Below are 144179 nucleotides of genomic sequence, written 5' to 3' on the forward strand. Positions count from 1 at the left end.
TGAAGGCTTCAAGCTGAAAATATCACCTGCCGACCTCGCTGCTGCGAAAGGGTTGGGCTGAGACTGCTCTCCCCACAGTGGGATCTAGCTAATCTAAACTAATTGCAGGGACCACTGATGCATATGAAAGAGGCAGACAGGAGGTTGAGAGAGTACATGCACACAGATGCCAAATGAAAGGTACCATCTCCTGCTGATGTGTACACTTGGGGAAAGATGGAGAAATTCAATCCACATTCTCAGTGCATTTCAATCTCATAAATATTATAGGATGTGCTATGTGTGATCTTTATACATCAGCAGTAAGCATGCTTCTAATCAGATTCTAATAATGTACTTCTGGAGTGTGCTATGGCTTGGGAGACAGGATTTTTTTTTTTTTTTTCCTTGCTAGGTATCTCCATTGAGAACTTATAGAAGCAGTTTATATACACACACATATATATATATATATATATCTAAAGCATCTGACTGAAACTACACATCCCTCGTATATCTGCATTGTGTTTCAGTTTCACTGGCTGTTCCACAGTCATCTCAGTCACATTACAGCACATACAACTGACCTGCACTATTTATGACTTCACCAGTGTCCATGCTGCATATTTCTGCCCTAAAGCTCAGTCATATTTTCACTGCAGCTTTGACTGCACAAATTATATAGCTGTGGTTCTGCATCGACTGGAACTGATGCATGTGTTACCCTTTGTTATGTTAAAGAATTTCCCTCTGGGATTAACTAAGTGATTTCTAATGTATTCCATTCAAAAACCTCATCGCAGGCTTGTTGAAGCAGTGAAATATCCAAAGCATGCAGGGATGTGACACTTCAATATGTCATGTCAATGCAGTGAAACACTTGTGGTTGTCTAGAAAAAAGTTAAAGACATCTCATGTCACAACTTAAAGGCATTTTATGGATGCATCTCTGCTTCAGTGCAGCGTCATTTAAGCAGTGCAACATTATCAAGCTCTGCACAACAGCAGATAATGAACAATCAGGTGCAACAGCAGTAGGCGAGTGGAAATTTGGGACCAGGCTTGGACAATACGCTCTTTGGAGGAATTACAGCAAGCATCTTGTTGCCTGGTACATCAGGACACCTTTAGAGGACTTGCAAAGTCCATGGTGGGGTAGTTGTGGTTCAGTTGTAAAACCAGGTCATCTTCCAATCCAGAGGTTGGTGGTTTCATGTCCCATCTTGCCCTGTCGAGGTGTCCTTGGGAACGGAGCTGAACTCCAAGTTGCAACCTTGAATCACAGCTGTCACTATTGGTGCTGTGAGTTTGTATGCCTGTGAAAACTGGACCCTGGAAGCAATGAAAGGTCACTATAAAGTGTACATAATTAAAAATAGATTTTTTTATGTTTGCTATGTTTTGTCCGGTCGGACTTGTTTTGAAGCAGTTTTAAGTCGGCGCTTTTGAAGCTATGACTCAAAAGTGCATATTTATACAAAAGAGAGAATATTCACATACGTTGGATTTGTACAGCTGTAATGTGAAAAGAATGCAGAGATCAAAGTGAATGTTGATTAATCTGACAGTTTTTTTTGCCTGTTGACAGTATTTTAAAAAATGACCTTGATATTGCAATAGCTTATCGTAGTGTTAGATTTACCTCAAAGTACTATCACAATGGGGTAAAAATGTACTCTTCTCCTGAGCTGCTCAGTCCCACGGATCAGTGGTGGGGTGAAAGAACTGCCATTATCCACAAAGTGCTGGCCTGAGAATAACAAATGTGTCTATTAAATCTACTAAAACAACACACACAGGGAGCAACAATATAATATGATATCAGCAATCTGCTGGGAGATCTTTAAGTATGCAGTCTCACATACTCTGGGATTTGTGCCCAAAAACAATTGACTACCTCAAATAAACTTGCAGGTGCCTAAGGCCGAGGTAGCATGATATCTTAGTTTCCGTGTCCTTTGGGCTCTACTTTGTCAGTGTTGGTCAGATTTACTCAATGATGTGTCAGCTACAAAAAGACGGAGCTGCAAAATTATCTTGTTTATGTTTTGGGCCTTTATTCACTGTAAAAATGGAGAAAAGAGGAAGGAAATATAGTGTGATGATACATCGAACCCACTGGAAGCCGTTTTCAAAAGGTTGTGTTTTTAGTGGCTCCGAGCAAAGCTGTCATGTAAACGAACACCGAAAACACAATGAATGTTTCATCTTCTTGTTATGTACACACATTATGTAAAAGGTGCAGCGTACCTGAAGGGAAGGTCTCTGAAGCGACATGGTTTTGCCTTGGATTGGATTGGACGAAAGACGCGTCGCGGTGTAATTTATTTGGAATAACTTAGCCACGAGTTCTGCTCTGGTTGGACCGGGTTCGATTGGACCGACTCGTCTGAGTCACGGCTGTGTGTGTGTGGCGAAACAGAGTTTCTAGTGTTGAGCTTGCTCCACTCGAGACTTTGTAAGAGACCCGTTTCAAATCATGCGAGTGTGATACTGCAGATCCACTCACACACTGTGACTTTCAAACTCTCTGTCACGCTACAAAAATAGGGTTCAAGATGTGGAGGAGGATTTTCATTACTTTCTTCTTAATAAAGTTTGTACTTTATTTATGCAGTATTTAATCCCTTTTATTCTAATGTATTTCTTTTATTTCTTTGTAAAGAACCGTGAGTTGCCTTGTGTCTGAATCGTGCTCTATAAAGTTTCCTTGCCTTTCCTTGGTGCTGGAGCCGGTTAGCGTGGCGAAATCAGGTGAACCTGCTTCCATTTATTGCCTCGTATCATCAGACCCACTGACAACGCGCAAGCCTGCTCCAAAAACAGCGCCATTTTAATGATCTCTGGAAAATGTTCGAAGTTTTATTGCGAGCTGAGGCCAATTAGCCATGGCTGCGGTGGATTGCCTTGGAGATAACGAGCCTGGAAGGGACAACACGGGGCCACTGCCTGAGCCCTATGTTAATGAGCCAACACTTTCATTAAACCGGCCGCCACCATCAGCAATCAGAAGTAACCTAAGCTGCCCGTGTGCTTTGTTTACCTGGCAGACAGTTCGATTAGCCTAAAAGCCTCAGAACTGATTTACATTTGTGCCGTTTGATTCCCTTTTTATTGGGATGAAGATCAGGATTAAACCTTCCGGAGATCTACAGTAGACGCTTTTAGTTTTCAACGTATCCACCTTGAGTTTGACACACGAAGACCCTCTTTATGAGCGCAACTTCTTTGTAGACATTTTTAAAAGAAGAGGCCTAATGGTGTGTTTAAAACAGACACACATGTGACAATGACGTTACAGCTGAGAAGCACCGTGTTGATATTGCCCCTATTGATTAAGTTATAAACACCTTGTCCCGTTGTGAGTGAATGCCCGAATGTGCCTGAACGCATGAAGCATGCTGGTATTGATTCGGTCACACACTTGCTGCGGTATGTGTTTTGCGCGTGTTTTATGACCTCATGTAATTAGCTGCAGAGCCACTGGAAGACATGCATGCCTGCTTTTTTATTTTTTATTTTTTAATTCCTGTCTTTGAAACCCCGTCAACGTGGCATTGCACCTTTGCTTCAGATGATGCAAATCAGTGTGCACTTTTGCCTTCCAAAATTGTTTACCTGCATACTCTGTTGCGTGAGCTCGGAACGCCAGGATAAACTATCGGCGCTGATAAACGGAGGGGGAAGTCTTGGGTGACTCTAAATGGTAATATGTATTCCAGGTGTGTCTCTGTAATCTCTTAAAGTGCAGTTTTGCATTTGAAAGCAGATTGCAGGCCCATGCAGCCCCCCGGCAATTAGGAGGCAAGTGTCAACAGTCGACCTTGGCCAAGTCTTAATGCTGCTTTGGCTGTCTCCACTCTTCAAATGAAGAACATCACTCCCTGAATCCTCTGAGACAACAAAGTAAAGCAGTCTTCTTTTTTTGGCTCGCTAATAATATATTGATTAACTTCAAGTACGAATGGAAAGCGATACACCTGGAACGGAAGTTTGTTTGCCCGGGGCATTAGCAGGGCTATTAATGATAATGATCCAGAAAACTCAGGAGTCTCTTTGTGTTGAATCAGAACTGGGCCTCACGAGCCGTCCACCACTGGATGGAAACGAGAAAATAACAAAGACTCTCTTCCAGCTATAACAGTGGAGCTTCTGACAAAACGTCTTTTCTTCTGAGTTCCATTGTGGATTATTTGAATAACCATGAAAAAAAGTCAAATTCCTCAGTTTTATTAGCCGCTCCATAACTGTCCAGTGTTGCCCGTGTTGTTTGTGTGACCTTCACCGTCCAACTCAGTTTGACACAAACAGGCAGTTTTTCGATTCATTCTTTGAGAGTTTCTCGGAGTACAAAAGATGGATTTAATGCCTGTCCCTGAGAGTACGGCTTGAAACTCAGCAAATAGCTAGAAAGCAAATCCTTTTTTCAATTTGAAGGGTAAGAAATTTGTTTGCTTCACGCTTATACCAGTAATGAACTTTCAATCATGCAGGTGAAAGCTTTTGCAGTCTTGCTTTAAACTGGAAAAAAACCCAAAACAAAAACAAAAACGGTTTTTCATCTATATCAAATCACAGTTTTAGACTTTTTTGGACAGCCAAATTAATAGTGTCAAATATCTTTCAGGATAACTGTGGAGAATCCTTAAATCTACCATAGTGTGGAGAAAATGACATGAAAATAACTTTGATTCTGGTAACTGCACTTGAATAACTGTTTTAAGAACAGCAGCGTTTAAACTGCCAATGTTAGCCCCACTGAATCATACAACGGCTCCACACACGGAATAGCTGTCATTAGTTTCCATCACGTTGGTGTTTAGGGCAGACGCCGAATCGAATTGAATAGAAATGAATAGAATCGAACCAAAGAGAATAAGTGCTGTAGATGTTGAAGGACCTGTGCAGCCTCAAAGAAATAGACACAGCTTTTGTCCTTCCTGTAAAGGTGTTTTGGTGGTCCTCACCCAGTCCAGTTTGTCTTCCATATGTACTCCGAGATCTTTGTGGTCCTCCACAGTGTCCACACTGGCCTCCCGTGCACATAGAGCACATTGGTAACCTAATGGCTGTATTATTAATAATAGAGACGATAAAGGGATGCCAGAAGAAACAAAGATTCAGAAGGTCTTTGTCTGTGGACAGGTTGGGTTGGGTGATGTTACATAAAGTCAACATTACCATTAAGAGGATGTGAGTGACTGATATTCTGTGAGTAAGGCCTATTCAAGAAGTATTTTGTACCTGAACGTAACATATGTTTGAGAACAATAACATTGTGAGGCCACGCAGACTTGATAACATGTCTTGGAAGACGTTTCACCTCTTTTCCAAGTGGCTTCATCAGCTCATGCCGTTCACCAGACGAGGCTGGATAGTCGAACTGAATGATGTGTCACCCAGGGTTTCAGAAACTCACGAGCTTGAGTTTCTATGTTGATACCACAAGGGCCCAGGGTGTGGTTTTTGACACTCTGTTGTGTTTAGAATCGGTCGCCGTTGATTGAGCATGACCCTTTGAAGTTGGGTCGTTGAATTTCTCTGGCAGAAAAGAAAGAACAATGTTGCACACGAAGGAGAGATTATAGCGTAAAGCTCAGGATGAAGAGTATGGAGTGTGTGCATTTCAGCTCAGAGCACCAAACCAAAGAGCGACAGGGTCTGAATATTTTAATTGACATGACGTCTTTTGCCAGTCTCTAATATTCTGTACATTGAAGATTACATTGTTTTGCCCAGAAGAGATGGTGAAGGTGGTCTTTACTACCCATATGAATGAGACTGACAAAAAACAATCAGAGTGAAGTGTTATTAATTCTGAGCCAATGAGTCTTGTCAATGACTTCAATAACTGAGTGCTTTGGACAGCACGGTGTTGACACAGTATTGTGCAGACTCAGGAAGAGGTTTAGTTGGATTACAAGCTACACAGGTGTTGTCGGGCAAATATTTGGAGAGGAAATTGTTCTGTGAATATCAGGAATGAAACAAGTCACACTGGCATACGTTCGCCCACATCGTTTGTGCCTTTTTGCATGCAGAAACCGGGACGAGAAGTTGATCATGAAACGAGCTGCATGTATCCCCTGAACACAGGTAAATGTTAGATTTCAAGCACAACAGCAGACATTTCGATGCACTCAGGAAAGAAAGCGTGGAAACAATCTGAACAAGAGAGCTGTCTGTGTTACTTTATGTGGAAAACTTTGTTTGGCATGCATCCTGTTGAGGCTCACGTTAAATTTATGTGGCATGTCTGGGAAAACTTGGCAAGACGAAAAATTCTCCCAAAGTGCTGGAAGCGTTGAGTTCCCATTCGCTTCTGAATAACGTGGCGCGGCAACCACGTGGCCACACAAACTTCCTGGTTTCAAGTGAAAGAGAAGGCCCCAACTCTTGCCAGACCTGAGTGGAAAACTACTGCTGCAGCTACTGTATATCCTCCACAACTTTTTTTGGGGTTTCTCTCTCTCTTTTCCTGTATGAGTGTCTCTTTGTATCTCTCCCTCTCTTTTGCCACTCTCTCATTAGTCTGTGTCAGCATATTCCACGGACCCATCCCCCTCTTCTGCTTTCTCAACCTTTCTTCTGGATGGAAACACTGAGTGAAGTGAATATAAAAAAATAAAAAAATGAAGTGCTGTTGTTGGAATATGTGTCACTTGGACAAATAGGCTCCACATGTTCATCGTTGTGGTGCAGGATGTGGCTCTCTTAATCTACCCCCTCTCTTTCTTCCTTTCTTTTTCCTTTCTTTTTTCACAAGCCTCCTTCCCTATCTCCCTCTGTAACAATCTTTCATTTTTTTTTTTTTTTTTTTTTTTTTTTTTTATTGATCTCATTCCTTTTCTTTATGGCGCTTTATTTTGTGCTTTTCTCCCCAATGTCGCGACAGGCAAATTAGACTTTAGTGACGTATTACGGCGCCTTGCTACAGCTTTAAATTTGAAGGGGGTGTGTGTGTGTGTGTGTGTGTGTGTGTGTGTGTGTGTGTGTGTGTGTGTGTGTGTGTGTGTGTGTGTGTGTGTGTGTGTGTGTGTGTGTGTGTGTGTGTGTGTGTGTGTGTGTGTGTGTGTGTGTGTGTGTGTGTGTGTGTGTGTGTGTGTGTGTGCGTTGGCGGCATTGTAACTTAAGTTGCTGGTTTGCTGCAGCAGTGGGAATGTTTCAGCTCGATGCCTGGCAGTTTGACTTTATTCCAAAGCTTATTGCTGCAATAATGCAGACCAGCAAACTGAGGCACTCCATAGACACACACACACACACGTACACACATCAGGCACACACTTTTATACATGCTAAGCAGATGCCTCGCTTGCATTATCGGTTGACAAGAGCTTGTGTTGAGTATTAAGCCAATTTACTGGTACATACGAGTGTACTGAAGCTTTTAATGGCTATCAAAACAGGGGTTTCTCACATTAATTCACTGGTGTGTGCTAAAGTGCGCGATGTGCGACTGGCCATCCATAGGCATTTGGGGCTATCGCTTTCCTTATTGACTGACTGATTTATATCTGCACTCATGCTTGAAATAGAATCCACTCTTGTATCTGCACTGAGGAAACAGACTCACGGAGGCACTGACTGCATCTTCTCCTCAGGCTGTGTGTGTGTGTGTGTGTGTGTGTGTGTGTGTGTGTGTGTGTGTGTGTGTGTGTGTGTGTGTGTGTGTGTGTGTGTGTGTGTGTGTGTGTGTGTGTGTGTGTGTGTGTGTGTGTGTGTGTGTGTAAGACTTTGACCATGTGTGAAGGTTCACCAACTATGCTTCTTTCTTTTTCATTCGCTCCCTCTTCCTTTCTCGGCACCCTATCCGAGCAATACCTTAACAACGCCCATCCACCCATCCCACCCGCTCCGTTCTTTCAGTGCTCGCTTGCTCCCCAATCCCTCATCCTCTTAGGGGAGCATGGGAGCATGCGATGGAAATAACTGAGCCAATAAAGACAGTGCCAGGATCAATTCCCTCCCTATGCCTCATGTGGCTACTGAGGGAGGGAAAGAGTCATGGAGATGGGCGTGAGGGTGGGTGAAAAAAAAGGAGGAAAGTCCTTTTCGAACATGGCTACAGTCGCGCATGAGGAGGGAGCCGGAGGATAACATGCAGGGGGCGTGTTCTTGGGAGAAGATGAATGGGAGAGAATGGAGACACAGGGAGTGCGGTAGAATGAAGACAGAGGAACTCGGATAGCTCTGGGAGGGAGCATGTGTGCACACATATGGACCCCCCTCTCTTGATGCCTCGGCTTTCCTCTGGAGAGTCTGCGAAGGAGAATCAAGCCAGCCTCCAAACACCACCTGGAGGGCTTTGCAACAGGTGCAATCCCCTCCGGCAAAAACTTGAGACCCGTCTATTTGTTTGCAGCCAGAAGCTCAAGAGTCTTCCGCCGTAATCAGGCTGGATTGCATTTCTGCTTATTTCTAATTGGAGAAACGGAACAGAGCTTTAATTCGGAAGCCCTACATTTCAAAGTGGTGTCCCAATAACCAATGTGGAACAGGTGTGTTTAAAATAGAGGTAGCGAGCAGAGCCACAGTTGAACAGAAGGTGAGGCAAAACATTGATTGCTGACAGAATGAATCTGGTTAGTCCGACGCCTCGCGTCTCGTAAATCATGGAACGTTTTCAGACCACCATACGATGCCGGTTGACTAGCTCATTGATCCTCCTTTTCAGAGATGCTCCCCAGCCGAGAGAGCTGGAACTCGTCCAAACCCACCCACCAAGCACAGCATGTGTGCTTGTAATGGATCTCGCACACACGCACACACACACCATCGTATATGCTTGGAGCCTGTAATATTTGGACCAGTCCAACTAGGCCATGTGCAGAAGCCTTGTGTTCCCTGTCAATTTGTTTAACAACAGCACAGACAGAGATTTGAAGTGAGGCCTATTTCGTTGGAACGCCATCTTCCCCCAAGGCTCCAAATTTTACGATTATATCGCTGCAGTCTATCCTTCATTGCAATCTATTATTTTGTTTTATTGTCTTTTGTTTCCCATTTTTTCATGATGAGGCCTTTATGATCATGTCTCTCAGGGTTGTCGTCGCAATTTAGTCCCACCAGGCAAAGATATGAATCGCTCATATGCATGTGAACTGGAGCATTTACATCAATTCTCATTGAAGCTGCAGTTGCATGCGACGACGTGGCCTGATTTTCTTGTACGCATAGTAGAGCTGTGAAGAATTGGAGGAGAAGACAAATCTGTTAACCATATGTAGCCCTTGGGAGCGCTCCGAAGCAGCATCCTTTCATGTATAATGGAGAGACCTTCAAAATAATTGCACATTTCTTGTCAGTCCTTTCTCTTTTCTCTCCGTCACACAAGAAACTCTCCAAACCTTTGAAGGAAAGGTCTCGTAATTAATATAGAAATTCTCCTCTGGACACGCAAGTGTTGATCTGAGCAATACAGCAGCACAAAACTTTGGCAGAGAGAGGTTATCTCTCTTTCATAATCACTGTTTAGCGATGGAGTCAAAGTGGAGCGGGTAAAAAAGTCGATGATGATGAAAGCGGATCAAACAGCGGAAACAAGCTTTCTGTTTTTTGTGAGGAAGACCTCTGGTAGCAGAGGTGCTCGTGACCTGACAACGCCTCTGTCAACAGTGAACTGTATTGCAGAGGCTTCACAAAAAAGCATCTTGGCCTATCTTATGATGGCGAGATGATGTCTGTTAAACTTTCAGTACATATGATCCAGCGTAAGCTTACCAAAACTTATTATTCAACTCTTAAGGCGATGTTATTTAAATGGTAATATATTTATTTAAATAGCACTTCCCTTGCAGAATGCAACGTGAAACAAAGTGCTTTTGCAATAAAAATAGACATTTAAATGTTTTATGATTTAAAAGAAAAACTCAGTTGCACACACAAAATATCATTCTTTTGGTGCTCAACTTGTTTCAGGAAATTCTCACACTCCTGGTGCACTTCACTGGTCCAGACAAAAGTTCAAAAGATGCTGCGCTCCTCTTGTGATCTGTTTTTGCTTACTCTGGCACGTTCAACAGTGGACCTGATGAGGGACAGCTGTTTCTGTCCATGAAGTCATTTCCATGAAATGACTTCCACAACAAAGCCTCGTACTATGTAAAATGTATGCATGTTTCATTGTTGGGGCGCTAGTTTTACAAGCTTGTAGCTCGCCAACAGTATTTTAAAATCTTATAAAAGCATCAAAACAGGAGCAAAAATGACTTTATAAATCTAATAAGTCATGATCTGCTGCATGTTTATGGTGTTCCTCATGAACGTTGCATCCTGACTTGGCCCATCTGTTCACACGGCAGTGTTCACTCTTCCTGGGGTTCATTTTAACCACAACAAATGTGACAAGAATGAAGTCACCATTCGTGGCTAAACCTAACAATCTATTTTATACTGCTTGATTTGGAGCCATTGATTTGCTCTGTACTCAATGTGCGTCTCTGTACCAAGCTTGGGAGGAAATGATAGAGACACGGAAGAGGTGAGACGGCGTCTGTGTAAACAGGGTAGTCGACTCTGGGGGGGGGGGGGACATGCAAACATTAATTATTTGGGAATTTCTGCTTGTGTCTCTGTTGTGGGAATCCACTGGTTGTTAAACCTCTTGCACCCTGCGGATGCCGTTTTTGTGCTGCGTGAACTGCTTGAAGATGACAGCTTGAGGAAAACTCGTTATGTGGTTGTTGCAGAATTCTTGTATGAAAGGGGGATAAAGTGTGTCGACCTCATACCATTGAGTGGTGGTGCCTCGAAAGAAAAGGTCGGTTTGAAACATTGTACCAGTTCAAAACAATGCAGTCTCAATATTTATTCAGATGTGCAGCTGAACCGTGCTTTCCAAATACTGGGTTTCATACTTACGGTTGATCAGTTTGATGTGGTACTTTACATACTAGAGGAGTTACTGGATTCCCACAGGGTGAAGTTCAAAGCTTTGTTTGCATCATCTGGTAAAGAAAAAAACCCAAAAAAACTCAATCATTTTACTCATAAATAGCAAAGATTGCCAACATTTTTGCATTTTAATGCACTAATGCTATGAGAACATCATGTGGGAGGTAGTAGTGCATAAACAGGTGCCTCATACCCACATGGGAATGTCAAGGTTGGCACTCACTCCATAGACAGAAAATCCTCAGTTTGAGTTTGGGTATAGTGTGTATGATTAGTATCACTTGCATGTTCTCCCTGTGCATGGGTTTCCATGTGCTCCAGTTCTGTCTTAAAGTCCACAAATATGCTTCTGACATTAATTGTTGACTCTAAAATGTCCCATTTTCAAGTGAAAAAAAGAACAATTTTGTTGTGCTTTGGGTGTCTGTCTACATGTCAACTGTGCTCGGATTCACTGAAAAGGGTTCCCAAGGTTGAACTTTTTGAAAATCCCTGTAAACTGGGGAAAACGTAACTTTTCTGAAACGCTGCTACTGTACATGCGCACCATGGCTGTAGTAGATACTTCTGCACGTGCGTGGGTAGATGGACAATAACAACAACGGTGGCCTCCAGAGTGACTTGACTCCCAGGTCCATATCCTCCAACTTCATCGTCTGTGCACACGAATGTCAATGTCAACCTAACTATTGCTCTCCATTGTGAACGTTTATAGTGTATTGTTCTGTGTGGGCATGTTTGTGTGGTTTCTTTACAAAAACAACCAACAACTCAACAGCACCTACTAGTGGCCCTACATGCTATCTATCTATCTATCTATCTATCTATCTATCTATCTATCTATCTATCTATCTATCTATCTATCTATCTATCTATCTATCTATCTATCTATCTATCTATCTATCTATCTATCTATCTATTCATTTATTTATAACCATGTAAAAAAAAAAACAAGAGAAACAAACAGAATGTATAAAGTATAACTTTTTTAATCCTATCCCTTTACATTTTTTTATCATTGCAAACCACACAAAAGATTTAATTATTTATTTTGAATTCTTTTGTATTTATGTGTTTTCCATGTGATGGATGGTGACCTGTCCAGAGTGCATCTTGACTCTAAGAACTCCAAAAAATGAATATTTGGGTCAATTGACCTTTGTCTTATCAGGTCGTGATAATGGTGTGTATTGAAATAGAATATATAGTGCACATCCTGTCTACCTAAATATTAGCCTTAAATATAAACTGCATACGGATGGTGGTCCCTTCCTCTTCTTCTTCCAACCCAACATGAGAGATAAGGTCACCAAAGTCATTCAGGTCCAATCTGTGATAGCCATAAAACGATGTATTGATATGTTAATACATCCAGCGAGGCTTAAGACATGGAGGACAAAGCTGTAAATAAACTCCTCTCGACATTACCATCCCTGCAGTGGCAATCCAAAAATGTCTTTTGTTCAGCTAAAAAAATAATGTGGTTGACACAAATTGAATCAGATCTGTGAAATTCAGACTCCAAGATTCAAGATGAAATATTAAAACTTCACCAGGGCTGGCAATACGTGCGAGGAAAGAGAAATTGAGAGGAGAGACTGGGATCTCTCCACAATAATAAATTTAGCGTCTCCTTCCATTTTCGCATGATCCGCCGGAACTTTCAAAGAGTGAAAGAGAAACCATGACATTTGAGATTGATGGATACAACTGAAGCTTTTCCTGTCCAGATGTAGAAGAGACAGTGGCCGAATGACCCTTTTTCCCAGTTCAAAAAGGTCAGGTCCCAGTGAGGATGGAGTTGACAACATTCGTAACAGGCAGATGCAGAAGCCACTGGAGTGGATGGATCCTGCTTAGACGTCTTCGCTTAACCCTGACGAGAAACTGAATAACAATGGCTTCCTTTAGAAGTTGACCTCTCAGCAGCAGACAGAAATAAACACATCCAAGGTGTTAGAGGTCTCCTTAGTACCTACCCAGCCACAGCAGAGAGGGGAGGCATGTATAAATCAAATGGCAAAGTGATATTTATTCGCCTCCCAAACTATTTACTTACTGACAATAAAGGTGGAATTTATGTGGCTGTTAAGACGAGTGTTTCTGAATGGTCAGGGGCTGCAACCGGGGCCATTTTATGAATTAGCTGCAATAAAACCCAGTGATAAAACAATATGGAAGCTGTGGTCTGAGCAGTCAATCATAGGTAAGTATGATAAGTAAGTTCATTAATTTTAATGGAGTAAATTCTTCTCTCTGATGCAGCAGCCGGGTCGACCATAATCTGTGTTTCTCATCTTAATACAAGTGCCTGAACATAGACAGAGAGGAAAGCAAGTCTTCTCTCGCCCTCCGGTTAAGCCATGAATCGAACAGTGAGAGGTGGAGGTGGGGTTAGAGGAGATGGAGAGAGGGTAAAGGGTGGAGAGGCACAGGGTAAAGAGAGGGTAAGGACCTTAAATGCCTGGGCAAAGAAAGGTAAAAAGGAGGAGGTCTGGACAAAGTGATGTCACTACAGGTTTTATTGAGGGATCTCCCAACAGGAGGGAGGGAGGGAGGCGGGGGGAGGAGGAAATAGGAGGGAAACACAAGGAAAAAGTTAGAGGAGGAGGGGGGGGGGACTTGAGATTTTGGTTGTGCAGCTGGAGAAAGAAAGAGGGAGGGGAAAAGTTGGACAAGGGGAAACGTTGCAACTTTTTTCTCCCTTTCTTTCTCTGTGGAAGGATACTCAAGAAAGGAAAAAAAAACTCAGGGGGAAGAAACAAGAAAAACCCCAAACTGGATTACATTTGGTTGCATCTGCCTGCGTGATTTCTCTCCTGGACCTCGTTTACGCACAGGTTTTTATTAATGGATTAATACTCTGGTTAAATTGCGGATCTGCCTGAAGTTGAAGGTATGACTTTTATGCACTCTTTTGAAATTTCTTTTTTAAAATAAGTAAGTGTGTTTGCACGTGAAACACACTTTTATATATATATATATATATATATATATATATACATTTTCTATTTATTTTTGCACTGCATGCGCACCACTCCTGCGTAAACGTGAGTGTGCAGCACGTCCAAAAAAAAGTGCAATCAAACTTGATGCGGGGAAGTTTGTGGCCACGACTGTTTTTGATACAGTAGTCCGCATCACATGGGAATATTCATGCAGCAGATGACCAAGTAAATACCAACAAAAGTCACTGTGAAGTGAACTTGCAGCTTTGGAGACGTATTAAGAAATCCGCTCTGTCCCAGCGGAGATCATTAAATTTCTCTGCTCAGCCGTCGTGACACATGGTAGTTGTAGTCTTTCATTGGATCCTTCGAGAAATGTTTCAAACCACGACTGGTTGGTCTTGCTGCTGGCAAAAGTGATGCAGATTTTAATTTTTTTTTTTTATATCTTTTTTTCCATTTTCATTTCTGAGCCAGGCTTGAACGCATCACACAGACGCTGTTGTTACTGTAAATCTGTGTGGCTTGCATCCAGCCCCTGTGGCATGGAAAACCTTCATCATAGCAGCAAGCTCTCTCGCTCTCTCGCTCTCGCTCTCGCTCTCTCTTTCTCTCTCTTCTTTATTGGAATCATCTTCACAAAGCTCTATACAGATCAGACTAATAACTTCCAAACTCCACCTGGGAAAAAGAGAAAAAGACAAAGAAGCTGCAGAGGAGGAAGTCTCCACATCTGCTCTCTTCATTACTCAGCCTCCCCTTGTCTGGTGGTTTCCCCCCCCCCCCTTCCTTTTACATCCTGCTTGTGGACCCTTTAACCTCCCACCACTACAGATCAGTTCCAAACATGTAGAAGCTTTTTTTACTAGCAGAGGAACTAATTCGGACCACGCAAGTCTCCACTGACAAACATGATGGCTAATTCAATGAAAATGACTCATTTTGCATTTTGAATTTTGACACCTTGTCCAAAAATGGCCATGTTGTCATAGTGAGCACTCGTGCAAATAGTCCAGATTCGTATTGGAGTTTGTGGCCTTTTCATGTAGAGTTGGCATGTTCTCCCTGTGTGTAGGTTGTCTCTACATACTGCGATTACCTCCCACAGTTCTAAAAACATGCATTTGAGACAAATTCAGGACTAAAAATCTCCAAATGTGTGACTGTGTGTGGGTATCTGTCTCACTTTGTTTTCCACCAGATGGACCTGCCTTTGCCCATCGTCAGCTACGCACCCTGTGTGCGCCTAAGTTGGATAAAACGACTTAGAAAATGAATGGATGGATATTACAAAGCTCGTTTTCATTCTGCAGTATCTCCAGCTACAACTGCAGTAAAACCCCCTTCCTCTCTCTCCTCGGACTCCGGGGAATATAGTCTGCTTAACGTTGCAAATTGCCGGCCTTACATTTAACTACACATCAAGTGTTGCTCATTTAGCCAGGTGCAGGTTACTGATGCAACATGTAGCTGTAGGCCAGGTGTTTTTTTTCTTACAATTCCAGCCTGGGGTGAAGTGCAACATCCCCTTTGACCCGTTGTTCGTTCGGCTCAGCAGAGGAGTGACCGCCAGGCTATACAAAGTAGAAAGCAGGTCATCCACTGGCTGAAGTCTGAGTCAACAGCGTGGGCTCGGGGCCAACCAGGTCGTGGTGTCAGAGCAGGCCACGCTCCGCATCATTTCCATTGAACGTAAGCGTTCCGTGGCATTGCAGCTTCCAGGTAGTGCTGAGCTGACATGCAGAGAGAGTTGTTTTCATTTAACACTCCCTCCTATTGCTGGCCTGATTCCTCACCCACAAATATTCAAGGAAAGGCCTTGAACACTGCCCAGAATACAAGACTAGTAAAAACTTGCCCATCTCTCCGGAGTGTCATACAGACTCGTCTATTACCTTTTGCTAACGTTAGAGTTTCTAATGCTCCTCGTCACTGAATGTCTAGAGAGTGTATCAAAGCCTTCAGGCATATTTTAGTCATATTAGGCACTTTGAGTCTCCCGCTGTGACAGGTCTGCTACGGGCCCTTTTGATTGGCTTGAAGTATGTCCAACGTTTTTGGTTTTCAGAAGAGTGTGTGTGTGTGTGTGTGTTCACGTTGCTGTTCATTTCTCAAAAAACTACTTTCGGATTGTCTGACGGGCATCTGACAGCATACTGACAGATGGCAAGATCAATAGTTTATTTTTCATGCTTACAGCGTGTTGGAGTGGAATTAAATATCAGCGTTTTTTTGCTTGACTCCATCTGTATTTTGGCCATTTCCTCAGTCATTTCATCTCGAGATTGGATTGGCACAACAGTTATTGTGCACAGACATTTGTGGGCCTCAGAGGATGAGTGGTAATGAATTTGTAAGCACCTCGTGCAGGTCGGACACATTACTTATGGTTGATAGCAACATCTACTTGATGGTAATTGCAAATAATTTGGCTCGAGTATTAATGGCTCTTCGGAAAGGCACCCCGCAGACTTTGATGATCCCTTTCCTTTTTTTTGCTTCAGGATCAGGTGTATTTGTTTCTAAAGCAAGAGAACAAAATGATCATTCCTTGCCAACATCTGCATATTAGCTCTGTCAGTGAGAGCATATTAGTAAACTAATGTTTAGTATTTTTGTTCCAAACGTCAACCATCCAAAATAAATTCTTACAGCTGTGGACTCTTGGTCTTGCTCCTAAATTCTACCAGGAATGCAGGGCTGTCAGAAGTGCAACATTTATTTCAGGTCCCGCACGATAAAAAAATGAATCCAAACATTTAACGCAGTTGATTTACAGCATTTAAAAAAAAAAATTTGTCTTTTTCCTCACGACTGCCCACTTGATTGTTTGCTTCTGGTTTTTGAAAATACACCCAGTGTCATGTATCTGCCTGAGCGTCCTCGTATTTATCTGCAGGTGTGTCCTTTTTGCCCTCTGTAGACCAGCCGCTGCACTGTATGCGAATGTGCCGGTATGTCAATGAAAGTACTCACCCATGCATACCTGTCCTTTTTAATATGCAGGGCCTCTCTTTCATGGCTGAATTTCATCCAAGTTTTACTGCACTTCCCTCACACCTTCTCCGCTCAGAGAGGACTCTCTGGAGGATTCTGTCAGGGTCACAACCCAGCAGACCAATCAGCAGGCTGTTTTTCGCAGCCCGGCAGCGAAACCACTCTCAGGGTGTGTGTGTGTGTGTGTGTGTGTTTGTGTTTTGTGCGATAGCGCAGAGTAGATTGGAAGCAGATAGCCGGTGAATGAGCTGCCTATCAATCTTCCTGTTGCGGGATGCCATACGAGACAGCTGAAGAGGCATAATACGTGACTGACACATTTACCTCGGGTTCTTCCATTTAAATGGAGGCGAAGGATTATAAACAGTGGACTTTGCTGGTTCACTGTTATTTAATCATTCATGCCTGGGCGGCTAATAAGCAATCCTCTTGTCAGGCCATCACGAGGACATGTTTCATTTAACTCTGTCAAAGTGTGTTTCCCTAAACAGGCTTGGGTTGGGGCTGTTGTTCCATCTGTAAGTGCTGGCAATGATGACGAAATGTGCGACAGCTAAAACACTGGAAAACCACGAAGCACAAATTGCCTCTGTTGTTATGTAGGACAGTATCATTTCCTCTTTTGTCTGTGCATTCAAACCCTTGAAAAGCACTGGAGCTGAGAGCTTTCGTGGAAATTCAAAAAAAAAAAACCCACAGAAGATCTGGACACAGAGGCCAAATTACGCCTAGAACCATCAAATAGCTCAGTATCTTCAAGGGAGGCATATTGTTGTGAAAAAAAAATAAAAAATCTTGGCTGTGCAAGCTGAGAACAAGAATGCGTGCTCTGCAGCAATTGCGTATGCTGGTCATCACTTCACTTTTCTGGCTGGAAGACTTTCAACTCTGTCATTGTTTTCCTTCCTGTATTGGCTCCATGTGCAGTGACCAGATCACTCACGGGTCTGTTTACCGGGCTCACAGCCAGCCCAGTGGCCAAACCCACTGGCCTAACCCCGTCCTGGCTTTATCCGCTGTTGCACGCCGTGGAGGCAGTGCACGGACACAAGCAGAAGGAGAGACGACCCGTAGGCAACACATATTAGGAGGCCTATCAAATTATTTTGGATTATGGCTCGATGATAATACCAACAAGCTGTATCTTTTCCCCCAGCTTGTGTTCTCCTGACTGTGATACGTTTTGTATTATGTACAGCAAGCGTTCTTATTATTGTGATCATGTGGCATGAAGCCTATAATAATGGGCGCGCTGCTCAAACAGATCCGTCTAAGGTTTTGATTAATCTTCCACCCACAGGAAGAGAAAACTTGTTTTTTAAACAAGCTTCCTCTGGCTGTGGAGCTCACGGCTCCTTTCACCAATGGCCAGCAATAGTACACGTAGAAAGTCTGAGCCGTGGCCTGATTACCCCAGATCTTGCAAACGGCTTTGATGAAACAGTGACTTGGAGGTTTAAAGGAAAGGGAAGGAAAAAAAAGAAGATGAGGGGAGCAGCTACATGTTGACTCAGCAGGATATGAAATTGAATGCATAATTCACCGTGTGTGGTACATCAAGCTGTCTGCGCTAGTCCAGATCATAATTTGAAACACTGTCCTCCGCCGCATTGTCTGTTAGCTGCTTGCTGCAGACAGTCAGGTCAGGTTAGATGATGCCGCGTCCTCAGCCGGGCTCCAGCGCCACATTGTGTACCCCTGGGGTGGAGCGCGGGGTTTACGCCTTGTGGCAGACAGGACAGGTGTGTGTACGGATCTACAGTCTGCCAGCCCACTTGCCTCGAGGGTCCTGCTGTACCTGTAAACGCCGCAGAGTTATGGGGTCTTCACACATGCCGAGGCCAAGTCCAGGTCAGATAGGATGTGTTTATGCAAGTCCGAGTGGGCGCTGTCGGCGTGTTTACGCGTGCACATTCTTTTGTGTGTATGGGAATGAGGGTTATTTTTTTGTAAGGGAGAGCGATTTAGGAGGCTCAATATGTCTGTGTGTGTATGTGCTTGCTTGTTGTGCCACGTGGAAGCATCTGGTACAACACAGCCATGGGTCTAATGGAATAGTCTCCAGATGTGTTTGTGTGTTTTGGCTCGACTGTCTCTGACTCTGGACAGACCGGCCTGCATTTTACTTTCATGTGCGTCCTCAGTTGTTCGGCAGACTTTTGCTTTTGGCAAAACACTCGCTATTAATGGTGACTTTAAGAAAGCCTGTCTTATGCTCAGAGTTGTTTTTATGTATGTGCATTAAATGTGCGTGGGTGCATGTGTGTGTGTGTGTGAGTGTATAGCAGCTGCCCAGTCAAAGGCCAACCAGATGGACAGGATAATGACTATGATCAGACTTTATAGAGTTACACTCCTTAATGAGGGACATTCTGGTTAATTCATATGCCACTAACAAAGCCTGCATCATACCACATAATTAACACATCAACTGTGACTGACTCATAAATATACATCATTGTCTATTTAGGAGTCAAGCATAATATGCAGCTGTCGACTGAGCGAACAGACTGGGTGGCATGCTGACAGAATGAAGGATTTGACTTTTTTGACTTTCCCCCTCTTTTTTTTTTATTTTTTTTATTTGCTCATCCATCAGCTGGTGGCTTAGGTGAGGTGAATTGAGGTGGTGTTTAGAGAGGGGTGAAACCATGTGGCTGCTCTGCACCTCTCTGACTCTGCTGGCCCTCGGCTTCGGATCCTGTGACACGCTGACGTCGGAGCAAGGTGAGTCACCTCAATTTGAAATGCAAACTCATGTTGTAGTTCTGTGTACGTGTATTTAACAAATTTAGATAAAAAAAAAAAAAAAAAGAAGCCATACTTTAGGACAACAATGTAATTTGTTTAAACCAAGAGTTTGGATCTTTTTGGGTTTTGTGTGTGAAGCTTGAAACAAACCCCAAAACTGTTATCAGCATGAGCGGAAACAGAAGTAATGTCATCTCAAAAGAATTTGCTCCTTCTGCTTCAAGAAATCTGTTTATATATCCCTCAACACTCCCACTTACAGTGAATATTAACCATGGATAGGATGGGTAAATGTAGAAGAACTATCGAGCAAGTTAACAGATGAACCCTCTTTACAACTAAAATGAAATAGTTGATGCACTGGACTGAAAACCAAATAAATAAAACGGTAAACTGTCACTGTCACCTATCACTCAAAATAATTGTTACTTAAGTTTTTCATACTTTTAAGCTTGGTAATAGGGTAGAAATTACCTTGAAAAATTGAACGCTTTAGATCAGGGAGCAAAACTCACTCTTCACCTCTAAATCTTTGTCAGTCAAACATTATGACATCCTACCTTAAAATGTAAAGCAAAAAACAAAAATCCTCCTCACTCCAACATTCCCCACATTTTTTTTTTTAATGCTTTGTCTTCAGCTAAAGCAATACTCTTGAAAGTTACTGAGAGGAGTTGTAAGCCCGGCCAAAACTGTCTCCCTTCGAAACCTCTCTGAATTTGATGAAGCCGTGTATGTGCCCTGTATGTGTGATGCGGCCGCCTCAGGCTACGGTGAAAACAGCGTAATTACAGCTCATGCGCCTTCATCGCCTGTGACCACCGGTGGCATTGTGGTTCGACTGCGGCGGAGAGGCGTGTGCGTTCACCATGTTGCTCTTCGGGAACCATCAATTTTTCTAGAGTTTGTGTATTTTGCATTGGGAATGATGTGTTTGAGTGACGTCTGTATCCACGTGGAAATGCCTGTGCGTCTGTGTGCTGTTGTAACGGCAGCGACTGAAAAAGAAATCCCAGGAATCAAAAAGGCAGAGAGGAGACGAAAGAGCTCCTTCGTTGTCTTATTTATTTATTTATTTACTTCTGAACTGTCGCACTCCTTCATCACTCTGTTGGTATGTTCTCAGGGGTCGGATCTGTAATATCAATTGGGGGGGGGGGGGGGGGGGGGATGTGGGGAGGGTGTCGAGCAATCCTCCACAGCTTGTGGAGCTCTGAAGGGAGCTTTAAGGAAAAAGACGCGAGATGGGGAAGGGTGTCCCCCTCGGGAGACCCGAGTCTGAGCATTTCAGATGAGACCGAGTCAGCTTGCAGCTCCCCCGAGTCCTCTCCTCCAGTGGTTAGAAGAAAGTGCTTTCTCAAGTGCAGCTATAACACTTTGTCGCAGAAAGAACCACACACACGCACACACGCACACACTCACACACTCGCGCACACACACACACACACACACACACACACACACACACACACACACACACACACACACACACACACACACACACACACACACACACACACGGGCATTTATGCACACGTACACACTTTGCTGTTCCTCCGACTCATCCAAATCACTACTTACTGGTAATTTGCTGACATCACCGCAGGAAAGCAGGCTTAAGTAAAACTAGTGTTGAAGGAGTCGAGCCGGGTGATTGCACTGCAGTTCTGCACGGCATCAGGCTGGGAGACTAGTCCCAATAGTTAAATTAAATCGCTGAAATTCTCTGCCTTTGGTGAAGTGTTGCTGATATGGGGTTTTCTGCTCCACGGACCCCTCTGCAGTCTGAAGTTAGAGTTATGTATTGATTTGTTTTTACCCGAGTTTTTTAGGGGAGGGGGGCTGTGCTTGAGCTGAGTTGAACTTTCTCTAGTGTGAATCAGTTGGGGCTGTAATATACCCACTTGCTCAGAAATTAGAAATGAAAAGAAGCTAAATAGACATTGATTACACGGCTGGGGTGAGGGTAGAGTTGGATGGTTAAGATATAGAAAAATGACTAAATCTTACAATTGGCCCACAACGGATATTGCTTTCTTTGTGTGTTTTGTGTAGAAGGGGAGAAGATACAGGAATATCCCGTAGATTTGAGTAGAACTGACCTGCTCAGTTTTAACATACAGAAGAACAAAAATAATCATGAAACAAACTCTTAGAACCGAGTGTGTACTGACTGTTTTCAATTTGTAATTGATCTTAAATGGTGCATTCTTAGGCTGACAACAAATCTAACTTCGATCACTCAATTAGTCCGTTAGCCTTAAAAAGAAAAAGGCATTTAGACAAACCTCTTATCAGGGTTGCTACTTTGTAATTTGCAGCGTAAATCCAGACATTAGCTTCCATGCTCCCGTCCGGATGAGGCAGAAGCCTCTGTTGAATAGTTAGTTAAGAATCAGAGGTTAAGTATCACAGAAAAATCTAGAGAGTGTCACCACCTTTTAGTTCCTGGGCCATATTGTAGCTGGGAATCTGTCCCAGAGAACAAGCAGCACGTCGGCTACAGGAAAGACCCAGCAGCACCTTTTTTAAAAAAAAAAGGAAAGGAATGTCTGCTCATGGGGATCTTTACTGACATACAGTCCCTGATATAATTTTCACCCTGAAACTGACGCGTTAAGTCAATTTTTGAAATGGGTCAGAGCTACACTACCGAGTTACTTCATCGGCATCAGTCAAAAGTTGTGTATTTTATGTGCCTTTTTTTGGTGAAATTCCAACACAATCTAATCGCTCCTTGGTTGTGGTCATGTGTCTGTTGACCACAGTTTGGCTTGCATTCTAATAATGTTTTGATGTCTGATGTTCATACAACTGCTTATCAGAGTCTGACCCCAAAACCACCCAGGAAGTGGATGTGTTGGTGCCTTTATAATTAGTGGTAAACTGGCATTAGTGTGGTCTCGTACTTCCGTTTGGTCTGAACAGCACTCGCTCCAGAAGGTGGTGAATTTAGCTCTAATGATCAAGGGGACTAACCACCTAGAGATCAACATGTTTCCTAGCTAGTGTCTGCAGAGAGTTTTTTTTTTTTTTTTAAAGAAAAAAAGAAATCTATTCCAAATAGCTTTCTTTAAAAAAAAAAAAAAAAGAAGAGAAAAATAACAATTCACTTAAAGAAAAAAAAAAAAAAAGCCCAAACAACTTTAGTGCTGTCACGAAACAAACAAGCATTTGTCAGTGTGGGAGTATAGTAGCCCTTGCACTGATAGATGTTCCTGACAGACAAAAGCTTTCTCGCCATTCCTCAGCATAATCACTTTATTTTCATTTTTTGTCCCAAAAACTTGACGTTTTCTCGCCGGGTAACTGTGTTTCTCCTATAATGACATCTGGAGCACATTGAGTTGGTGAATATCTATATATTCACTAAGCCATAAAAAGTGTTTTTAGTAAAGGCAATCATGTCGGAGGAGAGAAAGGAATGTCATATTTCATTTTTGAACCCTGGTTGTGCTTCAGTGTGGAATATCCCAAATCCCGACAGCGTATAGATTCAGACCCACAACATCAGATTTTTAGTCTCAATGTGAAAGAGGTACATGTGTGCCATGACTTTCACCTTGTGGCTCTTGTAGGTGCAGTCACCCAGTCAATAATGAAAACAACCCATTTTTACTTCCAAGCAAAATTGAAGCAAAGGAATAATTACTTTATTCTTTATTATCTTGGTTCCATGATAAATGTTAGTGTGATATCTATATTAGGTATTCACCAACTCTATAATAATACCAGCTAGCTATTAACCTCTGTGCAGAGTGCATGGGATTAATGGTAAATCAATACTTAGTTGCACTAAAACAAAGACAGAGATTTAGAGTTCTAGTTATTTATGGATTATAATGCTATTATTTGCTGCCCCGGCCCACTTGCGATCAAATTGCGCTGCATGTGGATGAAGTAAAATGAGTTTGACACCCTTGTTTTAGGGCTTCGATAATGGGTGCTCAACCATCATGCCTCTCCTTTTATAGAGGACTGTAAATGAGCCGTATACATTCAAACTTGCGACATGCATGAAAACTCCAAAACACCTTTAATTCAGTATTGACAGATTCAGTAGTGGATCTCAGCTCGGTATTGTTTGATGCATGAAAATGACCACTTGGTGACACAACGAGGCACATCGACACCGAAGAATACTGGAAACAAATGTTCCATGTTCTTCACTTACAGGAAAGCGAGTACTGTTTTAGGTAGTGTTCACCCTTCTCTTAGGGACAGACACACAAGCGAACACACACTGAAAATAGCAGACATTATGTCAAGGAACCCGGTCTTATTTATCCAAATTTATTGCAGTTGCAAAGCCTCTGTGTCATGAGTGAGTTTGTATGCGTGTGTGAGCATATTGAAAGTGAGCCAGAGGCCTACAAGGGGAAAATGAGTGAGCTCATCCCCCCCGAAGTGCTGTGTTTTAAGTTTTTCCACTCCTCTGTACTCCAATTTTATCTCTGGGAAGAAAAAAAAAAAAAAAAAAAATAGAAGGAATGTTCTCTCTTGTCTGTCTCATATGCCCGACAGGGTGACTAAGAAACACATGGTTTCCCCCTCTTCCCCAGTCCCTCCTTATCATCATCTCGGTTTGTCTTCTTTTTCCTCCACACTCAATGTAGGCTGCAGTTATTCCACTGAATCATCATCCGCATCACCCAGCATGCCTCGCTCTGCCCCATATGTTTTGCGAGTCTTTGAAAGAGGCCGGACTTGGAAGACTCTCCCCAAGAGTCCGACTTTCTGCTGATCAGCAGCCTGGTCCAATTATCTTGGAATGCCACTTGGTGAAGCACATTCAATAATGCCGTATCCTCTCTTATTACAAACCGCGGAGCAACACACACTCTGACACAGTGTGTAGACTTTGGACCTCTCCCTTGTAATGAGAACACTACTGAATCTTCGGGGGCCACACAAAAAGAAAAAAAAAAGAAATTAAAACTCAGGCCTGACCGCAAGAACACAGTATTAGATGGGGCCTTTGCTGCCCTAACTTTCCGAAGTTTGTTAAATATGACTTACAAAAGCTAAGAAAGGTCACTTACAACTTATTTTGGTTAAGGGTATTACAGTAGGTCACCTACAGTACAGTTTAGTGTATAATGCACATGCAGCAAAGTTTCTGTGCCCCAGTTAATGCCTGGGTGGTATGACTGCATGCCTTATCCAAGGCCAAGTACAGGATGTTTTTCATGCTTTCTACTCTGTATTGTGCATTAAAAAAAAATAAAAAATTTTACTTGTAGACTCTCCAAGCTAAGTGTCAGTATACATACATCAAAAAGTAGCATCTTACCTAACTAAAGACCCTAAATGTCCTCGATTTTCTTTTATCGTTGGCAAGGTGGAGACTTTGGGAAGCACTCGCAGCAGACCGCCGCACGACTGCCAGTGTAGTATGATTACCTGCTGTGGCAAGACTTAAACACCAACCCCTCAAAGAGAGAGTGGACCCCGGCCAAAACCCTCCAATCTCTTTAAGGCTACATGCAGTTACGAGCCGGATCCTGGAGTGGCACTCATACTTCGTGCTAATTAGCTTGTCAACAAGCAAAAGACTTCCTTTGATCACAGCATGAGAGGAAATGGGGTTCAAGTCACGCACTGTCCTCTGCCAAAACCGCCGGAGTTCCTGAGTACACAGCAGTCCACAAAAATATCATCCAACCTCTGAGTTCTGTTGGATTAGTTTATTTCCTCTAATGAGCTTCGTCAAATGTCTGACACTTCAGCAAGTAAACACGCCGTTTTAACTTCATGAAGCATCCTCAACCACGACGTCTAGTGAAACTTCTAAAGCTCCGTGGAAAAGAAATGGCTCATAAACCTGGTCTAGGAGCTTTGCTACTATTCAAAAGAGCCTGGGAGTGAAGCTATATTGCATGTTAATAGCAGTGTTTCATTTCCGTCAGTCACATCGTTAAGGAAAAATAAAGTCCAAATGCAGCTACTGCAACTGTAATTTCACAAACAGCGGCCTCTAGTGGCTACAGTAAGTATGATATGAGCATCGCAGATTGGTAGGAAACAATGTATATTCACATAATATGTTCAGGGGCAGATGGGAGCAGGACTGTAGCTCATTTAAATAAGTGTGACATTTCTAGTATGCCTTTAATGACTTTCTTAAAAATGTAGCACATCACGATGAACTTGATTTAGTGTTCAAAGGTCAAGGTCTGCAACACCTCAGGCACCTTATTTTAAGGTGAATGTAATATTTTAAGAAAACTTGCCTTCATATTATCCATATAATCACATGGACTCAGCTGTCCATATTTTTGGGGTCGAGCATAAATGTCACTTGTCAAAATTTAGTGATTGCAGTTTTTCATTATAACCTACTTTCATTATCACTACACCTTTTCTCGGTGTGAGGATGATTAGTCGTATGAAGTACCATTGAACTTTTTCATGACCGACAGCACCCTCCACCTATAAAATTGTCCACATTTTCAAGCCTCATTATGTTTTTAAGTTAACTCTTTATAGGACCAGATTTTGTGACTTCCTGTTTATAAATATGATCATTTGTCATAACCTCCTGTTTCTTCAAAAGTGCTAATTGGAAATTAGAACCTATTTGCCCATAATGGCAATCATCGTCCTTGTCTGTCCATACAAACGTCGCCATAGCTAATGTTTATAGCATGTTTTTAATATATGACATATTGGGACAGTGGTCTTAATGTGGATAGCCAATCTTTTACAGAAAGGTATCCAACTCAGAATACTTTAAGGTAGAAATGACATAAAAATAGTCAATTTGGTCATTTTTAACTGACTATGGTATGGCATAAAGGGTATTTAACAGCACTTCTAACAAGACTTTATGGTCTTGAACTATCCTTTAATGACTTTAATGAAGATTTCCGTGAGTTCCCTCTCATGGGTCAGCAAGACAATTCGGTTTCTAAACATTGAATAACAATGGTTACGTGATATGTTGTTTACCCTCAACAGGCATTGTCACGGTTCCTTTTAAAGCTTTAGGCTTGAAAATGAGTGTTTTTGTAATTGTGCTTTCAGCTTTCATTTTACTGAATTACCTTCTTGCTGAAGACGGTAAGAGGGAAGATGGCTGAGAACAATATAAGCTGAGCCAAGTTTGAGCACAAGATGCCTCTTCAACCTTAATTTATCTCTCCTAAGATAGAGTGTAATCAGCCATGCTCGGCATTACCTTGTATAAGAACGGTAAACCCTCAAGAGTGCTCGTCTGGGTCTTTCGGGCAGGTTGCTTTTTCTCAAGTGGCACTCCATGCCTCCCATTACCTTTTATTTTTCACTTTCCTGCTCTCTGGTGTTCGTCCAACTTCCCCCTCTATCTCCCCCTCGATCTTTTCCTCTCCTGTGCTGTTGAACTTTTCTTTGTGCTGCCCACTTCCCTGCAGCCAGGATCTCTCCTCTCTGCAGAAAAGCCTTCATCTGGTTTCTGTCTGATGGAAATGGGGTGATGAGGACAAACCCCCACAAAGAAAATGAGATAGGAAGAGGGGAAAAAGAAAGCGGGATAAGCAGCGAGGAAAGGTAGATCGTACCGTATCCGGACTTCAAAAAGATCTGTGATGGGAGATACGAGGACAACTTCTTGCCGTTTGTGTCTTTGTGGGGCTGCACATTGAACAGAGCCGAGTTAGCAGATACGAATGGACCAGTCGGGGTGTAAATGCAATGTGGATGACTGAGTTGGCGAGGGGAGACACACATGGATCGAGTAGGGGAGATATACCATATCTGTTGTGACGATGCATACAATTCATGCAGGTTTTTCCAATTTTTCCTCCCAGGTCTCTTTAAGCTTACCGGACCTCCGCTGCTTGACACCTCTTTTCCACAAAGAGTGATGCACGATGCAGGCAGACAGGCGGAAATGTGCTTTGCTTTGAAACACTGTCTTCATATTTCGAAGCGAGATGATCTGAGATTGTGTGATATCAGGCAAGATCTTGATAATAAGAAAAAGAAAAACGATTATTTTTCTTGAGCTGGAATCCATAAAATTAAATCTCTTGCTCTTAATTAAAGTCTTCTGGGTGCTATTATTCCGGTAAGTATCTTGGGTTTTTTCGACTTTTACATTATTGGTATTAATTCCAGCTTCGATAAAGCTTTGCAACAATGGCACTATATAACTATATGGCCTCTATCCTTGCAGTGCTCGCACTATTTCTTTGCGAAGACATAACCAACCCTTTCGAAAAAGAGAGCTCACCCGTCAGGCTTTCTTCTCTAGCAGCTTCAATCTCCTCATAAACTTGAAATAATAGTACCCTCCAAGTCTAACTCTACATCTTATACAGTGCTTTTTTATTTGGTGTTACTCTCCCGTGGACACAATAGACCACACTTTTTATATGGGGGCTGTATGAGCTTGGCCAGGTTTGCCTCAATACCAGTAGCCAGATAGACATAAACAAGTGTACTGATGTGGAAAAAAAATAATAATAAAAAAAACTAAACACATTCCTGGTGAATTGTTTGCAATTGTCCCTGCAACTCTCAAAATTTCAGCATGTAACGGTTTGAATTGTCAATGTCAAGGCTCATGGGTCAACAGTCATAAAGACAATGCACACATTTCATCTGCTGTTGTTTTTCTATCCCAAAAAAATGGCATTTAGGAGTAAAAAAAACTACTCAGATTTTCAAATAATGGGTATTGGTTCGACGATTTGAGCTGTTTGGTCACAACAACAATAGATCATTCTGGCACACACCGAAGGCAAGTTTTAAGGAGAACAACCTCATGCCAGCTGTGAAGCATGATGAGGGAAATGTTCTGGTTCGGGCTTGTTTCACCGCCCAGGGGACTGGGCAGCATACATATGAACTCTGCATCATAGTAAAACGCTGCCTGTAGATAATGTACAGCCATCCATCTGGCAGCTCAAGCTGAAATGGAAGTGGACCTTTCAACAAGACGCACACAAAGAAATCCACGAAGGAATGTTTAGGAAGGAGAAAAAAAAAAGATAGGTTATAGAATAATGCGGTGGATATGATTACTAGTATCTGGTGTGGGAGGATTTGAGATGGGCATTGCGTGCAACAAAACCTCTCGGCATCTTCCACCTGGGGGGGTTTGCATTGAGGAGGGGTCAACCACTTGAGGAAGTTCTTCTTTCTAATTCTTGATGAATGTTTTTGAAACTTGTGTTCATCCGTTTGCCAATTTTTGGACAAAAAATGAGAAAAAAAAACGGGTTTAAAAATGCCTCCTGAAGACTGAATTTGTAACCGGAGATGCAGAGTCACAAAGTGGCTCATTAAATTATGTATGATAAATTAATTTCCAAATGCTGACTCTGATGAAATCCAAATAAAGAGTGTCCGTGTCAGAGGAAAATGAAGTTTGATTCAACAAAGACAGAGCAATTTACGGTAACTTCAAACAGTCCTGGTTTACACACGTTTGACGTGAAGAGTAATCACAATGAAAGTTACGTTGAAGGCTCTAAAACAGCTCAAGCAAAGAGGAAGGGTTAAAGAGAGGTCAAACAGCTCAAATAGCCAGAAAGAGCAACAACAAAAAAATAAAACGAGGTAAATTAACAAAAATTGCGAAGATTTTGAAAAGGGAAAAAAGCTAAAACCTCTACTTAAGATAGATATAACTGTTAAAAAAAAAAAGTGGATAATTGGAGGGAAAAAAGTAGTGGTTTTGAAACAATTTTTTTTTTTATATATAACAAGCTATTTTCTCAACATTCTCAGCTATCTTATCCTCATTTTAAAGGTCAGGCATGTTTTGCGACTCCACAAATTCTGTTTGATGGAAAGTCCCTGTGAGCGTAAAGGTTTCAGATCCCCAAATTAAATGAACATGACAATTGGATCCTCAAAAATGTGTTGAGGTAAGTACCTTCAGAATTCCGAACTGCACGGATCATTGTGTTTAATATACCTCCTATAATATAATCTAATTATTCCTTAAAAAAAAAAAATTAAAAATGTGGACTCGCCTTCAACAGACTGAACTTTATGTTTTTTGGATGAGCCAGGCTCAAACTTTTTTGAAAACCTGTACCCACTAGAACATATTGCTTGGGGGACAGAGTTCTTGGCCCCAAAGAGATCAATTAACTGTGGATCACAGTGATTCACAGGGTCTACCTGTGGTTGCCCGGGTTTTCCCACACATCTCACGCAACCCGCCTGCATCCAGGCACGGCGCTCTGACAGGCAGCACTTTTCTCCGCAACCTCCCCTGACAGGGTGAGAACATATCCATCAAACAGAGGCTACCGCGACGGACAAGCTTGGTGCGAGACATCCTGTCAGACGGGGTTGTGTTCCACTCTGCACAGCTTTGCCCTCATTTCATCTTGCTCTCTCTTTTTTCACTCTTTTTTTTTTTTTTTCTCTCTTTCTTTTTTTTCTTCCACCCCCTACCACACGCTCCCTTTTCTCTTTCTTCCAGATCAATATTTCTGCCGCTGTCAGATGCATATATATATGTCTGATGTTGGTACTTTTATCTCACGCAAACTTGACAGTTTCACTCACGAGCGCGCACCAGAGGTGGCTTCAATGATGTTTGAATTAAAGTAGGTTTGTGTTTCTCACACAGCCACTTTTCTTTTGATTTCCCACAGATGCCCTTTGCCCATCCTTACAAGTGGATGATTGGAAGTTTCCCCAGACGACCAGGGACAATATCACAGGTGAGAAGAGATACTCATGTTCATGCTCATGCTCGTACGTCTTTTTCAGCGTTTTATTCACGCGCGCGCTGATGAATATGCCTTTTCTTACCAGGCTTTAATCTGGTGAGGCAATTCTCCCTCCTCGAGAATGCACATGTCAAGAAGATCCGCAACCCTCGAGGAGCCGTCATCCTTCGCCTGGGCAAGACGACGCTCCTCCAACCTACGGAGTGAGTTTCGCCCTCTTGCTTTCTCCCCCGCCGCCTCCAGACAAAACGCATCTTGCACGAGCGCGCCGCGCGGGGCTTTCGGGTTTGGGGAGGAGTGCAGAAATGAAACGAATATTCTGCAGGATTTTCAGCTTTTTCTAAAGGCCTGTGTCTAAGAGGCGCTCTCTTTTTCATGTCATTGCCTGAACAAGACGGCGGCAGAGAGACTTGGAGGCCCTCCGGCGATCCAGCCTCTGAACCCTCGCGCTGCATGTCAGCGCTGTCCAATGGCTGTTGTATTTAAATAAAAAAATTAAAAATAAAAAAAGCAGACACTTGGCAAGCTGTAAACCACAGGTCAGCTGGTGATTGCGTTTCCAGAAATACCACTTCATTTCCCTCGCCGCTGACGCTGACTTGTAAAGCCGAACCGTAACGCCGTTGGTTTCTGGTCGTGACCACAAACGGTTATCGTTAACAACTTTTCATAATGAAGCGTCTTGACTTATTTGGCTGAATTAGAAGCGACGGGAGCGAGGCTTTAATTGGAGACATGATGCCGATGCCAGAAGCAAAACAAAACAAAACCATTTGTTTATGAGCTGCATTCTCAAAAGCTTGGTGGTGGTGGTGGTGGTGGTGGCGGCGAGAAAGAGGCCTGTGAACTCACCCCCAGTCAACCACGCGCTGTGTCCGTGCAAACGCGCAGACATGACGCAGTTTAAATAAGTCCTCTTGTGCAGCAGATGTTAATAACGGGCAGGCGCTGGCTGTTTGTTTTTCTCTGCGTTCTTGCGAATTACAGCGGGGCTCTCGGAGGACTGAGCTTCTTTTGGCCCACCGATAAAGCAGTTTTTTTTATTTGGCAGAACTTGCCAATTGGGTCACACCGAAGTATTTTATCACTCTGTCCAGCGCTGTGAGCCGTGAGCTCCGCTCGCTTGAAGGCCCAATAAATCTGTCTACAAAACAACTCTATTCGCTTGAAACATTTTGTTCTAAAAGTGTCACATAGATTGTTTGTCACGGGCTTAGAGAGCAGTCGCTCGTATGAAAAGAGGGGGAAAGCACCGAAAAGAAAAACAAAATCAAACTGTCACTTCTCAAGAAATCGGCATCTTTGGCGGCAAAGAGGAAAATCCAAGATGTTTTTTGTTTTGCCTCTAACCATACAGAAGATGGGAACACCATAGTGAATCTCCTCTGTATTGCTGGTTTGGGATTATGTCAGGGCGCAGCGTTTATTGAAATTTTGATGCGGCTCTGAGCTTTGCTGTCACTTTTATCACAGAACAACGCTACCTGGGTGACTTCTTTTTAACTGAGACAGAGAATAATCAATGTTAGCGCATCAGCCGTGCCTGTTGGATGCCTTTCATTCCGCCTCTCTCATTGCTTAGCGCCCATGTCTTCTATAAATGACTTACAATCTGCGGAGATGTTTGCTTTTTTTGGTGTCTGCCTCTTGCTCTCTTGCCTTCATGTCTCAGAGATAAGTAGGTGAAATCAGATTGCTATTGACGTCTGTTCTGGGAATTCTCCCAGTCTGTCTTTATTTGGATTTTACTTGCTTCATCCTGCTTGAATGTGATGTGAAAGGGTTTGTGGTGTTTGCTGAAAACAATTGAGGAGAGAAATCTTATATGTCGTGGTGGAGGAAGAAAAGGGTTAAGGGTTTAAGCGTGCCATGATGCTGTTTGCTGCTCTTGATTTTTGCATAAAGGACCTGAGTTACTGAGGGTTTATATGTTTCAAAAAGGGCCACAACTTTGATATTGCAGACTTGTACCTGACATAAATGCAAAATAAGACGGAGTTTATTAACATGGACCATCTGTATCAGATCACATCATCTGTGAATCATGGTGCTGTATAAATACATTCTCCTTGCCTTGACTTGTAAAATACAGGGATTATATATGATTTGGATGCGACTTTTTTAAAAGAAAACGGAAAACTGTTAGTTTTGTTTTGGAAGTCCGGTTACATGACAATCTTTTGAAAACGGCTCCCCCAAGGTGGGCATTTTTCCAAAAAGGGCTCGGACTCCGTCTCCTTGGAAATGGGGAAAATTACAATTTTCTTTTTCTGAAACGCTGCTACTGCGCATGCACACCACGGTCGTAGTAAATAGTTCTTCTGCTCTTACGTAGACAGACAATAACGACAACGGCAGCCTCCAGAGTGACATAGCTCCCAGTCCTTATTCTCCTGGGACTTGGTAGTTTTATAGTTGAAAAGTCACCCGTAATAACAATCCAACTTGGTCGTCTGTCGATACAAATATCTGTATTGTCCCCATTGGTAGCGTGTTGTTTTCTGTGCTCGAATGTGTAGTTTCATTAAAAAAACAAACAAACAAAAAAAAAACCACAGTGCCATCTTGTGGCCTTGCATGCTAACTACATGATTTCAGTGTTTGTGCCATTTCCATGTAAATGGAAAAAACGCAAAAACAACATTGTGTAAACAGAACCTCACATTTCTGTTCTTTATATTTGTCAAGGTTCAGATGTGCTTAGTCTGCAGCAGAGATGCTGCTCGTATTGGGGTTAGTTTCTTGGCTGGCTCCGCACGACTTTTATTTGCACACTTCATTTTAGGGTATTTTCTCTTTTGTACTTGTTAAGTCTTGACTTCTGTTCCTAACCTCTTGGGGGTTTTTCATTTTTCTCATAGCTTTGCCTTTGAGTCAGATCATCTTCCATATTAAGAACACGTGCCCACAAACTCGCTCCGTCGAAGGTGCGGTCTTATTTGCATGCAATTTAGCAGCGTCTTATCGATCCGGTGCACGTCGCTTTACTGTGAGCGTATTCATGTTGATATTGTATTGGAACATTTTACATAAGATTTCACCCTCTTTTTTTTTCTTTTTTTTTTTTGTTCCTGTACGAGAACAAATTCTGTATTTGCAAGAAACCTATTAATATAAATGGCCTCGGTCCAGGCACAGGCTTCCTGTCAGTCAAGCGGCGTTTTAATTCATCGCCAGTGAGGTTGACTGAAGTATGAGACGCATGTGCGGTAATTGGAAAGCAGCGTTTTGCTTTGTATCAGGGCTAATCCATTCGACTAAGCCAAGCTCACGCAAATGAGTGACAGCCAGATGAAGCTACTTTTCTCTCGCCTCTCTCAGTTTTCAGCTGACAGTGAAATGGGCACCAGTCACAGTTGGTCACATGTATTTTAATTTCATTAAAATGGGATTTGATTGCTTTGGGCCTGTTCCTTTTTTTTGTGCAGCGACAGTGTCGATTCTGTGATGCTATGGCACAATGCCAAGATTTTTATTTATTTTTTTATTTTTTTAGATAACAAAACTAAGACGAGTTTTAGAAATTTGACACCTTTAATCACACAATGGGTGATAAAATTCACAGCTTGTTTACACAATTCAAAGTAACTATCCAGCAGTTGCAACTGTAAAATGGATCATATCAAGAAGACCAACAAAACTAATAGCAATTTAAGATAAAGTTCAGAGGTCGGACAAGGCTGTGATGCCTGTAAAATCTGCCACTATGAAAGAAACGTGAAAGATCATGAATGCACCAGACTAATAAAATAAAAGCTTCGCAGAGAAATAAAAGTGACTTTCATTGAATGCATGTGGCGGGTAGATTGAGGATTTGCCCCCTTAAAAAATATGGTATGAGTAATTGCTAAAGTGCATACATTTCTCAGTTCGGCAAAGTGAACAAACAAGAATTCATTAATTTCATAGTTTGTGGTATTTTTCTTATACACCGGTTGACAGCTGGATTGTCAATGATTAAGTTTCCTCAATTTGGGTTTGTTTGTTTTGCGGAAACGTCCCGAGAGTGAATGTCTTCACATTTGGCGGGAAGGCTCACGTTTCCATCTCCACGTACGACGGACTGATTTAAATTTCCGTCCGCACAGTTCAGAGCCACCGTGACGTCACGAACCGCATCATGCGGCCATAATTCTCAGCTTTACATTAATGAGGACACTATTTCACAAAGATGTCAAAAAGCAGCAGGAAGAAAAAATGTGGCTCCCAGCCAGCTGTCTTCATTTCTATCAAATGGACTGACAAATGCAGTAGAGAAATTTTGTTTCATTATTCATGCGGCCGCGGGATAACTCCTAATGACTTTAGTATTTTCCCCGATATTTCTTGTCGCATTGGCATGAAAGCATTTGTGATTTTTGGGGGTGAAAAGTGTGAACCATCAGAACGATGGCAGTGAAGTTCAAATAAATTCTTTTGTGGATTATGTAAGTGATCCAGGTGATTTCTCATTCTTAGCTTGCATTTTTGGTATTTTGCAAGTGTTGGCATGTTGAAAAAAAAAAAAAAAAGAAGGTGTATGTGTATGTTCCATTGTCAGTGGCGAGATTTCAGCACACTGACATGCAGTCAGATCCCCGCTGTGCCTGAGAACGGCCTCACAGAGTCCACGAGAATAGATGTAGACCATTAATCTTTATCGCGGTCCCTTTACCTTGGACTTGACAAGTGAATTAAATTTCGCTTTGGGCTTCAGAAAGACTTTGGTCAATGCATTCAATAGCGATATGAACCGCAGCTGAGCACCGCCAGCCATATAGAACATTCTCATATCCAAAGTGCTTTTCTTTTTTTTTCTTTTTTTATAATAGTTGCAAGGTATGTGCTGCTGGCTGAAACGTGCTTTTTCTTCTTGAAGTTGTGTATGTTTTTAAATACAAATATCAGGGCTAGCCATCGGGAAAGAGTTCCAAGCTGTAACGGCATTCGCCCACCGCAACTCGAAACTCGCTGCTTTCTTTTATGCGTCGGGGTTCTGGCTGTTTGATATTCCTTTTGGTTACTTGTGTGTAATGCATTTAGGGATGGAGGGTCCTCTCCGCTGAATGCAATCAATTCTAGTGCCGTTACAACCCGACGTAAGGGCGCGGGTATACCTCTCCAGGTGATATTCTCATCTTGAAGTAGAGAGTTGCTTTTTCAGCATTAGATTTCCTCACTGGCTTTCCTCTGACCCCTTTTTTTTCTTTTTTTTTTTTCCTACAAACAAGAAAAGTTGAAGTAAACTTTCTGAGTTGAGAGCGGCTGGATCTTGTCTGGTCCATACTGAGTGATCTATCTTTCCATTACATGTTTCTGCGCATGTGTGTATCTTGTGTATTGGTGAGTCTGGAATGTAAATGTATTTTTATTTTATTTTTTTCCCCTTTTCCTCAAAGAGCTTGAATGTAGCCAAGGTGCAGCACTTTCAGCTTACAAGTCAATAGTTTGTGTGAGTGGCTTTGCGCCCTGTGGCTCATGTCACTAATCGACAGCAAAACAACTCGGCTTTCAGTATTGTTCCCTCTTCCCGTTCTCTCTCTGTTCCTGTACTCTTTCTTCCAGCACTTTCCCTTTCTACCATCAGATCCGCGATATTCGATTTCATTTTTATTTATTTTTTTCGAATTGAACCGAGAATATCCTGAACTCACTGTAGTTTTCTTTTGCTCCCGGTCTCTCTTCATCATTCCTTCTCCCTCTCTTCGTGTTTTCCCTTCTTCACCTTCTTCTCCCACTCATCCTCTCTTTGTTTTGACGTCCTGTAGTTGGATGTTTTCCCTTGGATCTTCCCTCAGTCATAAATCACTGTCACCCCACTTCTAGGAGCGGGAAACCAGCTGCCAGCATCAACAATTCTCTGTGTATGTGTGTGTGTGTGTGTGAGAGTGTGCGTGCAAACAAAGACGGAAAGAGAGAGGGAGAGAGAGTGAAAGAACTCGAGCTGTAGAGAATATTTCAAAGTGTTTACCATCTCAGTGAGCATGCATTTCACTCAGCTTGTTTGTGAACCTTTCATCTCGCAACACATCTACACACTCCGGTGCGGAGACAATGTTTGCGGGCGCACAGTGTGTTTGTGTGCTTAGATGCCCTTGACCGAAAACTGAGGGATGAGGCTTGCCGGACTGTATCTGCTATGAAAATTAATGCCAGGGGGTTACGCACATGGGCTTCTCAATACACTGCTGGCCGCAGTCACAAAATGTGGGAGGAGGGCGTCGAAAAGACACACACCCACACACAAATAGAATATTAAAATGCTCACAGAGGAAAACGCCGCGTGGAAAGACACAAATATACTCAGGAGGGCTTTGTCACTGTTCCCATCAGGAGACGAAGGAAAGACAGATGAACTCAGAAGGTATCTGATTGTGTTTCAAGTCTAAGTAAATGTGAGCATGTCTCTCTGGCGTCTGACTACAGAGTATAAAAAGTCTGGCTGTATACCAATATAATATCCCTGCTTAAATAGAGACAGTTTACAGTCACGGGATTTGGTTATGATAATGATATGATAAGCTTTAAGTAAAACGCTATCATTTTGGTAAATTAATCAGATTGTTCTGGGGCGAAGGGTTTCCAATATGTACGGTAAATATTTGTGTTTTCCGGCGGGCGACTAAGTTACTATTCCGGGTGACTCAACTATGAAAACGACCAAGTTCCAGAAGAATATTGTTGTTGTTCTTGTCGATCTACTACTTTCCGTTACAAGTTTCTGAAAGGCGCCAAATCCTTTATGATACTGTCCATTTACTGCTGGATATGCATTTTAGTGTTTAGTTTATATTCTGCTGTATAGATTTTAATCTTAGGGTTTTTTCTGTGGTACTTTAGTGGAATTCTGTTGTCACACGTTGCCATCTAGGGGTCTCAGATGTTGCAGGTATTTATTGACGTAAAGTCACACCAGACAACTGATTTTCTTTGGGAGTGTTTGCTAATTATTCGTCTTGTCTATTTGTGCCTTTGCTTTTGTAATGGTTTTGCCTTTTTTCTACGTGCTACAGACTGCTTCGCCCGGAATGTTATTACATGTCTTCGCACACACGTCACACCAGGATGCGTCTTAGCTGTTTAATAACTGAAAAGCCATTATGACTTAAAACGACAACCCAAACTGGGATTGCAAGGTCTTCGTTGATTACTTTGTTGCCCTTGGAGTTTTTTGTTTTTTTTTCCCCCCACGACAACTTTTCAGCTGCTCTCATCTGCCACCATTGTTTTAAGAAAGAAAAAAAGAAACAAATACCATCCTGTCAAAAGAATCTGTCCATTACCCAGCTTCCCACAACACCTACAGTACACCACTGCTCACACCATATTTCATATATTTATTTGAGGGGCGGTTATTTGGCTGAGGACGTTCGAGCAAAGCGCTATTGAGCCTGATTTATGACTTTTTGTTTCGAGGAACAGGACTCGATTATCAATTTGTGCCAATAAATATGTCCTAGTTAACATTTTCTGTTTCTGTTGAGATTTATGGGTTCCACGAGTTGCGGCCAGCACTTTTTGTTTCGATTATGAAATAGAAAAAAAAAAAAAAAAAACACACTTCTAAACTCATATTAACATGATAAAGAATGATGACAAAAGCAAAGAAAAACCCAGCTGTCTACTATTTGTCTTACGATTGACTAATTGATTAAATGATAAATTGTTTCAAGGTGAGGTGTCATAAGCAATGGAAAATAATCCGTCTTTATTCTACATGCCAATGTGGCTCAGCCTTTCGTTAACGTTGAGCACACGTTCACCAGCCACTTCATTAGATACACCTTCCTAGTACTGGGTAGACTGTGGGCAGGATGTCCACTATCAACATGACCATATCCTGGGGGTCGTACACCCCGGTTGTGTACCACTGCACGGTATGAACGTCGGTTCCACAGTATCCCAAAGATGGATTGAGAAAAAAAATGAATGAGCATCAGCAAAACTACTGTTGGACTGATGCCAAGTTGATACAAGAGGGCCCGAAGTGTGTCTTTGAAAGCTCTGTCACGCTATTTCGTTTACATCAACGTGCTATGTTGGCGCAGGTATTGAGACTCATCGAACCAAGCAACTTTCTGGCGAGGTGTGTGAACTGTATCCTCGGTGTGTTGGCTGACAGGAGTAACACCGGGCGTCGTGTTCGGTTGCTCACTTTTCATGTTCATTCTGTTGTGCGGTCAAGGGGTGGTCTTCTGCATACCCTGCTTGTCACGGGAGGCCATTTAACTTAATGTCGCCTTTCTATTATCTGAAACAAGTCGAGAAAGATACTACGTCACCAACTCATTTTGGCTCACTGGACGGTCGCTCTCACCTTTCTCTGAAATTTACAGTTGATCAGCATTTTCTGAAAAACTCCGACCAGCCCGTTTGGCACCAGCAACTGTGTGACATTTAAAGTCAAGCAAATCAAGTTTGCTTTTTTTTTTTTTTTTTGCACTTCAGCAGCTCATTTGGACCATTTCTGCATGCCTCGGCACCTTGACGTGTTGCCGTGTGTTCGGTTAATGAACCGTTTGCATTGAGTATTTGATCAGGTATACCTAATAAAGTGGCTGCCGTACCTCCCTAAAGTCAATTCCTGCTACGAGTTATAAGCGCAGACCTGAAATAATGTTGACTTTGAACAGGGTTTGGGTTAGGGTTAGGGATTTCGCTGTATAAGAAGCTGAGCTCCACCTGCATTGAGTTGTGGAAGCTTCTCAATGAATGTTTTCCTGTTTTTAGTTTAGTTTTGGTGTATTTTTGACCTGTCCGAACCTCTGTTTTCCAGTGAGGTGTTCCCTCATGGCCTACCCGAGGAGTTCACGCTGATCTTCACCCTGGCGTTGAAGAAGGCCGCCCTGAGGAACACCGTCTACCTCTTTCAGATATCCGATCAGCAGGGATACCCACAGGTGTAGCCGTGCTTCCTCAGCTAATGCACTCTTGCGTCCCTCGCTCTCTCGTGCTGCACTCCCTCCTGGGCGCTCCCTCTTTATTTTTCACCTTTTTTATCCATCCCACTTTTTGTCCCCGCGCCTTCTTCTCATCTCTCTTTTGCGTCGTCATCCACTTTCCCTTTCGATTTTCTTTTCTCCTGTGACATCTTTTCAATTCTCTCCCTCCCCCTTTCATCCCCATATACCTTTTGTCCCCTCCTATACTTCATCTCGGGCTCCTCTCTTCCGTCCCTCTCCCTCGCTCACTGTCTCTTTGTCGCTCTGCCCTCGATCATCTCCCGCGCTCCTCTTTCATTCACCTTCATTGTTATTCATGTGTGTTCCATGATGAAGCACTGGAGTCCCTCGGAGTCCCGATAATCACTGAGAGTCTGAGGCTAGATTTAAATACTCAATGTGTATGATGGATGGAGGCCAAGCTGCCTCATTAGGAGTGATTGATTGGCTGTACAGCTCGTGTGTGTAATTAATATGTCTTCCTCTTTACCTCATCTTCACTACTGTGTTCTACAGCTTTGTTAGTTGTTCGCCACGTATACATATTACTCTTTGTTGGATCCACTGACAGCTAGGCCGTGTGTATTACGTTACATTTATCTTAACACCATGTTGGATTTCCAGTAGTGCAAAATCAACTTTCTCATTCTTTTTTTTTTTTTCTTCTTTTTCTTGAAATCCCAGCTCTCTCTAGATCTGAATGGCCCCGATGGCACCTTGTCCCTACAGGCCAAATCGGCTGACCAAGCAGAAGAGCCTGTGAGCTGCGTTTTCAATGGGGAGGGCGTGGAAGCCCTGATGGACCTGCGCTGGCACAAGTTGGCCCTCAGTGTGCAGCACGGAGCCGTCTCGCTCCACGTGGACTGCAATTCCCTCGAGACGAAGCCCCTGGGGCCCCGCGGAGCTCTCACAACTGACGGACACTCGCTGCTGGCTATTCGGGCTTTAGACGCTGGACCCGCACAAGTATGACAGCTATTATATGTTGGTGTTTAGAATGTAAAATAGTATAAAGCATAAGTAACAAATTCCTATTTTATATATCAGTCCATATGCTAAGGAGTGGATTTCCCCAATTAGGGATCAATGAAGCATCATGTAATCTCGTCCTGTCTTATCTCATCCAATCGCCTCCTGTTTGATTGTACCTCATGTTACAAGCCTTTGTTTTGCAATGTCCATTTCTTCTCATTTCTGCTCTGAATCATCCTGTTTTATCTCATCTCATTTACTTTTGTCACACGTCATCTCGCCTCTTCTCCATTTGTTTCACGTCATTTCATCCTGTTCGGATTTTATCTCACCTCATATCTACTATCGTTTCATGTCATCTCAAACTGTATTAACTCATATCATCCCGACTTATCTCATCTCTCATCTCCCTTTGTTTCACATCATCTGAGCCTGCTTCATTTCATGTCATTCTATTTGATGTCATCTTATCTCACCTCACCTCATCCTGTTTTATCTCATCTACTCTTGTTTCATCTCGTCTCGTCTCGTCTTTTCTTCTCTCACGTTGTCTCATTTCATCTCATCTATTGATTTCTTCTTGCATCTTTGTCTTTTTAAGTCTCTCATATTGTCTAATCAGTTAACCATTTTTTTCTTATTAAGAAAACTCTCTCAAATACATTGCTATATATATCTTATAATCTTACATCCTGGCAGTTTTGTTGTTGTTGTTTTTTTTTTTTGTTATTCTCTAAACTAATGCTGTCTTGTTTTACAATAGATATTTGATCCTTCATTGGTATAGAAACAGCGTTGCAATGTAATGTGGCATACCAGTGAATGAATTAAAATGTAGTTAACGTTCTCAAACAACTGTTTCAAAGTTTAGTTTTTTTTTCCAAAGTGGAAAGCTAAAATATGCCCTAGATTTTGTTAAGACTTTTTTCGTAGGAAGCTTTCTCTTTCTCTCAGGGGCACACATAGCATATCATGACTCACCATGAGGAAATTAAAAATAAAAAAAAAAAATAAAAAAGATAGGAGACCTCTCTTAGGATGTTGGGCTGTGCTCTGACTCATAAGGCATTAAAATATCAGTAATGTAACTAAGAGTTTTATTTAAGCAAAACATCCAGATAAACAGTGTTAATATGCAAAAAAAAAAAAAAAGCAGGGATGGGACTTGTTTACCACAGGGTTCTTGAGGGCCTTGTGAATGATTTTGCAAAGCGGTGCAATGTGTCAATGAGATAGGGTGGTCAGAAACAGACCTGTAAACCCCCCCCCCCCCCACGAAAGCAAGATGAAGTGTGTTGTCAGGAAAGATATTCTCTTAATCGTAACTTCTTCTTTTTTTCTTTTTTTTTTTTTTTTTTTTTTTTTTCTTTCCCTGAACCATTTGATCCAAAATGAAAGTGAGGCCTAAAGTTCCTTATAACCTGTGGGCATTGCAGTAAACGTCAGACTATTTCATGCTTGGGGGAAAAAAAAAAGAAAAAAGAAAAGGTAGGCATCAATAGAGATCTGGGGATACGAGAAGGAAATGCTTCGGGTTCTGTGTGAAGTTTGATTAAATATGCAGTGTGTGACTGCTCTTTCTTGACTGTTAAAGAACCTTTGATCAAGATAAAGCTTTGCAATGTAAATGTCATCTAAAGTTACCACTGAACATATGGTGACCTTTAGTGTTTCCCTGTGTGAAGAACAAACCCTTTCTGAAGTGTTTCGAATGAGCTGGATTCCCCGTTTGAGCCGCCGTGTTATTGCGTAATTTAGTATCGCCTCGGCATATAGAATTTCAATTACTTATTTTCTTTCCATATGCCCCGTAGATGCATTTATCCTTCTGAAATGATAGAGTGAAAAGTTTTGGGAGAATAATTCATTCCCTACGTGACGTGGAGTTGCACGTTTGTGTTTGTGTGTGCGCTTGAGTGACTGAAGCAGATTTACAGAATATTTTATTATGTGAAAGAAAGAAAAAAACAAACAAACCGGTATTTCTCTCCTTTTGCAGATGGACATTCAGCAAGCGATGCTGTACTGTGACCCCACGCTTGCCATGCAGGAGGCCTGCTGTGAGATACCAGGGGCACGGGTGAGACTCAAATCAAGATTACTTTGTGTGGCTCAATATTGACGATGAGCCAAATAATTTCCCTCACCCTCTCACCGTATGCTGACATTGAACTTGAATGAATGTCGCGGGGAGTCTTGAGTGACGCGAGAAGATCAAGTTTTGATGGCTGAATGACAGGATTGGACAGAAGATGATTAGATAGAGGCGACAAAGTGCAGCTTACCACTACTACGTACTACAAATGTCCTTGAAAGTGCTCAGTCATTACGGTTACAGTATACCCAATTCTGATCTCTTCTCATCAGTTTTAGCTGTAGAACTGTATATTTATACTGTGATATTGTCAATTCCTGGGTAAGTTTATGAAATCTGGAGGGATGAAGTGTGCAGTAGGAGGCAAAGACTTTCTCGTCGTCTACCAGTTGGACTGACACCGAGGCAAAACCCCGAGTTCCCTTATATTGTAATGTTAAAATGTATGGAAGTACAATGCTGCAGGAGAAAAAAAAACTATATTCGTCTTGATCCATTTTTTGTACACGTCATCTACATGTATATAAAAGAAAATCATGGAACAATTTAAGGAGTCAAATGTGACTTAATAATAGGAATGTGTCAATACTTCCTGTGGTAAAATTACTGTATATGACCTGCCTAATACTGAGACTGTGGTTTTTATTTTTTGCCATTTAATTTCATAAAGCCTTGACTGTGACAATTAGCAAATAGTAGGCGATATAAAAATTTAAAATAAAGCGAGAACATATAAAATCAACGTCGATTTTCTCCCAGTATCATACCGGATTGCTACTTCGCACATGTTGCATGGATGCTGAGCGACAAATGCCACGTTTGCCAGACGACTCTACATTTTTGGTGCTTACGGCTGTTTGCACGGTTATATGTGAGCGATTTGTTGGGTCTAACGTTCCTTTTGTCTTCAGAAATCAGGCAAAGTTAAGCCCGTAGAAGAAGCTCAGAAGCTGCCAGATCAGAATCTCAACTTGGATGAACACCAGACTGACACAAACGGGATCATTTCTCACACTCTCCAATGAGCAGAAACTAAATTGTTTCGAGACAGGATTGAGGCATCCAAATGGTTTTGGCCCAAAAAAATGAATTTGTTCGAAAATCAAGCGACACATTTGTAATGGATTTGCCTTTTGCAGATAACAAACTTATGTATTATCCTTTTAAAGCTTTGTCATTTTTATTTGAATGGATACATTTTATTTTTTAACTCAAGATGAACAAAAATGTTTTTGGAGCTAACAGGACTTTTGGAGCTTCAGCAGTGCCCGAGAATCCTTATTTACTGTATCTGCTGAGGAAGAAAGAAAAAAAAACAACAACTAACTAACAGCTACCTGAAGCTGTGGCCAAGAGCAGCAATTCACTGATACAAAGAGCTTGAACTCCCAAGAGCAACCCTGCACAAGGCCACAGCAACACCAAACTTGAACCGTTGATTGAACAGCTCGACCGCAGCCCATCCTACAAGAGATTCACCCACTTCCTCGAGGATTCTTTAGTAATGTTGACATTCTCCAACAAGGGGCTTACCTCTAAAGCCACCTCAAAGTGCACCTGCCTTAACCACCTTGGCCCCCTTGCCATCCCAAATTATTAGTCTCAGACCTGTCTCAACCTGGAGGGTTCGAGAGAGGGAAAGGCTTCTGCTGGTAGATTTTAAAATGTCAGGGCTCAAGCATCGTAAAAAAAAAAAGAAGAAAAAAAAAAAGGCTACTTTCATAAATTATCCAAATATGGAGAAACCTCTCACTTTACAATAAGTGTGGAAAACCACATTTTAGTTCAACGGCCACATACATCCCAATTATATCTTGAAATAGTGCCATAATAATCTTCAGATTCAAAATGTAAAGTTTTTTTGTTTGTTGTGGCAGAGAATGTTTGATACAAATGTCAAAATGTTTACACAACCAAGCAATCACGACAGAAAATGACGGCAATCTCAACATAAAGCCAATTTCAATGAATCCTTCTGGTATTAGATATGGTGAAATGTTCATAAAACTTCATTATGCATTATTACATTAGGATAGTTGGATAGCAACGAGGTGGCCATCTTTTCTGGCAGCGTCACCGATATCTCAGCTCGGGTCTCAGTGTTGTGTTGTGTCGGCTACTCTTAAAAAAATATGTAAAATCATCTCCAAAATCACATCAAAAATCAAACCCTTTTTTCTTTGCTTGGTGGTTTTAGCCCCCACGCCTTATATGTTTGACACCCCAGCTTTACATGAACTTTACTCAAACCCTGACGATGGGCGTTCGACATCTAAATCACACTGAATTGGTTTGAAGCTGACTCTGCATGTTCCAAATGAAACGGTGAAAATCCTTTTGCACTTTCTCTGAAAACATATTTCTGTTCATCGGGTAATTCTTTGTCTTTAAAAGGCTTGGTCTTCCCATATTATACTATGCAAAAGGAGACCTTGCTTGTTTGGCATGGTGATCAAATATTCATCAGACTTTGTTTATTCCCTCATTTATTGCGTAAGAATTGAATAGGGCGTGGGGTCATTAAATTGCATCCACTTAAGCCACATAATTTGCATTTTACTGACATTGTTTGTGAGCTTTTGAAATGCATTGTTCCCACTGTTCCATTTATTTGACTTATTTCCCAGTATTTTTCTTAGCTTAAGACATCACGAAATAGAAAACAGATTCATTGGACCAGCGTATTGAGGAATGAAAGTTCAGGTATGCGAAGAATCGGAAAACAAGCTGTTCCTCCGTTTATTTTTAAACTGGAGGTATTTCTGTGCTCGGCCGGCTTTTTCTGTCAAGATTCTGTGAGGGGCCAGCCTGGCGAACATCTTATACAGGGATACAGACCTGGCGAAGAGCTCCTTCAGAAGTCGGAGCGTGAGAGGTCCTCTGCAAGAGCGACTGCATGCTGTAAAAATTGATTAGCGGGCTTGAAGGAGGAAACCTCTTCTCTTTTGCTCAAGGCTTGTGTGCTGCAGGGCTGCCTTCCAGCTGCGTTTAAATTTGAGATGAGAAGTGGAGGAGGCTGGCACACCCATGAAGGCTGCGGCCTCCCGCAGCACAACACAAAGGAGGACTGTTTAGCGCGATGTCAGAAACATCAGAGCTATCTGATTTGCTTCTATCGTCATTGCTTTTGTGTAGGTTCTGTTCCTCACAGTCAAGAATAACAAATTCATCAGAAAAAGTTAGCTCTGCACGCTGTGGGGGGATGAGTTACATGTTTGAAGCAGTACTTTTTGCTTCACTCATGACTCGGGATGCATCGATGCCACTTTCTTTAAAGGGCAAGTATGAGTACTAACCTTTTAGCTACTTGCCGATACCGAGCACTGGCACGAGTAAATTCCATCAAGACTAATTCGCATTCGGCTCTTCGTTGCCGCAAACCATCCCCTCACAGCCTCTGTGTCAATGCTATGCTAACAGTACTGGTCCAAATGTCACTGGTTATTAAGTTGCTGGTGTCAAACAAACTATGTTTCACCTTCTTGACATTTTGGAAGAGGATAGTTTGCCATCTGTCTTACGTTTGTCATTGTCATTAATATTAGGAGAGACAGCAACTCTGCAACAGTTTTCAATAAAGATAATGAGCATTTCAAAATGTTTGCAGTGTCCTCCCGATGCTTCCAAGAGCCGCCGCGCTGCTGAAAACGACCTGCTGGACAACACCTTTAACCAGGTAAAACTGCAGAGCACCAAACAGGTTCGCACAAAGACAAATAAATACCCCTACGAACATCGAAAACACTGACATAAACAAGAACAGAAGTTTTACAAATACACCAGACACGGCGAAGTGCAGACACACTTGTTTTGCTCTAAACTAGGTGGTAAGCACTTTCTGAGTAACAGTTCGGGGAAGAATCTCTGTGGATCTTCCACAAACACCATCCTTTCCCTCCTCCATCATGAACTATCACAACACCCACTCTCCCATCAGGCCGCAGTCATAACGCATACAGACAGAGACACACACTTGGCCTCAAACAGCTTTATTTTTCAGGTGGTCTGAGTTGTCTGAGACGCTCCTGCTGGCAAGCAAACACTCGCCAGTAGGACTTATATCAAATGGCAAGGCTGTTCTCTCTGGAAAACTCCCGCATGAAAAACACGTTTTCTATTCCGCTGTAGTCTAAATCACTTCTCAGTTTTATATTGCTTCAGTACAGTCGCGTCTGCTGGCAGCAAAGTGTTCGCGAGCGGCGTCGGACGCATGACAAATAGAGTCCTAGAATACACGGAGGAGGAGGAGGACGGGTTTTCCCACAAATGGTTAGTTTAATGTAAAGGCAATTTATTTTTGTTTTCACTCCCGCTTGTTTCATCATTCATATTAATGGGATCTATATCCAATTATCTATTCATTAGGGCCCGGTGTTTGTCTTGTGGAGAGCTGGTGTTAGCTTAGAGCTCAGGCTGGCTTCAAGACACAGTAATCAATCCCATAGATGTTTCCAGCCTGATGCGTTTAGGCCCCCTCTCTCTCTCTCTCGCTCTCTCTCTCTCTCTCTCTCTCTCTCTCTCTCTCTCTCTCTCTCGCTATCGGACTGTTTAAATTCAAGTAACCTGTCAGGATTTTGCTCTATTATTCATGTTTTTCCTCACCCGGATGATCCTTGTTTTCACACAGACGAGCACATACATGCAGAAATTGACTTTCCATCTTCCATCTTTATCTTAGCTTGTGGACTGTTAAATCTGAGACTCCTGCAGGCCACATGTTTTTGAGCACTACCATTAAACTAAGCCCATCCTTCATCTGTGGAACGTCATGTGTCTCACTCTCGATTGCTACAGCAAGGTGAACTAAAGGTGAACGGAGAAGCTTTAAAGGGAAACAGTCAGTTTTTTTAACCCATGACAGTCGTATTTACGGGGTTACGCAGCACTACTGCACGTGTTAAAAGAACAACAACAAAAGAAAAAAGTTGCATGAAACTCCATGTGGCTCCAGATGGAGCTGCAAATTGCACCACTTAAAGCGGCGGTGGGTGTGGGATGTGGAGTTTAGCATGGAGCGAGCCCACCAGACGTCTGCGGCTCACTTTTCATCTCCGCTTGAGTCTCACAGCTTGAGGCAGCACGGGCTAGCTGTGTAGCATAATGCGCCAGCACTTCTGCAGGTTATGTTTGGGTTGCACCGGTTGTGTCAATCAGAAGAATGTAGAGGTTTAAAAAAAACCAAAGGAAACAAGACTGAAGTAGCACATTTGTTTGGCATATTAAACACGTTTTGATGTGTTCGTACCGGCATCATTTTGCCTGAGTGCAATGATAAAGTAGTTGAGTGCTATTGAAAGCAGTCAACATGATTCTCGTTCTTTTGCGGCACAGAATTAGTTCTAAACTCCGCCTCGGTGGTAAATCTGAAACATCTGCCCGGAGATGCTTAGCTTAGCTTAGCTTAGCAAGTTCGATTGCTAGAGCGGTTGTCACCCAATCGGAGGGTTGCAGGTTCGATTCCCTGCCGAAGTGTCCTTGAGCTGGACACTGAACCCCAAATTGGTAGCATAAAACGTAGACCAGGCTTTGGTGTTTCGTTTGAGCCTCTTTCTTACTAGCTTGTCTAGTGAAACAAACTAGTTCACAAAGCATATGCTATAACAGTACTCCTTATACTCCTTACTTACTGACATTCTGCTTGATTTCAGTGAGATCACCAAACTCGTGTACGTGACGATTCAAGTGAAAATGTATCACTTTTGCATTTTCTTTTCAAAGATGTTTCATGTTTACACAGCAACGTTTGGAAAGTGATGTCCATTTACTGGGACATAGCAGAAATGCTGAAAAGTTTAGTTTTTCATTGAACAATACACTATAAACTGCAAGAATGGCGAGTATGGACATTCATATGAACAGTCTACAAAATTGTGTTGCTATTATAAGTGACTCGGCTATTAAACTACCAAGTCCCGGGAGAATATTGCTATAAGTCACTCTTATCTTAGTTATTTGGCTGGTTATACAACTTGTATAAGGAAGTGACTTGTGTATCAAAATACACCAATTCATACTAGCGGAGACCACTAGATGGCAGTGTGCGACAACAGAAAAGTGCTAACAAAGTTGATTAACAGCTACATGTCACCATAAATAAAACTAATTTCTATTTGAAAGAGTTCAGACATGCAGACAACTGATTATTTGGTATAGCTCGTAAGCTCCTTGTGAATTCATCATATATTTATGTCGACTTAACAAAAACTTGATTGCCTGGATTTAATGACTACCTCACTAACTGAACCACGGTGTAAAATACATTAAGGAACCTGTTTTCTTTGCACCAGCTGTTGTCACCTTCATCCTGAAGTATGAAAAAAAAAAAAAAATCCCACACATTTCTTTTTCTTCTTCCAACGCTGAAAACCTCTCTCCTTTTTCTTGCTTTCCTCACAGCTCCCAACTGAAAGGTCATCCAGTCCCCAGAAGACCCGAAGTCCTCTTTGTCTTCTTTCCAAAGCCTCAACAGATTTCTCCTTTACGTTTTTCTAACAAAGCTATACCATGACCTCACCCTTTTTATCTTTTGCTGAAACTTTTGTTGAACTCCCCATCTTGAAAGAAAAAAAAAAAGCCTTCTCGTACTTCTTTCTTCATCCTTCTTGTTGTTGGCTTTTTTTTTTTTTCCAAACTGAATTGTAATTAAGTGCGCAGCAGGGTCCATTTCTTCGTTTACCTCAAGGCTCATGAGGTGCAACACTTCTCTTCCTCTCTCCATGCATCCACTTTCATCCCACTTCTTTAAAAAAAAAAAAAAACTGATTAAAGAATAACCACTAATGACCCGTGTGTGCAACTAAAATGCCCTCAATTCCTTTTTTTTTTTTTTTTTTTTTTTTGCCATTTCACTGATGCAATTAATTGTAATAGCAAAATTACAATTTAAAGAGATGCTGTGCGCATGCAACAGGAGCACAACAGGCGTCCAAAGATTAAAAAAAGAACGGCGGCCGAGTTTTGTTTTGCTGGAGATCCAAGTACACTGGACTCCAAAGGTTTTGAATGTGTTCAACTCTGCCTACAAGTTTACAACAAATTAGATTTAAAAGAAGAACTTGATGAAAGGACATGCTGGTTAACACCCTCACCTTTGAAGGCGAGCGGGTTGCAGCAGCAGCAGGAGGTCCGGGGGTCCGGGAGGGCTTTTCCCTGTAATTTCTAAGCGGAATGGATAAAAAAAATATTTATAGGAGAAAATATTTCTGAATTTGTTTGACGTGTATCGGAGACAAAAAAATAAATAAAAAAATTGTAAAATACATTTTTGAGCTAGTGGAACAACTGGTCCAGATTTAGAATTTTAAAGAGGAGAACATTTAGACTCTTTTATAGCCTTTAGATCTCAACCTCCTTAAGCAATTGAGAGAACTTTGGATGCAATGTGGATTAATACACACTCATCTTAAAATTATTTTGAATCCAGCCTTATAGCAAATATATCCAGTATGTAAAACAAAACTAAAGACTAATCATATGTTAATTATCCTGTTAGGGAAATTCCTCTTTCCGCATTTACCTATTCGACTTCTCAGACGTGGTGGCATGGGGGTCAAGGGTTATGCTACTCTCGCCTTTAGGCCGCCATTGCCCCCAACATCCCTGGGCTTGGAGAGCTTTTCTGTGCAGAGTTTGCATGTTCTACCTGTTCCTTTCTGGCTTTTCCCCCACAGCCCCAAAACACACTTCTGATGTGAGTTTCTCTCTATGTTCGCCGACATGAGCCACTGGTGACCTGCATGTTTGAGTGTCAGTGAAGCCAATTTTGCCAATAATCCTGTCGTAACTGTCATCTAACAAAGATTGAAATCAATCATCTGTGTGGAAATGCATCACCTTACGTCTGTTCTTTCTTCTCTGTCTCCCAGCAGGACATTTTTGCATCCAAGGATCTTGCAGAAAAAGTAAGCCTGAAACTTTACATTCACATGTGTGACATCATGGTTCCTGAAAGCTGTTGTTCTTTAAGGTTCTTATATGTGCATGCTGCAGTCATTACGTCATGTGACTGGACTGCAATCCGAAGCATATGGATGGATGAACAAAATATTGAGGCCATATGTGTGTGTGTGTGTACGTATGGGCGCCTTTATGCTGTGTTTATGTGTGATGCACATGAGACTCAAAAACACACACACACACACACACACACACACACACACACACACACACACACACACACACACACACACACACACACACACACACACACACACACACACACACACACACACACACACACACACACACACACACACACACACAGAGAAAGAAACTCTTCCTCCTCCTGCCGTTCCTACACAAACCCAGCTTGCTGACTGACTGAGGACTGATTTACACCTCATTATGCGGCGAGTCTCAGTCGGGAGTAGCTGCTGCCTATTAATTTTGTCATTCACCTACAATGGGCATGTTCTGTTCACAAATAGAATACAAAACTCCAGACGCTTCATTATGTTGCTCCTGTGTGTGCTTACTAATGCACCTGGCCGCCTCTCCTGACTTCCTCAATGTAGGTTATATTACCTGGGTTGGAGTACACAGCTTGCCCTGCCACGGGAGGCCAGAGAAACAGTCGCAGAAAAAATAAAAAAAATTTTTTTTTTTTCATAGTTCACTACCTCAAATTCCACAGGATGTTTTTTTTGTTTTTCATATAGGGACTATTTCCATCCTATCCCCATGAATCCATTGACAAAACAAGCCTATGATATCTTGTGCTTACCATTATCAACAAATGTGCCTTGCAGGCATATAAAGGATTGTGATTAAGGTATGATCTGAATCTAACCTCTGTGCACATTCTCAAAGGCCTGGCAGAAACCAGTTTTCGTCATAGTGTTCATAGCATGCCTCCTCTGCTATTTAGGTTATACAAGTCAAAAAACTACAATCCGTTACTGTCTTTGCTTTTGACATTGTGCATCTTGCATGTAGAAGGGGAGCTGATCGCACTTTGGTTCTGGAATTTACACCGGGAGAGATTGTGAATTTATGTTCATACTAAAATAACATTTTTTTGTTTTTATTTTGTTTTCATCTTTGTTTTGGATAGCTTTTGGAAAGAAACAGTGCCAAAAAAAAAAAATTCAGCCTGTGTATTTAGATGTTTGAGCTTATAAATGAGCTTCAGCGTTGGCATACAAACATTTGCACAATCCAATCCAAGCTCACAGGCTTTGTCTGTGGTTTCAGATCGGAGGTATCATGGCCGTCAGGATATCGCTCTGGAAACCGGCGTTATCAGTTAAAATGCCATCACCTGACCACCTTACCATGTCACCCCCCCATCCTTTTAGTCACCCGATGGAAATGCAAGATTAGATTGTCATGTAACCAACAGGCAAACTGGCGTGTTCTGGGAAAATTTTCACTAGTGACAAACACGGATATATTACAACATTTTTCGGATTTCTGATCTCCTCCAGACACATTTTGGGCAAGAAGACAAATTCAGCAATTAGCTGATGAACGCAGTGGGACCTTGAGTGGTTAAAGAGGCTGATATAATGAGCCAGGACCTGGGAGAGAGCCAACACTGTTAAAACGGGAGTGAATATTGCAGTTAAATTTATCAGAAAGGGCAGTGGCATGACTATAAATGAATGCTAATGAAACTCATTGGCCGCTACAGGTGTTTGCCAACTCATCCTTTATACCATCTAAAGGTATCGAGATGTTTATCTCTTTGAGATGCCCTGGAATGGTCTAATTATAATATCTTAACGTGACATTGATGAGTTTAGCTCAATAAAGTAAAAGCCATAACAAATGTACTGATGCCAGAGTGATAGTTCCAGGTCCTGTGAGCCTCCAAGGCAAAACCAGTGATACAGACAAACTTCCTATTTGTTTTTAATTAAACATACTTATTTGTACGCGGTAGAAAAACTGTCTCTAGGCCGTCTAAAACACTCTCTGGGCAACTTTATCATTGGTGTCCATCGAAATTTTTTATCAAAATCCCAGCCAGGATACATGTTTTGTTTTTTTATTAGTTGAATTATTCGATTTATCTGTGTTTCAAAATTATGACACATTTGATACGGATCTGTCATTTTCCGCAAGTAAACTGGCAAATCCGTGCTAACAAACATACTTATTAACAAACAATATTTATGTATATATGTGTGCATTACCCCACTGCAAATAAATGGATCAAAAAAAGACATCAAATTAAAATAATAAAAAAGTACTTTTATTGGAGTGAAAGAGCTGACTCTGCACTTTTCTTTTCACCCAAGTAATGTTTTGACTCAAGTATTGGTAATTCTACTTCCCCAAAAAAAAGTGTGCAAGCTTTTACCACTTCAAATTAAATAGCAATAAGGCAAAAGTAGGAGATTCAAACTAAAAATCCACTTTGATTAAACCATAAATGGGTGTGTTTTTACAACGCCTTGTAAACGATTTTTTTTCCTGGATTTTTCATTTCTTAGGTTTTATAAATTTCACAGCCCACAATTGAGTACTATAATATATTTTATAAGGAAGAAATTCCATTTATTGGGTGATTTATGGCCTAAAGTTAACAGTGCACAATGTGTTTGCTGTGAACACGAAATCACACTTCTGAGCCAGTTCTAAAAAGCACAACCTGATATAAATTAAAAGAAACGGCAAAAACAAAAGCTCCAAAGCACCTTTTTATGCAGTGAGCATGGCGGATTTTTTTTTAATGTCCCTTTTAATTATTATGATCATCTAAATTAATGGGGAGTAGTAAAGACACCAAAGTGGGCTCTATTAAAAGGATGTTTTAGTTCAAACTCATAAGTCACAGATAAAATGGTGCCGTTTCACCGCAGCGTGGCCTTTCCATTTCAGCGTGAAGGAATGAAAAGCATAAACAAGAGAAATGGAGGTTTAAAAAGTGCAAAAGCACCTAAAGTGCACAGTAAGTCTGGGAAGAGTGGCTCGTCTCTGTGGCTCTGTCCTGCAGGATGTTGATCGATTAGATCTTTGTGGGGTTGGAAACCAGTACATTCATGGTGGCGGCTTCAGCATATATGCAAAACTTATTGCTTCCAGAAAGCCGGGCTGGAAGTGGCTGTTAAAGGAGCAGGAGGGGGATCGGCTTTAATTACTCGCTCCTGCTAAAAATGCTTCAGTTATTTATAATGCTTATCCTTATTTGGTGCGTGCGTGCGTGCGTGCGTGCGTGCGTGCGCACCCCTGTGTGGTGCAGCTGGTGGACTCACTCCTGTGCTGTGGGAATCAGACATTCCTATTGATCTCTAAACTCCCATGGGAGGCGTGAAAGTGTGTGAGTTTGTGTGTGTGTGCGTGTGCGTGTGTGTGTGTTTGAGAGAGTGAGAGCCTACTTGCTCGCCTCCCATCCTTATCAGCTTCATCCTGTAGCAGCGGTGGGATTCAAAATGCTTTAGTTTTGTGCAACAGTGCCACTGTCAGGCGAGGACAGAAACTTCAACATGATTTTACACTTTTTTTTTCTTTTTTTTTTCCCCTTAATACGCCCACAACTCCTGCAATGGAAAGTTATTTGATAATAAATCTTTCTCTGTGTCTGTAGTGTGTGTGTGTGTGTGTGTGTGTGTGTGTGTGTGTGTGTGGGGGGGGGGGGGTTGTTTACCCATGATTAGGGAGAAATTGTAAGGATCTCTGATCTTTACTTCATCTTTTTTCCATTTGATCATGTAAAGAGGAAAAAAAACCTAAAAACTGAGTGTGCGGGTGTGCTTGTGTATTGCAGGTTGTGAACTTTGGTGGGGTTTCCGGGCTGAAAGGGGAAAAAGGCGACCGGGTGAGTATGACGGACGGACACACAGATCTGTGTGTGAGAGTAATGAGAGAGGAATGTGTTATGTCATTACGTTTGTCCAGACACGACTTTGCGTTATCCGCACATGCACTCTTTGATGTTCGTCGCCTCACTTCTTTCTATTCCTCACCCAGAGAGAAATCACTCCTCATGTCTCTCTCTCTCTCTCTCTCTCTCTCTTTGTGTTTCAGGGTGATGCCAGTTCTGGCTCACATTCAGGCCCGGTAAGTAACTTTTCCACTGTGTCTGCCATGCTTCTTGTCACAGAAAGAGAATAGTTTTTAGTTTTTTTTAAAAATTATTTTGGCATGCCTATCCTGAAAGTTTGGCCAAAAGCGTTCTGTAATAATACATGCCAACCCAAGTGTCTCTAACCTCAGTGCACGGAGGAACCCAAGGGCCAGAAGGGAGACAAAGGCGAGTCGGTGAGTGCCAATAATCTGCGTCAGGTTAGAGCACCACATCCCACCGCTTTCCAACCGCTTTCCTACCCTTCTAACCTCTCAGCTATTTAGTTTGATCTTTATTCAAAAACTGCAGTTTTGAGCTTCCACTCTCTGCATTAATCATGCAGTGGGAATTGTGGTGTGCCTTGTATGTTCATTTACTGGTGAGTCACCGGGTTTGTTGGAGTGCATGCGTGTGCGATGTTCCTCCGACTGCTTGTGCGTTAAGTCTTATGCATAAATAAACGGCCTCAGCTCTATTTCCTCTCAGTTTTACTCGTATGTAATATCAACATAGGCAGGGAGCAACGTGATAAACGCGGTGGTCATGTAGTTACACATGTTCTACTCCTTACCACTTAACGAAGGTTTGAATTAAAATAATCATATTTTATTAATCCCCTTCGGGAAATTAATTTTTCCGCATTTACCCATCCTATATCTAGGATGGGACCACATTAAGGCGCTCCGGGGAGCCGTAGGGGGTCAAAGGTCATGCCACAGTGGTGACTTGTCCGCTGTGGGGATTTGAACCTACAAACTTCTGAACCCAAGTCTGCATTTCCAGCTTTGAGGCCACAACTTTAATTTTGCAGTTCAATTTATTTTGTATTGCTGTTTGCCTTCTTTTCATTAAGATCAGCTCGAGAGCAGCTCTTTAGTCCCTCTCTCATGGCTCCCTGAAGCTTCATAAAAAGCACATCTTAATGAATAGCTCTTATTTTTCAATTTTTCATTTTTCAAAGGCAAGGATTTCTTTTTCATTTTTTCATTTCATTTTATTGTTTATTTCATTCATTAAAAAAAAAACAAAAAAAAACAAGCTCAATAAGCACATTGATTCTGATAAACAGGGAGCACCCAGCTGAAGTCGGGTTGGGAGAACCAGAAGACATCTTCGCGCTGACTGAGACCTGCTTGTCATGCTGACTCAGCACCCCTGTTTGCTGTAGCGTGCACACTTCCATAAGTGGACCGTAACCATTCAACAGTTTACTCGAACTCAACCGAACGTCCCAAGTGAAAAAGCACTCAAAGAAATGATTTTCAATGGGCTTATTTCACTTTGATTAGTATTTCTGAGCCTCACTCAGTGTATCTTAAATGGGAAAATGGACTTTAACTCTCTCGAGACTGATTTTATATTCATGCTGTCTGGGTATATTTTGACTTAATGGATTCGGACCCCCCCCCCCCCTCCCCCCCCCCCCCCAAAAAAAAGAAGAAAAGAAAAGTGTAATGAGTGAGTTCCTGTGCTATTTTTTTTCCACAAAACTTTAACTTTTGATGTATGGCAGTTCTTCAATATGCCTGCGTGTTTTTTGACTGTACTGTGACGCTCGTGTTACAAAACGAATAGAAACTTGACTGTGATTGGACTTCTCTACTGCTTATCTCCCAGGGGTCTGACGTAATAACTAGTTTAAAATCTTTTTTTAGATATTATAAGCAGTCTAGGGTTCATCAGTATGAGAAGTATGCGTGCCAGTTTCAGAGAGATAGATAAATAGATTAAGTTAAAACAGAAGAATAAATAAGTATTTACAGTCCTCTGTTTAAAAAATGGATGGCGGTGGGGGAAAAAAAGCTGTCCTTAAACCCGGCAGTTTTACATCTCAGGCTGCAGTTCCTCCTGCCTGAGGGGAGGAGAGGAAACAGTCCACGCTCAGGGTGAGTGGGGTCCTTGGAGACCCTCAGTGCCCTTGACAGGCAATGTTTTTCTGCCAAGTCCCCTATTGGTGGCAATGAGACCCCAGTGATCTTCTCGGTGGCCCTCGCCACTCCCTTCAGTGCTTTTCGGTCAGAGGCGCTGCTGTTCTCGTGCCACAGAGAGATGCTGCTGGTCAGCACACTCTCTACAGCTCCTCTGTAGAAGGTGGTGAGGGCTGATGTGCTCAGATGAGCTCTCTTTAAGACGCCGGCAAGAAGATCAGGCGCTGATGAGCCTTCTTGTGCGATGGAGGAGGTGTGGAGAGACCAGGTGAGGTTGTTCGCCACATGCACCCGAAGGAATCTGGTATGCTGCATCATTGCCACTGCAGTGTCCATGATGTAAAGTGGGGAGTGCACTGGCTGTTTCTTCATGAGGTCCATTACCAGTTCGACATTCAGGATCAGATTGTTCCTGTCGCGCCACCCCACAAAGGCCTTCACTTCCTCTCTGTCGTCCTCCGCCTCATCCCCTCTGATGAGACACATCACGGTTGTGTCATCCGCATACTCTGTGATGTGGTTTGTGCTGAACTTTGCACAAAAAGTCGTGGGTGATCAGAGTGAAGAGGAGGGGACTCAGAACGCAGCCCTGCGGAGAACCTGTGCTCAGTGAGATGGTATCAGACTTGCCTGTCTGACAGGAAAAGATTTAAAAGGCCAAATAACCTTGACTTATTAACTATTGTATTGAGACATTTAGAAATTAAGAATTTTCTAAATTTGGGTGTGATGGAATATTAAATGGCCCAACTTCTTTACATTTGTCGCTTTTTAGAGTCATTCTTAAAACCACAAATTGGATTCAATTATTTTTGTTTTAAAGACACCTCCAAAGAGGCTAGAATTCAAAGTGGTCGTCTCAAAATTCATTATTCTTCGCTTTCATTATTCAGCTGCTTATCTAGTATTGTTAATATTAACCTTTTCTGTAAGCATATGAGATGCATAGACAGATAGAACAGTATCATCCTGATCAGCACGTCGTTCTAATGTCCTGCGAAGATTTATTTTTGGGGGGGGGGGGGGGATATGTTCAAAGAAATAACAAAAAGTTGAAAGTGACCATATATATATATATATATATATATATATATATATATATATATATATATATATATATATATAAATAATCAGTCGTATCTATCCTTTCTCACAGTGTTGGTGGTAGCAGCTGTACAAGCTCCATGCATATACTTTACTTTCAATAGTTATTTTTTTTTTAAAACAAAGCACAGGTGCTTGTATTTGGCCTCTCTTGCACTTTTCTCACTTGTTCTTTTTGATTGTACATTCTGTAAGAACTACACTGGTATTTTACCTGCCTTGTACTATATATTCGTAATTTACACCTGAACTGTACTGCTGGCAGCAAGTGAACTTTCGGTCTTTAATTTCCATTTGAAAGTGTGTGTAGCTCCTCCCCCTCCTGCGCCTCTGTGTGTGTGTGTGTGTGTGTGTGTGTGTGTGTGTGTGTGTGTGTGTGTGTGTGTGTGTGTGTGTGTGTGTGTGTGTGTGTGTGTGTGTGTGTGTGTGTGTGTGTGTGGTTGAATAGGGCATATGGCTCCTGCTGGTTGGCCAGACGGGTTGTTCACTGGTCTCTGCGTTGTTTGTTTCGCTCCACTGGTGTGTGTGTGTGTGTGTGTGTGCGTGTTGTCTCTTTAGACTCAGGTCATTGATCCGGGCCTTGTCTCCGTTCCCTCTCTCCACAGGCAATGCCTGGCAACTGGGGCGAAGCTGCTCAGTACAAGGTGAGCAATTTAAGGAAACTTTTGGCAATGAATAATGAAGATATGACCTTCTAATGATCATCTCATTAAATTGTAACCTTTTAATCTTTTTTCTTTTGCCCCCCCCCCCCCCCCCCTATGGCCTTTTATCCAGGGAGGAAAAGGTCAGAAGGGAGAGATCGGTCCACAGGGTCTGACAGGCACACCAGGGAAGGATGTACGTGTGTTTGTTTGTTTCTTCTGCTTGGTAATTGCCGCAATAAAACCAGCGCGAGTGTCTTTCAGACTCTAAAAAAATTAGCTTTGAGGTTGAGTCAGGCTACAAATGTGTGCTTACACTTCCAAACACACCGGTGCACTTACGCACACATCTTCTTAACGCGACCACTTTTATCAGGCTCCGGCGGATACTCAGTAAACTTATACGGTATTACTCTTTAAGCTCAGACTCCCATTGATATCTGCTCTCTACCAACCCCCCCCCCCCCCCCCCCTTTCTGTCTCCCATTGAGTTAAGTCGGCCTGTTAATGCCTGTTAGATTAGGCTCAAGCAACAAAGCTTGCACAATCAATGCCGCCTCATTGACTGTGCTGTTCGTCTCTCACACAGGCAGCCGTCTATTCAGGAAGACTTAAACCTTTTAATCTTCCCTGTTCAGTGCAGTGATCCTGTAGACGCATGAAAAGTTTTGAGGAACAAATTACAACGTGTGTGTGCTCGTAGATATTCCCCTGGTTTTCTGCATCAGACGCACTCACATTTAGCTGTTCACCAGGCTAAGTGCTTGTCGTGGCCAGATGGATTTGGTGGAGGATAGATTTTCTTAAGCCTCCCATCCGTCTGACATTGCGAATATGAATGTGCTTGTTGATGTGACTTGAATCGGGCAGGCAGAGAATATCACATATGCGCCAGTGAAGATAATACATCTTACGGCACTGCAATTCGCCCCCACCCCCCCTTTTTTTTGTGTGTCCTATTTCCTGTTGGAAAATGTCAAACAAAGGAGAAAAAAAAAGAAAAATATCAACAGCCGCCTTCAACAATTTATGAAGACGTTTTGGAGATCGGTTTCAACACTGCTTGCTTGATGACTGCGCACCGACACTGAAGATGTCGCTTCTTTTTCTGTCTTTGTCACTGTTTTTTTCCAGGGTCGAATAGGGTCCTGTGTGGTTGGCCCCAAGGGACAGAAGGTCTGTCTGCCTTACGTCTGAGAGTCTGTGTGTCACAAACATCCTGTTCAGTGTGGATTTAATGTACGAATGTGGGATGCGTCTGTTAGGGTACTCCAGGTATGGTGGGTCCTGAAGGATTGGCCGGGGAGCCGGGGAAGCCTGGACTTCCAGGCCTACCAGGAACTGGAAAGCCAGGTCTTCCAGTGAGTATATTTTTCCACATACAGGGCGAAAAATGAAAAAAAGAAAAGAAAAAATCCATGCATTGATTGGATTGGAATTGAACATTACATCAATTTACCTAAAGTCCTCAGTGCTCCTCTTTGACTTTGACTGATTACAAACTTACAAGCCAGGACATGGCTGCACTTTTTTCTTGCTGATTTCATTGTCCTTGACTAAAGCCTCAAAGCTTTCTGGAGGGAGGTATTCCACAAAAAGATTTATGTGCTTTTCCTCCTGCCAGGGTCCTCCTGGTGAACCGGGCGGTCCAAAGGGAGACAAGGTAGGCTCAAAGTTTGGCACATATTTTGTCTTTTTGCTATGTTACGAGAAAGTAATCAAAACCATTGCCCGTATTGGGACATTTGCACCTCAGGGTGCTACGACTCTGCTCTTACCAGTGGGTTATTCAGTATTAACGAGCACAATGATTCCCAATATGAGTTAAATTTGAACTTTTGAAATATTTCAATATCTGTGTATGTCTATTAGTCTTACTTTAGTTCTATTGTTCTCTTTCCTTCTCTTTTTTTGCATTGGGAAGCTAAAAATGGAGAATTTCCCCCGAGGAACTAATCAGTGATTCTTGTTCTGTTGATTGTTTTTCCAGTTGTTTTTAGAAGTTTCCAAAATTCCTCACATCTTTGAGCAAACAAGTTGAAAGTGACATTAGGAAAAGAGACATTGGATTTTTTTTTTCTCAGTTATCGGTTTGTGTTAACAGGGTGATGGGGGAGCTTCAGGAGAAGATGGATTACCCGGAGATCCAGTGAGAGACTCTTTTAAACATTGATTGGTATCCAGTAATGTATGCATGCGCTTCCAATAGACAGTATTCTAACTGTGAGCGGATACGTCCGTGTTTCACCGGGATTATCTCTTTTCATAGGGACCAAGAGGACCGGCGGGGACTAAAGGAGCGAAGGTATAATATCTTGTAAACAGCGCGCCTAATCTCTTTATCTGCATGTTTATGCTCTTCCTGTACTGACACGGCGTGTGCTTGGCTCGCGTTCGGTCTTCAGGGTGACCCTTGCGAAGTGTGCCCAGTGCTGCCCGCAGATGAGGGCAACACGGTAGTATTGCGAGGGACACCTGGGCCCAAAGGAGATCCCGGATTACCAGGGATAGGAGAGAGAGGGCTGCCTGTAAGTACAGCACTTTGACTGTGAAGTCAGACTGTAATGTATTCCTCTCCCACTCTGTACATTGACTGTAACGCTTTTTTTTTTTTTTTAAAGATGTTACTACATGTTTTATTAGAGAGACGCAGACACGGTCAGAGCTCTAACTGACAATTGAACCTTGAGCGGTTGTTTGATAGTGTTTTTTGTTTTTTTTCCTACCCGAGGGTTGTATTTGCCCTTGTAAATCCCATAGTGTTGCAGCAGCTTCACTCTTAAGAGGTAAAAATCTTTTCCTTAAAGTAATCTCAACGCGTCTTCCTGTTACTGAAGTGAGTTGAGACTCACAAGACTGTGCGTTGTGTTTCTCTTTTCTGTTCGTTCTACATCTCCCCACTTACCCCAGCAGGTGGAACGGAGAATGATTTGTGAGGGGGGGGGCGAAAGAATATAAATCTTGGGCCTTATGAGATTCTGTGTGCAACGATTTCCAATAGTGCCAGCTTCCATCTGTCATACCTGGTTAGGGCAGAAGGAGAAGGAGAGAGAGCTATGACCTCACTCCCACAAAGTTGAGAAACGCTCTTACTTCTGGATCCTACCCTCATTTCCTCTCTTTTTTTTTTCCTCCCTTTCTCTGTATTTACCAGGGTCTTCAAGGTGCAGATGGCACGGCAGGACAGAAGGTAAAAAGCCTCACCATCATTCATTTTCTGCTTAAGGTTCATTCGTATTCCGTGGAGGTGTGACCTATACACTCCCATCTACATTCCTACACATCCGAATATGCAGGCGTCAGCGTTGTAGAAGACTGGCTTCTAAAGCAGATGCATGAAGTTTAGGGGGAACTCGACTCCACAAGACACAGAAGAGACCGTGGTCTCACATGTCTAAATAAGCATGCTTTTGGAGGGGAGTTCGATTTCTGCTGTAATGTCATTCAGACTGTGAAACTTTGGTCACACAAACTGAAATATTCAGGCCTTTTTCACTTTTCAGGTCACAACACGATCAATCCAATTCCACGAAATATGAGAATATGGCTGAAAAGGGATTTCTATTTCCAGAAAAGTCTGTCTTTTTTTTATTTTTATTGCATGATACATGGTATTCGTGCAGGATGGCATGACGATCGGCCCGTGGCACTGCTGAGGCGTTATTGAAGCCCAGCAGCCTTCATCTCATCTGTTTTGTGGCTGTGCCGTCCTTCACCTTCCTCTTGACAACAACCCACAATTTATGGGGTTCAGGTGAGGCCAAGCCGGGCCGCCAGTCAAGCTCAGTAATACCACGGTCAGCAAAGCAATTCTGAGTAGCTGTGGCCCGGTGGAAAGCCCTGCTGGAAAAGGAAATCGGCACCTTCAGAAATATTATCAGCAGGCAGAAGCCTGAAGTGCTCGACAATGTACCGGGAGATGGTGGAATGACTTCATACTGGAAAAAAAACAAAGGAAAGAAAAAGAAACAGATGATTTCGCACCAAAACACGGACTGAGAGAAACCGCACGCTGGACTTTGTAGACCTCGAATTTCCAACGAAACATGTTGTTTTCATCGTTAAATATGATTTCAGTCCAGAGTAATTGTCCAGTTTTTTTTATTCTAAAAAAACAGTAAAACTTAGGGTTTCCGGTCTGGTTGAAAATCTACTCACAGAAGTAAACCTAATTTAGGATTTATAGGTTTGGATTACTTACATTGGATGAAAAGCAGCATCACCCCCAGGATTTGTTTCCCGTCCAACACAGGGCAAACATACAGAGAGAATCAGACACACACATACACATTCGAAGCTACTCCCAGTGTGAATTCACCAATAAACCAAACAAGCTTTGGATTGTGGGAAAACAACAGCTGAAAAAAAAACCAACTCTTGAATTTAACCAGGGAATACTGGATGGGAGGCACCTGCATCGTGGAAAATGGAGACATCATTTTCTTCAGACTCAACATGTCAAAAGCAGCCAAAGAGCAATAGTTAGTCCACGCAGTCGCCAGAGGACAAGACGCAAACTTTCCCAAATTTTCTAAATTTCAATAAAAATATGAACCAGTCCGAATTTTTCAAATGAGGATCAAACTTTTTACTAAGAGTCATAATGCAACACTGAGCTGCAGAAATGAGGTTTAGATGCCAAAACCATGCTGCAGTAAAACCAGTGATTTTATTGCTGATGGCGGTAGCATCACAATAAAAGCCAAAAACTGAGTTTTTGAGAATATACATACTGCTGGCTGGTATAAATCCACTTCAGTCTGAAAATAAACACTGTGACTGGAGAGAAACAGTTTTGGCTGTTCGCAATAGATTTTGTAATGAAGTGTCTTCAGTTTGAACATTCCCAGCTTGTTCTCTTTGAAGAGTTTAAAGTTGTTGTATAATTGGTTATTTTTGCAATAAATGTGGATTTCACGTGGCTTCCCTGAACTGAAACGAGTGTGAAACCTGCTCTCAAGGTTGCTCTGTGAGTTACGCAGACTTTTCTTTTTAAATCAAATTTTAAGCAAATGATGGATTCAGATACTTTGTGTTTCTCTTCCTCCCTTGCCTGTAATGGTCTCATTCAACTAACACGGGTAATCAAAACCAAGAAAACATTTGCATGGCTTGGATTTTGAGACACACACACACACACACACACACACACACACACACACACACACACACACACACACACACACACACACACACACACACACACACACACACACTACTTGCACTCCCACAGTTGCCTAATTGCGCTGACCGTTACATTCGCAACATGTCGAGACCTGACATCTCAACACAAACTTGTTTGTCAGGGTGAGTCGGGACTAATTTGCTCGCTTCCATGTTTTTTTTTTTTTTTTTGAAGGGCACACAAGGATCAGATGGTACCAAAGGAGAAAAGGTCAGTCCAGTATCTTTATTAAGATTGCGTTTCAGTTGTTTTTCTTCCTCGACTCCTTTATTTAGTTATCAACTAGATTGACGAGACCCAATCAGGTAAGTTTGCTCTGGTATCTCTTGCCTTTCGAGTAATTTAGTTAGTTTTTTTTTCCCCTGACTGACTCCTTCTTTTAATTAGTCCTTATTGTAGTTTGGAGACGCTTACTGACCGGTGGTGGTCTCTATGTGTTCAGGGGGAGTCGTGCTCCGCATGCCCCACTCTCGGACCCCCGACGCTCCAGCAGAAAGGCGCCAAGGGGGATCCTGGGATCGGACCGAAAGGAGAGCAAGTAAGTCTGTATGATCGACATGTGCTGTGAAAACATGTTTCCATATGTGTACAAATTGTTTTTCGAAATGTCACTGTATTTTGCACCAGAAAGTTTCATTAATATTTATATATTTATGTTAGGTTTGCAGTACGTATTGGTAGAAAGTGTTGGGTTCTGTTTAAAAACAGACATTTTCATCACGTATACTCCGCGCTGCAGCAAAGACAAACTTCAGAGTTTCTATTTAAAAGGTTATGACGCTATTTTACCAGTCCGGCCCACTCAAGATGGCGTTGGCTGTTTGACAGTGATCCAGGAAGTATACTCGGGCACAAAGAAAAAAAAACGGAATATGTGGCTTAAACTGACCTGGCTATAGTATTATTTTAGTATTTGTCTATTTTTGATTTTATTTGCGTCACTGCGTTCTGCTTGTCCATGTGTACAGCCATAAGCGCCTTCATTAAAATGATATATCATCCCCTTTTTTCCGCTCCACAGGGCGAGCCAGGAAATATGGGATCACCTGGCCTTAAAGGAGATAAGGTAAACAACATAAAAAGAAAGAGCACTGGAGAGTGGGTGACCTCAATAGAAGAGGAGGCCTACGTGGGGGTAAACTCACACAGTGGGGATCTAAGAGAGTCTCTTAAAACTGCGCTAATTTTCGGGCCCCCAAACTGTTCTGCCACAGGGAATTTCCACGACTGCAAAGTTATTAAAAGGCCGATGTAGTGGACTACATGTACAGTGTACTACGAAATGTAGATCATCAAATCCCCTAAAATTTAAATGACCAATCTATTCTTATCATTTCGTAAAGTTCATATGGTGACTATTTTGTGTCTGAAGGGGGATGCGGGCAGCAAAGGAGCTGATGGGAAGCCGGTAAGGTCAGATTCAGTTCTTTGAAATGTTCTGTTTGGTTTCACCACTTGATTCAGTCGTGTGTGTGTGTGTGTGTGTGTGTGTGTGTGTGTGTGTGTGTGTGTGTGTGTGTGTGTGTGTGTGTGTGTGTGTGTGTGTGTGTGTGTGTGTGTGTGTGTGTGTGTGTGTGTGTGACAGGGAAAACCTGGACAAAGGGCAGTTCCTGGCAAGGATGGACTAAAGGGTGCAAAGGTAGGAGAATGGAGTGTAAATATTGGCTGAGTAACACATTTTGGTGAAATATTCTACTTATTCCATCTGTAATTCTATCTTCTGTACTCGCGTTATTATATTGGGTTATGTCGATTTATGTACAGCACTTTGCTTCAGCCATGGTTGTTTATAAAATGCTCTTTAGATGAAGTTGAGCTGCAGTCCTCTTAAAATTTTTTTATATTGGTAGCAACATCAATCATCAATATGTTTTGGGCTGTCTTTCCTATTTCTTCTTAGTCCTACATTATCTTCATTATCAAGACACATGTTCACACTAATTCGACAAATAGTTGAGGACAACATAAGCTCAGCTTTGTTTATGTTATATATCACGGGGATTTAAAGACCTTTAATCACATTTCCTAAAGGATTATGGAGGAGACATTAATCTCAGCTTCACTGGTGGTCGGAGATACGTTGATGTGGTTAATATACGGGCCTAATGTGTACAATTAAGATATAACAACACATAACATTCCAGATGTGTGACTTCAGAGGAAAACCTCATATGTGTATCATTCACACAGGCGAAGCTCAACAAAACCTTTAAAATACAGCATATAATCCGTACAATTTGTTTCCTCGACAGATTGTTAGAGGCTTTCGGTCAATTGTGCCGTCTTTCCCCACGCTTCTCTCCTCCACTCACATTTGCATTTGTTTGCAGGGCGAACAGGGGCCTTCCGGTTTAGGTCTTCCTGGCTCAAAGGGTGAGAAGGTAAGGACACAGGCCGTGTGTGCGTGTCATAAAGCTTGGCTATCATTCACATTCCTCCCCCTCCTTCCCCAGGGCGAGAGCAGTGTGTGTCAGCCATCAGAGGTCAGCAGCGGACCCGCCAGATGCAAATTGCTTGGGACAAATGGCCAACCAGGTCCTCCAGGGCCGCCTGGACCCCCAGGTCTCGGGGCTGATGGGAAACAGGTGGGCTGATGGGGGGGAAAAAAAAAAGGATTTGATTAATTTCATTGATGCATTGCTTGTGTCGCAATCTGCCTGTGTCCTATGCTTAATTGTTTCCTGGACAGATTGATGATTCCATTTTAACTTTTCATTTATTGACTGAATGCGTGCATGCATGTCAATGTACACTGGGAAGCTACAAATGAATTGGCCCCTTTGTGGGATGAATAACGGCTGAACTGAACTGAACTGATGGTAAAGACTGAAAAGACCTTGTTTGTCTGAATTGTCAGATGAGGAGAGATGAGAAACACTCGGCACTGTGTTGTTTCCCCCCTTTAGTGAGGCTCAATGCTTAGCCTGAGGTTATTATAGTTTCTATCTAAGTGAGTGGATTCAAGTGTCCATTTGCAGTGTCTTTTTGTCCTCTTTTTCATAACTCATTATGTTCCTGTGTTTTTATTGCCTATCATACTCATGGTGCGCCACATCCACCACCTTGGGGTCTTTTCCTTTTAAATATTTGAGTAGAAATCACAATGAAAAGAAACACATGTACGGTCAGATTAATTGTTATTTTCCTAACATGAATTTTTACAACATAATTTTTATTGTAATAAAGACAAATGAGCATGATAAAATAAGACTTAAAAAATCACAGGTGCAATACAGCCACAGACTATTAATGATTCAAGGTTTGTAGATATTTTGATTTAAAATAAGAGTTCTGCTTTTGATTGCCTGTGAATTTGATAAACATTAGGAAGTCGGGCATTTAACCAAAGACTCCTCCGCCCACACTTTGAAAACCCCCCCGTGGGAACGATTGCTTCATCGCGATAAGTATCAGGCGTCATGATTCATCCTATTTTTTAGGTTAAGCATCGTCCGCATGGGTGAAAACAAGGAGACGGGCAGAAAATTCAACCGCAATGCGAATCAGCACATAATGTTTTACTGTACAAATGGGATACACGGGGATTCTCCTCTTTTAGCTACTAACTATGATAAATCTCTTGTCGGCGTCTGTCACCCTGCTCAATTACACGCTGCGTGCCTCTGTGGTTAGCTGTATGTCAACAGTTATAATCTTACCTGACCGGATCGCACAGTACTGTACTTGCACATGACTGCACACATTTTTGAGTGTGCGTGTCTTTCCCTGTATTTATGTATTTTTTTTTTAATTTTTGCATCTATACATCACTTTCTATTTGCTCTTACAGGGCGTGCCAGGAATGATTGGTGCAAGAGGAGAGAAGGTACATTTTCCGGCTGAATTATCTGTGCACATTCATCTTACAGCATATTAAAGATGCTCTCTGTCTGTTCTGAATTAAACATGTAATTCGATCCCATGAGGCTTTTATACCGTGACATGTCCACTCTCATGAGAAAAGAAATAAAAATCCTCAAGCAATGAGAGTATTCAGATGACTTCCACGAGGCTTTAATGACATTCTGAACTAATTTGACATCTACTGAGGCCAGTAGGTATCAGATTGTATTTCACAGGCAGCCATAGTCCCGCTTCTTTTTAGACCAGCGGATCAGTCTTTGGGAACATTCACATCACTTTACCCTGAAAAAAAAAACAAAAAAAAAAACGGGGAAATAAATCTGCCATCAACATAGACAGGGTGCCGCCTTAAATTACCTTGAAAGCCATCCACTGGAATTACTCTGCTTCAACTTCAAAGCGCAGCCAGATAGTTACTGGAATACTGAGACTGATAGTGTCCATATTGGAGCGCTAAATGAATTACATCTATTTTTCTTTTTTTTTCTTTCTCCACATAAGTTCAAATGAATCAAAAGCACTGGCCCTGGTTTAGTGAAGGACACAACAATGACCCTTTATAGCTTTCTTGATATGGGTCATTTTTCACCAAAACACATCGTGTTGGTTTTTTTACTGTCTTACACACATACTGCACAAGTTCTTTCGATGATTGTCCAGCCCTTTTTTTTAATATGAAAACTTGGGTTGTTTTTATTGCTGTTTATTCTCCATGTTTATTCTCACTACCACCAGCTGTTAATAAGTTTGAGTGTGGCCTCATATGCTCTTAATAAAGGTTGTGAAAGCTATAAAAAAAAAAAAATCTGACTGTCTGGCATTTTTTTTTTTAATACCAGGGTGAACAAGGAAACCAAGGAGAAAATGGATTGGATGGAGTTTCAGGTACTCCAGGGCTGCCTGGAGAGCCTGGTCGGGATGGATTCATGGGATTGAAGGGAGAGAAGGTATATAATCTTACAGTTTGGACTGCTTTTGTCATTTGTCTACCAACATTATCATGCAAGAATGTACAATATTTTTAGCATTTTTTTTTCTTGCCTACCTACTTGTTAATCGTGGACAAAACATTAAACTAATGTGAAGTCAGAAGGTGAGTTTTGTCTACAGCTATGTGTTGTAGGACCTCAAAGCTAAAATAAAAAGTTGAAATAAGTCCCCCTTTAAAGGGTCAAATGGGAGTCTATTGAGGACACATCTGAGGGTGTCTTTTAGTTAACATTCTTTTAAATAGGCCTTACTCAACCTTTTCAGACCCAAGACCAGAGTTGCAATCTTTCCCTACAAGTGAGAAAATGTCGACAGCTTCAGGGCCAAGTCGCTTTAGCTCACTCCAGAGTTTGCGAGCAAAACACAGCACGGAGGTTTTCGACTTGAGGGACTGCCGCCTTTATTTACACAATAACCGCAGCTGAAATGGTAAATTTGCCACCAGCTGATACCCCTTGCAGTGATACCTGGCCAAGTAAATCAAAGCAATTTATGTGAAGAAGTGAAATACATATTAGGAAAACGCTAATATATATAATTATGGTTTGTATTTAATGTTACCACCATCCGCTGTGGTCACACATTTTTCTTTTGTGAATGCAGTTTGCAGTGGATTAAAAATGGTTGCGGATTTATCCAAATGACGGCACTGATATTTTTTTTTAATTAAGCCTCCTTTTCCCCCCCAATGGATTCTGAGTGATGGTTTAGATTTCTTGTGTTCTCCCAGGGAGATGCTTGTACCAGCTGTTCCTCCACTGCCACTGAGGTGGGCTATGGCGTCGCTGCACCGGGCCCCAAAGGAGAGCGAGGGGATCCCGGTCCTCCGGGAGAGGGGAAGCCGGGCAGAAATGTGAGGAGGGAATTGCGTGATTACATTTTTACTGGAAGAAGTGCTGATGGATAAGCTCACTCATTCAAATTTTCAGGGAAAACCAGGTTTGCCAGGTGTTCAGGGGCCGGCCGGTCCCAAGGGAATCACGGTAAAGAATGCCCATTTATTGTATTGTCCCGTTTATAAATACATGCAAAATATATTGTCTGTATATGTATTAATGCGTTGTGTTTCGCCTCCTATAGGGAGAAGCTGGACCTGCAGGAGTCTCGCTTCAAGGACCACAAGTAAGGTGTCTTTAGAAAGAGTTGAATGTTGAAAGCTGCTGCAACTGATAAAGAAATCATGCCTGCAACCTTTAAAGGGGTAATATTATACAGCTTTTCAACACTTTCACATGGGTCTCATTGGTCCAAAAATGTTATATTCAAAGTTTATTGCCCCAAATCCAGCTTTTTACTTGATTTGAATATTGGATCATAGGAGCTGCATTGAGAATCTGCTGTGTCTGTGTGAGCTGGACTGTCTCCGCCTACACATGCCCATCTTGGGAAGAAGAAGTACTTCCTCTTGTGGTGCCATGTGCCAGAGCAGAGCTGCCTAATTGTGGGAGGAGTCAAAGGCAGGGCCTACCTGTATTGGGATTGGCTAAACCCTCAATGACACTACGTATACACGGTTTGATTTCTAATTCGCTCGTTGGAGCAACACACTTTTTAAAAACTGAAACAAGCCATGGTGAAATATGACACTTTCTTCATTTCTAGGGTGTCATCCCCAGGTATGGGGATGCATATTACTGTTGGAAAACCATTAGAAAGTGGAATTTGCATAATATGACCCCTTTAAATCAGAGGAGCCTAATAAATTGATTGAGGCAGTGTGGGCAGATCATGTGTCGTCAGTCTAACACAAACTTGGGCATCATAAGGCCCGGCGAAATCCTGAATTAAATGAAAACTGCTGATATTATTAGCTATATTACATATAAAATGGTCAACTTTTTTCACCTTATAGGCCATTATTATAGTATTGGTTGTGTCTATCAGCTTGGATAGACTCAACCATATTGTTACCTTGCAAAATTGGTGTTTCACAGTGGAGGAAAAATTATAGTTTTTAATTTTACTTAAGTAATGAACTCCAACTTTAGTCAAATGTAATCATTTCCAGATACAGACATGGACTCTGGCAAAAAGTGACGCAAAGCAATTGAAGCTCATGAGGAAAAATAAAGATTGAGAGATAACTCTTGTTGAGCAGAACTCAAGTCAACGTATGGCTTGGCATTCAATGGTAGTGCTAATTTTTCATGTGGCCCTTTGGGAAAATTAGTCGAAAGTAATGCCAGGTTGTTTTCTTTTCAATCATTTGCTTCGTTATGGAACGAGTTCATGACATGAGGAAGTTGATATTTATCCCAGGCGGTACATTTTTTTTTTCTTAATTTCATCCTCATAGGGCGTTGAAGGACCCAGAGGACTACCAGGACTTGTTGTAAGCTTTTTTCAAACATCTGAAGTTTTACATTTATATCTAAAAATCTATTAGACTTGAATCAAATCTTTATGTTTCCACACAGGGGCCTGCCGGTGTCAGTGGATTGCCTGGCCCTGCTGGCGCTGAAGGGGAAAAGGTAGATTAAATCAGAGCAGTTTAATTCCACACTATCATCGAGATGAATAACTTCCCCCTGCTCAGTTTTACCTGTCGTAAATTTACCGTTTGCAGGGATCCAAAGGTGATCCTGGGCTTCCTGGACCACAGGGGCCACAGGGTGTTGGAGTAGTAGGACCCCCGGTAGGATAATAAATCTGAGTGTTCATATGATGTAATGCTTTTATATCTTCAAACACGGTCTCCCATTTACTTCTGGCCCACAGGGTCGAGACGGAGCTCCCGGCTCTACAGGACAGCAGGGAGCTGACGGCAGACCCGTGAGTTGTCTCGTTTCTTTATCGTCTGAAGTGGTTTCTTTCATTTGCATGTTTTCCTTGTTCATTTGCATCATTAACTCGAAAAGAGCTGTAAGAAGAAAAAAAAAAAATGAAAGCCACAAAAACTGAAGCTGTCGCCTCCGAATTAATGTCTTCTCAGAGTTTTAATTTCCTTTCTGAGCGTCTTTGGGAATTGTCCTTGATTTAGGCGTCATTTGTAACCAAGGATGTCTGCCTCGATCCATAACAGAGGCGATGTCTGCTCCCATCTCATCCTCTGTCCCCTGATCTACGCTCGGCACACTGCCCCGTGAGCTTTCCTCTGAAAGAACAAAGCAGGAGTAACTAAGTGTTTGTCGTTGCGTGTGTGTGTGTGTGTGTGTGTGTGTGTGTGTGTGTGTGTGTGTGTGTGTGTGTTTGTTGGCTCTTGTCTTCCTTCTCTTGCAGGGACTTGATGGAGCTAGAGGGGACAAGGTAAGTCTACCGTTTTGTTTGGATGAAGGGAACCGGAGGGGTTTACATATAAGGGGGTGGAACAGATGGTAATCACAAGAGATAGCTCAACGCCCTCGCTGCCGCACCACCCGCCACACCCCACCCCACACACGCACACACACACACGCATGGGGACGCTAACGCCGCCGCGCACACACTCCTCGGCCTCGGGGCACAGATAGAGTAGCAGCGGAGGTGACAAGTGTACTGTTGCTGGCAGACAAGAGGAGTTTCGGGGGCCCTAAGAGAGAGCGTACGCGAGACTATTAATTACTGCATTCATCAGAGCAACCAGTCCACACTGTCACCGAGAGGGCGGGAGGGACGGAGACGTGGTCGAGGCAGCGCTGAAGGGTCACAAAGGGTGTAAGATGTGAGAGAAGGGCATGTGTGATGGCTGAGTTAAAATTAAAGTTCAGTATGGGAGGGGGGGGGATGCTGAAAGCAAGGAGAATGAGCAAGAGGGCAGACGAGTTATGTGTACAGAAGCTGCTCTGGTGGAACTCGTACATCATGCTTTACTTTGGTGTCATAATTTGGGATGTATTGTACGTACTTCATCAACATCTGCCACGTATCGTTTTCGTTGTCTTTTGGCTGCCACAGCAAATCATGTCATTTGCGTGACGCAGCAAACTGCCAGTCACAAGCTCGCTTCTCTAACCTGTAGGCCACCGGTGCCTAACCTCATGAACATCATTCATTGATTTTCTTTGATCGCTTGATCCTACTTAGGTTCGGAGGGGCTGTAGTCTACCAGACACACACTGTGACGGGGCTAACGTAAAACACACCCCGAAACCTTTTTGGGTGAGATTTCGAGTTACCGGTCTTTAAACTGTTGGAAGTCTAGAGGAAGGACATTCAACCTCCACACAGGAAATCCATGAATGGACTCAAACTTGCATGCACTCTGTGCCACCTTATAAAGATTTCACAGGACCGGGTGGAGGGGGATAAAAAAAAAAAAAAAAACTTCTCCTAAAAGCTTTCTTCCAGTAATAGGAGAAGTTTTAATGTTAAATGAGGACTTCGATTTGCAGGTTGTGCAAAGAGCTCCACTTTAGATTATTTTTAATGTTCATTTCAGGGTGAACCTGGAGATTGCAACTGCGTAGCGCCGGTGCACACGGGTGTTGGCGGACCAGTGAGTACACACTCACTCACGTGCACACACAGGAATAAACCCACGGACGTGCAGTTAATGCAATTCATTGCATTTCCGTTCCACACACTAGGAGCTTAAACAGATTTTATTAACACACTCAGATTTCATTATAGACTCCACAGGAGCCGTGTTGAGACATTTACACATTTACTGCTCTGTATGTTTTCAACGGTTTGACATTTGTTTGGCTCAACTTAATAACTTCACACTGTGCACTTTCTGTGTGTCGTACAAACACCGGTGCTGCTCTGATTTTCCTGTTCCTTGCCTTCCAGGGAGCTCCAGGAACTGCAGTGAACACGTGGCAGCCCGGGCCTCAGGTCTGATCTGACAGCCAGGAGTCCTGCCTGACAGCTCTGTGTCTCTTATTACTTTTCAAACTTTGGCAAATCACTGCATTTTGTTTGGATTGTGAATTTGTGTCATTTAGGGTCATCTTTCCATATGTTGCAGGGCCCCCCAGGACCTCCTGGCCCTCCTGGCCCCCCTGGGACTCAGGGGCCCATCGGAATCCAGGGAGCTCAGGTAGGAGAAATGCTGCGAAGGAAGTTGGGAGATTTGTTTTCAGTTCAATTCAGAAGCGGCTCCATTGGCCTGAATTGAACAAGGAGGGACTCATGATGCAGGCTTTCAGCTTGGGCACTTTGGGTTCATGCTTCGCATCTTCAGGGGTGAATACAATCCAATAATGTGCATGTAGGAAATGGACTGATGTGTGCAGTAACCTGAATACAAATAGGCTCAAGACTGAAATCAAGTTGAGATGGCACTAACCCGTCAGGTGCTTCAAGCTTTAACCCATGTGGGAAGCAAAATGAGCAAGCTTTCGATATGTCAGCCAAGACATGAACAGTTATCTGAAGGTCTGGTTTTAAATCCGCAACTTTGCCAAATGATTCATCAACCAAAGTATGAATTTGATTACCTTTTTGGGGATTTTTCTCATTTAAACAGACCTTCAAATAAAGTGATGCTCTGTGCTGTAAGAGTCAAAGGTGTAAAAAAAAAAAAAAGTGGGAAAACAAGCATTCAATGCTGAACTGAACAGGTCATGTCTGTGACTAGGGTTCATTTGTTTTAATCGCTGAACACAAAAGTTCTTAATTCATAAATTCAGTAGGATTCGGATTTCTGGTCAATTCTGAGACATGGCAAAGAGGGAACGACCTTTGTCTATTTCGAGCCTGCCCCTTTGACTCTGCCTTAACCCCCTGGTGGAGATGGGAGTGGTTAGCCCTCGACTGGCAGCAGACGAGTTCAACCTCAGTTCCTTCTTTCAGGGTATCCCCGGAAACGACGGGAATCCGGGTTTGCCTGGAAACAGCGTAAGTAAAAGTAGAAATAAAAAACAAAGGAGACAAAGGAGGAGAGGTGGATCTTGTACTGTGAGTCAAAATCTGGGGCCCACGTTTTTAAATCACGCACAATATTATTGGAGTTGGAATTGTAAAAAAAAAAAGAAAAAAGATGGCCCTATTGTTTTTATTGTGTATATTTGTGAGCACTGAATTTATGCAGAAGCACATTTAAAGTTTTGACCTGCTGTTAAACTAGTTAAAAGTGCTTTTTTATGTGTTACTGTGGACTGTCCTTATTCTAAAGTGGAGAAATAAGGTGCAGTGTGAAGTTTCTGACTACAAATTGTGTCAATTCCGTCTCTTTCAAGTCTGTTTATGGCTTAATTTCATTAGGGAAACATCAATGCTGATCTCCAGCCAGCACTCAAGGGGAACTTCACCTTCAGCAGAGGAATTAAAGTAGCTGCTTAATGAAGGAAAAGGGAGACGTTGTTGAAGCTGATCTTATAGAAACTCTGCGGAGAAGTTTTGATTGGTTGCACATTAAGGAGCACCTCGATTGTTAAAATGACTGCGCAGACTTAATCTCCATAGTAAAACGAGGGAAATGAAGGAGGGTGAGCGAGAGAGTTAGAGAGAGAGAGAGAAGGGTACTGGAGTTTAACTGAGTCCTCACACAAGATCCGATCTGTTGCTAAGCTGCGAACATTGACAGATCTGGCAGATTCTGTTCACTAAGCCCACTCTAGAATTTGTTTGGCCTTAATGTAGGTCATATAAAGCCATCAGTGCTTCTTTTTCTCCTCTGCTTCTGGTAGGTATTATTTCTCTGAGAGTAGCGGCTCAGCTCTTGGGGCCCCAGCAAACTGCTTATGTCTTTAAAAAACATGGTGCTGCTCTGAAATATCACAACGTTGGCAATTTGCGGATCCCTTAAGAGTACGGCTGAAGTGAACATTGCACAGTGACATATAATTATAAAGAAACCTTCCTTTGAGCCCGTCCAGTAATGCACAAGGCCTCCGCCTGAGCTTGTGTAACAGCTAATAGTGTGTGGCATGAAATAGCCTTTCAAGCTAATGGCTCCAGTTTGAACAATGTCAAATGGCTTCGTAATGACTTTGAAACCAGGCCAGGCGCTATTGACATGCTCCCTCAGCTTTGACTGGAACCGGACCGCCTTTCTCTGTAGGTGTGATTCAGCCGGTGCTGATTAGACATACATGCTCAGCCATATCGAGACGTTTGTCAGTTTTCTGTGTTCTGCAGAGTTTACTTGTACACATCCGGTATGATGGGACCGAGGCAGTTCTTCTCTTAATTTGTTAAATCTTTTGGGCGGCAGCACCCTGTACAAAACTCGGGTTTAGTGAACGTATTAAGAAGTATGTTATCCTGATTCTCGCTGGAGGTTTCCACATCTGTCCATATTTCTGTTTCCCAACTTTGGAATGAATTAGTATTTTAGCATTTACTGTTTGTTTTTTGTTCAGAATTGTAATGGATTTTTGGTTCAAAATGTAGTGTCATTAGGGTCAGTCTATTTGAGATTTTATTTTATTTTTTTATGCACCCAAGTCTTTTAAATATGTTAAAAATACATTGCTAAATAATTGGGCACCAATGGGGTACCAACAGGCAATTTCGGGTTTGTACTTAAAAGGAAATGACACAATATGTAACAAAGTAATTTTAAAGTAGTAATAAAGTGATAATGGCACATTACATCATGCATGATGTAGTTTCAGAGCAACAATAAATTAAAAATATGTAAATGATAGAAAATAGGTAGTTATGCTCTAATATATTTATGTGGGCGACAATAATGTAAAGCTAAGGCCTTTAATTTGGTGAATTTGCATGAAATCAAGACGGTTACACCAACATGTTTGAGGGAAAAAATACTGGCTTCTATTTATGTAACAAGATTATATTTCATAAGCATGGTGGATAGAGTTCATACCAATAATGTAATAATGGCTAATAGCTTAATATCTGCCAGTAAAGTAATAATATTGACCGTTTTTGAATGTAATAAAGCCAATATCCTAATGGAATGAAAGTAAAACATATTGTTTGTGTTTCCTGAAAGACTGAGTGTGACAACTATGCTCACCCCTACAGCACCATGCAGCCCGAGAAGTTGATTCAAGAGTAAAAGTCGACGAGGCGTCAGTCATATCACAGTTGTCGGCTTAACTTTCACAAATGTTGTCTTTCATTCTTCACTACATCAGCATTAAGAAGCGAAATGTCCACATAGCACAGCTTTTCTTTTTTTTTCCTACTATGGTAGATGATTTTGTTCTGATTAAAATTCATGTGTAATAATCAACCAAGACCAAGGTGGTGTGGTGTCTTTGTCTTGATGAGTCACAGGCCTGCACGGAAGTCTGAATCCGTCTAATTGCCAGTAACAGTCTGTTAAACAAATGATTACGCTAACCTTGAGACGAGGAATTGGTCCCCATTGTCGTCGTGTCCCTATTAAGGAGTCATGTCATGGTGAAATTGTCTAGTAGCTGAAGGACCCTCGCTTTACTACAGCGTTGTCCTTGAACTGCATTTGAAGAAGGAAACTTAGTTGTCTCGTATGAGAAAAAGAGGTGGTGGTGATGATGTGGGTGAGTATTAACTGAATTTCCATTTTTCCTGCAGGTTTCTACTGGATCGTCCGAACTGCCGCGCGACTCCGCCGGAGTGCCTGGCGATGTACGTTCACTGTCAAAAAGACACTATTTGAGGGACCGGGTGCATTTGAGGAAATTCATGCGTGCGTTGTGCGTGTAACACAGGAGCCCTGTGAAGGAGGCTGCACGCCCGGGTTCCCGGGGGTGCCAGGTACGGCTGGTGCCAAGGGAGAAAAAGGAGACGAGGGTAAGCCTGGCGTCAACCCCTTGGACAGCTGTGACAGGGTAAGAAACTTGGATGAATGTTTTTTGGATTGTTTTTGACTGTGCGTGACTTGATTTGCCTCCAATGGAAAGTGTTCTATGCCTACTTGCAGTGTTTGGACAAACTGAGGGATGAGCAGGCGACACAAGCCGGGGTCAGTTCAAACTAAATCTACACCATCATTTCCAAGTGTCTTCATCTGTGTGAGGACATTGTCATTAAATGTATTTTCCTCACAGGGAGAACGCACGGGATCCCCAGGACTTCCAGGAACGCCTGGATCACCGGGAATGCAAGGAGAGAGAGTAGGTGTCAGTCATCGTGGCCGTACGCCCGTGTTCAGACCACATATATATCGATCACCTTTCTATATTTCTCTGTGCCCTAGGGCCTGAACGGAGAAAGAGGCCCAGCTGGAATTCCAGGCCTCATGGTAAGTTGTACTCGAGTAATTACAGAAAGTCCTACCAGAGTTGAACTTCTATTACAGGGTGCACATGAAAACTATCTCACACATATTTATACCAAATAAACAACCTAGTAAAAAAATAAACAAATCTACATAAACAGTAATTACTGATGCCGGTGTTAAAAAAAAAAAAAAGGGCAAATCATATGTAGCATTCATTTAAAACCTTCATATCGGCAACATTATGCATGTTTTTATCTCAACGGTGGAAGTCAGTTCTAAAAATCCTGCCAGTTCACTGCCTCAATCCTAATATGATTCACTTTGATTTGAAAGCATCAGCCAATCACTGACCACCGCGTAACTGGGCCAATGGCATTAAACGGTATTCAACTTTGGCTGAGTCCAGATTGAGGTTGTGCGCTCACACATGCACAGGGAGAATGTGCATTCTCCACATTTCACAGCCTCGAATCAAAATGTTGAGTGTGGAGAGAGTGAACGGCTACTGTACTGTCATTTTTTTAAAGAACTGGAAGCAAATCTCTGTTTAGATGAATCATCACAGACGTCTCAGCTGGACCAGACACTATTTGTAAGCACAGAATCGTGGATGTTTCGTCTGGTTTATGCCTCAGCTGCATTTTCTTTTGTTAATCCAAAACCATGAATCTGTAACAGTGATGACCTTTTTGAAAAAAAAAATTGTATTTAGAGTTTTTGAATATCTCTACAGCATCCATATTATGACTTTAAGAGGAATTCTCCACTACTTTGATGGCATACTGTTGTATTTTAGCACATTTAAAGTGTATTATCAACAGATAAATATTCAGTGATGTGATTGTAATCACATTAAATTTGCTCGTGTGTATGTGAGGAGAAAGAGTCTAATCATTATTTTTGGGACGGCACCGTCTGGGATTTGGTCTCAAAGCTGAGATCTCTGACAGGAGCTGAGCTGGTGCCACTTTCTATGGGTTGACAGAGCCCCCTGCTGGTCACAAACATTTTACACAATGCTGAGTCTCTGCAGTGTTCATCTTTTTGTCAGGAACAGACGGAATCCTGGTTTTAACCAGACACAGATTTCATGTTTATCAGTTTGTCTCCTCTCAGGTGTTTTTCTTCATATTATTTTTTTTTTCTTCTTCACAGGGTCCGCCTGGTTTCCCCGGTCCTCAGGGCCCACCGGGTTTATCTGTGAGTTTCATTCACACCTTCACACATTTTGTCTATGAAGAAGTTAGAGATTTGGTGATACTCCATCATGATACTTCAGTTCCTGTCTGTATTTATCAAGACCCACAGGGAATTATGAATTAGATTTAGTAATTTACTAACTGTCAAAGTACCATTTCTTTCCAAACAGACCTGTTGACGATGATGCTTCTGGATTATTATGACCTTAGAGCTAATGTTCATAAAAATTAAAAAAAAAAAAGACTTTTATGGAAGTTTCTCTTCACATTAAAGCCCTTGGTATACTTTGTATTTTCATATTTGGTAATAGGAGCATTTAAATTGTGAGACGATTAATGAGCCAGCTCTGTTCCATTTCACAAATTCACATTCACTTTTAAATATCTCCCATCTTTTTTTTTTTTTTCCTGTAGAACATTGAATAAATTCATCTTTTGAGCTGAAAGCCGTTACGATCCGTCGCGCAATTTTAGTGGGGAAATAACTTGGGCTGAGCAGAAAACGGCTCACACATTTCTAAGATATTACCAGGAATAAGGTCTTACGGTGTGGCGTTATAATTTATAGCAGTACAGTTTCTCTTATGGCTTTATGATGTATTCTTTTAGATTAAAATCGTGATTTAAGTAATGAAGACCCTGGATGAAAAAAATTAAAAAATACAACATTTTACCAGGGAATGTGATTGAGCACAAGTATAAAACAGAAAATTGCTCCTGTAAAAGTACACATTTTAATAGATATATAAAGTTACTTCTAACTGGTATGATGGATTCATCTCTCTTTATTTCCTCTCAAATATGGATCATCTCACTTTTAAATCAGGCCCTGCTTGATTATTCCATCTCTGCGGTACCCCCCCACTCCCCCACTCCCCGCCTCCCTGCGTGGCTCTTTAATGAAAGTTATTTCAGATGAGGAAACGGTTTGGTTGTCTCTTTCTCTCCAGTTGTTCAATTATTTCCCACGTCGAAGTGATGGAGAGCGGAGCTGCTGTGCAGACCGAGAACCCTCCTCCCCCTCCTTCCTCCTCCTCCTCCTCCACCCCCTCCTCTCCTTCCACCTCCTCATAGGGATTTATTGTTTTAGTAGAATAGAGATGCTAAATGGGTGAGCCATGTGAGCGCCACATGGAATCCATTTACAGCGTAGTTGCACTTTATGGCAGGTGTTGGCGTCTGCTCGCATGCGGCGACGAGTCACTCTGTACAGTCTGCGAGGGGGATTGTGACGCCGCCGCCGCTGAGCGCGTCGCTCATATTCAGGGCCGAGGAAGTCGTTCCGGCAATTGCTTTCCCTGAATTACAGCCTCCCGTAAACACTCTCGTGTGACTAAACTCTTGCGGCTTTATTAATTTGATTTAAAAAAAAAAAAAAAAAAAAAAAAAAAAGCAACATTGAATTACTATTCTGATACATTTATGAAGATGGGAAAATCATCTTCTCACACCCCAAAAAATTAAATAGAAAAAATACTTCTCATCTGACTTCCATGAGATGTTGCTAGGCAACAGATCACACTTACATGGGCATATTAATATTTACATGAAAACAGCTTTCGGCAATTCAATTAATGAGCAGACAGTTTTAACACGTCACCGGTGAAAGTCCACCTGTGATGTGACAGCGTGGGCTGGCTGCTCGTTCTCATTCTCGGTTGCGTGTATTATTGTTATTTGGTTTGTTTCAGGCCTTTTTACAGCTTTGTGTGTTCTGCGAAAATAGTCTCTAAGGTCTTGTGATTCGGCGTAATATATGCACCTCAATCGGCGAAAGCGAGAAAAGGACAGCGAAGAGGGGAGCAAAATTTGAAGTTTATCAGCGTCATTTGTGCGGTAAGGAAATAATGAAGCAAGAACGGAAGCAGTTGGACTGAGAAGACAGTGTTTTGCCTCTGGGTATCGCCATCCGAGAGCTAAATTACCATCCTGAAACCTCATTGAGGTGTAGAACAGAGGACAAAATCAGTTGGCGGCGGTCCCGTGGGGGCAAAAATTTCAAGCCAGTTAGCCTGTTTCCTCTCTTTGATATTGACTTAACATCTTTTTTTTTTTTCCCTCCCCTGCTTCCACCTGGGGACCCTCTATCGCAATCACACAATTCACACCCTCCCCCTCATTATCTAATCTCACCTCACTCCTGTCATCCTCAGGGTCAGCACGGCGAGCGGGGGGAACCCGGCCTCGCGGGGATTAAGGGTGAGCAGGTAAGTGTCTGACAACCAGTTTCCCAGAAATTATAACATGTAGAAAAATAATTGGTTCCTGTGTTTGATTGATTCAATGATCTTTACCTCAGGGCGCGCCAGGGACACCTGGGTACCCAGGAACGATGGGGCCGCCTGGACTGCCTGTAAGTTTGCCGCCCAATGCCTCATTATAAAGGAACTATGGGGCTGATAACGCCTTGACAGCTTTCATGGATGGGCAGCGGGTTACGCTGACAAGCAGGCCGCCGCTGATCCACTGCCTCTCTGTGTTTTGTCAGGGACTGAAGGGCGAACGAGGAATCCCGGGAAGCAATGGGCTGAAAGGAGAATCAGTAAGCCACCGCGCCCGCACTGTCATGATATACAAAATGAATCTGCCGCTTGCGTTGTACGTTATTGGCAAACATTTCCTTCCCCTCTGCAGGGTCCACCCGGTAGCCCCGGCTACCAAGGACAGGCTGGCTCACCGGTCAGTATTTCATCATAAATTTGGCTTGGCTTGGTCTGCCTTTCTCCATTCATCATTCCAAACTGTATTAAGTGAGAGAACATTGTGTGTCTGCAGGGCATTAAAGGAGACACGGGCCCAGCAGGGCCTGCTGGTCCCAAGGGAGATCAGGTATGTTGCAATACTCCACTCTACAGCAAAATGTAGAAGAGGAAAATACAGGATTTCGTTCATTGTCATGTCATTATTTTGAAGGGTTTCCAAGGACAGCCAGGTTTCCCAGGAACCCCGGTATGTAAACACATTTTTAACTCTTCTACTGTTTGTCAAACTGTCATATCAAGTTTGGACTATAAGCAAAATAAAAAAAACTCTCTTTTTCAAAGTGTGAGAACAGGAATAAAATCGTACCATAGTTAATAAAAGTTGCATAACACAAAAAAGAAGTTGCATTTTCCTCCTGATCACAAGATTATTTTTTTTCTTCCTCGTACCGCATCCCTCCCAAAGCTCTCCCAATACCCGCCACGAGACCTTAAGGATTCCTAGATGAAGAGACAGCATTGTCTTCATTGGACATCTATTTTAGGATGAGATTAAGAAATCCCACAGAGGGAGAACATGCAGACTTCACACGGAAAGGCCTCGAAACAAGGCATCGAAATAGGGGGTCCTCACTGTGAGGGAAGAGCGCGAACCATGACACACCGTGCACCCAGGAAAGGTTGTACAATGAAACAAACGCCTTCGCTTCAAGGTCAGTAACATGACTGGAGGCTATTTTTAAAAAACAAAAAAAAAAAAAAAAAAAACATCGGGAGACATTCACCATGCTGTGAAAGGCTGGAGGCAACAACAACTCAGGAGTAAAATGGTGAAAAACCTGAGGAGTGCATTATTCATGGTGTGTGATCTTTACATCACACGCCCCAAAAAATGATTCCGACCGCTTTATCCATCTTACGTTCACCACCCTCTCACAGGACCAACGCAGAAAGACAGACCACCACACGCACTCATACACACCCACGGGAATGAGAAGACCGTGCGTGTACAGTATTAATAGACGTACACCACAAAAATGGCGGAACGCTTTCCTCGGCGGCTGTGTGACACCTCGAGACGTACACCAGCCTCACAGAAGGCCTCACTTTCTCAATTCTAATAATCGTCTCAGTGTTGGGCCAGTAAGTTAATCCAGAGCGACGCCCTCGCCCACAACAATGCAATGGGCGCTTGGAAGTACAAAGGCAGTGATGTTCAGGTTTGAAGACGTCTCTTCGTCTGAACGCGTTGGACATAAGTGTTCACACTGTGAGGAGGGTGTGCTAACCACAAACCACAATTTATCAATTTACAAAGCATCTGCGCGTTTGTATTTGCACATTGTTGCGTTCTAACTTTCGTATACATGTGTAATTTTAGGGTCCGCCAGGTCCGTCCGGCAAAAGTGGAAGGGAAGGGTCTCCTGGCCTCAAAGGTGATAAGGTGAGTTCACATTACAGGTTGAACTGTTTGCGTTGAACGGTCATGATCAACATCGTCACTGAAAATACCTCCTCTCAAAGGGCAACATCGGAACTCAAGGCTCTCAGGGGTCAACTGGATCCCCCGGTTCTCCCGGCTCCCCGGGGTTAATGGTACATATGCTATGCCACTTTATTTTTTCGCGCTGCGTGTGATGTAATTTTGATTTCGTTCAGACTTTTTTTATGCACCGCACACGACTCTGAGTCCTCATCTGCTCTCTCCACTGAAAAGGGCCCCCCCGGCATAGAGGGAATGGATGGAAAAGATGGGAAACCAGGGCTGCGGGTAAGTCACGGCACTGAACCGACGAGCCCGCGCACATGCATTGAGATGCTAATACACAGTGTATCGAGGCGTTATTGTGTAAGGTGGCTGACCTATAGCAATGGGTGTTTTCCGTCGTCAGGGAGAGGTGGGCCCTCCAGGCCCAGCAGGACCACGAGGAATCCCGGTGAGTATCGACTTTAACGTTTCCCCGACCTTTAGTCAGTGTGGAAAACTGCATGCCTGCAACAATAGGGAATGCGATCGAGAATGTCATACTGCAGGAAAAACAATGCGTTCTGCTTTGGTGCCTGTTTAATTCAATTTTGTCCATAGGTTCAATCCATAGCTGAATGAAAGATAGATAACCTAAAGTTAATACCAACATCACTCAACAATAATACCAACAATAAGTTTTTTAAAGGGCCGAATAGCCGGGAATTTCACTTTTCTCAATTCTGACAAGTCTATTAAAAAACATAAAATATAAAAAAAAATATATATATATATAGATATTTTTTTTTTTTTTTTTTTTTTTCTTTTAACACAACCATCTTTTGTGGTAATTTGAGATTGACCGCTTGTTCAAGACACAGCCTTTCTGCATCACTCTTTATTGCTTTTTTTTTTTTTTTTTTTAACCATTGAATGACTTTTGTATTTGTTAGGCCAACCAGCCAACACTGCAAAGATATGAAAGTGTATACTCCCAACCACATATTACCAACATTAATTAACCCAACAGTCAAGATATAGGTGAACCCTTTGCATTAAATGCATCATATACAATAGTTTTTATTTGATATGTATCCCTCACTATTTTTGCTTTAGTTGTTTATTATAAGGCCAGTTTAATAAATGTCACATCAAAATGTGGAGATGCTATTTCTAGTGCACATTTAAAATGTTCGTTCTTGCTGTCGTCTCCGGAACTTTGTTGTCTTGTATATCAACACAGATGATGTGATGATAGTCAGGCTCGATGAGAAAAGGAGTGTAGCTGCCTTTTGCCATTCTCTCTTTCTCGGTCTGACTATCTCCGTTTGTGTTCTACCCGAGAGCAGGTGTTGAGAATTTCAAAGACGCGTCTGCCTCTTCTTTGGGCAGCTTCGGCTTTGTGAATTTTTACACTGTACCAAGCGCATTCTCTCTGATGTCTCTCCTCAGGGATTCAAAGGGAAAACTGGCCACGCTGGCTTCCCTGGACAGAAGGTCAGCCAACACTCATTGCTCTACCTTCACATTGTGTTTGTCTTGTTTGTCGAGACACAACTGTCGTCTCCCGCTTGAGTGCGAGGCCAGACTGTTTTATCAAGCTGCTAATTATGATGAAATCGAGTTTTTTCGCTGCCGCCCGAACTCGTTGCTCCGGAGCTTTGCTGGTGCATCGATGCATTCTTCTCATGGTTTTACTGCTGTTATCTTCTTTTTATTGCTGTCTTGTTCCTCCAGGGTGAAGCTGGACCTTCAGGCCCACCGGGGCCGTCTGGAAGAATAGGACATGACGTGAGTAATGACCTTTTTCAGTTGATTAAAGTTTCTAAACTGTGAACACAAGATTTCTAAAGGTATTTTTATGTATCCTTTCAGGGTGATCCGGGTACTCCAGGACCTCAGGGACGACCCGGACCTCCTGGTCACCTTGTAGGTTCACTCCTTTTTATATTGTATTGTACATATATATAAATAAAAAAAAAAAAATATATATATATATATATTTTGTGGGTTACTATGTTTATGTAGTGTTTGCTGTCCCCCATCAGGGTTCCACAGGCCCTGCTGGACCCCCAGGACCTCCAGGCCCATCAGGATTGGTAAGAGGAGAATCCTCATAATCATCATTATCATCATTAAATTATAATAATAAATCATGTTAATTGCCTCTGTCTCATTTCTGATGGATTGTTCTTTATAAAAAAGATAAAAAATAAAAAAAAAGTTTTCTAAAAACAAGCATCTGCCCACAGAGGACAACACGTATTATCGACGCTAATTACGGTCGGAGACAATAATTACAGAGGCTGCACTTACTGAATAAGGAAATTAAATGGGTGACCACTTAAACCAAGCCTAAATGAATGTGCCTTTAGAAAATGGTGCATGATTGTCTGTAATTATTTGTTGCTTGTGTGTCAGTGAAACCAGCTGAAATGAATGAAAAAGTAAAAAACAGTGGACTCCTTTCCCTTTTTTTTTTTTTTTTTTAGGGTATAAAAGGAGATAAAGGCCAGGGTGGAGAAAGAGGTCTTCCAGGGATGGTTGGACCCCCAGGACCACCTGGACATCCAGGACCTTTAGTTAGTCTTTTTTTGTTGTTTTTACGATATCTGCAAACTTTCAAATGTTTACCCTTCATGTTAAATGCAGCACAAATCTACTCATCTTCCACTGAACCTTGTTTTCCGGTTTCGATTTTTTGCGTTTCAGGGCGAGCCCGGCAGTGACGGCGTTCCGGGTAAAGACGTGAGTGATGTCTCGGCGGTGGCCTTTTCCTCCTTTATTGTGTCACGGCGAGAGATTGATGTGCGTGTGTTTTATTCCCCGCCGGGCGTTTCTTTTTTTCTTTTTGTGTGTTGACAGGGGTCGGCGGGCTTACCAGGGGACAGTGGGCAGCCGGGTCAGAAGGTAAGAGCCGACTCAGCGTGTGTCGTGGAGCTTAGCGTCAACCATCCATTACCTCCGCAGAGCGTCGGGAGCGCCGCCCGGGCCCGACGAGACTTGAACGCCGGCTGACTGTAGTGCTGAATACGCTTGCTCCCACCCATTTTTGCCCACTCAGCACCCAAACTTACACACAGTCATCAGTTCACTAACCCGGCAAAGCTCCCCCCCCCCCCGCTGATCCCCTCCTCACCTCACGTCACCTGCTCAGGCAGCCCGTCGCCCCTCTGCAGCCTGTTGGCTCTCTCTTCAGACCCCAGCTTACAGTAGGTAGGGTACAGTGATAAAGTTATTCTTTCGCCTCTGGGATAATGCTATTAAGCATGAGAGGAGATGCTCGATGAGGCTATTTGTCACGCTGACAGGTTGGCATTGTCAGGGTTTTCGCCGCGCCAACGAGGAGAACAGAGGAGGAACACGAGAACGGACTCCTCTATTCTTCTTGCGCCTCTCCGTTCCATGAGCCGCTTGTCTTTCGCTGACGTGTAAACATTAGACGTCCATTATGGGCTGCTTTGTCCCAGATAAATCACTGTCGCTAATGTCGCGGGGCTGTTTCCGAGGGTTTTTACATCACCTGAATGGTAAAAAGCTCCTCTATGTGGAAAGTGATAAAGATGTACCCGAAGGGTCTTCTCTGAAATGAACTTAATATTAACGTTTACTCTGTTTGCCTCCGAAGGTTGGAGGGTAATTCCGTTTTAAAACGTCAAAGTGATGATGTAATGGAACAGTTTGCCATCGCCGCTTCACCTTGTTGTCTTCAAATTCATCTCACGCCTGCTTAAACTTCCACCGTGAGGAGAGACAGAAATATAGGAAAAAAAACAGAAAAAGGACAAGAGTTATGATATCAAAGCTGTATTTTGACGACAGGAACTTTCTCCAAGTACCAGGAACCATCACCGGAAATTTGTGTTTCCACTGCAGGGATGAGAAGTTTTATTTTTTGTGCTCGCAAAGAAAGCTTGAAAAACTTTAGGGGTGTTCTTTCTCTCTTTCTCTCTGTGTAAAAAAAACCCGGATAGTTTTCCTTCATTTATCCTTAATCAAAGTGTCTTTTCCAGTGTTGTCTCAATGAACTGTTGTTTTACAGTGCAGTAAAACACCATCAAAAACCCACTCCATATTTACAGTCTGTCAAATGAGGTTGAAGGCCCCTCCATCATTTTTACTGCATCGATCTTGTTTGACTTTGGTCTTCTTCTGAAGTGGAGGTGCAGTGATTTACTTTACATTTATCAGCATGTAGGTATCGCACTACATGAGGCTGTGGTTTAAATACAAGCAACAACAGGCACAGAGACCTTTTTAGTTCTGTAAAGAAAGGATGAAGAAGTATATGGTGGGAAAACAAAATCTTTGTCCATAATGATTTTGAATGATAAGACTTGAAGCGTTCAAGTCTTCACCAGTTGAAATTGACCCTATTGACACAATTGTGAAACCACTCGTCTTTCTGTCCAGGGTGAATCAGGGTCTCCTGGCCAAAGGGGCGCTCCAGGGGAGAGAGGAAGACCTGGCCCCCCCGGTGGTGGAGGATATCACTCCAAGGACGCACAGCCCATGATTGGTCCAGTTGGACCGCGAGGGGAAAGGGGAAGCCCGGGCTCAGCGGGTTCTCCCGGACCTCCTGGTTCTCCGGGCTCACCAGGAAATGAGGCGAGTCACTGAATCACTGCACTTATATATGAAGCAGCAGTCTGATTACTGTTTATGTATTTCCACTGTGCTGGTTTGATATTTTTAGAGTGAAATGAGAAAGGTGGCTTAAGGCATTCATTACTTCCATCTGTTCTTGCAAATAACATTTTTTAATGAGCCACTGTGATTAATGTTTGTTTATCTCTTTATTTTCTCTTTCGTTAAACAGGCTGTTGTCAACTATGACGAGATCAAGAACTTCATCCGCCAGCAGGTCATAAAGGTGTTTGATGGTGAGGACATTGCGCACCACATTTAGGGTTGCAGGTGGGAAGGAACGTATGAAAACAGTGAAAGGTATTACATTATTGCATATTACATAATGCGGCGCTACAACGTCTTTTGAGGTTCCGGAGCTGACGGGAGGCCAGGGCTTTGCCTGCACAGAGCAAACCAAATCAAATTTTGCACAAGCCTAAAGAAAGCAAGACAATACTTACTCCTAAATAAAAGAGGGGGTCCACGGACTTTCTTACATGCTTTTATCTGGGCTTCTATGTTTCAATCATCAATCCTCAATAATTCTCTTAACTTCTGGTTTCCTCTCCCCAGAGAGAATGGCCTACTACATGTCACGCATGCAGACGCCAGTGGAGATGGCGGCGTCTCCGGGTCGACCTGGGCCTCCAGGAAAAGACGGCTCTCCAGGTAACCCTGGGTCTCCCGGCACACCCGGGCTCCCCGGGCAGATCGGCAGACAAGGCCGGCAAGGACCTTTGGGATCGCCAGGTAAATCTAAGCGACGGTAAATGTCGTTCAGTGTCGAGCTGCTATTCGCTCTGATCACGCAATGCTTTTTTGTGCAGGCCCTCGAGGACCACAGGGAGTTAAAGGAGACAAGGGCATGGGAGAGGCCGGAGATATGGGACCTCCAGGAGCACCAGGTAAAGTACCGTAAATTGTGAAGCGTCGCTTAATTATTAAAACTAAGCAACTTCTAGAACTCGTTAAAAATGCATTAACTATGGTAAAATGTTTGCCTTCATTGTTGATTAGTAAATTGCTAGCATGATCATAGTAGTTTGGAATTTGTTTAAAAAATTTCTTAATTAAAATTACCAACCTAATTCGTTCCGACCGAATCAGGATGTGAGAATCTTTAATCATCATAAAGATCGCAGGTCGACGGCTAAATGAGCTAATCAGCGTCTGCAGTCACTCCACATAGAGCGCTTTATTGAATTTGGGATTAAAAGACCAATGTGCTTATGTCAAATTATGAATTTTAATGGTTTGTTTGTTTGTTTTTTTTTCATGTTTCATTCATGTCCCCCTCATAATGTGCATAATAATCATATCATCCATTAAAAATGACACTGTACCTATTTTACATATTTTCTGACGTTAATGTCACTTAATTGAATTGGAGCAATTAAGATCATTCGTCTCTTGTCTGTTCCTTGTTCAAAAGCGATAACTTTTGTGTGTTCCCTCACAGAGTAAGAAGCCAGATATTAGCTTAGCATAAAGGCAAATTGAGCGGAAAGCTAAATTTGTATGACGTTTAGCAACGGCGTGTCAGGATCTCCTTTTTTTTTTTTTTTGTCTTGGAATGAATGAAGGATAATAGGCACAATGACTCACCGCACCATCTTGTGGTACAAAGTGGTATTACAAAACTAGGCTATGGCTAACTGGTGAGTTTAACTTCAGTTTGCATGTTCGACCCCAACCTCCTTGATGGCATTTGATGGTCTCTTTGTGTTTGCATCGAGAGAGGCTGTTCAGGATGCACCCGGCCTTTTGCCCATTGTCCTCCGGAATGAACCCCCCCTGAAGATGGATGATTTGAAGTTAACAGAACTTCCTTGAAAATGATATTTGTTTTTGTCTTTTTTTTTTTCTTCTTTTTTTTTTTACAGTGAAAGAGATTCGTTGACAAAGTTTTTCTGTCATGAAGGAATTGCTTTGCCATGGCCTTGTGTGTTAGTTGATTCTCACAATGTTGGGAACAACTGAAACAGAAAGACAAGAATGCACAGTGGAGAGAAGACATTTTCACTCGAGTCTCTTAACGAAAATGTCCCTGGTTTTCTCCCGGGACTCCAGTCTCCATCCGCAGCACAAAGACATGCAGAAATGTCACTTTAATTGGTGACTAATTAAAACGGCCTGTGAATGTGTCTCTGTGTTTGTCCTGCGGTTGGACCACTCACCTGTCCGGGTTGTGTATGGCTTTGACCCAACATGTGCGCCAACATGACACAAGATGAAGATGGATGAATGGAAAACAAAAAAACGTACAGTTAATGAGTTACAACCAGCAGTTTATACCTCCAGTTGGTGCTTTAGCAAATGTTCATCCATTCAATCTCACACACACTGACATTCACACCTACGGGCAATTTAGTCTTGCATATATTTGGACTGTGGGAGCAGACTTGAACCGGAAAACACACACATGAAGAACATGCAAACTCCACTCCGAAAGGGCTGGCCCGGCCAGAGTTGAACCCGCAACATTCTTAGCACGACCAACAAATGTATTACACACGCCAACCACGAGCAATTCCCCATTTGAACTTGCTCCTTCTTCTTTCTTGTGTTCCTCCAGGTATTCCTGGGCCACCAGGCTATGGTAAGATGGGCTCCCCTGGTTCTGTTGGCCAGCAGGGCGTCCCGGGGATCCCAGGGCCTCCCGGACATCCCGGAGGAACAGGAAAAGATGGCCGGTGTAATCCCGCAGACTGTATGAGCCATCAAGTAGAATACAGCCCCAAAGGCCCACCTATCAAGGGCCGTTGGTAGAGGGCATTAGGGGACGAACGAAGACAGTGGGCAGGACGGACCGAAGTGAAGAGACTATGTGGAGAAGACAAAGACCATGACCCAAAGTTATAGAATCTGAGTATGGGAGACAGGAGCTGCCTTTTGTTGTTGAATAGATTAATTTACCGGCTGAGATTTCTGCTATAGTTCTGAACAAAGATCCTCTATTTTTCTCTCTCAGGGCCCCAGTGGACCTGTGGCCTACACAGTCACACCAGCGAGCACGTTCAAATGCTCCTCTTCTTTTTCTTCTTTTTTTTTTTTTTTTCCTGTAATGTAAAATTTCATTTCTATATTACCGCCTCTTTTTTTCCCTCAAACAGCCCTGGAGAGCTGACGAGAATCACAATCCTTATTTTGTCCTCCTTGATTAATTCTGTCCGCTGCTTTTTTTTTTTTTTCTCTCTCCCCACTTTCTTTTGTCTAAATCTGTAGGCAGAGAATACACACAATTACTGTAAGGCATTTTGCTTCCATCTCTCATATCTTTGTTTCTTCTTTCTGCAATCCATTCTGAGCGCAGCCCATGCATTTCTAATACGCTGTCTGACTGCTTGAGGTGTGACACATTTTTGATTTTTACTTGTAAGAGGAAAATCCCAAGAAAGGTATCTCAGTTGTCACAAAGGTACACCCATTCCCTCCTTGATGGATTTGACTGTTGTTTTGTAAATATTTATATTTATACACAGTGGCTTTTTATACTTTTCAAAGGCTTTTATGACAGGAATACAAGTGGCGAGCCACTGAGCCCTCATTATAAATGGTTGTGTGGCAAGAAAAAAAAAACTTATTTATGGAGGAAAATTACATGTACACAGAAAGTGTGTTGGCTTTCATAATTATGTTGTTAAAGGTAATTTAGTGTCCCTTTTAAATCCAGTATTATTTTGGAAAAACAGCCATTTTCTTTAAGCAGCTCATTTCGTACTCCAATGTAGCTTCACTGCAACAGTTGAGCCCATTTCCAACAGGTACTGTAAATGCAACACTTTCACTCTCTAAAAAAGCTTCACACAGCGCTTTTATATGGTTAGATGTGATTATATTTTGGATTTTATTGTTTTTTTATCATTTATATTTGAAAAAAAAAGAATTTTTGTATCTGGAAGTCTGGACTTTTAAACGCTCTGTAGTTTATACTGTCAGACTTTTGTCTCTCACTCTCAAGACTTTTTGTTAAACTGAATTAAAATGCTTTTCAAAGAGGTTGCGTTGTGTAGTTTTCATTAGTCTCTTGACATGGCTTAAACATTATTTGAACGACAAGGAGATGCCCACATTTTGTGCAATAGCTATATTACACGTTTTTAGACATTTTACTGCTTTTATGTTGAGATCGCAGTCAATTTCAGTCGTAATTCTTTGGTTATTGTGAAATCGTACGCATTTTCCTCACGTTCTCGCAGCACCATGACAAAGTAAAACTTTAAAGTTTCAATATGAATCAGGGTGAGATTCAAGATAACATTGGGTTGTATGTGGCCCCTGAACTAAAATGTCTTTGACACCCCCGATTTATTTAATTTCATTTGTGGTCGTCTCTTTGTAGCCGTCTGTTCTTGCCACTCTTCATCTGTAGTCCTTGGAGATCTGTAGCCCTTTTTTTCTTTCTTTTTTTTTAGCTCTTTCACATGTTGATGCACATTTCTGTTGAGTCCTTTTGAACTGAGCTTCCGACTCCGAAGCTTACCGACACACCTGGTTTACCACCTTTGCCCACAAGCCCTGTTCAATAAGCTGTGCAGCCTGTGTGGATATAACTTTAACGAAATTACAGTTGAAACCACAATGAGCTTTGCACGTTATGTTGTTTTATGAAGCGTTTCAGAAAGGAAAGAAAAAAAAAAAAGATATGGAAAACCAAAATGTGTGAGTATTATCCCTTCACGGAATTATGATCATGAGCTGTGATCCTCAGTTGTGCAAGCATGGATGTTTATTAAAATGTAGATTTGGAATAGAAGAACACTAAAAGAAAAAGCTCGATTTCAATTCTAAACACGATTCGGAAGAGCATTCGATTTTACAAAAGGTTCCTTTTTATTGGTTTGGGTTGACCTGAACAGCCAGGGGGGAAAAAAATAAAACCTCATACAGATGATTAGATAAAGAACAATAAATAGCATCTTTTGGTGAGGAGAAATCAGTCATTAAAGTCCTGTGAAAAGTTGACAGTGGCATAAAAAGCACATGTGGACTCTGATCCGTTGGAGGAAAAGTCGCTCTCTCTGCAGGACCTCCGTGTTACTCACGGATTTCATTAACGCGGGGTTTTTTGTTTGGTGCATATCGTAACCCATTCCTTTTTCTCTACATAATAATCAACACACATTTACAAAGATTTACAGCACTGCATTGTGGGAGATGGGAGTGCCCGTCGGGATATGCTGTTGCCAGGCAACAAGAGGAAGAGATAAAGCTAGTCGTTAGTTTCTAAAAGGAGACTTGGGTAGAAAGCGAGGGATTCGGAGGAGAAGTGGGGAGTAATGTACACACGTGGTAAATCGGGGGATTTCACTTAAAGCTTACAGAGACTACATTTTACAATACATTACAGTACTGGTGGACATTTAGGCTGCAATTATTTATTGGTCCTTTTTTTCTTTTTCTTTTTTTTTTTTTGTACACTTTTAAGGCATCAGGTGTGATGGAGACAGAGAGAGACAGAGAGAGACAGACAGACAGGGGCATTTAAACTTCAAAACACGTCTCGGACAGAAACCGCGCATAGAAAACCATTTAAAGTGACCCATGATGAAAAGCACCCTTCACCACGTTTGTCTCGCAGCTTGCAGACGCTGGAGAAAAGGAGACGGCGTAAGAATCTGTTCCTCGAAATGTGGATTGGGACCGACTCCACCCAACGTCAGAGAATTCAGGACGATGTGGGTGGCTGTGAGCTGTTGGTGATGTGGACTGAGATTGTGATGTCCCACCACTCAAAACTTCAGGGTTGTCAAGTTCTGGGAGGGAGGTGGGCTATACACCCAGTCACTGTGCTATTATTGTCCCCTACCTCGACTGAGAGGAGTGGTCTCTCGCCTTCTCTCTTTTCTTCACTTCGTCTCTCTCCAAAGGTGCCGACGGAGAGGCGGGGCTTTCTAAACATTGGGTCCTTTGATTGTTCCCGCCTCCTGTAGTCTCGGGGAGGTGTACGCCGACGCAGCCAGACACATCGCCGCCTCGCAGAAGCCTGGGAGACCCTGCGGGCCCGCCTTACCGGGGCGGCCGGCCTCGCCAAAGGCTCCCTGAGGTCCTCTCTCGCCGTGCCGGCCTTCCCGAGCCACACCATCAACCCCAGGAGGACCTGTGGAGCAAGCAGTGTTCGTGAGAGTGAACAGTGATTACTGATAACAAGTAGGAAAGTTGTGGTCACGGTGTTATTGTCGTTTTAATTCTGTTCGCGCGACAGCTCACTTTGAACAAACGAGCAGGAGTTTGTTGAAATAGTAACAATTGAGACAAGAGCTTCATGTAATGCTAAAACTAGGCGCATGATGGTTAAATGTCTTAGAGCAACATCTTTTCAGGGTTGATTTTAATGGTTGAGCTTGTATTTACTCACCTGGGGTATTTTTTTTTTATATCTTTTTTTTTTTAAATTGCCTTCAGAGAAGCCAATTCCTTGTATTTTGCCTATATTTTTCTGGTGCGTTGAGTATTGGAAGGTGGCGTTTCAACCAAGCCCCAAACATTTTTTTGGGGGGGCCTAACTGGTTGATTCAGAGTATTTTGACAAAGCCTATGCAGGCACTGGGGAAACCTCAACGCCACTGCACAGCCCCCAATGATTTATTACTCCACAACTTGTGTCCATATCCACATCCACAACAAATACAATGATAAACAGTGTTGCAATAAAATGGAAACCATAAAGATGATATAGTCAGCCAATTGTGTCAATGGGACAGCAGCTCTACAGTTGTTTTAATGGCTGGAAAAAATAGCAGTTCACATACGCTTTAGTCAATTTACAATAGATTTCACAATAGAATTCACAACACTGTAACGTGATTTTCCGCATGATTTTCACTGGTAACTAACTCCTACATTTATATAGAAACTCCATTCTGGAGTCCAACTGCACATGTGCCCTGCATATTTGCATATATTTTCATGGTGTGTGTATGTGCACAGAGCACAAATTTTTTCAACTGTTTCAATTAGCATGTAGTGCTGGAACCTTAATGCCATTCTCCTTCAAGAGCATTTGTTAAATGCCCAGGAGTTAATGATGCCTTTAAAATGCCTTTCAGTAAGGCTCTCCTGTGGTGAGAGTTGTAATGGCAAGTCCTTAAGTTGCTTACTGCACTTTTCTTTTTGACCTGTGGTCAGTAACTGTGTTTCCCCTGACCTGCTTTTATGCACAGTTTCAATTGGTCCATAAAAAGAAAATAGATTAAAAAAAACTTGAGCGGAAACACCAAAATGGGTGGAAATGTCACATGAAAGACTTTCAAGCTCCATCGAAGTGTGGAAAGTTGGTAACAGAGTGCAACTGGAAACTACTTAGCGAATAAATCATGATGGATGCGACTTAAATGTCCACTGAAGCTTCTGCTGCAAAGTCTGTGGTGAATGACGTAGGAACCCCTCGTACAAGGTTTGGTTTTACATGGTTGTAGGTTGGGTTATTGGATTTAAGTTTGTGCCAATAGAGGATGTAAAAGCATCATTTTATGTTATATATTTATTTGTACAAATGTATTCAACTCTGCTTTTGATTAATGGACAGAAAAAGGCAAAGCTTGGAAAAGAGACGTGATGTCTCCATAATGTGGCCAGAATTTGATGCAATTATTTAAACTGATATTTAAAGTGTTCTCGAACGCTGTGTCCATCTAAATAACTTCCATCACTTGCAGGTTTAAAGATAGATGATTTCAGACATGACTCTAGGTCCGAAGTGTCGTCTACTTTGAAGTATTGGCTGGAAGAGGTGGAGGGTCCTTAAATTCTCTCGAAAAACCCACACACACAAAAAAATTGGAAAAAAAGTACTGTTGAGATTCTCACCTTGTATTCCTGGAGGTCCTGGCGCACCTGGATGAGGTTTACCTGGATCTCCTCTGTCTCCCTTTGTCCCTCTCTTTCCTGGGGTAAAGACGAGAAGCATGAGGGATTTAGCCTCCAACACCTATATCTATGTTGAAACATTTCGAAAACATGTACCTTTAAGTCCAGTGTTGCCGATCTGCCCATGTTCTCCGATCATACCCGGGATGCCACGGGTTCCGGGCAGACCGTGTGGACCCTGTGACCCGGGTGAGCCTGGAGGCCCGGGAGGCCCCGGGGGTCCCATCACGCCGGCCCCTCCGAGCACCGCCCTCTTGGCGCTCACCGCCACGGCGGCCAGCCTCTCTGCAGAACAGAAGAGACGGCATCCTCATCACCTTGATTAAACGAACTTTGATGGTGGATGACTGATTACCCGGGAGATGAAACAGGCTTTGGGAAATGAGCTAATCCAATCTCCCGCCATGAACATCAGAGGTGAATAATCGGGGTGAGGCGCTCACCCTGCAACATCTTCAGTACCACTTCGATGATATGCTGGTCGGATGCGTCTCGCCCCTGGAGAGGAAGGAAGGAGGAAAGAGCGTTCAACACTGATCAGCGCGTTTAATGCTCTGCAGAGAACCGGACTCACAGATACTCCTTGAATGCCGGGCATGCCGGGAACTCCCCGCTCTCCGTTGAGTCCCCTCGGACCGGGCAGACCCAGCGGCCCCAGGTCTCCCGGTTTACCAGGGTCTCCAGTGGGTCCATTGTGGCCAGAATCCCCCCTGATTCCTTGCTGTAGAGAAACGAGGAAGTAGTTCAGAGCACGAGATGCGCAGCAATGAGGACAAAACAAATCCAACATGTTGCGACTCTCACCTGTCCTTTGGGCCCAGGTTCACCAGACAAACCCTGCAAGAGCAAAGAGAGAAGGCATCTCTTTCACATGACCGTCTCTCATCAGTCATTTGTGGCTCAGCGTGAAGATTCAACAAAGAATATTGTAAAAAAGAATGCAGCTTCAAAGAGCCAACATGCATCTTTGTCATGTAAATATAGCTTATTTGCCATCTGGATTATTACAGGGATTTGTATGCAAATTCAAAAACAGACATTTTTTCCTCTTCTTTTCTTCTTAACTCTGGCAAAGTTCCAGCATTTTCTGTTACATATTCTTCTTCTTTGATGCCTTCAGAACCCAGAGTTTAAACCGTCTTATCTAAAGTCTGAAAGTTTCCACATTTATCTATTTATTTACTTCCGGAGACCTTTTTTTGTGCTTCGCGAAGAAATAAAGAAGGAAAGAAGAAACAACCAAAATGGATTTAGGGTGCAGCGTAATCAATTTTACCTTTTCACCTTTCTCGCCAGCCAATCCCTCAACGCCGGGGTCACCCTAAAAGTGACGGAGGGAGAAAGATGGGGAAAAAGGGATGAATACAAGAGAGTAGTTCTGTGCAACTTGAGAACACAAGTTTATTTAAGAAGAGAAACAAACACGACTCACCACGTCACCCTTTGACCCAACTTTTCCTTGGAAGCCCTGCAGAAATGAGCGGAGAACATGCAGATGCGGTCAACTTACCATTCCACACACTCAGAAAACAAGAAGTAAATGTTGATTGAAGCGACTGACACGAGAGAACACAAGCTAAGAAAGACATCTCATCTGAAATGAGGACACTCTGATTATCATTTATATTGCTTATTTATATGACTTCCCTCATTCATTTCACTTCCATCCACAGGTAAACACTGCCCCCAATGGACATGTCTATGTAACTACATCAGTAAAATGCACACTCACTGCACATTTTAGATACAAATGAGTTTTTGCTTATTGTTATTCAATTTTTCCTGCACAGACCTTATCTCCTTTAGTTCCACTGAGGCCCTGAGCACCTGGGATGCCAATCGGGCCTCTCTCTCCTTTGCCTCCCTGTCAGGAGATGGCAGAAATACTGTGATGAGTTCATCCTGAAACCCCCCGAAATACACTTGAACGTGATATAATGCAACTTACAGGCTTGCCGACAGTTCCCTGTGGCCCGACTTCTCCCCGTTGGCCTCTGTCACCCTACAAAACCAGGTGAGGTGAGTAAGGTTTTAAAAGCTGCATTTGCTCAAGCTCCACGCTTACATTCTGAGGGTTTGTACCTTAGGTCCAGGGACTCCATCCATACCAGGCTCACCTGGAAGACCTGGCTCACCCTAAAAAAAAGAGAAAAGTTACTCCTCTGTGCATAATAAGTTTGAAATATTTAATAATAAGCTTGTGTGTATGCCTACCAAAGGCCCAGGAGCACCGGACATGCCAACATGACCTCTAGGTCCAAGCTCACCCTGGGGAGGAAAAAAACAAAAAGGTGATAATGAGAAAAATACAAAACAGATGAAACAGGAGTTATAATATAATGTAATGCGGTAAAAGCTGTACCTTGTCACCAGGTCCACCTTTAGAACCAGGACTTCCAGGTAATCCCTATTAGGCAGAATTGAAGCGATGATATTGAGGCATGATGACATGGAGATCAATTAAAGTGACAGCAGTGTGTGCATACATGTGTGGGTATGTGTGTGTGTTGATGGTGTATCACAGCAGGACAGAGAGCAGGCGAAGTCGCTGTGTTTGAGATTGCAGCTGTGTCGGCGTCACCGCAGTGACCACACAGCAAAGTGTGCATCTCATGCTCCATTACCCCTTGGTCAGAATGACGCGCTCAGCCTCGTGTACACCCGCTGGTCTGATTGTGATAAATCGCTGGCGGCGGGAGGCAGAATGCTATTTCAAGGTGGTTTATATTCTAAAACAACGCGGGGGCACGGGGTCACTGTTAACCTGGATGGCTCCCAAGAAAACAAAACGCACCGAGAAGTTACGTGCTGCTACATCATAGTTTCAGCCCGTCTGCGCTCCGGCTTTGCTGAATTGAGGAGGAAAGCAGATTGTCTCCCTCGTACGTGGGCCGAATGATAACAATTGTTTTACCAATGCAAATAGGCGTGCGTTTTTAGTGGCGTTGCTGGACGAAAACATACAAACATCAAGCCAATGCTGAACGATCACTCACCGCCGTTCCCTGGGGACCGGGAGGACCGGGCGTCCCAGCCTGCCCGGGGCCACCCTGCATACAAAGAGCCAAAGAATTGGAATAAATTGCCATCTTTTATTCTACTTGCACATCGTTATCACAGTCAGTGCTCGTCTTGCCTTGATTCCAGGAATACCAGGGGTGCCATCTTTTCCATCAATGCCCGGCAGGCCCTGAAAGAGTGGAGATATGATTCAGTGGACTTCATTTAAACTCTCTTTTACAACCTCTGCAAAACTATGCAGCCCACACACAGACCTAAAAAAAAAAAAAAGAAGACTTCACTCACATTCTCTCCCTTTTTGCCAACCGCGCCCTGTGGGCCCTGGATGCCTTGGCTGCCCTGCAGAAGATAACCAAATCAGCCTTGGCATAGTCACGCTGCACATCAGGATCACGTCCTGACGACTGTTTTCCCCTCGAGACTCCTCTGCTTTGACAATAAACGTCAAGATACAACACTACAAGAGTCACCCACTTTGTCTCCCTTGTCTCCGGCCTCTCCGGGTGGTCCCTGAGGTCCCTCCTCACCCTGCGAGATAAAGGAAACAACTCAGAACCCCAGCAGTGGAACTAATGGTGTGCTGTTTTCTTGCTCTTCTTCTTCGAGGAGGAAAACAAGTGCTCGTTCTTGTGTGTATATTCTTACAGGAGGGCCAGGAAGTCCTACAGGTCCCGTGATGCCCTTGTACCCTCGGGGTCCCTGCGGGAAAGCGAAAAAGTCTCATCAATCGACTCAAAGAGGTCTCAAAGTCACACAACCCTGCCATTCATCGCAATGAAGGGATAATTAGCGCTTAACTTACTCCGCTAATGGGAGCTACACAGAGATTCAGCCACTGTTGCTTTGGCACTAAGCCGGGGTGCTAACTTGGCTAACGCGGCTAATGTTAACAGTAAGACGGATGACTACAGCGGATCATTAACTACAGATGGAGGCACCGTGGACCCAGACAACCCCAACTCATTAGAGGAGGAGAAAGATTTGTGTTAGCATCATTTCCATATGTCCCTATTGCTGGTAATGGATGATGTTTGTGTTGAGGGGGGGGGCACGTGTGGCTCTGCCTCCTTGGTGCTGTTTTAAGAATGGGAACAGCCTTCTGGTACCCAAAGAGAGGGGGAACGACACTGCGCTGTGTGGGTGTGATGAAAAGGACACTCACTGCTTCGCCTTTGGGGCCCATCATTCCTGGATAACCTCTCAGACCCATCGGACCCTGAGAGGGAAGAACACAGTATAAGCGCTTTGACCATGGCCAGAGGCACAGAGCTATAAATTCATCACCATAAAACTTGGACAAAATGTCAGAGGAAGAGCATACCGGCGGTCCTGGGATCCCCTGTTCTCCAGAGATGCCGTAGTCTCCCTTGGTGCCCTGTTGAAGTTCGAATAGTGGAAAAAACAAAAAGGCAAGACGATGAAGAATATTCATCATCTTTCTCTTTGTACCACACATTAAAACTTTTCTATAAAGTTTGAATGAAAATGGCAGCTCTTTTTTTTCCCTCTTGTTGAGTACGACCACAAAAACTTTGAGCAGTAGAAAATCCAGAAAGTGTCTTCTGATGCCTAGCGAGGCCCCTTTGATGGTTGTGTATCCTTAAAAGACAGAGATCTCTCTGAAGATAATTGGGTAGTTAGAACCAACCAGTGAAAAATGTATGTGTACTGATGAAAAACCCATCACAAACACTTAAAAAAAAAAAAAAAATCCCAAAAAACATACTCAGGTACTCTTGCAAGCAGTCTGACCTTTTAATATTTTTGTCTATCGGTGTGTCATAGTCCTGAAGTACAACTGTTGTACATCATGTTTTAGATGTTCCCTGAAACAACACTCTTCATTCAAATGAAGGAGGCCTTGATTTAAATGAAATGTATATATTGATCCACTCACATCATGAAATTAGTCATTTTCTACTCTTTTTCAATCACTTTCAGCTTCGCAAGCGGTTGAAATCACTTCAACCGTCAATTTAACCTTCTTGCTTTTTGTCCTTAAATGCTGGTTATTACAAAGCCAATCACTCTGTACGCCCTGTTCTTTATATATCAATATAAAATGGTCTTTTTGCCATTTTCAGCTCATTTTGTTCTGAAACCCTGTCAGGAAGCCTCTCCATGAGCCATCATTCACTACTACCCGGGATCACATGGGAGACATAAGGAGACATAATAGATTCACAGGTCGCACATCCAGTCCGACTTTATGTATATTTGTCTGGACCAGTAAAATGATAGCATTAAACATAACTTCCCAGAGTTTTAGAGGGAAATGCATTAATGCACTTTGTGCACAATGCTAGATTTCTATAGAAATTTGAATAATTTGAAATCCTCTCTACCACTGTGTTTTTCTTCATACTAATGCCGAACTAAAGCCTGTCACTTCTAAGAATACGCATTTCCTTTAGCAGATGTATTTAGTACAAGCATTTTGGTTGTTTCATGTCTTCTACTTGTACTGAAAGTGCTAACCACAGCAGAAAAAATATGAACAGAAGTAGCTTTTATCTAAAAAATTGCATTTGATATCTTTTCTGTTATTCTTTTTTTTAACCTGCAGGTCGTATTGAACCCATTTGCAGGCTAGTTTTGGCAACATGTTTCTCTAGACTGTTGGGGGGTGGGGGTCAAATCTTCCTCTACCTTTCACCTGATGTCACTTCCTATCACCAAAACCTTAATATCTTGTTATTTGAGATTATACAAATCCTTACTCAACTCAGATACGTTACACTGATACATACACATAGAAACATGAGTGGTCTCCCCTCCGACTCTGAAAAAACAAACTGAAGCTGGTAACAGAACTTCCCAGCTTTTATCCACAAAACACAACAACAGTCTCACACATTTGTTGGTGATACAGCAAGTTAAAAATAACACATTCCTCCATCCCCAACAGCGGTGTTTTTCTTCAAACCTTTGGTGGGCATGTTAACACTGCTGTGCTGTGCTGTTTTCGAGAAAAGAAGGGGGAGTAAGACCGACCTTGAGTCGAAGCAGGCCTTCTAAAATACTGGTCCTTAACCGGTGTGTTGTGAGCGTCTAAGCGCTGCCAGAAGGCTGCTTGTGTGGGAAGATCAGAGGCTAACACCTGGGTCTTGCCTGGCCACTCCCATGGAGTAGACAATACGCTCATTAGCTCTGCTTAATACAGCGAGGTGAGAGGTCTCTGTGAACCCTGACTCCCACAGCCTCTCCTCCATGTACCTGGCCCTTCCTTTCATCTGGCTTGTGACACGCTGAACTGAAGGGCCAAGGGCCAGGCCTGACTAACCACTGGCAGATTAGTGCCAGTCATGTGCCTCGGGGGGCTTCATTAGAGCTAATCCTGGCCTCCTCTGCTTCTGAATGGTTGGTGAGTGCACAAAAAAAACAAAACGCTTCATGTATGGCGTCATGTTTTGGTGCATGTCTTCCTTTGAGTTGTACTCACCGAATTTCCAATGCTACCAGGCTCTCCGAGAATCCCGGCACGTCCTTTGTGTCCCTAAAGGAGAAAAATCAGTCAGGGGGCGTCACGCCGAGTTTTGTAATGTTTTAACTGAATGAAACACACTGATAATCAACTTACTTTCACTCCTTGCAGACCCTGCGGCCCTTTTGGTCCTGCTGGACAGTTAAGGGGACACTATAATAGAAAAAGAAATGGAATAAATGGATTATGACAATGAATTTGTGCCAAAATCAATTTGCGAGGGAGCTCTAAGATCATACCTGGAACTCTGCGCTGCCCTCTTCTCCGCCAATGAACTTGCCTGGAGGACCCTAAACAGACAGGAAGACACATCAATGAGAGAAATCACAATTGCATCGTCTTTTCTGAGCTGAGCAAGCTCAGTTCATCTTTACCGCTCTCCGTTTATAGATTGAGATAGAAAGGAAAGTATCTCTATAGGCGCAGATGCATCCTGGCTACAGTCAGATGAGACGGCCCACTGATCTAATGAGGGTTTATTTACCCTAAGACAGCACTAAAGCTAAACAAATACACTGAGTTGGGAACGTCACTCCCAATGAAAACCTCTGCCTCTCTCCCTTTGCAGAATCAGAGGAGCCCACTGGAGAAAACACACACACTCCTAGAAAGTAGACTTCTCACAACTGTGTGTTGGGACCTGAACAAGCAAGAGTGAGCTTTGATTGGACGAGCTGATACCCTCCATCCATCTTCTAAATGACTTTATTTAGCTTTTGGGGAGCGAATGCATAATAGGTCGCCAGTCAATCACATTCTATCAAACACAATAACATTCGGTCCTTACATGCATATTTTTTAGCTTATGGGGAAAAAAAACAAACATATGCAGGCAGAACATCTAAACTGCATACAGAAAGCCCAAACACATGGTATTTATCAATATGGAGACTAATCACTACACCGAAGCTCAGATTCAGCCAGATAATACTATTCCCGACACGAAGCATGTATAATGTGAAAAGTATAGGTCCTAAGACAGAATCCTGGGGAACTCTGTGGTTAATTCACAAATACAAACACCTACACCTACAAAAATAAACATTCATCTCCATTGACCTACAATGGTAACTAATGTTTCCATCAAAATCTTTATTTAGTAATTGTGCAAATACTAAATATCCACTTCTTCATTTCCTCTCTACCTGGAAGATTCCTGAATACTCAGGCAGGAATTCTTTAATATAAGGAAGAAGTTGTGATTTGTGATGCACGTTGTGTGTGTATGCAGACTGCATTTGTTGCTATTTTATGCTCGACATTCTTCAAAAAAGGCCCTTTTGCTCCGAGACCCACTTTGTTACTAGAAATCCTAGATGGACACTCACAGGCTTGCCAGGAGGTCCTGGAAATCCTGGAGCTCCTGGTGTTCCCATGACACCCTAAAACAAAGCAAACAGAGATACAACACGTTGATAAGAAGGTGGAAAAAGTAAAGATTTTGCCATATTTATAGAAGATAAAGGTAAAGTAGGATTAAGTTAATGTTGTTTTCTACCTTTGGTCCATTTGGTCCGATTTCACCAGGAAGACCAATAGGCCCTGGGGCCCCCTGTACCGAGCAAATCAGAACATGATACATGCACTTCCCATCAGCAACTGGTGATTTTACACCTCAAAGACATGTTTTTTTTAGGAGATAATGGGACAATTTCATAATACCATGCAAGCTACTTACAGCCAGACCTGGGAGGCCAGATCCCTGTGTGGACAGAAAGGAACAAGAGGGTAAATAACTGGATAACAAGTAGAACGATTCCATCACAGTATCAATTAATATTTGAGAAAGCCAATTACTAACAGACACAGTAATTCGGTAATGCATGTGTACAGTGTCAGAGCAGGTTAAACAGTGCTCGAGAACAAAGGCACCGAACACAATCAGTTTGTGTTTGCTGTGCTTTTGGCTTGGAATTAATTATAAACAAAGTAATTAAGTAAGTAAGTCTTCCTGGAGGAAGAGGAGCCCTCGGGGCAGGATCTCCTGTCAGCAGTGTGAGACAGCAGGGTGTGCAGCACAGCTCCCAGACAGGATGCCTATTAATGCTAAACAAAGGATTAAATAATAGTGTTGTTTTTAAGAATGGCATTGCACAGCTTTAGGCTTCAACCCGCTGCAAGGAGAGTGATTAGTGGACATTGAGCGCCATCTAGTGGTGTCCGACTGAGCCACAGGATTTCGCTGGCTCCTGTATTTTGGGGTTTTGAATGTAAAAAAAGATGCTATCAGCTGCACAGAGCATTTCCTGCATCTGTTTAAAGGGGGGGGGGGGGGGGGGGCACAGCTGATCAGGAATTCAGGCTCGACCAAATAGGGACTCAGGAGGTTTAGCCTGGTGAGACCAGCTGGGTGACAATATGTTTGTGTGGAAGTTGGCGGCGCTTTAAACAATGCCTGATTCATGCAGTCAGCGTTCATTTCATGAGCGCCAAATCAGCCCTGTGAGATAACATTGCATTATGAGCGATACAGTGTCATTTTAAGGAGGAATTGTTTGGTTTTGTGGAAATGCAGACAGTTTCCTCACGTGTACTACCATATGTGCCACAACAAAGAACTTGAAATTTAAAATTTGCACTATTTCACAGTTTTGGCTCACTCAAGATAAAACTTGGCTGTATGTGGCCCTTCTGTATGTATGTGTTTGACACTCCTGAGTTAGATGATCTAAAAATGACAAAGACAATAATGAATACCCACTTTGCACAACAGTGTTGTGCGAGATACAGAAAACCCCACTGAAATTTCAGTTATCCTTGTACTAATGTCACAATAGTAATAATTTGCTAATGATGAGTCAAAATTAGAATAGTAATAACACTTAATGCATAAAAGTTTCTTCGTAGCAGCCCTCTACAGTCCTATAAATCATCTTGTGACAGCAAGTGCAAGTACATACTAACATGTATGAACATTCAATAATACATACAGTATATAAAGACTCTCAGAGCCTTTAAATAATCTAATCGTCAATTTAATGCTGTGCCACAAGCATAACCTTTTGAAGTGATATCCATAACCATGAACAATTAAAGTAAAAGTTGATTCTCGTCTGAAAGAAGAAACCTTCTTTCACCCCCCCCCCCCCCCCCCCCCCCCCCCCCCTGCCGTTTTAAGGACATAACCTTTTCAATTCACTTGTTTTCTTCAAATTGAATTGGTCACATTTTGATTCTATTCTAACAAACAACCTTAATGAGCTTAACAAGGTGATAATCAGTTTGCGTGAAGCTCGCGTCAGCAAACATTAGCAGCAGGCAAGTGTGCATAATGAGCTGATCACATTAATGTACTTACAGGGGGTCCGGGCTCACCACTTGGACCTGGTTGACCCTGCAGGGCAACAGGAAGATACAACAATAGAAATGACATATTAGTATAATCATAAATGAATGAAGATTAAAATCGCTGTGGAGTGAAATAAACAAATTAAGCAAAATGACATGCTATTAGTGATGTAAGAAAATCTCCAGCGAGACAATAATTATCACGATTGTCCTCTTGAGACAACAGAAAGGGATCGTGGCCCTGATATGCTTTTTTTTTTTTTTCAGAGAACAGAAGAATAATGGTGCCATGGTTCTGCTAATCGTCACAGGTGGAGGTTTTCATCCGCGCTTGCCTTGGGGCCGGGGTTTCCGATGGGACCTCGATCACCCTTTGCTCCAATCAAGCCCTGCAGACAGACGCAAACAGATGAAGGTGTGTGAGCCGGGTGCCAAGTCAAAACAAGAGAAATGGACAAAACCAAGCAACGGAAATGGCGCTGACTTCCCTGGAGTCCACATGTGACTTGAATTCACCTCATAAACCGGGTCGAAAACACATTTTATCAAAGCTGACACGGCTCTTGTAAGTAATTGGGAAACAAACTTGAGATTGAGATTCCAGGGCGGATTACTGGCTAAATCCCTGGGGAATGTAGTGTGTAGTGTGTGTGTGTGTGTGTGTGCGTGCGTGCGTGCACTATCATGTGATCATTTGGCACTCTATTCCTGTCTAATCGAGACTGAATCGCTCAGAAGAGCTGCAAAACAACTACTCAGAGTTAAATCCAAGGACTTAGTTGAGAATCATGCTAAACTCATCCCTGCCTCCACACTCCCTGTGATCACTGCACCCTGAAGTAGAGACTGACCGGAGGCCATATGTATTATCTTTTTCAGATCTGCGTTCCCAAAAAATACTAAAACCAAATATTATGATTAGACAATAACTGCAATAGTTCAATGCATGAGATTACATATTTAGATGGCCAGTTTATAGGCAGGACATAGACATTTGAAAAGAGGACAAAGAAGCAGGGGGAATCAGTTACAACCAAACAGGACACAAGTAGACTGTAAAGTGTAGATCAAGTCAATTCAAGCAACTTCCATTTAATGTGCCAGAAGAACCTGGTTCTTTTCAGTGGTCATAACAGGACCATGGATCCTGGAGGGCCATCGTCCTGCATGTTTTAGACGTCTCCCTGCTTCAGCACACCTAAAACATGTAGGATTTCTATCTCGCTCCTCTCTGTACCATCCAGCAGGAGCTCTGGAAGTTCAGAATCTGAGCTCCTGACCCCGTAAACTCGGCAGCAGGTCGATTAGCTTCATGCCTGATATCCTTGCTTGTTTTTTTTCACCGTTCCTCTCTCACAGTCTGCCCCAAATCCAACCAGGAGAGCAGAAAGTGCTGTGAGATTGACACGATGTACTAGGTGCTAAAAAGTATCTCTGATTGAGAAAAAGCGACCTTCAGTTGAACACAAAGGTCTATAATGTCATTGTAAACATTGTGAACGCATCACTGCACTTCCACCTCAGTGTACTCAGTGTAATCTGGCTGAACCAGATGGTTTTTTTTGGAACATCTGCATGATTTGAGAATCAATTTTCTCTTCTCGTCTGAAGAAGGCGCCCACCACACCAGCCCGGTTTATACTCACATCGATGCCATTCTCCCCCGGCGGTCCGTCAGGACCCGACTCCCCCGGCTCTCCCTTTTGCCCCTACAATAAAACATACGGGTGTTCTCATGATGAAGAAAATCAGGTGGATGGAAAGCTTGAGTACATGCAATGTCACATCTACTAGATTGTACAGTTCCAACTTACTACTGGGCCAGGGGAGCCAGGAGGTCCTTTGTCTCCCTGCAGAGACATGAAATAGACGTTCATTTTTAGCTCATTTAGTACTTTGCTGCATCAAATCTAGAACTGAAATAATCCCTATGAAGTTGCCATTTTTACTCCTTCCAGCAAACGATATTATGTGCTGCAGAGAAAAACTAACTGATATTCAAAGTCCTTCATGTTATTAAAGTCCTAAACAAAACACCATGACCATTTTAAATGATTTTATTGAGAGGGCGTTATTTATTGTTCTCAGTGTATTTCTGTTTTTGTTTCATGTGCCTTAACTTTATCTTTTATCTTATTTGGTTTTATCTTCTGTATCCCTAGGTCCCAGGCTTAATTGTTTCCTTGACAAATCAATGATTCGATATTTATTTATTTATCGACTGAATGCATGCATGAATGCAAATGTACAATGAAAAGCTATAAAGTAATTGCTCCTTGTGGGATAACAAAGTTGCCTGAACTGAACTGAACTGAACTCAATCTAAATGTTTATATTTGGATAAAACATACAAATTTGGTTGACTGCAAAAATATCATAGTAAGGAGTACTTCAGTCATTCGAATGCAGAAAACACAGCGTATTAAATATTTAATACCGGATTAGAATGACATTTTCTTCCACTGCAGAATTCATGAGGAAACAAGCTGATTCAAAAATAGTAAATTTGAATTTGGAATGCGCAAACCAGGCGTCTTATCTCCCCACAACCAGGCTGCTTCCTGCTCTGCCAGCGCAGCAGCTTCTTTTTACAGCATATTCACACAACCTGGCTGTTGTTAACCTCTGGAATAACTCCACTGTATCACATTACTGCGACCCAAACTGAGGGCTGAGCTGAGGATCCCCTTCTGAAAGACCCCCTTCTCTCTGCTGGGAACAGAGCTCTTTTGTGCAGGTGTGTTTTCATTTTTCCTGCACCCTCTGCTGGTAAGACTGCAGTACTGCAGAGGGATGCTGGGTTTGGGGTTTCTCCAGCACAAAGGAGATCTTTGTAGGTGGGGGGGGGGGGGGGGAGAGACGTTGTTGGGCAAACCTGTGCGGATACTCACATCAATGCCATCCGACCCAGGAGTGCCAGAGGGGCCGGGAGGGCCCGCCTGGCCCTGAGGTCCAGGTGGACCCCTCTGAAACACAAAGAATTTTTTTTTTTAAATAAATATGAGCTTTTTAGATTTATGACATGTTGATGATTATTTAAATGAACTGAAATTCAACATTCAATATATGTAGGGAAAGTAGCAAATTATGGCCTCATAATGAATGTTTTATTGACTATTGATAGTGTTGGATTCATAGTTTAATAATGCAAATTCCACCAATAAGTGTTAAGTCAAGTTAATGTCAAAGCATCAAAAAGTCTTCATAGAATTAGCAGTTGTAAATGTGAAAACCTGCACATTAATGTGTGACATTCAGGAAATAATAAAATACTCAATAGGATCTCAGAGCATGAAAGTATCACAACATAATAAAGAGCAAAGTAGATATATCTATATAAGAAAAATGCCATGCATGAGAGGTAGAAACGAAAGGATTGAGGAAGAATGTGGGAGGAGGGTTCATAGGACTGGCACTGTTCACCCCCCACCCCCTTACCCCCCTCCCCAAATCCCAAAGCTTGTGTTGAATAGTACTGTTAAAAGTTTTAATCCAATTCTGATTTCCTCAAACAGGCAAAAATGCAAAAATGCAAAAAAAAAAAGTTGGGATAATCCTTCCTTGAGAGTTGAAAGTCCAGAATATAACACAAAGGTGTCTGTTTGAACAGCGGCGTTCACACTCAGTGGACAAGTGCTGTGTGTCTCTGGCAGAATCTTTGTTTTCTCTTTTCTTGTCTGGTGTTCTACCCGGGAATCCACCGTTTTGAAGCTCCTTAGTTGAGAAAAGAGGGATGATAATCCTGAAAAGATCGTCCAGTTTTTTTTTTTGCTCTTCGTTTTTTCCATTCTGTGACACCCAGAGGTCACCACACATAGATCAGTATTAAAGCTCCTGGATTGTCACCACCTCAAGATGCGTGCTGGCTCGCTTTACCTCCCCCCCCCCCCCCCCCCTAAACACCCTGTCTAAGTCGAACTGAGCCCTGAACCGGGGCGGCAGGGTCACAACCTCTCCTGTCCACTCACCACTTGGGCCAGAGCCAGGCACAAGGTCTGCAGTATAACCCAGGTCTTCAGCAAGGCAGAGAGAGCAGCCATGGTCCCCCTCTCTCCCCTGTCGGTCTCTCCTCACTTCAGCAAATCCTCTCTTCTCGCTCCACTCTTTCCTCTTTCCGCTCGCTTACTCCTCTCCAGGCCGGCACAGTGCGGAGCTGCTGGTGCAAAAGCTGTCCGAATAGAGGGAGGTGGCGGGAGGTGGGGAGGCTGTGTGTGTGCACAGCACTGGAGAAAAAAAAAAAGAGAGAGAGAGAGAGCGAGAAATCCACTGAGGAGGAAACGAGCTGAGAGGGGAGAGGGATGGATGGAGGGATGAGAGAAGTTGGGGAGGAGGTCCCACCCCTGCTGCTGGCCTTTGAAAGACAAAAAATACTCTGTGCGTGCACACACACACACACACACACACACACACACACACACACACACACACACACACACACACACACACACACACACACACACACACGTATTTTGAATATGACCTAAACAGAAGGAACTTGGTCACTGTTACTTTTCAATTAAACCCACCAGATGTGTGGAAGTGATTAAAACCTTGATGTAACCCAAAGACCCAATCACAAGTCTTTTACTCATTTCACGCCTGAGTTTCTGTCTTTCTGTGTAAATACTGCTTGATAGCAATCACACCTTAAGGCTACAATCTACACAACAATGTTAGTACTCCTCAAGTGCATCCTGCATAGATTAGAAGGAATCGCGGAGCTTCTTTTTCAATCCAATAGAGGAGAAGACTGCTCATTTTGTCATTTCTGGGGGCTGCAGATTTAAAGGGACACCGTTGACCGTGTATTCGTGCTGTGAAGGACATCCAGTGACATCTAGTGGTCAATTTACATAGAGCAGCTCAGTTCCCACACATAATCCAATGTGGTCTTTCAAAGGCAAATAAACAAAACTCGCAGAGATATGGAAAAATGACCTTATAGTGACCCCTGTTGTACAGAGATTACATTACACCAAAAGGGACGATTCCTCTCAGAGGCCACTAGATGGCAGTAAGCGCACATGAGATCCAGCTGTTGAACTGCAGTAACTGGGCATCAGGTTGGAGGTCCTCAGTGACGATAAAGACAACATGTAGACGTCTGCGAGGGGAGGACTTTATTAGTGATTTGAGGTTTCTTACACAATATGTGTAATCCAAAACCGGCCCGATTACTATGTGAACAAGAAACTAGAAAACATGTGCAGTGGCGGCTTCTGCGGCAGATCTGTTTTTCACATTTCCACTCTGGAATTTATTACTCTTTGAATCCACATTGATTGGTATCTTGTTTGTACAAAGGAAGGCTACAGACTACTTTCATGTGGTGCTAGAAATAAAACCAAGCTAATACATGAGCTATTAATACATTATTGAATAGTAACGTTTGATTTTATTTTTCTCTAATCATGGTGTTTGGTTCTCGTGTGCCTTTATATAGCTTACAGCTGGCAATACCTATATCATTTACCTTGAGATTGCAAGGCTGTGGACTCCCTCGCCAACCGTAGATTAAAAAAAAATTAAATAAAAACATTACAATGAAGCGAAACACGGGGAGAGAAATAAACTCTCACACATATGTGACCCCAGTTAGTGGTTTTCTTTGATGTGGGAATCTAAGTTTGAGAAATTTGGTCAAATGTAAAGACCTGCTTCCTCCCTGACTGCTATAGCGCCACTGCAAGTGTCCTTGAGCAAGACCCCAGGTTGCGAAGACAAAAGAAGAAAACATGGAATACAATGCAACCCAATGCAACAGAGAACTCAGTTTGAATCATTTCTAAATCAGCAGTAGATTGCGTCATAATCCAAGATTCTTGTGGTTTCGGGTTCATTCCTGTATCCTCACAATGCAGGTTTATGAAACGAGGCGTATTCAACACACCAAACCCGTTGCTGTGGGCAGTGAAAATCCAAAACAGAGAGCCCCAAATCTGTGTTCTGCAGGAGCCACTGATTATGCTTTTAACTAATTCATTATGCTCTACTGAAGTGTGTGCTTCATGCCACCTCTCCAACAAGAGCGTTTCGAAAGTGACGATGTCAGCGAGTTCTGCCGAATCCAAATGACAAAACGATCTTTTGTTATGACCCTCATGAGTCACTTCCGTTCACCGATTGTTGCAGCGTTCAGGGAGATTTCTGTTGAGCGTTTCGACTGTGTGACTGATCAAAAACATAAGAAATGCCGTGAATGTCGAGGTTCTCAACTTGTGAAATGGCTTAGAATTAATCCGACGTGTAATATTCAGCACTATAACGTAGACAAATATGAATTTTTGCCAAGAAATAGATGTTTGTTTTAGTATGCTCGAGGTATTTTAGTGGCGTCTTGACTGGTTGTGTGACTCATTGTAAAAAAATTCAAAAAAACTAAAGAAAAAATAATCCACACACATCTGATGTGACATAAGACATAAAACAATGTTCCATCTTTTACAGTAATTGTTGACCAATTCCGGGTTCTTCTGAAAGAGAGTTTGATTATGAAATGTGCATCTGGAAGTCGGCTGCTTTTGATGTCTTGTGTTTTTGGGACCGACTGTCACATTTTAACACACACACTGAAACAGTTTGCAGCAACCAATATGCAAATTGAAACGGTAGAGTTCGCTTATACTGCGCGTTTGTAGGCATCCACATTTTCTTCGTCTGCCGGTCCGTGGCTGTCTCGTGGAAAAAAACTAAAACAACGGACCCCTTTCCAAGTCATCAATCAGCAGCGAGTTACCTGAGTGGACTGAAAACGTGGAAACAATCAGACTGACTAAATGCGATGAAATATTAACCAGCTACAATTAAACCTGATAAAACATTGTGTTTGGAAAACCCGACACTTTTATTTCTGAATGAGCCAGGCCTTTTTTTTTTTCCGTGTTTTTACCTGTTGGCTAACGTAATCGGCTACTATGTTCCAGTGTCACAATAAACAGGAAAAAAGATGAGTAGTTCTTTGTGTATTTTTCATAATGTAGAACAAATCCGATCGCCCACAGGGAACAAAAACTCAAATAGTCTTTCAAGCTGATCCGTGTTGACTGAGCCGGGCGAACCAGCGCTGCTCCGTTATTATCTGAGAAGTCGCTCCCGCTTGTTTGATTTTGCCAAAATCTCAAACACAATGAAGCATGAAACATTGCGAGAGCTGAAGAGTGTTAGGTTTCCTCCCCAAAAAAAAAACCAAAAAATTTTAAAAGATCAAATGCAGGGAAATGTATTTGTATCCAGATAACCCCCCCACCTCCACCCCCCTGCTGTGCTGATTTTCTGAAACTGAAAATACTCATCATTCAGTTGTTGTCGTTCTCATTACAAATGATTCCCCAGGTTCGTCGAAAACAATTGGCCGCTCCTGATATTTCTTTTTTTTTTTCCCCAGTCTCTCAGTTTCTCTCTTCTTCCGGCTCATGTTTAAAAGCTCGGGGGAATAAGGCCGAGCTCGAGGAATCACATGTCGCGCCTTGCAGAGGGATGCATGAGGCAGGACATGCCGCCCAATCTGCAGTCGTCACACATCCCTACCTGGAAAATACCCATCCAGTTATTAGCTGGTCGGCACACAAAAGCGCAAACAAAAAAAAACCCTAAACAAACCAAGCGTGCACTCAAACAGAAAGAGCATGCTCGTGCATTCAAGTAGCGAGTAATTGAAATATTATGAGTGACCGGGGAGGTTTTTGGTTCTGCCTCGCAAATCAGCGCTCCGCTTCCACTCTCCCTGAGAAAGATTAGTTTCCCACAGACAGGCCACGTCTGCTCCGCCCTCTCTAAATAAGGCGGCCGAGGGAAGGGAAGAATGGTAGCCATCATCGCAGTCTGACGCAAAAGACAGGAAGACACGTTCACACGCACGCACGCGCGCGCACACACACGCATCCACCGTGCGACGATGACAGACAGGGTAAATATTATCCTTGAGTGCAGGTGTGAGGAGTGGCACTGGAGCGATAACGGAGAGGTCGTTAGGAATCCTGTCGGGCTCTTTACGTCCGGGCTTTGAAAAGCCAGAGTGTAGGAGAAGCCTTAGGAAGACGTTCACGCTGACAGGCGCGGGATGTTAGTTTATCAGGGATGAAAGATACCCATTAGGTTATTCTTTTGGCGGAGGAGTTCACTCCAGTCAGCCGGAGGTCAAAGTGTCTCTGACACGTGAAGTTATCGGGGCATTTGGGGGGATGAAGGTATTTTGGTTGTCGGTCATAAAACCGACATCGAAGGAGATTTCAAGGCGTGTGTATGTGTTCACACACAGTCTTTGGCCCTCAAAGTGTTTTTTTTTTTTTTTTTTAAATCTACAGCAAAATTCATGTCGGGGTTTGTGTTGGAAATGCCCCAATTTCTCAAAGTTAGAACCGAGCTAATCCACGCAACACGGTGGCTTTCGGGAGCATGTGTGATCCGATTAAACGACAATCAGATTGGCTTTGATTGAGATTCTGATCAGGGCGGAGAGGTGATCTAACCTTGTATACGATCTGGCCAGGGTCCATGGGAAAGTCATGTGGGATTGCTATTCTGTCAGAACTTTACGTCCATGTCTGTTAGATAACGTCGCCGCATGATGCTTCACACACAGATTAAAAAAAACCTAAACAAGTACAAACTAGGTTGATAGCTATTTTAGATTCCGCTGATATCAGGCAAGTGACCATCTTTGTGACCAAATAACTAACTTTGGGGTGACTTGTCTTTCAGTGGACCAGCGATAACGGCTCCCTTGTGTTAGAGAAGACACATGAAAACTGGTTTGTATCAAAATCTGACTTCGTCAACTTGAAAAATGTCGGCTGTCTTCGTTACTCCCCATTTATATGCTTCACACTGCAGAGCCACAGTGGGGCCGCTGGTTGTAAAGTGCGTTTGCAAAGCCAATGAGAGCGAGCTTCGACTTCACCCTGCTCTTGGTACCCGGACTGAACTTGATGCGGTTCCATCCCAACTGGCCCGGAGTCTCAAGCTTGACAAAGTGATGACTGGTGAGGAGATTTTCTTTAAAAAAAAAAAAAAAAGGAAAAGAAAAGAAAGAAAACAGACGTCACCGGGAGCTATTGAATGCAGTTTGTAATAGGTGAGAGGTTTCCAGGCAACAAAGCAAAGTACATGTCAGACCGGAGCCCGAAACTACGCTCCACCATCAGCAGAGATAAGAGATCAAAGAGAGCCAATCTGATGCGGGGGGGGGGGGGGGGGGGGACTTTCCATTACTTTAATATGTGAGCACTGGCCAAAATAGACCAATATTTCACCATTTGACATTATTATTGTAGCTAATATTATCGCTGTGTCCTCCACACATTAATTTTTTTTTCCTTTCCCAGCCTTCCAGTGAATTTGATTTAGGTTTTTGGGCAAAGAAGTGCTGTTTTCAGCAAACACAGTTGGTGGATATATTGGCTTTGTGGAGGTGGTCTCAAATGTAACTCGTTGGCTTAGAACTTCAAACATCGTAAATAGCAAACTATAACTCAGAGTTATCGTAATAAATGTGTTGCAGATGTAAAGTGGAAACGGGCGGATTATGTTTGGGGTCATGTTTTCAGGGTATTTTGAGATTAGGCTGCCACGTGTTTTGCACGTCTGGAGTTGTTGCGCTCCTCATTCTTGGTTCAATTTTATGTTATTTGGCTCAATTGGTGCCCCATTTGGCTTTCTGAAAAGCAACGTAGAGCATGATAATTATTCAGATCTGCTGTTCATCCCACAAATGCACGTCACTCACAACATTTAAAAGCGCGAGCACACATATTTCCTCAACAAGCATTTCTCCTAAAAAAATTTTTTTCATTTGTCTTTTCCCGTGAAAAAGCAGCCATATGCAGCAAGGTTGCACCCCGCTGTGAGCAATCGCCAAGGTTTCCTTTGGTACATCCAAAAACAATCCCGGCTATGCGGGTCGGGGTGTTCTGAGCCTTCACTACCCCCTCTCTGAAGAACGAGTGCAAAATGTTGTGTTAGGCTGACGGCTGCGCGCTGCAAAAGCAGTCGTTTCCTTAAGGGAATGCTAAATAAATCAAATCATATTCACAAGACAGTGCTCGCCAATGTTGAATCGAAAATTCCTGCAGCCGGAATGAGCCAAGGCAACAGAACAATGGTGATACACAGGCAAGCTCTGTGTCCCATGCAGGACAAAATGACTTAAAGGGGAGACACCAGGACACAGCTGTGTCTTTGCCCTGATGTCTGCCACAGAGGTCAGAAACCAATGTGGCTTTCTTTTTCTTGTGTGTTGTTGATTGGTGATGTGATGGAAATGTCGGCAGGAGTACTGCGAAACGCATGCAGGTTGGTTTCCAACATACATGCATTTTCACAAGTTCTCAAAACACTTGCGATCCTTTTGTCTCACGGGCTCTCATGAACACACCCACACACACAGTCACACTAATGTATAGCATTTACAGACAATAAACAACACACAGCCTCATTTCACATGTGACAAAGCACAGACGTAAATTCAATCGTCGCTAAATGCTGACGTGTATTTGTCAAAGTTGCGCAACTCAGTGTGATCATACTCAGAATTAAATACCATTCACACAAGCATTAACTGATTCTCACTGCCGCATGAAGAGTTTTAGATCCGTTAATCGTATGATCCAGGTTTTATGGTTAAGTTTTGGTTCACAACTAAAGCTCTTTTTTGATCCTATTTGCAAAATCAGGTCAGAAAAGATAAAGAGGCGGCGTCACGGTTGTTTTGTGGTGCTTTTCCACTCGTGCGTACTTAGCCCCTACTCGTCTCAACCTCATCGGTTTTCCATTACAATATAGTACGACCACGGCGTGGGCGGAGTCATCGGCGTTTTCCCTGTCGTGCACAAATAATCACGCCCAATATGATGCGGAGTGAACGTGCACTGGATATCAGCTCAAATGATAAATTAAACAGTATATATTTTATGTATTTATTAAAAAATATTGTAGTTACAATATTAATAATATTTAGCTGTTTCACCTCCCCCAAATTTGTGTTTATTCTTATGTTTTTTTAAACTAATTAGAATTGTTTCGTCTATTTCACCTGTTGTGGCCCAGTTTATCGTTCTCGAGCCATTTCCAGCTGTTTTCACACTTTAAGCGTACCTTTTTCTTGTTCCTCCCCACAAAATCAACGTGGATGATAAAAACGAAACCAACATGAGTGACAGTGAAAACAAACGAGAGGTACAATTGGAGACATTTATGACATGAAAGGCTGTCTCCTATTGACAAACCCTTTTTCTTAGACATGGATGATGGTACGATATGTCATCTACAACAAGAAATGACCACTACATTTCAACAAACCTTCTAACAATCACCTCGTTGAGAAAACAGCAGCTTCTGAGTAAAAAAAAAATACACATTTAGCTTTGAAAATAGTGTTTAGAAATAAACAACTTCCATAATCTGAAAGTGCGTCTGCGTGATTTTTCAGTCCACACACATACATGTCTCTGTGGCATTACCTGGAGGCGCACAGATTGAACAGCCCCAATCTCAAACGTAACCACCCTGACCTGAACCCCGCCCCGGCTGTAACGTCCGTCCCCAAACCACGTCTTAACCCCTGTGATTGGAAAGATTGCAAGGTCAAATATGTTCATCCCGACAGAATTGGTGGCGGCGTCGGACCTCACCCGCACACAAGTACGAACACACATACACAGGAACCCCCTCTGCTTTCAGTACATCGAAAGCTGTCTCGTTTAATATTCCTCGAGGATCAGCGAGTCGTGAAATAAACAGGCGTCTGCATCTACATTAGAGTTGCACGACGAAAAGTTCTTAAAGGTAAACTGTGATTGCCGTAAAACACATCTGGACGGCATGCACACGCGAGCTGTTTCCAAAGCAACACTTCAAATATCAAAGAGAAATGTAATGAAACCTCATGCCTGCCGTGACATTCCAACAGCAGCTCGGTATTGGATCAAGAAAAAGGATCAAGCAGTATAGTATAATTATCTTTTACAAGCAGAAGGCAAACAGCTTATCCACCTTCCACTGTACATCACCACTGAATCGTATAACCACAATAAATAACCATGTGCGGTTGGCAACTTCATACATTTTGACATACAATTCATGTGCAACACACAGACGTGGCGTCATGTTTTCAGGGTACGTAAACACGCAATGCAGTTTACACGGAGGCACTAAACCGCAGTGGCTGTGCTGTATGTCGACAAAACATTCCATTGGAAGCAAAGGTCTGAAATCGGTTCAAACCATTGAGATGAGTTTCACTTTTCCGTTCACATGTGATTATGTTTGTCGAAGGAAAATGAACTGCAGGCCTACTAGTGTGTGGGCAATCAGGACAGGTCTGCCAATTTGCCTCCAGACTCTACCGGACCAGAACAAGGACGGACAGTTCAGTCATTTGAACCAGCTACAACTTCACGGTGTGTTCGGTCCAAGTAGTAAATTCACAGTGATTATCCTCTACTGCGGGATATAAAGCGTCACTGACAAATAGAGCACAGTTGGAGACCATCAAGCTAAAATATATTAAAATAATGTGCTAAATTTATGAGCACCTTTGCTCAAACGGGCATGCACGCACACACAAAACGCACACGGCACGCTCGGTTAAATTCAAATTCGGCCTTGCAACTGATCCAATTTCTCTGCAGAGGTTGTGAAAGAAGTTAGTCACCGATATTTCCAAAACACACATACATATTCACTTACAAATTAGCTTCGTGTGTAACAGCGGATGCCAGATGAACCAACTTAATATCTACCCTTCAGTCAAGTTCTGGTCTGTACCGTTGAATCCAACATACACTCGCAGGATGCTGGAGCTGATTCAAGAGAAAGTCGGGATACACGCTGTTCAGGCATCCAGTCGGTCATCAGGCAAACAAAAGAGAGAGAGGTAGTCACACACACAAACACACACACTAACAGTTGCACCTTTGGCGAAGTCAAAAATCAAAAGGTTCATGTTTTGTTTGGAAAATGGGATGAAGTAAACCCCCTTTTATTTATTCTTTCAGGATAACTCGTATTGCTGTCGCGTGAGCCCTGGACATATCGTTCGATCATTTTTGTGTCTTAAATTACTTAAATAGCTCATAAAGCGAAACAAAAAAAAGTGTTGCCACCTCCAGTGGTTGTCTGCAGAGCGGAAAATGTAGATTGTAGTTGAAGGCTATTGGTTCGTTTGTGTTTGGGGGCGGGGCTTAGCCAAAGGTCAGTTGACCGCATGAAGAGACCGGGAAAAAAAAGCAAACATGCAACATTCAAACCAGTGATTGCCGTTGTGAGGCAACAGTGCGAACTACTACGCCACCCTGTGGCCACTGGGCTCATCGTCACGAATGCCAAAGCAAACTCAAATTGAGGTCATCTGAGGCAAAACACACCTACACAACTCGGTGCTCTCGCCACACCACGCTGTAAAGTAATCAGAATAAGCACCGTGGTGGAATCCATCTAATGGTGCACAATGTTTTGTGTGAAAGCACTCAGGGAGGAACGGAGTGAGCCAGGACGAGCACACGGCCTGCTGCATCCAGTCTGTTTTTCATCTCTCTCCCGGAGAAGATTTCTATGAAACAGCCCAGCTGTAACGTCTCCCCGCCTCTCTCGTCCCATCAAGCAGCACTCAGAGAAGACACCACCGTGGAGGATTCCCCCCTCATCCCTCCAGCTGATCTCGTACAAAAAGGACTTTTCAAGACTTTCGCTTTAAACCCAATCCTCTGGCTCCACGTCCTCCTGTGCCCTTCATTCTCCAGCCTCCGTAAACTTCTTCCCATTGCTACTTTTCTTCATTTGTGTTATCTCCCCCACCTCTGCCTTCTATCCAGCTTCATCCATCTCTTTATCTTCCACTCTTTCAATCCTTGTCATTCCTCCCTCTTTGCCCTGCAACACGCAACCTTCAGTGCGCTCGCACCGCACATTTGTCAGTGACATTTTGGACAGAGTTGCCGTGCCTTTTCCTCTCAGACTGCACGGCTGATTGAAACCCTCTGTGGCCAGTGATCCATATTGCTGACAACATTTTAGTTTCACACCTCCACCTGAATGGTTATTTCCGCCTTATAAAGGTCTAGGTGGCCCGGGTGGCCCGCATGCTGTGCTGCTAAATGGTGAGGTAGTGATGTTGATACTTCAGATACCAAAATGAGAGTCTGCGAGGATCAATTTTCATGCTTGCTGATCACAAACGTAGGTATGTGACGTGCGAAAAGAGCAATGCCACTTTCATGAAGCCATATGAACTAACCAGTGGCTGGGGTTTGTCTGCAAATAGGAAATCAGTCATGCGATTTTTGCTGCACCAGTGCGTCTCGTGACACAAACAGCTTTGCATAAAGTGTCAATGTCAATCGGAATCTGTGACAACAGCTCTGGTTTCCCTTGGTATCAGATCGGAAAGCAAATCGATCATATTGCACATCACTATGGTGAAGTACTGATAAATACAAGTGATATGTTGCATTGTTGTTGTTTTTTTGGTTGTTGGCATGTAAAAAAAAAAAAATTTTTTATTAAAATACAAGCGTTTCATCTGCATTTCCAATCTGAGTGAGGGGGTCTGGTTGTGTCTTTCTCAGACTAATGACATAAAGCTGTAAAAACAGCAGCTTCTCAGTGTCGTCTGAGTTCAGGCTGGACCACAAATATTCTTCTCCATAAAAACAGTTGGTTACATGACATGAATGGCCTCCTCCAGCCCAGACCGGCTTTAAACTCCACATCAAGCTCTTAAGGAGATTTACCGTCACTTTAGCTGCATAACAGTTTCGGTTACATTCCTAGATTTTTCCTTCTTCCCAGAATGCCAAATATACCAAATAATGTTTATTGAATTTAAAAGACATGACAAAGAAGAGCAGATACATATTTTAGAAGAAGAAAAAAAAAAAAAGTATATTTGGACCAATATGGTAACAATGTGAAAATCAAAATGCACTTTCCGTTTGTGTTAAATTGCCAGACAAACAAACACAACAGCGCGAGTACATGTGCTTTGATTTATGCAAGAAAGTCACGGTCTCTACGAAGGCTAACAAACAGACAGACAACATGGTTCCACGTAACATTTTACAACACAACTCACGTGATGAGCTTGAATTGGAGAGCAGATTTTTTTTTAATTGTGAGGTATAATCAACAAAAACCTGCTTTATTTGGACATTTTCTCTCTTTTCTTTCCCTATCACCAAACACAAAGGGACTCGGGAAGAACAATAATTCAATCCAGAGCTGAGGCAGAGCTACAATTGATGTTTCGGATCATGGACGTCTAAACAGCCCCGTGTTGTGTTTTAATACTGTTTGGGTCCCACCTGATGTCACAGCCGCTTCTCCCAAAGCCAGTGTCACAAGTGAGGAAGCGAGGGTCAAGTAAATTAGACAACAGAAACAACCACATGCAGCCAGTTTAGTCAAAGTGATTGTGAGTGGTTATCGGTATGGGAGAGACCTCCGGTCCTCCCCTCATCGCCATCAATCTGTCTAAATGACTCCTCGCTCTGCGCTGCCGTCGCTCGACCATTTAATCACCCTCCAGGTCATATCAACATCCCTCTTACTCCTTTTAATCCCTTTGCTTACAGCCACTTATCTGCATCCCTCTTTCCATTATTTTTCGCCTTCTCTCAACTCCTTTGCTCTCGCTCTTTACCCGCTCACACATGTGCACGCCTCCTTCCCTTCTGCCCCGCACCCGTCTCCCCCTTGATGGAACTGCCCAATGACAAAGTGAGTGCTGGTGTGATGGATCGTCTAATGGGAGCAGATGAAGCATTAAAACCATAATTCACAGGGACATAATGTTCTGAGGAATTCAGCCACATCCACTTGAGATGTTCCCGTGTGTGTGCGTGTGTGTGTGTGTGTACTCCAATCAGTTTGCGAGATCATCTGTACTCATGCACACGTCTGTAAACAGGAATAAGTGTTTCTTTGCCGACGCACAATGTCGACACACAATCTTCACGCTGCGTTAAAAATCCCACCGCGATGCTTTCTTTGGAAATTTGGTCCGGCATCCGTTCAGAGAGATCGCATTGTAACAATCACCGTTTACTCTTTCACACATGCTGTTCGATTTAACGGAGCCGCAAAGCAGAGAAGCACACATTTGCCAGTCTTCACCTCCCACCTGATCTGGTTACATTGCGATGTATAAGTGATGAAGTGTGATATAAGTTTTGTTGTTTGTTTTCGAACCGTCTCACAGGCTGTACACGTCCTCCTTTCAAGTCTCACGGCACTTATTCATCTGCGAGTCTAGAAAACGCGGTGGCTGTGCAGGTGGCCACAAGCCTCGTCTTTGTTCAGCCGATGTAAGTACAACTGTTCCAGTCTCAGGAGAGTGGAGCAGCAGGAAAAACCGAGATCAGGAAGATGCCTCTTCCCTTGTGACCTTTATTCTATTGATTACTTTAAAGTAATGAGGGGAAAAAGAACCCGGTGGAGGGTAAAACTCTTTATTAACTCATATTTTTAAAACACGTTTTTATATCCCGGCTGCGCGGTGGTATACTTTTCAGCACTATCGGGAAGCTTGCATGTCTTCTCTGAGTACTGTGGTTTTCCTTCACAGTCAAAAATAAAAAAATTGGCAGTAAAGATGAGACTTTCAAGTGTTTGTTAGTTTAAAATGTGAAGAAAAAAAAAACCCCATCAAGAATTCTATCATTCAACAAAACAATCCGACTTCGTAAGAGACAAAGCATGTGCATTGTCAGAAAAAACATATAACACTTGTGCGTATACCATTTACGTGTGACAGTATTTGCACCGGTAAGTACGAGTGACTCATTATCGTCAGGAAATCAGTCACAAAGTTACAATCACTAAGAGTTTCTTTATTGTTGTGCAAAGACAGAGAGCTGCAGAGGTCAAAACTGTCTCTTCTGCTCACCGAACACCCTCACTTTCAATTACAATTATAACACACACAAGAAAAGAATTGAACCAAATGGTGGCATTTTTTATTTCATCCACTTCTGACATTACATTTTCCATCGACACGCTCCACAGGTATAAAATATATAGTCCGATTGAAGCAGAGACTCAACAACATGCACGGCTTAGTAAATCCACTGCGAATCCACTCGGTGATTTCCAGAACCTTGCACTGCTCGTACCAACTTCTGACTATTTGTATGCGGATGGCAGTGTTCTTTTGTTCTTTCTGACCACATGAGACTCATGCCGCAGATTTATAATAAAACCTTTGACTTTCTTCGGGCTTCTGTTGCCTACAATGCGCAGTAACCGCAGTTAAATAGACCAAAAAACAAAGACTTTTATCGCTGCTCCGAAAGCCTCGATCCTCGGGATCAAACAGTGGTCCGGGTCCTTGAGCGCTTCTGTCAACTCCGGCTCGCGTAACCTTGTTGTCATTCCGGACAATTCTCTGTCCACAGATCATCACATCAGGCAGCTTCTTTCTTTCATCTGAGGAACATCGCTCGGTTAGGGTCTGTCGTCTCCAGGGTGAAAATGGAACAAGTTATTCATGCTTTCATCCCGACTGGATTATTGCAATTCTCTTTATACCTGCCCCAACAAATCATCCTCAAAATCACCGGCGAGCTTTTCAAATCTCGGTTGCACGTCTTTCAACCTCTTCTCAGAGGCAAACACGTTTCCGTTTTGAAGCGTCTCCATCAGATTCCTGTCGGTTTTAGAGTCCTTTGTAAAATGTCTGGCTCAAGGCCTGGCGAGGTAAAACTTCCAGGTGAGAAGGGCTTTCACAGATCAAACTCCTGCGTTGGCCGCCAGCCCTCAGAGGAGAACGTCGAAGCTGCTTCACACCTATTTTGAAATATTAGGAAATCAATTTTGGGGTTATTTCACTTAAACCCAAACACCAATCGATTGGTTTTAAATATACTTATTTTGTATCAACGATGTGTCTAAACTTTAGTGGTTTTTCTCTTGAAAGAAATACATGAATTTCACTGAAGTTACTCAATAAATATAAATTCTGATAAAAAAAAAACATTATGCTAAAACATAGTTTATCTTCCAAATCAACCGATGCTTTTAGAGTAAATATGATAAATGTATTTATTTTAACAGATGGTTTTGATGGTAATTATCATAAAGGTCTTGATTGACATGAAAATAATACTTCTGTGAGACCTATACTAAGTATTTTTTAGTTAGTAATTTTACTCATATTTATGTACAGTCTACATCATTTAATCTATTCCGTGACAGAAGCTTTGAGTACACAACAGTTTTGAAGTTTTGAAAACATCGGTGCTCGGGGTCACTCAAAATGCAACTTTTTGAAAGTGGTTGCCAAGGTGGAACTTTTCGAAGATGCTCGGTCTCCGTCTTTGTGTAAACGGGGGAATGGGAAACTTTACAAACAAGTTTCAATTCCATCGCCATGGAAACGTGACGCTGTTTTCAGCATTTCTGTCCTTTTTCTCTAAACAGACGTTGTTTTCATAACGCAATCTTGAAAATACAAAAACAATGCAGTTTCACTTGAACAGCTGTTGTGGAAACGTGTCCTGAATATACAAACAAATTGCATGAACATATAAATACTTCAATCTGACCTTTTTCTTCTTATTTAATTTTAAAATTCCTGCCATAGTGTTAATTCATTCAAAATTATTATTAGTCTGAGAAACATATAGATGCAAGATGAAATGAAATGTCTATTACTGAGAGTGCGATTCAATGCAAAGTAAATATTATTTTGAGTAGTTTCAATATATATATAAAAGCAGTACTTTCTCGTATTACTCATTTGTTACGATTTCCGCAGTATAGCAGTTAAACAAATCTTCACAAGTCGATTAGGTTTTGCTAATTGACCGTGTTGGATGAATGTGTGTGGGTTAGAACATCACGAAAACATCAACGGGATGCACACAAGCACACACACACATACACACAAATAATGAATGCAGCATCTCAAGCTCTGTGACAGGCTGCACACTAATGAGATCTAATTAGGTGTCCATGTTACCACTTCCAGAACCGGACACTAGGGGCCAAAACTACATGCGTTCACCACATCTGTATACACAAGCACCCGACACAAAGGAGAACCCCCGGGGTGCAAAAGTGTAAAGTGGAAAACTGCACCCAGGCGCTTATGTCAGGAAAAGGAAACAGACCACTGAGTGTGTTCGGGGTCAGAGATCAGATTACATGTGTTCCATGTGGATGCTAATGTAAGTACAGCCACGCAAAGCCATATGTGGGGATTGTTAGGCTCCAGACATGTTTCTCTGCTTCTCTCCCAAACACACCCGGACATTAATAACTAATCATTTTAACCGAGCAGGGGCACCTGTGCATGCACGCGGCCGCCGCACAATGCAACATTCGGTGTCTTTACACAGTCGTCATCTCAAAAGAACTCACTCTCAACAACGTTCAGTAAACTAATTCACGCTCACAAGAGCGACAGTATAGATTTTTTCATTAGTTTGGAAGGGAGCAGCACCGGGGCAGACTTCCTGAAACTCGCAGCACCGAACAAAGGCAATGCAAAAACAGCTGGGGTAAAGCAGCTGCTTCCAATATGCGTTTCATCCATAAAATGCTGTGTATTACCTAATCTCGCTGCAAAACAAGGCCGGTGCCTCCTAATCGTGCACACACACACACACACACACACACACACACACACACACACACACACACACACACACACACACACACACACACACACACACACACACACACACACACACACCAACTCGCTCACCCACTGCACATTGCAATCGCATATGTAGCGCATTACAGTCCTTTATAGTCAAATTACTGAAAGCTTGTCCAACCTGAGACAGAATGGAAACATGCATTTGAAAGCTGATGAGAACTGTGACTGGATAAAGCAGAAGTCTTACCAACGGCGGATAGTCCAGCTTTGTTTAATATTTGTTCATGAGCTCATTCACCGCAATCATCCCGCCCCTGCCAAGAGTCCCAAGTCATGTTGTTGGAATTGTCTTGAAATTCATCACTGGGCAGGAATCTTTGGTGGTAAATATGCACCCCGATACAACACAGTCATCATCTGCCTATATCTCCAAATTAGCTGAGCCGAGGCGGCAGGCGGGTTCTCGTGGTGTTTTACAAGAGACAGCTTGAGATGAATAATGGTCTCTGGGCGACGCGTCAGGCGGCTCGCACATCGCATACTATATGTGTCACAGATGAATAGGTATAGCAATTTTAAAGGTAAAAATAATAAAGACAGAGCTGCAGCGTAGCCGTATCACAGAGTGTTGAGGCATTCACTCAGAGGCGGATGAAACAGGCAACGAGGGTTTCGATGAGGGACCAACGTGGGTCTGGAGCTGCTTTGTATAATGTTCCTGTTTTTATGTGGGCTATTAAATCGTCTGTGTTCAGCTCTTGGCATGTTTGTATACATGAGTGCTGCAGTCTCAGAACACTTTACCTTGTCTACTTTTAGCATCTCGCTGAATTTTACAGTTGGATTGAGAAGCTGTTACCTCTTAAGTGCTCATTTGTCAATGTCTTTATTTTCTGTTTGACGGCATCAAACTCAATCAATTCCACACAGCTACATTTCTTTTTCTTTTCTTTTTCTTTATTTTAATTGCAGTACAGTCGAGTAATGGATTTCTCTTGCCAGTGCAGTCATTTTCTCCTTGGAATTTTCTGGCAGCTTTGATCGGCAGGTCCGCAGAGGTAAAAGTCTCCTGTGTCGTGAAAGAGGACACTGACAGCTCTATTTTGTTTAGTCTCCATGGAAATGAATACAAATCAGTGTGTACACAATCGAAAGGGTCTGCGGGTGAATCACTCTCCGCGGCATCCGAGTTTCAATTCAAGCTCCGGCTTTTGAGCATGGGGCTTTTGTTTTCTCTGGACCTGACAGTTCACGATTATGTCATCGTCACACACCTTTTTGCACAGGGGTTGTGGGGGGGGGGGATTCGAATTGAAACTGAGTGAACACATCAGCACTTTGATTCGGCTGCACCTCAAGTCCGAAATGAACATCAACGAGAGAGATTTTTTTTTCCAGTCTTTGGCTTGTCGGACGCAGTTCATTCCAGTACACTTTATATCCAGCTCACATTAGCGGGGTTTAAACTTTTGTTTTCTCTTCAGAGCGGCTCCCCTGGGTCTCCTGTTGCCTAGTTGCCTTGTTCTTCCAGAAACAGCATGACGGGAGGCAGCCAAACTATGCTATCATCATTATTGCTATCCCACTTTTTCATTACGCCGCTGCAGATAATGGCCGGCTGGTCGGAAACGGGCTCATCTCAGATTTCTCTTTGTTTCCTCACACGTCTTAAACAGCGACGGTTTTGTGAGCAACACGGAGTGGAGCTCCGAGTGGATGAGGGTGTTAAGTGTTTCAGAGAGGCTTTAAAAAGGTGAAACTTTTAAGGGGAATCTGGGGCACTTCTGTTCTTACTCTGGTCTTCCTTCCCTGCCCAGGAGAAAGGTTTAGATTGCTATGTGGAGTGATGGGTCCCACTGCGCAAGGCTGTACCACAGGGCAGATACTCCCCACCTCTCCACTAGAATAACAACATCGCTATGGATAGCCTTCAACATAGAAAACATTCTCCACATTTAAAATCAAACCAAAAAACTAAAACAATATACCTCCTTTTTCTTTCCTTTTTTTTTGCACTTGTTGTTGTCACTGTCATTGTCTCTTGGGACAGAGTGAGGTGACAAGTAGTGCAGCTGTGAACCAAACACGGTCTCTAGGCCAAGAGCAAAAGAAAAAGTGGGGTGGTATGGTGAATGTCACCTTCAAATCCAGCAGGCAGATTGATTCAGGGTCCGCAGGGAGCCGTGGGAAATACCTCGGCCTGACAGGAGACACTAAACCAAACAACCGGTGATCTCCCGGGAATGCACTTAACTGCAGTGGTGTCATAAGTGATGGGCCCACGGAGATTTCCTTTTACGCCAAACTTTATTTTATGTGGCAGAAAATGTGTTTGTCTTTGAAATGTAGATTTGAATAAACAAGGCACTTAACCCCAAGCATGATATGTTTCCTGGTGTTTCAACATTTAGTTGAGAAAGTCTAAAAATAGTGGAAATGACTGATGCAGTATAAATATCCACAATGGCTTTTACTGTAACGCATAATTCATCATGTAACAAATATGTAATTATATCTGGTAATGCCTATATAGATTTTTTTTTTAAAAAGGTTTTACTCAGTAGCAATCTATGAAAAAAATTGGAAGGGGAGCATTATTGATGATGGAGGCTGGGTATACAATTTTTTTTCAACATGCCTTATTTTTTGCAGAATTGAAAAAAAGTATTAGAAAAATATATAAAAAGGAATACATTTATATTTATATATGGATATAGTGGGACTTGATTTCAAAAAGAAATTTAATATATATAATTTTTATAGTTCTAATATCAACAATATCTTGTGTTTAGGTATAACATTAGAAAAAACAATGTTCGCTTGTGTTCTGGTCTATATATTTAGCACCGATGTGATGATTTAATTTCTTTGGTTATTTGAACATTTCTTCTTGAGAGTTTTTCAAATTGAAGCTTTCATTCCAAATGACTAAATGGCATGTTCTCATTTGTTTCAGGCGTCACACTTGTTAATGTGCAACTGTTCTGTTTATCTGTTATAAATGAGGATTTATAACAGATAAACCTTGCTTGTGAACCGCCACTTTACTATAATAAACAATTGGTTATTTTTGTCCGTAGCCACATTTGACTGTTTTGCCAGTGTCAATGCACTTTAAATGATCAGTCACAATCACAACGTCGCACCAGTGGTGACAATTGCAATGCAAGGTGCTCGTACTCCATTGGGAGCAACTTGGAGGTTCTGTGTCTTGCCCAAGGACGCCATGACACATGGTTGTGTTGCAATGGTGGATTGAAAGACTGTGCCGTCTTTATTTGTCGGGTAGAATCTCCTGTTGGCGGCCAAAGAGGGCCGTGAAACACAGGAGTGAATGAAGCATGAGAGATATGCGAAAATGAAAAAAAAACAAGACGAATATGAGGCAGTGTGGTTTTAGTTTTGGTCTGGGCAGGGAACAATTAAGTATCCTTTTAATTTTAATGACCTTGTTGGGAAACGTATATTATTAGGTGTCATAAAAAAACCCTAAAACCCGATGCCATCTTTTACTTTTGATGGAATTGCCAAAGAATCTCAGTGTTTGAGAAGGTACACTTCTCTTAAGTGTTTCAGGGGTGGAGGTTTGGTTTCTGAACATATATTTGTTTTATGGCCGAATACTGGAAATCAGTCAATTTCCTCTCATCACCCGCCAATCACCGCTCACTTTTGCTTATACAGAATTCAATTGTGCGACTGAAAACAGACTCAAATATCAATATCAAAGATCAAATATTTACTGTTGCACTGTAACTGAACCCTGGAAAAGTTGAGAACGCATAGCTGGACCCATAAGACCTGAAGCACTCGTTTGAGTCATCTCCATAAATAATCCCATTGGTGTATTGCTCTCTAGTATGTCTCACTTACTCTCCCTGCCACTTGGTTTATTACCCCGCTGTCCCATCGTCTGCCAAAAAGATTTAATCCCATCTTCATCGTCATTCAGTCTTTATATGAAAAAACTAAGTGCAATGAAATTGTTTTTTTTTTTTGTTTTTTTATTTTAATCTCCAGAATGACGCCACAATGAGAACAACTTTCCGAGTGCTCCCTCTGCATACTGCAGTGTCAGTGAGTTTGCAGGAGATCATTACTCTGTTGGGTATTGCCATGTCTTTTCTTTATTTCACCACGAGATGAGTCTCATGTGTCGTATGTTTTTGCACGTAAAAACAGCAGCAAGTATTTTTTGGTGTATAAATCATCCCAGAAAGACAGCCCCAACCTCATTTTCACAATTCCGGAACAGCACTGAACATGAAGTGACATCTTATTATTATCGTTGGCAGAAAGGAACAACTTCAGGGAGTTCTTCCTCCTGTGAACAGTAGTTGGAAGTCTTTTTAATTAAATCAACACGCAGGTCAATTTGATGTCCGACCACTATGTGAAACACTGCACGGAATAAAACAGCACTGCAAGAGGGAGGTTGAGGATGAAGTAAAACATCCCTTGTTTTTCTAGTTTTCCACAGGAGAACATCACACTCTGACAGCTTTGAATATGAATTAAGCTTTGACATCCATGCAGAGGCGAGTTTATTTTCAGCTGGATATAGGCAGACCCACCAAATCTGAAGATCGGATAACACGCAAAGCTGAGTTGAGGTATTAAATGAATTGAATTTAGATGACAAGGCATATTTTCAATTTAACAAACAGAACCCTCAGTGGCATGTAGAAGACCCGTACACAGTCAGAACATTCTGTCAACTCCTACTAACGGTGGATACCAGCCTGAAAACACACAATTCTTCAACTGGCATTTCTTACAACTCCACCAACCTGGTGTCAGTCACTCTGGCACTCCACTTCTCCACTTCTAAATTCTGGAGGTACTCTCTGATAAATACTACCCAGTGGGCAATGTCATACTGGTGGAGTTTGGTCCCTCACTTCGGAGATAAGGGATTACTCATGACTGAAGAATTGTATTTTTACGTCCATCTGCATTGGGACTTTCTCCAATGGTGACAAACGTATTTCCAGTTAGGGAGATGGAGCCCGCAACAATCACACTCTTAAGATTTTTTTGAGTAGCAATCAGCAGAGCTTTTCCAGTTGTTCTCCACACGTTGAACCTACGATCCAAGTGCTATTGGCATAGTCGGGACTCATTGCAGGATGTTCCAATCCTCCATATGTTCATGTTCCAGTGCCTGTGTTGCTGACACCAAAGCAGATGGGGCCTCCATGGCAACCCTGTGAGTTTGGAGAAAGGCCGCGTGAAGTCTGTTCCGGATTCTCTAGGCAGAGAGTCGTCAGTAAGTTGGCCTTCCGTTTTCAGATAGTATTGTGAGTCACGAGAAGGAATGACGCAACTTCAATCTGGGGAATACCAGCTGGAAGTTGTCCACTCGCACGGGGGCAGACATTGCAGGCTGATTGTTACTCATCAGTGCTATCAATCAGGGTGCCAGTTCGGGACCTGATTTGGAGGGTTGATATTTAAAAAAACAGTGACGTTTGATTTTTATTGTATCGACAGTTGTTTGCTGTCAGCTCATAAAGAGTTCGTACCTTTACCTGTTTTCATGATGTGGGCCAGTTCTTGTGCTGTCCAAAATCTTAAATCTGTTTCCAAAATTGTCACAGGCCAGAACCACCCACTGGTTCTTGCTTTGTTTCCTTCTTTTTTTTTGTACAGAGTTACTTTGTGAATAACTGACTTGAAGAAGTTTAACTACTGGTCAACCAAATGCATTAGTATGTTATGAATAAAAGGCCCTCTGGTGTTTCTCACACCATCCGCCAATACACAAGGTTATGACCAAGTCTTGTTTAAATTCAATCAATGAAGTTTTCAAGGGGGTTGCTGTATATACAGCGCGAACATGACTGAGATGAATATGTGGATGTGCACCACTACGGATTCAAGTTATCGGTATACTGAGTGATGTGGCCACACACTGCACTTTATAGCCGCTCGGTCATTAAGCGTCCACACAACAGTGGCAGTGTGGAATGCTCCCCATGCTTGGAAGATAAAGGTCCAGAGTCTACAGTCCATGAAAAGTATATACAAAATCAAATCCTTCATACTGTCCACTGGTTTTCTCATATAACATGGGAAAAACATTATGAGAAAAAAAAAGGTGAATTTATGCCTTCAAGTTGGATAAGTGAAAGAGCAACTTTCTCCCACCTTGTCCCTGGAGAGGTTTGCTTTTCTTAGTTGAGTGAGTAATGCTTGATAACTGTCAAAGGAAAATAAAGAGAAAAAAGAAAACCTGAATGTTCCAAAAATCAATTTGGTGCCCCGCTGTGAGTTTGTCCATTTGGGCGATTCTAAAAGGGTGAGCAGAGGAGATAAGGCCTTGGGAAATAGCAAGGATATGAATGAAGCCGTAGTTCTGTAGATGTTGAAGGTTGAAGGTGACGGACTGCCAATTTGGCACAAGAGAGGGAAAGAGAGACAGGGAGCGCAGGAGACTGTGTGTGATATAGCTGAAGCAAAAAACTCAACAAACGATGATTGCCAAAGCCAAATTAGGCCAATTTCTGTGAGAGCAATAAAATTCTATGAACAATTAAACAGCACTGAGCCTAGTGCCTGTTGTGCAGCTCTTTGTCACCGAAAATTAAGTGAAATTAGAATCTATAGAAGCTAAGGATTTGTTTTTTAGTTTATATTGGTTTGTGCAGTCTTTTGGTCGAAGTTGTAATTACAACGTGATAGCACTTCTTTTATTTACGCTTTCCAAGGGGAAATGTTGGTACTTTATGCAGGACAATAACTAAGAGCCCCGCGGCTGATTTTGTTATCCTTGCTATGTCTTATTACTTCAGCACTACATATGTCTGGAGTTTTGTGCAAAAATGAAAGCGAGACAGCAAATTCTGAAGAGACTTCTCATTTTGAGCACAATGTAGGACAAACACAGTCTGCTGGAGTAACGACACCAAAATAGAAATAAAAATATGTCAGATTTCACGAACACACTATGCACAAACTGACATTCCCGGAGCTGCTTTAATGTGCTTTTGAGTTGATGCTATTTTCTTATATTACACTTTTTATGAACACCCACCCTGGGACGTATATGGTCCAGCTCAGAATGACTTAATCATGAAATCTCAGAACTATATTTCTTCATTTCCCAGAGCTGCTATTTCACTCTGTCATCAACTTTGATATATCTGCTTTAAATCACATCATCAGGCATTGCAAGTGCCAAACGGACTTTTGTGGCAACTATCTTCACTTAAAACTTTCATGAGTTGCTCCAGCACAAACAACTCAATTACTGTGAACAATTTGATTTCTTATAGAGAAATTGAATTGAATTATACGGGACGTAATCCCATATAATTTAATTAAATTTCTTTAGTATACTAGTCAGCCAGTATAACTTTTGCTGTATAATCTCCACAATCTACAATCGTCCAACCTCTCCAGTACAAAATACTGTAGATATGCAAATAAACAAGTAAAAGAAACTGCATTAAACATCTCCTCGAGCTGCAGTGGCACATCATCGATGTCCTAACCAACTGTGAGCTGCTATTAACTAATTATAGTTATCACTTTGTCTGGACCTGCCCTCTCCAATGAACATGACTGATCTAACATGAATAATTTGCTTCCACTTTTTCGATGGAAAAACAAGGTTGAATTTTTGTTTTCGTATTGTCTCACATGTTACAGCAAAAACGACCAACCTGTTCAACGCTTGCTTGAGACTTTGGAGCCTCTCCTGAGCAAGACTTTAAATCTGTAAGATTTCATCTTGAATAGTAGAAAGACACTGTAATTATTTTGGAGAGTTTAACTAACAAAAAATGAAGGGTTTTAAAACTTGACTCACAGTTAGAATGTGCATTCACTAATTCTATACTAAATGGCTGACGAACCAGTCAAACCTTCCAACTAAAGAAAAGGCAGATTGAAAAGATTACATTTATACTGACTTAGTATGAGTGAAGTTGTTTCATGTTTTGGCGAAACAGAATGAATTTGTGTTGAATCAGAAAAACAAAGTGGGAAAGAAAGTGAGAACAGGAGTAACGACCATGAGCACAAAGTTGTGGGAGAGAAAGTTCCCAGTTTTTGCTTTTGTGGTGAGTGGTGAGTGTTTTTGTTGCTTCCTCCTCTAACCCCCGCAAACAGAAGTATGGTTAGAGGGAGGGAGAAAGTAAAAGAGGGACGGGTGGTTGACTGATTATGTGTGAGGAGGAGTGTGTGTGGAGAGGTATGTGCCACTCAGTCTCTCTCTCTCTCGCGCTCTCTCTCTTTCTCTCTCTCTCTCTCTCTGCACTTCAAGAGCTTCACCGCTTCAGCCGACATCCTGAAGCAGGCCACTCTGCTCTCCCCTCTCTTACGGATCAACACCGGGACCCCAACCGCTCAAAACGACGGCAACGAGGGAGGCAACTTTTCAGAAGAGAGATAAGTGGCAGGAGGGAGGTCTGCTGTTGGCTTCCTGGGCTGAGCTGCACCCGCTGGCTGAGTGTTGGAGTTACAATAGTAAAAACAATCCCCTTTTTCCTGTGTGTGCGTGTTTTCTGTCCACACTCACGAAAGAACAGCAGGAGTACAGCCGAGGCTGAAGAAGGCTTCTGGATGCAACAGCAAGCTGGAGAATTGGTCAAAAGAGGACAAAACGATAAAACAGAGGGTGGAACAACAGGGGTTGGACTGAAAACCAAGGAGGAATGCAGTCAGCGTCTTGAGAGATATAACACAAGACAGAAGGAGAACATCCTATGAACAACTAGTCAGCTCTTGCAGGTGGTTTAAGCTCCTTCCTCCCTCTCCTCCCTCCCTCCCTCCCTCCTCTTTCCCTCTTCTTTTAACCCTGACATGGGACGCCTGCTGGCCCTGGTCCTCGCCTACCTGGCTCACCTGTGGGCCACCGCCGTCGGCTCAGAGCGCCAGCAGCACCACGTGCAGCACGGCCTCTGCAGCTACACCTTCATCCTCCCCGAGGTGGAGCACTGTGATCCTCTCAAGGACTTCCAGGTCACCAACACCCTTCAGAGGGACTCCCCACCTGAGGCCGAATTGGATACGAGCCAATCAAAGCAACGCATGGCCCAGGAGGAAAGGCCTTCCTGGCAGGAGAGGAAGCTGGAGAGTCTGGAGAGTGCCATGGAGAATAACACTCAGTGGCTGCAGAAGGTAAGAACACAAACCAACCTCCTACTCATCCTGTCAGTTTACTACTAATGGTCTTTTTTAGATGCTGGCCTGCATCCTTGAAAACAAAAACGCTGCACAACAAAGTGCAGGATGTCTGAGAAGCCCACTGCCCGATAACATCTGTTGACAAGCTTTCATTATTGATAAGTACAGAGCTTAGCTTGGATTTCCTGGATGCTCGCTGTGTGCATGTCTGGCTGCATGACAGTGCCTTGTTTGAGTGTGTGTCTACATTTAAGAACACCGGTATGCACGGACCCACTGTTCCACGCAAGACTAGAAAGACAAGATTAAATAGGTTTACTAATATCAAGTTGTGCCAAATATGTAGAAAACTGTTAAACCTTCCAAACGAGCCCCCTTTCACCAGCACAGACAAACGCATACAGTCAACAATTGATCCATGTCAGACTCATGTTTTAAGTCAGTTTGATGAGCCAGAGTCATTTCAAAGTTTTCAGTGCAATCCTCACTCAGAAATATAATGTGGTGTTTATGAGGTTATGACATTTTTATCTGTGGGAGACACATTTCAGAATCGCTCCTCCCTGAACAGTTGGTCTTTCCAGCTCCATCTAGTTGAGATTATGACTGAGTGAAATGAAATGATGCGATTAAAAGTGGCTTCACAATAGAGTTTCTATTGCTAAGGTCATCTGGGTGCAGAATCAGTGTCGAGCCATTGTCTGGGAAAGACTGACTGACTGACGTGACGCCCACACCCCACCCGTCTCGCTATTCTTGTCTGCATCCATCTCTGAATATTTATGGCGTACTCTAATCCTTATGCTGATTATGAGTATGCGTGTTTGGATTGGCCAACTGAGATCAAACAAGTTGGATCTATTACAAGATTTGCAAATGGAGCATCATGAATGCCAAAATTCTTCCTGTGCTCCTGTCACTTTCTACACACACACCACAAATTCTCCCTCATTTATACGTTTAATATCTGTTTGGTTTTCTTCTCACAGCTCCTCTCAATTCATCTCAGTCAGGTGTATCTGCTCCGTTGTGCTGTGCCGGGATGATGAATGAATCTTATCGACCAGCTGATCTCAAAATCTTTGTCTATCCTGCTCACGCTCACCTGACATGCAGTCAGAAACACATACAAATACACTCAAATCCCCCAATGTGCACACTGCTGCTCAGTCTATGAACTAGAGACCTTGGTTCCGTGTGATGAATCCCATGAGATGCCGAGTGTGTGTGCATGTGTGTGTGTGTGTGTGTGTGTGTGTGTGTGTGTGTGTGTGTGTGTGTGTGTGTGTGTGTGTGTGGACATGAGTGCCAGAAAGATGCAGAGGCAGTGAGGAAGTGCACAGCAACAGGTTTCCTCACGCATCTGGTACATTATTCATGCATACAGTTTGAAAAGCACAAGCTAAACTGTGGAATACAAATCACAAGTAGTCTTCCCGGGCACGTCCCCACTGTAGACTCTCACCTCCACTGGAGAGGTGATACGACCGGCTGTAAAGGAGATGCTGTTTAAATCACCCACACATCTACAGTGTAAAACTCCGCTCACACACACACATCTAGGTCCGTTGCCAACTTTCTCCACAGAACGTCTGGAATGAACACCAAAGATCCAACTTTTCAACAAGTAAACCCCACCAGGCTAACGCCATGCATTAATGGTTACACTGTAGGTGGGACTTCCATATAAACACAGCATGACCACGGGGAGCCTCTTTCAGCTATGTGATTTGGTACAGTACCCTTTGACCCCAGATGGCAAAGGCTTTTCACCACCTTGTGGAGCTCATTATACCTTATCTGCATAGGTTTTGGGAGGACTTATGGGTGTGCATGTAAAAGACCTTCAGGCATGTGTGTGTCGGCGGTTTCTGTGAAACTTTGCACGATCCCACTGCAAGCTCCCCCGGGACACCTCGACCCTGCCTGTGAGCCTTCCAACCAAACCCCTTGAAATAAAACACACACCCACACAGCCAGCATCAGGAGCGAACACACTGAAGGCTCCACAGAGGAGAGCACAAAGTGGATGAACACAACACGGTCGTATTAATGCCGGGGATTGATTTGCTGGTGCATCTAAGAAGAAACTGGTGTTGGGTTTCCTCTGGACTTATCCCCCCCCCCCCCCCCCCACACACACACACACACACCACCAGCACAACCCTAAATCTTGCCCCCTTTTCACTCTCTGTTTCCCTGAGGCTTTCGCAAAAGGGACGTGAGCGTGCTTTTTGTTAGTGCTTTTCCGAAGCTGCTCGGATTATGCTAATGCTGATGTATTGCACGGAGATCAAGGTAGCTCGGCTACCCCTGTTGACCTGATTTTTCTTCAGCCCCATAATATTTCATTAAAACTAACATTGAAGCATGTCCCCCGCATTAGTCACATTATTCAGAGGGTCTCCATTCTTGTTCCGAGACGTACCGACTGTTTTCCGTCTTCAACAGGCTAAATTTGAGACCCTCGACTTGACACATGCTAAATTTTTATTTTGTCGAACTCATGCATGTTTTCTCTTTTCTACCTTAGCTCATGCCATTGTCGCTGTTGCAGCTACAAACAAAGAATAGAAAGTAGCAATGAAAGTAGCATTTGCATCAAACCAAACTGTGAAGCTTAAATTGTTTAAGACAAGCATGATAAAGATACATAAAGGTGCACAAATTACACAGCCTGACAATAAAAAGGATCTCATGCAACATGGCTGAAGAAAAACATACAGTAGCATTACTAAATTCCTATGGATTTGTCAAATAAACCACATATTGAATTTGTTTGTTGTATTTATGGATGGAACAAAAAGAAATTAATACCTTTACATGGAGGTCAGCGTTTTTGACTTCAGTTTCTTCAAACATTTTGACTTCCACGTTTTTCTAAGCCATTAAATCAAACATTAGGCTTTTTCAAGTTGTATCCATGCTTCCATGTCTTTCTAGAAAGACTTTCAAAAGATGTTGGTATTTGTAGGTTGATTTATTTTTACTGGTCCGGTCAATTCACCGTTGAATTTTGTCTCTAAATTACAGTTTAACATCCCTGAATCGAAGTTTAACATCCCAAACGTATGCATTTATTTCCCTGACCAGAATAAGAATGTTGCACCGAACAGAAAAAAAATCTAAATAATAATGTTTGAAATATTGAAAAAACAAAAGACCTGATATTGATGAACTCAATTGTCCCCATTGTCTTTAATGCAGCAAAGTTACAGTGGTGCAACTGCAAGGACAGAAAACGTTTTGTTGTTAGGAATTATCATTTCAAACGTGCAGTATGACACTTTTGCATAAAAATCAAACAGCTTCAGTTTATAACATAACATTAGTATTTGTGACCTGATTGCCTTTCAGGCAGTTGGGTCGGCTGAGAAGAATGTGTACTTCACACATACCCTATGGAAAAATGTTCAAATTCTCAATTCTTTTTGTTTCTTTGGACCTTAATATGACACTGCAGAACAAAATCTACTAACAAGTTAGCAGATCTGGCCGGTATAAGCCGGTATAAAGTCAATCTGTTCACCATTAAGAGTTTTGCATGTTATGATGTTGACCTTGGCAAGGCAGCGCTTCACACAAAGTACAGATAAGGACGATGAGGAATGTGATACGTTTGCTCATAAAGCGAAATAACAAGAAAAGCTGAAATTTCGATTTGATGGGACAGAATAAAACTGCAGCTGTCAGCAACACCAACTTTGATCATTCAGATAAAGTGGAAGGCTAAATATGGATAAATACAGGATCCAGGATTATGACAGTTGTTTCTAAAGGCTACATAAATCTTTTGAAGAATTTGTTGTAAGCAGTATTTCTAGTTCACACCAAGCCAATGATCCAGTGTAGAAAATCCAAGTTAGATGCTTTGGAATATTTCATTATGGCATCATGAGCAACATTTTGTATTGTTGCCAAAAAAGAAATAGAAACAAATGAAATCCTAATATTTCATTTAACAGTGGCAGCTGATCCAATAGAGGGCACCCCTCGCTCTGCTGATTGGCTTAAAGTCAGCTCTGGTTTGTTCTCGTGTTTCTACGAGATGTTGAGATGAAGATAACAAGCTGTGATCCCCTGATGATTGACTCTGTTACATCTCTTCTAAAGGACCATTTGAAAGGAGAAATGTGGCTGAAAAGTTACATGTCAGGTTCAACTTTGGCCATTGTAGTTATTTTTCAAAGCAAACAGAAATGTATTCAGACTTTTGCAAATGTGTACTTGTTTGGTAAACAAGTACACAGTTTATTTTGAAATTCTCTTTGGGGTTTCTTTCAAAGCATTCTAAAATGCTAGATTGTTGTAATGTGGTTTGTAAATGCATTGTATTTCAATCAAATTAACACTGGCTGATTTTAAATAATGATGAAGAAATTTACCGCCAGCCACCACTGTGTTTAAGAATATTAAGCAAGTAGGTAAAAGAGTTCATGTATCTCTGGAGGAAAAACTCGAGCTGCATTGACACGCCCATAAATCCATTCTAATGTTCATCCAGTCATCGCTATCATTTGCCCTAACAACCTGCGGTGGTGACCGAGAAGAAATGCACGTATTGGCTGAATAATTAAGATATCAAGTGGCGCAACTGCCCTGATTTTCTCAGGCCTGATCCTTGCTCTGCCCCTCTTATACACAGTAAAACGGAATTATGCTACATCCCCAAAGCGATTTATCTGGCTGCATGCTAAAGCATGTGACAGACAATTAATGCAATTGGCACTGGGAGACGGAGTGCAGCAAGACTTCTGGATTGAGCTCTGGCACAAAAAGCTGTAATAGGAACGCTTTTGGACAGGCGGGTGATAGCAGCTTGAATGTGTAAGGCTGATTATGATGCCGGGATCTTTGGTTCTTCTTTTGCGTTTGGCTTTAATCCGCTTGGTAATCGCTTCATAAACTTTGTTATGAAGAGATTTTTTAATTTTTTTTTCTTCTGCTGTCTCACTCTTCCTAATGGAGCAGAATGTGAGAGATGGATTTGCAAAGCAAGAGCGGGGGACACTTTTTAAAGAGGGAGTTATGGAGAAAGTTCAAGAGGATCAAAGAGACAAAGAAAGGAAGATTACTGGCAGGCGAACAATTTAATTGCAGCCTCATCTATATTAGACCACTCTGTATTTTTGAACCTCACATAACAATACAGAATACATCATCTCTTGTGGCAAATGATTATCATAACCTAATTTTTTTCCCCTGAATTGTTTGTTTCTGTTGAAACAATAAAAACAAAAGCCAAGAACAGACAATTGGAGTCGGATTTTGCATTCTCTTCGATTCTTGCAGATAGCCACTCATTACCAGACTAATTCTGACGGCTCGCTCCTGAGAGTTCATTTTTCAGTTGTGTGGTTTAATGAGCAAAGTCTGATCTCCCTGGAAAAAGTCATAAATATTAATGTCCTGCAGTTCGATATTCTCTGTCACGTTATTACAGAGGCACAGACCATTGCCCACTAAACATCAAACTGAGTCGTATTGTTTGCGGCCCGGAAACGCAGGATTTGACTTCCAGATGGCAATTCCTCAGACAGACTACCTTTATAAGAAATTCCATTTATTGGAACAAGATGGATGCCGTCCTATTTTTACTCCTGGCGTAACAGTTGATGTTTTTTTTTTTTTACTAATGCTTATTTCTCGGGGCTTGTGATTGATTACACAGCATTGGCGACTGTCCCCGAAGTTCTGCACATGAATTCCACGACGTCAAACTCCAAGTATATACTTTCCCTGCTGTGTCTGAATACCCAGAGAAATGATTGTGTATTTCATCATTTTATTAATGCAACGGCCAGTATTTGCCTGAGGTGGACCTGCAGATGGATAGATAAATGCGCGGCGAGACACATGAAATGTCCCGGGGATACTAAATTCAGTGACTCTATCACAGTGCCGGAGAAGATTGAGGTGAAAAAGACAGATCACTTGAAGGTTGCCTCTTTCACACCGCATCAAGCTGTCAGCGAATGCACGGGGACGCCGCTAAAATATGATCACCACAACGATGCAGGTGGAGAAACTGACTGACCTGAATGCAACTCCGACTCTGCCTATTCTCCCTCCAGCTGGAGAACTTCATCCAGGAGAACGTGCGCTCGGGGATGGAGGAAATAAAGCGTACAGCGGTGCACACCCAGACCGCCGCCATGTTGGAGATGGGGACCAACCTCCTCAGCCAATCAGCGGAGCAGACTCGCAAACTGACCGACGTGGAGACCCAGGTGAGGGTCAATCTTGGACTCCATTTACACAGCAAAGTTTCAAATTGAAGACTCATCGTTTTTTTGCGTTTTCGTTTTCAGAATAGTTTTGTTTCGACACTGCAAAGGATGTCGTTGACATGTTGGGCAACCCGTGGATGCTGTTGTTTGTCTTTTGTTATGAAACCACACACACAGGAATCGCTAATCAAATATAATTTTGGTGGATCCCGCTGAGAAGCCGTGCCCCAAAAGGTGGCAGTGAGCGCTTCCAAAACAGCTGGTGTTTGGTTCTACTGACTGATTGACACAATGAGCGGATCTTGGTGTCTGACGACAAGCCAATTAAAACATAAAGCTCAGCAGCACAACACAGACGTGTCTTCAATCGTGCCACAAAGTTGTTATTACAGACCGGCCCCGTCATGCTTTCTTTTCGTCTTATCAAAGCCGATGGAGAAACAAAAAAACTGCAACCTGTGCAAATATCCAAGCTGCTTTGTTTAAGCCTTTGTTGAATCGCTGACTTGAAAACATGTCACAGGTGTGGATGGAATCATCCAGTTTTAATTAGGAGGATCAAAGGAGGCGAATTATGTGTTATGTGATGTGCTGCACGACACCGTTCCTCCCCAAGGGGCCTTTTATGAATTCATCTGGTGGACATCCTTTTTTTTTTTTTTTATTCCCGCCACTTTTTAATATTTCTCCTAAGTCTTATCTATCCTTTCATCTGCGCTCACGAAGATGATTATTCTTTGGTTTTTATTGATCCGTAGGTCTTAAACCAGACAAGCCGCCTGGAGATACAGCTGCTGGAATACTCGCTGTTCACTAACCGGCTGGAGAAACACATTCTCCTGCAGACTCAGGAGATCTCACGCCTCAGTGATAAAAACAGGTAAGAACACACACACAGAGGCACACACACAGACACTTCAAAGGACCATTGGACCATTCAAGTAAGTATATTTTTTTGAGCACCGCACGACTTCCAGCGTGTAACTGTCGGAGGGACTTCCAACAAAGTGCAGCCACTTCATTTTCACATCCATTATGCTAGTTTAAGTGCGAGAACAGCGATTAAGGTAAAGGTTATTCACAAGGTTAGTCTTGCAAATCACAAGATCTTGCCATGCAATTATTGCTGTGATTGTTTTCGCTCATCACTTCACAGAATCACCATTCTGTGTAAAAGTGCACCTACTCTAATGTTGTTGGGGTTTTTTTCCCCCTTCTCTTTATTTTCATTAGAGAGGCTTTACTTACCGATGTTGGTGCCATTTTATTCACCCTTTCTGCATTTGCTTTACTAATGAAAGGAGCAGCTGTGGGGAACATAAAATGCACAAGAGTGGCTTTCTCAGGAAAATAATAAAAAAAATAAATAAATCGCTGCTTCACACTGAGCGGCAACACACAAAAAAACACTTTTTCATAGTGTATTGTGCTGTGTATGTGCATGCACAAAAGTAACCCATCAGACACAATAATTGAAAAATAGTATGCCAAATGACCTCAGCAGATTAAAACAACAGGGCATTTAATGATGAAATAATGTGTATTGTGAGGGCCCGTGTGTGTGTTTGCCAGTCGACTGGGCAGAGTGCGTTAGGAGGGGTTTCCCATTCTTCTCTCGAGGAACACGGGGTCAAATAGAGGCTATAGGGGAGGGTTAAGGACTGGGCTCTGTTTGGTGTTGGAAAAAAAAGTAAAAAGGTTTTTTTTTTTTTTTTTTTCTCTCCCTCTCTCTTCCTCTCTGTATCTGGTTGTTTATGGTTCCATCTGTCAGCATGGTCAACAGAGAGCACATGCAGTGGCTCAGCATTAACACCTGTTACACATCTGTCCCGATCGGGCCCCACTCTGCCCGGTGAGTCCTCCCTTCGAGGAGGCGGCAAGGGACTGGCGTGTAAATAAATAAATATATGCTAACAAGGATATACTTCCAGACTGGACGCGTGACATTAGGAACGTAGCAGCCGCTACCGAGGCCGTGAGATGAGAGGGAAATAGGCACTATAGGGGTTGTGGGAGGCGACTGCTGCTGTGCCTCGAGGGCATGGAGCCAGTTTTTTGATTGGCTGCCAAGCCTTAAAAAAAAAAAAAGGGGCAGAGCGACTTGTTTGTTTTCATAAGGATTACATGTTAAATACGATTGGCAGGAAGCTGAGCACACTGCGGAGAGAGCGAGAGCAGACGAACAGCAAAATACTTGATACAATGACAATAAATAGCACAGTACCACAGGCACAAAGATTTAATGTTCCAGGATGTAATGTGATCTCAAATGCTGCATTTGTTCTGTCAACTCATTGACTGTTCTCCAAAGTAAAAAAAAACCCAAAAACAAACACACGCAATAGGGAACAATTTGTTAGTTTGCTTTGCCACTTTTATCAAGTGTTTCCCCACAAAGTAAATATGAAATTGAAATGATATGATTCTTTCTATGGAGGCCACATACTGAGCCGCCACCTGAAGTGTGGGCGAACAAGGAGCCATCTTTAGTTTAGTGGCTGTGTGCTCGTCGTGCTCAGAAGTAGCCTGTTCAATCTGGGTGGCTGGATTGTTTCAATAAATAACTGCTGCAGAGTCGTTAGTCAAAGCCATAAAAATCAAGCTGCGGGGATTTATGATCTTCATTTGGACGTGGGGGTGTGCCACTTGTGCAGGCGCACGCACACACACAGTCAGGTTGTTGCGTCACGGTGATGATGGAGCGGCTGAGCATGCAGGCCCATCTGTGAGTGGTGCCGTGGTACAGGTGTTTATATGATGTTCGCCCAATGAGACTGTTGCGCCCATGTCTATTAATCATATTTGTGTGGATGTGCACGTTTCTGCAACCTCCACTGCGAACACTAAATGCTGAATGGATGATTCTGCACCTGCAGCCGCTATTTCTTATCCTGTAACCGCTCCCCCAAAAAGAAAAAAAGATTCAAAATTTGCATTTTACAATGCTTTTGTTTTCTTTTAATTCTCAACTGTCAACTGCACTAAAGAGGAAAGGTCTTTTTTGTTTGTCTTTGCTTGTTGTTGACAGCTTTTTGGAACAGAGACTCCTGGCTCTAGAGGCTCGGTATGGGAAGGAGTTGCAGGGCCTGCAGAGTGAAAAACAGCAGCTTCAAGACCTTCTGGGGAAGCAGAGTGAACTGGTCAGCCAGCTCCAGGGTGAACTGGGCAGCTCCACTCTCAACAGCACCTTGCTGCAGAGACAGCAGGCCGTGCTCACAGACACTGTGCAGCAGCTGTTGGCTGTGGTCAGTCACTGCAATGGTGAGGCTCTGTAAGTTTATTGTGTTTGCCCCCCCCCCCCCCCCCCCCCCCCCCCAAAAAAATTGTACTGTCAAATCTGGTTATTTTGAACAAAAGACACAAGTTTACATAAGACAGTACTGTTACATCAATAAGAAACACAAAGGGATTGTATTCAAGCAAAAGGCAGACTGCAAGAACAAACATAGCCTCGAGGAGGTTGTCATTTAATTCCCAGACCCGCTACATACATGCTTACACTGCAGACACCCGGGGCGTAACGCCGAACACTGCAACACATTTCACACATGGGGTTGGGAGCCCATAAGGTTGCCATCTGTAAACACACCCTTTTATGTTCTTGCAGAAATCTCCAGTACACCCAAGAAGGAGCCACTTAGTTACAGGGACTGTGCGGAGATCCTGCGAGCCGGAGTGAAAGAGAGTGGAATCTACAGCATACGTCCTCACAACTCCACCCAGACTGTCAAGGTAGTGCGCCTTTAAAGACTGTTGGCCTTTTCTCGTAAATATCACCAAACTGAGTCCGACGTGAATTGGTTTTTGCGGTTTTTTTTCCTTTTTGTGAGACACTTCGTTTATTTGTCGACCACTATTTAACAATAGAATCAGTTTCTCTTGTATCAACTTTACAGGCTTTTCCCAGACCGTGTAAGATCTCACACACACTCACACACATGCGCAACAATGAAATTCGGCGGGCTTATTATTTTGTGTGCTGCAATAAATATTGGAAGGACCAACTGCTCTGATGTCATGGTAATTTGTTGGGGCTTTGGTGGAGAGGTTGATGGAGATGCCATGCTGTGTTACTAAAAGCTAAAATAATAAACAGCTCAAGCATTTGGCCCTGTGAGCTTCATGATGATTGAATGTGTGCTGCTAAATGCAAAGTCAGAAAAGCTTAGGCAGCGCCACCACCGATGTCAAATGTGCAGCATTTGCAAATGAGACATGGCACACACCAGGAGCCGGGCCCTCCTTTGAGTCGCTTCGAGCCTTCCTGGCCAGGGTCGTTGCTCTTAGATAACAGTGAAACAGTTTTCTGTTATTCATTACTTTCAGTCTAGTTTGCTGTTGGCACTGTCTCCTATTGCCTCTGTTCTTCATTTCCTATGGGCAAGGCAGCCAGGTGTTAGGCACTGGTGCCATGTGTCACTTGCCAACTGGGGCCAACGTACGTTTCCACCGATACAAGTTAGTGCACCCCCAATCATAGCTGCTTTCAATCTTTGCCATCTAATTCCGATGTGGCTCGCAAGCCGGGTGGCTGCATGAAAGTGGGGCAGATACAAATTGCCCCATTTTCTA

General features: G+C 42.6%; 3 protein-coding genes across 7 annotated transcripts in view; 2 read left to right on the forward strand and 1 right to left on the reverse strand.

Annotated features, from left to right (window-relative positions):
• The first annotated feature begins 13496 nt into the window (after positions 1-13496).
• col16a1 (collagen, type XVI, alpha 1) lies at positions 13497-90987 on the forward strand. 4 transcript variants are annotated; one of them, XM_080484390.1, is made up of 70 exons: positions 13497-13768; positions 19417-19544; positions 30164-30232; positions 30327-30444; positions 38997-39120; positions 39847-40128; positions 42134-42214; positions 45837-45905; positions 50095-50130; positions 53940-53990; positions 54200-54232; positions 54389-54433; positions 57877-57915; positions 58049-58111; positions 59050-59091; positions 59181-59276; positions 59540-59578; positions 60020-60064; positions 60185-60220; positions 60321-60443; positions 61070-61105; positions 63275-63310; positions 63543-63638; positions 64122-64166; positions 64473-64508; positions 64686-64739; positions 65431-65481; positions 65554-65685; positions 66891-66926; positions 67804-67911; positions 68685-68807; positions 68884-68937; positions 69035-69076; positions 70251-70286; positions 70372-70425; positions 70521-70589; positions 70673-70726; positions 71174-71200; positions 72312-72368; positions 72665-72709; positions 72843-72914; positions 73670-73714; positions 76346-76399; positions 76483-76602; positions 76695-76736; positions 76822-76887; positions 76971-77015; positions 78150-78194; positions 80347-80400; positions 80493-80546; positions 80682-80735; positions 80828-80872; positions 80969-81022; positions 81107-81142; positions 82277-82339; positions 82420-82491; positions 82613-82666; positions 82788-82832; positions 83813-83857; positions 84098-84151; positions 84236-84289; positions 84409-84459; positions 84853-84942; positions 85073-85108; positions 85226-85270; positions 86774-86968; positions 87180-87243; positions 87563-87739; positions 87817-87894; positions 89565-90987. In XM_080484390.1, exons 2-70 carry the CDS (start codon positions 19469-19471, stop codon positions 89756-89758), a joined length of 4761 nt encoding a protein of 1586 aa, XP_080340516.1. In that variant the 5' UTR covers positions 13497-13768; positions 19417-19468; the 3' UTR covers positions 89759-90987. The 4 variants fall into 4 exon arrangements, with proteins under 4 accessions (XP_080340516.1, XP_080340518.1, XP_080340517.1 ...); XM_080484391.1 differs by having other exon boundaries at positions 13505-13768; positions 50098-50130; XM_080484392.1 differs by lacking the exon at positions 73670-73714.
• Positions 90988-91695: 708 nt separating this feature from the next.
• Positions 91696-108925, reverse strand: col9a2 (procollagen, type IX, alpha 2). Its single transcript, XM_080484394.1, has 32 exons — positions 108620-108925; positions 107543-107617; positions 106466-106501; positions 106298-106360; positions 104987-105040; positions 104662-104697; positions 103042-103065; positions 102862-102915; positions 102692-102745; positions 101603-101653; positions 101460-101516; positions 101322-101375; positions 99201-99254; positions 99042-99095; positions 98525-98578; positions 98354-98407; positions 98165-98218; positions 97995-98048; positions 97855-97908; positions 97221-97265; positions 97073-97126; positions 96941-96994; positions 96807-96860; positions 96651-96722; positions 96291-96326; positions 96135-96179; positions 95663-95695; positions 95433-95579; positions 95302-95356; positions 94955-95143; positions 94799-94876; positions 91696-93089 (listed from the first exon to the last, which is right to left on the reverse strand). The coding sequence occupies exons 1-32, from the start codon at positions 108689-108691 to the stop codon at positions 92884-92886; spliced, it is 2076 nt and encodes a 691-aa protein (XP_080340520.1). The 5' UTR covers positions 108692-108925; the 3' UTR covers positions 91696-92883.
• A 23485-nt stretch (positions 108926-132410) lies between these two features.
• Positions 132411-144179, forward strand: part of angpt2b (angiopoietin 2b) — a 22941-nt gene continuing 11172 nt past the window's right edge. Inside the window, exons 1-5 of one of the 2 annotated variants that reach the window (XM_080484348.1) lie at positions 132411-133371; positions 139452-139607; positions 140366-140487; positions 142636-142868; positions 143215-143339. In XM_080484348.1, coding sequence (XP_080340474.1) covers positions 133054-133371; positions 139452-139607; positions 140366-140487; positions 142636-142868; positions 143215-143339 — 954 coding nt within the window. In that variant the 5' untranslated portion in view covers positions 132411-133053. The remainder of the gene's footprint in view (positions 133372-139451; positions 139608-140365; positions 140488-142635; positions 142869-143214; positions 143340-144179) is intronic. The other variant, XM_080484349.1, reaches the window with a different exon arrangement.

Source organism: Lipophrys pholis (genome assembly GCF_963383615.2).
Source record: "Lipophrys pholis genome assembly, chromosome: 17".
Classification (NCBI taxonomy): domain Eukaryota; kingdom Metazoa; phylum Chordata; class Actinopteri; order Blenniiformes; family Blenniidae; genus Lipophrys; species Lipophrys pholis.

What these genes read in the sequence shown, in the direction of transcription:
- col9a2 (XM_080484394.1), bottom strand. Translation starts at nt 108,691, where the DNA reads ATGGCTGCTCTCTCTGCCTTGCTGAAGACCTGGGTTATACTGCAGACC. An exon ending in TCGGAAACCCCGGCCCCAAG is followed by an intron (nt 104,698 to 104,986) that starts GCAAGCGCGGAT and finishes GTTGCCCTGCAG; the next exon opens with GGTCAACCAGGTCCAAGTGG. An exon ending in AAGGTGGACCTGGTGACAAG is followed by an intron (nt 97,127 to 97,220) that starts GTACAGCTTTTA and finishes TTTCCTCCCCAG; the next exon opens with GGTGAGCTTGGACCTAGAGG.
- col16a1 (XM_080484390.1), top strand. Translation starts at nt 19,469, where the DNA reads ATGTGGCTGCTCTGCACCTCTCTGACTCTGCTGGCCCTCGGCTTCGGA. An exon ending in CACGCTGACGTCGGAGCAAG is followed by an intron (nt 19,545 to 30,163) that starts GTGAGTCACCTC and finishes GATTTCCCACAG; the next exon opens with ATGCCCTTTGCCCATCCTTA. An exon ending in ATGGGAAACCAGGGCTGCGG is followed by an intron (nt 82,667 to 82,787) that starts GTAAGTCACGGC and finishes TTCCGTCGTCAG; the next exon opens with GGAGAGGTGGGCCCTCCAGG.